Consider the following 116,483-nt stretch of genomic DNA (forward strand, 5'->3'; position numbering starts at 1 on the left):
TGAACCTGGATTCTTAGATCTCAGTCTCCTGAGTGGCTAGGATTATAGGCATGAGCCACTGGTGCCCAGCTGACCTTATGTATTTAGTTGCATACTGTTTCAGCTTTACCAAGTGTCTGGCTGGCTCTTCATGAGAGGATGGCTCCAGGACTGTCACCATGTGCTAAAGCAGTGTGTTCAGACAGACAGAATGGAGGAAGAGGCTGAGTCCCAAACAGTGAGAGGTTGTGGGGTGGAGGAGAGAGCTGAGGGGTCCCTGAGAAACATTTAAACATTTAACAAAATGTGTGGTGATATTGCTGTAGCTAAGGCCTAGATTTACTCACATTCATATTTTTAAGGTTATGCTTCTCTGGTAAAGGGTGGCATGGGTTTATTAAATTAATCACTTTCTATTTTGAGGGTAGACCTTGCTGGAGAAATGTTTCACCTGATGAATGGAAACCTGGCTGTCCTTTCTCCAATCCTCTGTTCCTGGGCAGGACACCTGCAGGTTTCTGTCTTTCTGTCTCTGGAGCAGTACCATTTCCCTGCAAGATATTCTGGCCCAGAGGTTCAGGATACTGTGCCACCAAGCCCTCCCAGGCTTTCAGCCTGCTTGGCTCATTAGCATTTGTCCAACTTGCGTCTCCCCAAGCTCTGATGTCTTGGAAGGAAAAGGAACCTTACAGTATCTCAGCAACCTTGCTCATTCTGAGCAATTGATGGCATCACAGAATCTTTGAAACAGAACGGGGACTCCAGAGAGGGCGGGTACCAGCCCGTGTTTACTCAGGCCAGCCCGCCCCGCAACACCTGGGGCCATGGCGGGCCCCCTTCTCCTCAAGGTTTACTAGGTTAGAACAGCAACCATACAACAGGTAAGCTGGACTTTTCCTCTTCAAATGTTTTTTTACAACATTTATGATGTTATATGAATGGAATGTTAGCCTTTTTAAACTTGATACTTTGGTTATACTTAGATAATATAAATGAAGCATAACTACACACACACACACACACACACACACACACACACACACACACACACACACACACACAGAATATTAGAACCCAGAGGCTTATACCCAGAGCCTCTTGCTGTGGATCAGTTTTTGTTTTTGTGTTTTTCCAGTCATGGCTGGTACTCTACCATTTGAACCCATGCCTCCAGTTCCATCTTTTTGGCTGGTTAAATGGAGATGAGTCTCTCCAATTTGCCTGCTCCATTTGACTTCAAACTGTGATCCACAGATCTCAGCCTCCTGAAGAGCTGTGATTAAAAGTATGGTTCAGCAGCACCTATTTTTAAATGCATAAAATTACAAAATCAATCAATGGCATTGAGTTATTAAAGGGTGTGACACTGGATGACTAGTGCATATCACCATGCCCGATGTTTTATTGGCTGAGATGAAGTCACATAAACTTTGCCTGGGCTGACTTTGGACCACAATCCTCTTAATTTCTGCTCTTCTAGTAGCTAAGGTTTGGACTAGCTGTAATCTCACTTTTGTGTGTGTGTGTGAGATTGAAAGCCCCATTACTCTTTTTGGCTTAACAATAAGATTTAGTATTAAGCTTTTTTTGGTTTAACAAAATGTGACTAAGCTAGGTGTGGTAGTACACACCCATAATCCCAGAATTAGAGAGGCTGAGGTCAGAGGATCACAAGTTCAAGGTCAGCTTGGGCTATATGAGAAAATTCTGGAAAAAAAATGGATTTCCATTGTGATTTATGTCCTGTTTTGAATTTTGATAGCTCTTTACTTACAGGCCTAAATATAATACTATTTGCTAGGTACTCCAGTGCTGATGAAAACAATGTTTTATAGTAAACTATGGGTGGATAAGGGATCTAGCTGGGTGCAAAAATAAATAGGAAGAAGCCAGGCGCCAGTGGCTCACACCTGTAATCCCAGCTTCTCAGAAGACTGAGATCTGAGGATCGCGGTTCACAGCCAGCCTGTGCAGGAAAGTCTGTGAGACTCTTAATCTCCAATCAAACCACCTGAAAAAAAATGGAAGTGGTGCTGTGGTTTAAGTGGTAGAGCGCTCGCCTTGAGCTGAAGAGCTGAGGGATAGTGTCTAAGCCCAGAGTTCAAGCCCCACGACAGACAAAAAAAAAAAAGGATGGTGGGATTAAGGCTGGGGGACGAGGGACAGGCACGTGGAAATGAGAAAGTGACAGATTAGATCACTGTCCCCGGTCACATACATGTTTGTGGCGTCATCCCCTGCTGTGACCCCTGTGCACTTGCTATATATATAAAGCAGGCTGCGGCCACAGGCTGCCTGGCTTCCTTTTCTTGGGTACGAGTGTTTCATCTGTGTTTTTGCCTGTGAGGCTTTTGAAAGCTTTATGGTTCTACCCACTCCCCATCCCTTCTCCCTCCACTCCCTGGTACACACAGCAAGCCATGATTACCAGGTCAAAACGGAAATCCATTTCTCTTCCCAAAGGCAGCTGGAACTATGTGGTTAGTCTCTGGCCCAGATTCTAGTCTGACTTGGCTTCCGGGTCAGCTTGTAAGGTCAGGTTGTGGGTTGTGGGTGAGGACAAAGATGGACTGCTCTGGGGGAGAAGCTTGGGTCTGAACTGTCCACAGTGCTGTGTGGTTGTGTACAAAAGAGAATTGAATTGCAGATCAGCTGGGAGGTTAGGGTGACAGCCCTGGCGCCCTCAGCTCCAGGGCTGGCAGAATGTGGGAGCGCATAGCTGGCATTTTTTTGCTTGAGATTAGGAAGTCTTTTGCTTCCTCTGTGAAAAGGCTTGAATTAAATGAGCTGTTGTGGTTGGATGGTAAAAATGAGACAGAGGTTTGGCTTGGCTATCACGTGGTGGTGGGCAGATGAGCATTGTCTCCAGGGTATGGCGAGAAGCCAGCGCGGGGTCACACTTTGTGTGGCATCATCAAGACAGTGGAGAAGCCGAGACTGCAGCCTCAGAGGAGGGAGCTTTGTTGTGACTCTCCAAGGCCTGTCCTTATGCAAGAAGCATCATTTCATAGTAAGTTCTTTAGAGTTTTGTCTTGGCAGATGCCATATCATGGCTGAAAGGTTGAGGCCATCTGCAGATGCTGAGTCCCTGAGTGCTTTCACTGGTCTGGGGATGCTGCTTGGGGGTGGGCTACCAGGCTGGGGGGGAGGCCTCTACCCAAGGGCTTCCTGGACTTCAGCTAAGCTGTCTCTGACATGAGTGAATCATTTCACTCTCTGCTTCCAGTGTCTGAACAGTAAGTGTATGTAAGTATAACATTTAAAAAAATATTTTTTAGGGCTGGGAATGTGGCTTAGTGGTAGAGTGCTTGCCTGGCATGCACAAAGCCCTGGGTTTGATTCCTCAGTACCACATAAACAGAAAAAGCCAGAAGTGGAGCTGTGGCTAAGTGGGAGAGTACTAATCTTGAGCCAAAGAAGCTCAGGGACAGTGCTCAGGCCCTGAGTTCAAGCCCCAGGACTGGCATAAGTAAATAAGTAAATAAACAAAATAAAAACTAGTTTTTATTGGTATATATTGTGGGGAAATAAAGGGTTTTTTTTTTAAATAAAGGTTTTTTTTTTTTTTGGGTCTGGTCCTGGTCCTGGGCGCTGTCCCTCAGCTCTTCAGCTCAAGGCTAGCGCTCTACCCCTTGAGCCACTGTACCACTTCCGGCTTTTTTCTTTTTGCTTATATGGTGCTGAGGAATCGAACCCAGGGCCTCGTGCATGCAAGGCAAGCGCTCTACCCCTGAGCCACCTTCCCAGCCCTAATAAAGGGTTTTGTTGTGGCATTTTCCATACATGCCTTTGATCATAGCCCCCCCCCCCACCATACTATTTTACCCCACTCTCATACCCTTTTCAAACAGTGTCCCTTCTACTTTCATGACTTCCCCTCCCCCCACCCACAAGATTCTACAAATGAGAGAAAGCATGTGGTTCTGGAACTTCTGAGTCTGCCCTTATTTCACTTCACGTGATGATCTCCAGTTCCACCTATTTGCCTTTAGATGGCATAATTTCATTTTGCATTATGGCTGAATGATACTCCACTGTATATATGTACCACACTTTCTTTATCCATCCATTGATGGGCCCTTAGGCTGATTCCATAACCTGGTTGTTGTGAATGGTGCTACAGTAAACTTGGGTAAGCAGGTGTCTCTGGTTGACTTTGACTCCTTCAGGCATGTACTCGGGAACAGTACAGTTCTGTTATAAGGCAGTTCTATTTTAGTTTCCTCTGGAGCCTCCATAATGTCCATAGTGGCTTCACAAAGTTATATTCCCTCCAGTAGTGGAGAAGGGTCCTCACCCCACCACATGCATTTTCTTGATGATGGCCATTCTGACAGGGGTAATTTTCTCGACTAGCATTTCCCTGATGGCTGATGGATGTGGAGCACTTTCTCATGTATCTATTGCTTATTTGTGCAACTTTACTTGCAAAGTGTCTGTTCACATCATTGGCTTGCTTACTGATTAGATTATTTCTTCTTTCTATATTCTGGATATTAATCTCCTGTCAGATCAATAGCTGGAAAAGATTTCTAGGAGTTGTCTCTTCATGCTGGTGATGGCTCCCTTTGCTGTGCAGAAGCTTTGTAATTTGATGATATTCTATTTGTCAAGTTTTTTCTTTTTCCTTTATTTTCTTTCTTATTATTTCTTCTCATATTCTTCCTTTAAAAAAATTAGACTATATAGTCCAGGCTGGCCTCCTGAATGTTGAGATTATACAGCATCACACTCAGCTCAACTGTCAATTCCGTGTGTGTGTGTGTGTGTGTGTGTGTGTGTGTGTGTGTGTGTGTGCACGCTAGAGCTCGAACTCAGAGCTTGGGCACTGTCTCTGAGATTATTTTTGCTCAAGGCTAGCGTTCTACCACTTGAGCCACAGCTCCACTTCTGGCTTTTTTTGGTAGTTTATTGGTGGTAAGAATCTCATGAACTTTCCTACTGGCTGGCTTCGAATCTTGATCCTCAGATCTAGTGTCTTGAATAGCTAGGATTACAGATGTGAGCCACTGGCACCTAGCTTATTTGTCAGTTCTTGCTTTTATCTCCTGAGGTATTGGAGCCCTCCTCAGAAAGTCATTACTCATGACACAGTTTTTGTTTTTCTTGTTTTAGTTTTTGCCAGTCCTGGAGCTTGACAGGGCCTGGGCACTGTCCCTGGGCTTCTTTTGCCCAAGGCTAGCACTCTACCACTTGAGCTATAGTGCTACTTTCAGTTTTTTCTGTTTATGTGGTTACTGAGGGCTTCATGCATGCCAGGCAAGCACTCTACCACTAAGCCATATTCCCAGCCCATTATGCTTGTTTTTAAGTGTCTCCTGTATGTTTTCTTCTTCTAGTAGTTTCAAAACTACCAAGGTCTTTGATCCATTTTGAGCTGATTCTTGTACAGGGTGAGAGATGAGGGTGTAGTTTCAGTCATCTACATATAGATATCTCATTTTCCCAGGGCCATTTGTTAAAGAGGTTGTCTTGGGCCAAGCATGGTGGCACACTTCTCCAGCACTTGGGAGGTAGAGATCGGAGGACTGTAGGTTAAGATCAGCTTAGACAAAAAGTTATCAAGACCCCATCTCAAAAAATAAGCTGGATGTGAGGGTTCACGCCAGTAATTTCAGCTATGTGGAAGGCATAGTTAAGAGGATCTTAGTTCAGGCTTCCCTGGACAAAAAGCACTGAAAAATAACTACAGCAAAAAAAAAAAAAAAAGCTGGGGGCATGGCTTTAAGTGATGGAATGCCTGCTTGGCAAGTGCAAAGTTCTGGGTTTAAAACCCTGGGATGTGCAAAGATGACTCCAACTCTGTTCCAAGGTCACTTCTTCCAGGAAGCCTTCCATGATTAGATTTCATGGCTTCATCTCAGCTACTAAAGTCACAATCTGCCCCTTTACTGTGTATGATTTCCAACCTGGCATCTCTCTCCTGCAGTCTGTGAGTGCCAGAAGAACCCTGTTGAAGAAGAGCAGGGAGAAGTGGGGTGTTTGGGTAGGGAACAGAATTGAGTCACCTCCAGGTTATGTATAGAAGAGATCGTGAAAGAACAGGAGGTTTTGTCCCCACAGAACAAAGGAAGAGAAGGAAGGAAGAGGAAAAGGAAGTAGCCTGGTACATTCACTAGAGTTCTGTCCTGCCAGATGGAGCCTAGCTCCATCAGGTACCCTACAGCTTTGCCTTCTCGATTATATCCATCCAGCTGAGTATTCCTTCACAGACTTTAAAACCTGGGATGGTTTTATTAGCGCTGATCTCCTTACAAGCTCCAAGCTTGGCTACTGCATCCCTGAACTAAAGATTTAAAGCCTCAGAGCTTAAGAGACTGAGCTCAGAACCCAGCTCTGCCATCGCTGTGCTCTATGAGTATGTGAATGGACTTCTCTGAGCTTCAGCTGCTCATTCTACTTCTCCATGCTGTGGGGGAGCTCCCAGGAGTCCTGGCAGCCATTGCTCTCACATATCATCGCTGTTTTCGCTCTCACCATCCCTGCCTTCTGCCCCCACCTCAAAGGCTCTTTGAGGCTCCACTGGGACAGAGTGATTAAACACTATCAAGAACCATCTGAAGGTCAAGGGCATCCGAGTGCCCTGGCCTCGGCCCACAAGTCCAGCAGTAACAGCCAAGGCCTGGGGCCTTCTTTCTACAGGACACCATGCAGACTTACCCACTCCCCCGACCCCCCAAGCCCAATCTGTTTGGTGACTCTTGATTTTATGATAAATAAATGTATCCTTTGTCTCTCTCTTTCTGTTCTCAAGACTCAAAAGAACCAGCTGGCAAGCTGTTACCCAAAGCATTGTTCCCGAAGGAAGGAGAAAAGAGCAAGCCCAGCACCCGCCCCACGCCTCACGCCCTGCGCCAACAATTCACAGCGAACTGCAAGGGAAGCATATGTTGTCCATTCGGAAACATGAGAGTGAATCTGAGTGAAGAGCCAGCCAGGGTGACTCAAGCCATCCCAAGGCAAGTGTGTGGGAGGCCGGGCAGAGGCTGCCCCGCGGCGCCCTTTGTGCCCTTCCTCCTCCTGTATCAGGTAGCCTCTGGTCCAGCGTAAAACAACGTACATAAGAGATACTCAAGTCTCAGCTTCTGAAAGGGTAGATCCTGACATTTAAGCCATTGGATTTCACAGACAAAGCCCAGAGAGGGTAAATACTTTCTCCAGGCTACACAATAATTTGTAAAGGTCCCAAATACCACAGTTAAGCTTTTTTTGTTTGAAGATGACCTTAAAGGTTGATGCTGTACCAATGCAATGGCACCATCAGATAAATTGTAAAATAAGTCTCCCCTGAGTACCTATTCCTCCCCCTCCTTCTTTTTCTCCTTCTCCTCCTTCCTCTTTCTTTTTTCCTCGCCCTTTCTCTCTTGCTCTACCAAATAAGGTCTCCTTTTGTAGCCCAAGCTGGCTTCAAACTCTTACTCCTTCTGCCTCCAGCTTACTCTCTCTACTAACCTTAGTTCCTGAACCCATGCTGTGATAGGAAAGGGACAGTGTTGTAGAGTGGGTTAGAATTGGAGGGATAGCCAGGCACTGTGGCTCACGCTTGTAATTCTAGCTACTCACAAGGTTGACATCTGAGGATCATGGTTAGAAGTCAGTCTGGGTAAGAAAGCCTGTGTGACTCTTATCTCCAATTAACTATCCAAAAAAAAATCCAGAAGGGGAGCTGTGGCTCAAGTAATAGAGTGCTAGCCTTGAGCAAAAAGCAGTCCAAGGATAGAGCCCAAGCCCTGAATTTAAGCCCTCAGGATTGACACCAAAAAAAGAGAATTTCAAGGTTGTCTAGGCATGGTGGTACCAGTTTATAATCCCAGCTACTTAGGACTTGGGATGGGGTAAAGATAGGAGGATCACAGTTTAGTGCTGGCCATGGGGAAAAGCAAAAGGGAGCATTACTCAAATGGTAGAGTACTTGCCTAGCAAATGTGAGGCCCTGAGTTCAATCCCTAGTACCTCCTTCCACACAAAAAAGAGAAGTGGCTAGAGCAAGCCCAATTTCAAATCTCAGCTTTGCTACTTACTCTCTGTTTGACCTTGGGAAGTCACTTGATTTCTTTGAGCCTCAGTTTCCTCATCTATGGTACTTACCAGAGGTTCTTGTGAATAAATGTTTGAGTATCTAGAGCATGCCGACAGATTGTAAGAACTCCATAATGCTGTTTGTAGTGACCTACCAGTGGGCTGCCTCTGAGCAAGTGGGAGATCACCTTCATTGGCATGTCCTTTCTGAAACACAGGCAAAAACACTACCATGGAGGCCATAACTAGAAAGAAACAGAAACTATCCATGAACAAGATGTGAATGCATGATGGGTTTCTTCTGTTTCTAAGTACTGAGCTAACTGGAACCCTAAATTCAGGTAAATTGACCCAGGAAATGAAACATTTGATTGTAAACAGTGTCAAAAATGTCTGTGCCAGAAATTTGGGGACGGGCCAATACTTAGGTTCTATGGGAGGGAGAAAGGAAGAAGCAAGTTCTAGAAGAAAGTTCTAGAATGATCCACAAGGGTATTAGAGACAGGACAGATGGCTCTCAGGGCAATGGGAGCTTCAGCTGCTAGCATGAACTGGGGTGCACGCACAGTGGGACCACGAAGTACACATTATATGTGTGGTAGGCCAGTGGAACTCTCCCCTCACCTTTGTATCATCTCCTGCCTTGAGCCAGGCTTCAGGCTTCCTTTCCTCCTCCTGTAGCTCCCAGGTAACAGCAGGTAGAGAGTCGGAGAAGAAAGGGGCCATATACCAGCTCCTCCATCATCTAGCAGATTTCTTCATGTAGCCATTTCCACCATTACCGTGGGAAAGGATGATGCTGACTCTCTGTAAGGTGCTTTGTGATCCAGAGCAACTTTTTTGTGTGTGGTTTTGTGTGTGTGTGTGTGTGTGTGTGTGTGTGTGTCCCATCCTGGGGCTTGAACTCAGGCCCTGAGTTTTTGTGCTCAATGCCAGCCCTGTATCGCTTGAGCTTCACTTTTTCGATAGTTTGGCTTTTTTGTCATTTACTGGAGATCAGAGTCTCCAAGACTTTCCTGTCCAGCCTGGCTCAGCCTTCTGAGTAGCTAGGATTATAGGCATGAACCACCAGCAGTGCCTGGACAGAGTAAACTTTTGGTGTAGACTCAGAAAGCTACCATATATCAGAAAGAAGGCAAATGGTTGTGGAATCTGTGGAATTTGTAAGCCTTTCCAGCATGATTAGTAGAGCATTGTTTAAAAAAAATTGAGGTCTGGACCTGGTGGTGTACATGTGTAACCCCAGTTACCTGGGAAACAGAGGTAGGAGGATCCCTGCGGAGGCTGGGCCACAGTGCTGAGATTAAACTAAAAAGCAAAAAGGACTTGGATGTGGCTCAAGTGGTAGTGTGCTTACCTAGCAATTGTGAGTTCAAACCCTGGAACCACAAATAAATAAATCACAAATGACAACACAAAACATGGGTTATATATTTAGATCATGTTCTGCCTTAGAAAGAAAGGCTGGCCACAAAGTCAGGAAACCTTCACTTCACATCTCATGTTTCCCAGGCCTTTTATTTTTTTGCACCAGTCCAGTGTCTAGGCCCTTTGAACTCAGGGTCTGGACACTGTCTCTGAACTTGTTTTGCTCAAGGCTAATGCTCTGCCACTTGAACCACAGCTCCACTTTAGACTTTTTGGTGGTTAATTGGAGATGAGTCTTTTCTGTTTTTGTTTTGAGATTGTATACATTTATGATTCCATACAGGTGAAATGCCATAACAGGCCAATTTGCAGGCAGAATAAAGATTAATACCTGCCAGGGACTGGGGTGGGGGAGGGGGAGAGCTGGAGGAGGGATGACCACAGTGGAAAGGGGTTTTGTCATGGAGTGATGAACATGTCCTAGAATTATACAGCAGCGATGCCTGAACAATTTGTAAATATACCAAAACCCACTGGCGAGTACATTTTTACTCCTCCCCTCTTTTCAAACATGAGGATCTCATGCTTGCTAGGCAAGTGCTCTGCCACTTGAGTCATAACTCTAGCCCTGAAGTATGTACTTTAAAAAGGTGAGTCATTTGGTATATATAGGCTATATTTCAAAAAGTGTAAAATTCTAAATAATGAACTAGAATACTGTATGTATTGCAGGGAATAGGCTAAGACGTTATAAGGGAAGACTTGTTGATTTATTTGGTGGCCCCAGGGATCAAATTGAGGGCCTCAGTTCACACTAGACAAATGCTACACTACTGAGCTACATTATAGCTGATTATGGGCATCAGCCACCAGTGCCCACCATTAAGCATTGTATTTTAAATGCTCTGTTTATAAGCAAACACCTCCTCAACCTGTGCTCTGTTATTTCCTTATTCTTCCTAGTTTATATTCAAGGAAACAGAAGTTCAAATGTTTAGAAGATTCCTCAGGGTCAAAGCTATGAAGTGGTCAGTTTAAACCTAGCAGCCTGGCCCCAGCTCCTGCCCTTGACCTGTTGTTTTTTGGTCCGGTCCTGGGGCCTGAACTCTGTGCCTGGATGTTGACCCTCAGCTCTTCAGCTCAAGGCTGCACTCTACCACTTGAGCCACAGTGTCACTTCCGGCTTTTTCTTTTTACTTATGTGGTGCTGAGGAATCGAACCCAGGGCCTCATGCATGCAAGGCAAGCGCTCTACCACTGAGCCACCTTCCCAGCCCCTGCCCTTGACCTGTTACATGTGGCATGTACTTGCTGTAGACTCCCAGAGTCTGCCTAGTCTGTCTTAGAATCTAATGAATGTGGTAACAGACGAGGAACATGAGCCAGTGGCTGCTATGGGCAAGCACACTGAGGAACAGCTAAATGCCATCAGTGACTGAGTCTTTCCCACACAAACTTATGGATGAAAGGATTAAATATAAACTGTATGTCAAATTTCACAGGCACAAGCCAGGCACTGGTGGCTCATGCCTATAATCCTAGTTATTCTAAGGATTGACGTTCAAACCCAGTCCAGGCAGGAGACTCCAATGAAAGCCAAATGTAGAGCAATGGTAACTGTTAGTACAAAAGCTCAGGAGCAGAGCCTAGGCCCTGCGTTCAAGCCCCAGGACTGGCGCGCGCGCACACACACACACACACACACACACACACACAATTACTGATGCAAACAAATAACAAATAGCAACAACATAAACAAGCCACCACTTTTGTGTGTGCCTTTGAGCCAGGCTCCAGTGGAACTCAGCTATGCCTGAGCCTTTGCCAGTCAGTGGCCAGAAGCATAGCACATGCCAGGATTTAAAAGGCTGGACTCTTGGCTTCCTGTTAGAGGAGAAAAGGCCTTAAATGGAAGGATTCTTGGATTTGCTGCAGTGTGCTAATTGTTAGGCGAACCACATATATCTCTGAGCCCTTCAGGATATGACAGAGATTGTTTAACAAAGTTGCTATAGTTAACCTAGGATATCTGGCACTTAGCTAAGAGGCCGCCTTTCCCCATCCTAGTTTTACTGATGTGTGATTGACAAATTTACATTGTGTAACTTTCTTTCTTGCTTTCTTTCTCTCCCTCCCTCTCTCCCTCTCTCCTTCCTTCCTTCCTTGCTTCCTTCCTTCCTTCCTTCCTTCCTTCCTCCCTGTGTGTGTACTGGGGCTTGAACTCAAGGCCTAGATGCTGTCCTTTAGTGTTTTTTTTTTTTTTTTAATAAACTCAAGGCTAGCACTCTGCCACTTGAGTCACAGATCCACTTCCAGCTTTTTTATTGTTGTTGTTAATTGGAGATAAGAGTCTCACAGACTTTCCTGCTCAGACTGGCTTTGAACCACAATTCTCGGATCTCAGCCTCCTTAGTTGTTAGGGTTACAAGTATAAGTCACCAGGGGCACATCTAAAAAAAAAAAAAAAGTTGTATTGCAAGATTCTCCCTATCCTGTTTATAGGAGACAGAGTAGGAGTCACAGCCCTGAAATGCCTTGGTGAATATCCCTTTCTGCTGGATTTCCTCCCTGGGGCACAGCTGGGCTCATAAGCAGAGGAGGTTGGCATTGGCAATGAGGTTCTACACCAAGTCAAGATTCCTGGAAATTTCTTTTTCTTTTTTTTTTTTTTTTGGGGGGGGGGTCTTGTCGTGGGGCCTGAACTCTGGTCCTGGGCGCTGTCCCTCAGCTCTTCAGCTCAAGGCTAGAGCTCTACCCCTTGAGCCACAGTGCCACTTCCGGCTTTTTTCTTTTTGCTTATATGGTGCTGAGGAATCTAACCCAGGGCCTTATGCATGCAAGGCCAGCGTTCTACCACTGAGCCACCTTCCCAGCCCTCCTGGGAATTTCTTGTAGAAGAAATCTCCTGCTAGGTGATGTACCTAGGTTTGTGGATCCTTCTAGAAATAGGAGCCTGCCCTGTCCTAGGTCTTCAGTACTAGGATGTTTAGCTTCACAGCTGGCAAAGACAAGGATGAGGCTGTGGAGTTTCTGAGCTGATTCTTTTGAACTTGACCTTTCTTTAGGCATTGGAGAGGCTGGTGCTGAGAGCAGATAGTAAGAGAAGACCCAGTACCGAACCACCTCCCCACCATGGGGCAGATCTGCCAGAAGGAAGGGGTAAGCCACACGTCACTTTTCCTCTCTTCTAGAGGGAGGGTCTTACATACCACAACCTCTGGCTTGGGTCCTGCATTGTCTGCAAGCCCAGACCCCATGTGGCTGGTCCCTCACTCCCAGCTGCGTGGGAGGGGGGGGTGGGGGGAGTGAGAGAGAGTGTGTGTGTGTGTGTGTGTGTGTGTGTGTGTGTGTGTGTGTAATCACTTCCTGCTGAGCAAGTCTTGAGCATGAGTGCTCACAGGTCCGGCGTGCTTCTCTGAGAATCTTCTCTGGCTGTTTCCTAGGGCCCTGTTTGGGTAGAAATTCATTCTTGAATCTTAGGGAGAGCTAGCTCCCATGGTGCTCTTCCTAACAGCTGGCTTGTTGCAATAATCCTTGTGGCAGATGCGTCCATGGAGCAAAGATTCCGGCTGTTTCCTTTCACAGGATCAGGTGGGAAATTGAACACCATGGGATGAAAGCAAAGACAAGTCCTGGGCTGCCCACTAATGTGTGCCCTGGAACCAGAACTCCCTCCGACCTACAGCCTGCTTTGGGGAGACTTTTGCCTGGTCATCCCTGGGGACTAGATGGTTCCAATTAGTCTCAGAAAGTTGAAAGTATGAGCTCATGGATGCTCCCCACCCTTCAAACCCTGAATTTTTATTTATTTTTTAAGTCTTGCAGGGGTAGTTGAAACATGGTCCATTGTCATCTCTGAGAAGGGGTTTGCAAAGCACAGCCTAGACATGTCCTTGCTCGCACAGGCTTTGAGGGCCTAGAATTCCTGTCTGGGTCTAACATGAGGAGAGAGAGCTATGTTTCATTCACGGGTGCTGAAGCTCCCCCCTCCCTCCCCCCCCTCAGATGATAGCAATGCATGCAGGCCACTGAGACAGAAAGCTCGAGTTCCCCTTTGGTCATTGCACACACCAAGGCCTTCTTTTTGCTTTCTTTAGCTCCCAAACAGATCAGGAAATCGTTTCTTCTGCTCTGGAAAAAGAGGAACATTTCCAAACTACCAAGTTTGTTTGAGGGATTGTTGCCACCTCTCACAGCCCCACTGTCCCCCTTCCTGGGCACTCTGGCTGGCTTTGCCAGCCCCAGGCAGGATGCCACCAAGAGTTTAAAGCAGGCTGGGCCAGCTTTGGAGAGAGGGGCACAAAGCAGCCAGTATGGCAGGAGCCATGTGGCAGCCAGCAGGCATGGGCACTGATCTGGAGCATTGATGTCAACCTGTGGGTCTAGGATTGGTCCTTTGTGATGAGAGAGAGACAGACACAGACAGAGACAGAGACACAAAGAGAGACAGAGACAGAGAGGGGGGAGGGAGGGAAGGAGAGGGAGAGGAAGAGAGAGATATGGGCTCTGGGGTTTCAGATACAAGGTGGACACTCACTCAAGGGTTGGAAATTAGGTTGATTCCCCCAAGTAGCTCAGCATTTGCTGCCTTGTGCTTCTGTCACTTGGTGAACTTGGCAAGTCACCGTTGCCATTAAATAAGCAATCGCTTGCAGGTGCAGGGGCTCATGTCTATAATCCTAGCTACTTGGGAGACAGAGATTGGGAGGACCATGCTTCTAGATCAGCCTAGGCAAAACATTTGCTACACCTACTCTCAAACAAAACCAGCATGGTGGCACAACACCTGCATTCTAGCTATTTAGGATTATGATTTGAATTTGTGAGATACCCTCTCCCCCTGCAATTTCAACAGAGCAAGCTACATATGCTAGATCTTGCCTGCCATCCCAGCTCTACTGGAGGTATAAATAGGAGAATTCTGGTCCAGGGTAGACCAGGGAAAAATAGGAGACCTTACTAAAAACAATAAGTAAAGGCTAGAAGGATTCAGGATATGGCCCAAGTGGTAGAGCACTTGCTAGTAAGTACAAGGTCTTCCATTCAAACCACAGCAGTGACAAAATAAATTAAAAAAATTAAAAAGTGACTATAAAATAGTAATAATAAAAATGTAATTATTGTCAGCTTTCTGTATTTGGGTGGGTGGGGGCTCACACAAGGATTCAACCAACAGAGGATTAAAAAAAAAAAAAAAAGGCAAGCTGGGCTCCAGTGGCTCACACTTGTAATCTTAGCTATTTAGGAGGCTGAGATCTGAGGATCACAGTTTGAAGCCACCTAGGCAGGAAAGTCCATGAGACTCTTATCACCAATTAACTACCAGGAAAGCAGAAGTGGTGTTGTGGCTCAAAATGATAGAGTGCTAGCCTTGAGCAAAAGAGCTCCCAGCACCCAGGTCCTGAGTTCAAGCCCCATGGCCGACAAAAAAAAAGCAGAGAAAAAATGCACTGATACTCAGCCTGTACAGATTTCTTCCCTTTCAAATATCCCCTAAACAACACAGTGTAAATAGTTACTACACAGCCATGCACCAGGAGAGGTATTAAGTCATCAACAGGTATCACTTATAGTCTAGGTATTATAAAAATGGAAAGCTTTTGGAAAATTTGCATAGGTTCTATTAAAATGCCATTTTATAAGAGACTTGAGCGTCCATGGATTTTGGTTACCTGTGGGAAAATTCTAGAAGCAATCTCTGCCAGATGCCAAGGAGCAAGTACTCTCTGGACTGGCTGCTTCACCCTCCATGCTCTCCTCCCATGTTCACATAGGCCCGATGAGCAGTGTCAGCCCCATTCTCCAGGCAGGAAGGAGAAGGCTTTGATGGGTTCAATGCCTTACCTGAGGGTGCATGGCTGGTCAGTTGGCAGATCCAGGACCTACACACAGATCTGTCTTGACACCACAACCATGTTATTTCTAGCTCTATGTCACACTCACAGCTGCAGGCAGGGTGTGGCTGTCCTACCAAGTGTTCTGAGGATGGATATAGTTTGAGTTTTTCCAAGCTGAGAGATATGCTCTATACAGTAAACTCCCCCTTAGTCTAAGGAAGAGTCAAACACTGTGTAGTAGTATTTGTGTTTATGCATGTATGCGTGTGTTTGTGTGCATGTACACACAAGCCAGTTCTAGGGCTTGAACTCAGGGCCTGGATGCCATCCCTGAGCTTTTGTGCTCAAGGCTAGTGCTCTACCACTTGAACCATAGCTCCATTTCTGGCTTTTTGGTGAAGATAAGAGTTTCTCAGACTGGGACTGGGAAGGTGGCTCAGTGGTAGAGCGCTTGCCTTGCATGCATGAGGCCCTGGGTTCAATTCCTCAGCACCACATAAGCAAAAAGAAAAAAGCCGGAAGTGGCACTGTGGCTCAAGTGGTAGAGTGCTAGCCTTGAGCTGAAAAGCTAAGGGACAGTGTCCAGGACCAGAGTTCAGGCCCCATGACCGGATCCAAAAAAAAAAAAAAAAAAAGAGTTTCTCAGACTTTCCAGCCTGGCTGTCTGCCCTTCAGAACTCAGCTAGGATTGTAAGCATGAGCCACCAGCACCTGGCTTGTATTCTTAATTCTCATGTAGGCCTGTAAGTATCTGCAAGGTTTCCTTTCAGCAGGAAGTTAGCTTTCATGGGCACATCAGTGAAAGGCCTTGATCATCTGGAGAACTTTCTAGATGGTTCTGGTCATTCAAACTATGGATCCTGCAATGTTGGGGACATAATGAGGTCAAAGGTTAGTATGGCATCCTCTCTAGCAGCAGTGTGTCATCATCATCTTCATTATTATTGGCAGTACTGGGGTTTGAACTTAGGGCCTTGCTCTTGCTTGGCAGGTGCTTTACCGCTTAAGCCATGCCTCTAGCTCTTTCTGCTTTAGTTATTTTTCCAATAGGGTCTTGTGATTTTTGCTCAGGCCAGCCTAGTCTGTGATCCTCATAGCTGGGATGACAGGCACACACCACCATGCCTAGCTTTTATTGGTTAAAATAGGGTCTTGCTTATTTGCACAAGCTGACTTTAAACCTCAAACTTCTCAAACTCCATCTGCTGAGGAATTGGGATTATAACTATGAGCCACTGCACCCAGTTTGTACTTTCAATATCGATCAGTCTTCTGTCTTCTCTTGTGGGCCGAGGGTTGCCTTGAGGACTGAGCCTCTGTGTGTCCCACCTTTGAATCTCCAGCATCTAGCACAGTGCTGGCACATTTGCACGTGCATGATACGGGTGTATGCAAATAAATCCATGAACTGGACTTTTCAGAGTACTGTCGCCCTTCACCAGAGACTCCTTAGCAGTATTTGAATCTGCCTAGACACTGCCAAGCTCTTGCAATTACATTTCCCTTTTTGAGTGTGACTGATGTGTGACAGGCATCAGGGTGTTGCTGAGGTGTCTTTGTAACCCTTTCTCTCATCTTGTCTTTCTTTAAGGCTGTAGCAGTTGAAGCAAGAATACAACCCCCACTTACTGAAAGTAAGGTAAGACACCAAAACATGCGTTTTCCTTTTCTTTTTTCCTGTAACAAAGGTAGAAATTGCACGGTGATTGCCACTGGAAATTCTGACAATGACTTTGGATGAGCCACACTCTCCCTGCATGTGTTCCCCAGGGTGGAGAGCACTTGCACCTCTGGCCTGCTTGGTCCCATGCCCAGATCTCCACAGCGCAGATGCTTTCTTACCCTTTTCTTTTTCTTTTTTTGGTGCTGGTCCTGGAGCTTGAACTCAAGGCCTGGGTACTGTCCCTTAGCTTTTGTATTCAAAGCTGGTGCTTACCACATGAACTACAGATCCACTTGCGGTTTTATGCTGGTTGAATTGGAGATCAAAGTCTCATGGATTTTCCAGCCTAGGCTTACTTCAAACTATGATCCTCAGATCTCAGCCTCTAGAGTAGCTAGGATTATGGGAATGAGCCACTGATCCCTGGTTAAGAGTCAACTTCTTAAGAGCCAAGTCGACTATTTCCCCTGCATCTCAGTCCATGATTGGGGTTCCAGGTGAGACTCAGCAGTTCACTACCCACCTGCACTCACTGTATGTGTGTGTGTGTGTGTGTGTGTGTGTGTGTGTGTGTGTGTGGAGAGAGAGAGACAGAGAGAGAGACAGAGAGAGAGACAGAGACAGAGAGACAGAGACAGAGAGAGACAGAGAGACAGGGAGAGACAGTTTCAGATGATTTGTGGCTGAGAATAAAAGTGTAAAAGAAGAAATTACAACATCAAGTGACATGCGTTTTTGTTATTTTTTTCCTTTTTTTTTTTGAGTTTTGGCAAAAAGTTCTTGCTATTTCATGCAGGCTGGCAGAGAACTCATTCTCTTGCCCCTGCCTCCTGAGTGTTGGGATTACAGGCATACCTCACCACGCCTGGCCCAACATGGGCTTTAAGAGCTAAGCAAAGGAGTGACCTAACCCTGTCTTGGGAGACAGAGAAGGCTGGACAGAGAGGGTAGGATTTAAAAAGAGTCTTGAGGCAGAGAAGGAATTTGCCATTCAGTGCATCCAGTGCAGAGAGAGCAGTGGAGATAAAATCAGGAAGATAAGACGGAGCTCAGGGAAGCTGAATGGGGCCTGGATTGATTGTCCACTCTATGTATGGGGTCTCATGGATATTCTAGGCAGAGAACTCATGGGACCAAATGTTTTCTGTCAGATTGAGCTGGAGGGAGCTCTGAGCATTAAGATTCTGAAGTATCTGGAGGTGTGGGGTGAAGTGTGGAGAAGTAATGTGCACCATGACAACGCTCTCAGGAGTCAGAAAGAAGGATTGCATTTCCACTGTACCAATTTTTATTTGTTTGTTTTAGTGTCAGCCTTGGGGCTTGAACTCAAGGCCTGGATGTTGTCCATGACCTTTTTTCCCTCAAGGTTGGTGCTCTACTACTCAAGCTACAGTTCCACTCCTGACTTTTTGGTGGTTAACTGAGATAAAAGTCTCAAGGCCTTTCCTTTCTGAGCTGGCCTCAAACTGTGATCCTCAGAACTCAGCCTCCTGTGTAGCTAAGATTATAGGTGTGAGCCACCAGCACCCAGCTGTATCAATTTTTTAGTGGTATTTTAAAGAAGTTGTACAAAGGGATTACAATTTCATAAGTCAAGGTCATGAGTACAATGCTTCTTTGGCATTTTTAAAAAAAGACAAATCAGCCAGGTGCTGGTGGCTCATACCTATAACAACAGAAATTTGAGCCAGGATCATGGTTCCAGTGGTAGAATTCCTGCCTAGTGAGTGTAAAGTCCCAGATCTAAAGCCCAGAATTGTCAAACAAAGACAAAAAACAAAATAGTCACCCAGAAATTTGTTCTCAACAGCTCTGAAGTCCAAGTACCATCACAGGAAGAACTTTTTCTTTCTTTCCCTGTCTCTGATAGTTCCACAAGTTCTTTGGCTGGTGGATGCAGAGTGCCAGTCTCTACCTTTGTCTTCATGTGGTCTCTTCACATGAAAAGACACTTATCACTGAATTTAGGGCCTATTTTGCTAATCCACCATTATTCTTATTTTATTCTTATTTTTATTTTTTGGCCAGCCCTGGTGCTTGAACTCTGGGCCTCGGTGCTGTCTCTGAGCTTTTGTGCTCAGGGCTAGTGCTCAACCACTTGAGCCACAGCTCCACCTCTGGCTTTTTGTGGTTAATTGGAGATAAGAGTATCACAAACTTTCTTCCAGGCTGGCTCACTCAGCCACTGACACCAGCTGCTATTAATATTATTATTATTATTGATGTGTGTGCATGCCCACATGTGCACATCTGTGCTTCCACACAAGAGTGGATCCAGGGCCTCAAGTATGCTGAACTCATACTTACTCCTGAGCTATAGCCCCAGGCCTTGAGATCCTTAATTATCTCTGAAAAAAAAAACATTTTCCAAATAAGGTCACGGGTGTAAGAGGACATGGACTCATCTTTTTGAGGGCCCAGTTTAACTCACTATGGGGAAGGAATGAGGAGAAAGGTTGGATTCAAAGGAATTTGTAGGTGTTAATCAGGTGTAGGTGTTGCTCGGGTTTTCACCTTGGGTGACAGGAGAGAGTGCTGCCGGATACTTTCCAGACACCAGCATGACACCCTCTCAGCTGTCACATCCTCAGACAGCCCTTCCTGTCCATCCTGGCTGATGTGACACACCATACCCTGTATTTATTTAACCTGGGTATCAGCTGGGATTAGAATTGGCTGGTGGTGACAGGACACCAAAAACCACAATTGGGAAAAAGCACACTGGAATGCTATTTTTCTCTCACATTTTAGAAAAACTGGTGGGGCTAATATGGGGCACCCTTGTGATAGGAGCATGCTTGTTGATTTTGTTACTTTATTTTGTGTGGCTGCCATCTTCCAGGGTAGCTCATAATCTAAGGAACTATAAGGAAGGAAGGAAGGGAGGCAGGAAAGGAAAGGAAAGGAAGGAAAGGAAAAAAAAAAAAAAAGAAGAAAGGAAAGGAAAGAGGGAGGGAAACAGGAAAAGGGAAAGGAAGAAAGGAAAGTAGTACAATAGCTGGGTCTTAAGGCAGGATTCTAGAAGCTTCCAGGGGACACTCTTATGTTCCATTCTTTGGCCCTATTATCTGGAAATGTGGCCCATTATCCTTTGGGAGCCTGAGTTCAGCTAAAAATGGAAGCTTTCATTAGTGAGGTCAAGGGAGAGATGGATGGTGTGGGATATAGCTTTGTGGGCTACACCCAGCTCTATTTTTCCTGCTCAAGCTTGGTCTGATGTATATTTAATTAGTAATTTGTTTTCTGCCTGTCTCTTCCTCCCAGCATGTGGGTGGGTACTTTGTCTCATTCACTGCTGCATTTCTAGTGACCTGTCAGGACAGGGCAGATTAGATGCTCTGAAAATATTGGTTGAGAGAATAAATGATCAGGTTGAGAAAGAAGAAAGAGAAAGTTTGAGAAAGAGAAAATGGCTGCTGGGGAACCTGAGGCACTGCTGCTCAGAGGGAGAGGGAGTTAGGGATGGAGGCTGAAAGGAGAAAAAGCAAGATGGGCACACAGACACAGACCAGCAGAGGAGAGTGACGGAGCAGACACACTCAGAAAGCTCCAAGTCAGCTGAAGCCAGATGCCCACCCCCAGCCCCAGACAAGGCCTTCCAGACAAAGCCCACCACCTACAGTCCCTCTCTGATCACACACATCTGCCCTGGAGAAGAGATGTGCAGAAGCCAGGCGTGGTAGCTCACGCCTGTAATCCTAACTACTCAGGAGACTGAGATCTGAGGATCAGGGTTCAAAGCTGATACCTTTTTGGTTGTTGGTCGAGGGGGCTTGAACTCAGGGCCTGGACCACATCCCTGAGCTTTTTCGCTCAAGGCTAATGCTCCACCACTTTGAGCTGTAGTTCCACTTCTGTTTTTCGGATGATTAACTGGAGATTAAGCTCTCACAGACTTTCCTGTCAAGGTAGGCTTTGAACTGCTATCCTCAGCTCTTAGCCCCCTGAGTGTGTGAGCCATTGGCACCTGGCTAAAGATGAGACTCTTATTTCCAATAAAGGACCAAAAAACCAGAAATAGAGCTGCAGATTAAGTGATAGAACACCAGCCTTGAGTGAAAAAGCAAACGGACAGTGCCTAGCTCCAGCCCTAAGACCTGCGGGTGCACAGACACATACACAGACACACAGACAGACAGACAGACAGACAGACAGACACACACACACACAGACCAGAGAGAGAGAGACAGACAGACAGACAGATAGACAGACAGACACACACACACACACAGACACATACACACAGACACACAGACACACACAGACACACAGACACACAGACACACACACACACACACACACACACACACACACACACACACACACGGCTTGCAGAACTTGACAACCAGGCAAACTCCGTGATACTCCATCACTTGGGTGACAGACTCCTCGAAGCAGGTCCTCAGAACATCTATGAGGTTTTACTGGACAGCACATAATTCACCTGTGGCAGGGAGGAGTAGTCAGACCACTTCGGCTGTATTACCAGACCTTCAACTGAGGAGCCTGTGACCTTGGGGAAGTTGCTTAACTTCCCTGTGACTCAGTTTTTTCATCTATAAACTGAGGTTATTACCAATATCTACCTCCTTGGTCAATTTTGAAGCTCAAATAAGATAATATAAGCCAAGTGTTTTATTATTTTATTTTTGCTGTTGGTAAGGTTGAACCAAAGTCCTTACAAGAACTAAGTATGGGGCTGGGAAGGTGGCTCAGTGGTAGAGCGCTTGCCTTGCAAGCCTGAGGCCCTGGGTTCGATTCCTCAGCACCATATAAGCAAGAAGAAAAAAGTCGGAAGTGGCGCTGTGGCTCAAGTGGTAGAGCGCCAGCCTTGAGCTGAAGAGCTGAGGGACAGTGCCCAGGCCCAGAGTTCAGGCCCCATGACCGGACCCCCTCCCCCCAAAAAAAAGAACTAAGTATGTACCCTACTACTAAGATACACCTGCAGCTCCAAAACTACTTGGTATATAGTAAGTTTTATCTAAGCATTAACCATTGATATCATAATGTCAAATATATTTAAATAGTAAAATTGATGTTAAGCTAAGCACAGTGACCAATGCTTATAATGTAAGCTACTTAGGAGGCTGAGAATTAGAGGGTTGCAGTTGGAGGTCAAGCCAGGCAAAAAGTTCACAGGACCCCATCTTAAGCAATAAAAGCTGGACATAAAGGTTCATTCCTGTCATCCTGGCTATTTGGAAAGCATAAATTGTAGGATCACATCCAGCATAGGCAAAAAGACCTTATTTGAAAAAATAACAAAAGCAAAAAGGGCTGGAGGGCATGGCTTAAGTGTTGAGCACCAGCTGAGCAAGCAGCACAGGCTTTGAATTAAAACCCAGTACCAGGTCATTTCCCCCCTCCCACAACATACACATAAAGCAAATATTATTTTTACCTGTCTGGGTTCAAACAATTTTTCCTTTAGAAAACTATGGTGATAGGAAATAGGAGTTAAACTTTAAAAAAAGATCACTTCTTAGTAAACATTTTTTAAAAAAGGAGTCCCTAATTTTCATCTGCTGGCTGGTAAACTTCTACTGTTTAGGAACCCTGCCTAGCTATAGAAGAGAAGGATTCAGCTCTGCCCAGCCCACTTTTGGCTAATTCTAAGGTCCAGATGTAGGGTTTTGTAGAGGCTGAGGGGTGGGGAAGGGCAGGGGAGAGAACGATTCCCAGGAAACTCAGGGTACAGAGTGCTGATTTGCAACTGCTCTGGTCCAACAAGATACGAGCTTCATGGGCGGGGGGGAGGGGAATGAGGGGGGAGAAGGATCAGCTTGAGATAAAGAACAAGTCGAAGCCCCAAAAGTCCTCAGCAGCCTGGTTAACTCTTCCTCCTCCAGGCCCTCTCTGAGCTGTAGTAGCGGGTCAGGATGGAGGAGAAGGGGCAGTTGGCTTGGGACAAGCTAGAAAAGCATCCTGGGTTCAGGATCCGGGTGGGAGGTTAAAACCTGCACCCTAGTCGTGTCTCTTGCTTCATCCTACCCCTGGTTCTACTTCCTGAGGCCCTGGGCCTGTACACTGCAAGCATTAGGAGCTAAGGACTGGTCTCACAGGGGCTGGAAGAGTATGAATGGCGAGTTAGAACTAGTGAATTGGTAGGTTGGATGGGTCTGAGCTGGATGGAGGCTCCTGGGCTGCCTGACTGAAGATCAGTTGCTGAACTCAGCTGTTGCTCAATATTACCATATAGTCACCAGCATGGTGGTGTGAGCGGCCCCCACATGCCACAAGCAAAGGTTTTAAGTTAGTAGCTCCCGACTATTAAATTGTGGCCCATATTTATAAAGTATCATATGGACCAAAAACTGGCAGTTGCCAGTTTTTTGTTTCTTTATGATGCTGGTTAAAGGGCAGAACTCTGGTTAATGAAATAGGGAAGGAGACAGGTAAGAATGTGATGTCACAAGTCCAGCCACACCAAGGGGCTGGGTAGCCTCAACCAGTCATTTCTGTTTCTTTGTTTTCGTTGTTACTGGGGCTTGACTTCAGGGCCTGCTGCTCATTCAGCTTGCTTGCTTGCTTAACTGGAGCTCTACTACTCAAGCTATGTCTCCAGACTTTCTTTCTTTTGTTTTGCAAGTTAAGTGGAGATAGAATTTCACAGGACTTTTCTGCTTAGGCTGGCTTTGAACTGGGATCCTCTGGATCTCAGCCTTCTGAGTTGCTAGAAATAGAGATGTGAACTATCACAGTTCAAAGTCAGACTGGACAGGAACATTAACCACCAGAAAAGTGGCGCTGTGGCTTAAGTGGTAGAGCACTAGCCTGGAGCTGAAGATCTGAGGGACGGTGCTCAGGCCCAGAGTTCCAGCCCTGACTAACCAAAAAAAAAAAAAAAAGTCTTCCAGATGTCCCCCAGGGAAAGTCCGGGTGGAAAGTCAGTGATTCTCATTCCTGGAAGCACCTGAGCCTCCCGTTGTGAGAAAAATGCACTGTGTAGACAATACCCTAAATAATTCTTGTATCTGCCTCTGGCTTCACCATCATGCTGGGAAATGGCATTTGGGAAAGTCCTTCATGTGACTCATGGGCATCCAGGATAGAAACCATGGATGATAATGCACAGAAAAGCTGGGTCAGGGTCCTTCAAGATGGTCCCTTCAGAAATGAACTGTACATGACAGTCCTCAACTGGGCAGGATTCCCAGATGTGCAGTAATATAGGCAACTGGCCTTAATGCTCTCTAGCTTTCTGAGACCTTAAACAAACTCTATAACTCTTCTACCTCATTGATTGATTAAGCATGGATAATGATATTTGCCTTTCTAACCTCTCCACGCTGTTATCAGGAGAAATGAGGTAATAAATGTGAAACTGCTCTGTAAATTGTCAACGTTATGCAAACACAATTGCTGCTCCCAGTGTGCTCCCAGGTACTGGGATTTGCCTCCATCTGTGGGTGCTCATAGCTGTAGTAACCTGCCTAGTGCAGATAGCCACATGGAAAGTGGGAGAGAGATTCTTTGAAAAAAATATTTTATTGTTATTTTAGAGGTGTTACACAGTGGGGTTACAATTATGTATGTCAGGTGATAAGTACATTTCCTGTTGTCCAGTGTCATCTGTTCCCTTGTTCTCTCTGGGGGAGACATGTTTTTCCCCCAGTCCTGGGGCTTGAATTCAGGGTGTGGGCACTTTCTTGGAGCTTCTTTTGCTCAAGGCTAGCACTATACTACCTGAGACACAACGCCACTTCTGGCTTTTTCTGTATTTGTAGTACTCAGGAATGGAACCCAGGGCTTCATGCATGCTAGGCAAGTACTCTACCACTAAGCCATATTCCTAGCCCCCTGGGGGAGACAGTCTTAAGAAGGCAACTTGCATTTTGTTTTGTGGCTGGTAGGGCACCATAGTTTCTCCCGCAACATGTACAAGGAGAACCACAGGAAATGAACTAAGAGTTTGGGGGACATGATGGGAAGGGGAAAGCCCCGAAAAGGAAGGAAACTAGAGACCCGTTCTGGGTTAAGGTCTTCCTTCACAGGAAGTCCAGGGAGTAATCAAGGCTACTAAATAGAAGTTTGAGAGTTATATAACAGGCCAGCACTGGTGGCTCATGCCTGTAACCCAAGCTACTCAGAAGGCTGAGACCTGAGGGTGGAAGTTTGAAGCCAGCCCAGGCAAGGAAAGTGAAACTAGACTCTTCTCTCCAAAGCTGTTATTGGAGCTGTGGCTCAAGTGGTAGCTGCTAGTCTTGAGCAAAAACGAGACCACGGCCTTTCTCCTCCCTCCCACCTCCATCACAGAGCCAAGTAACAGAAATAAGAGGCAGACTAATGAAAACATGCATAAGATCATTGGTTTGATTTAGGGGGGAAGACACAGGATAGGCTGTGTGCCATCCCTAGGAAGCTGTCTGATGGGTGCAGATAAGAGCAATGCCCAGAGGACAGAAACCCCTATCTGGGAGGTATGCATGACTCAGTGTTATTTATCTGGGGCCTAGACTGCCTGAAGTGGTAGGGATGGTTAGAATTCTGGCTGGGCATCAGAAGAGGGTTTGAGACCTGGCTTCAATTCTCCCCCAACCTGGTCGTGGGCAAGATGGCCCACCAGCTGAGTCTTAGGCTCTTCTTCTGTACAGAAGAGCCTTGGTCTTGCTCAGGATGGATTTCTTCCGCTGTCTGTGCATGCCTTGTAGAGGCACTGAAGCCCAGGAGACTGCTGCGGTGAGTAGCAGGGGAGTCTGTGCCTATGGAAGGTGGACCAAATGGGTCTTAGGTGAGAGGGTTAGAACAGAGGCACTCAGTGGGGGTGGGTGGGAAGCAGCTTCCTGTGGCCAGGGTGAAGGAAGAGATAAGTGCAAAGCATGGAGTCGGGTTACAGAAGTCCTCAGCCACCAGCCTGGAAATGCTCTGTAGGGTGCTAGGTGGGACTGTGCTCAGGGGTGTGATGTGATTAGGCTGCTTTTTAGCAAGATTAATGTGGCCTGGAGCTCGGAATGGATGAGATGGCCAGAAGCCAGAAACCAGAGAGGATGTTGGAAGGCTCTTGTTATATTTCTGGCTGTGGGGAGGAGGGCTGGGGGTTGGGAGTGATGAGGCTCAGGCCTAGAGCTGTGTCTACAGAATACTGCTGGGCCTTGGGGCCTGGCTGAGTGCAGGGGTGATCAGTTACTTTGACTAGTAACTTCTCCGTCCAGGCCAGCCAAGAGACAGAAGTGTACCTTCTTGCTGATGTACATAGCCCAGCATGTGAAAGTGGCCTGGCTGATAGCAGGCCAGCTTTTCCAGGACTCCAGGCGCAGATAAGGGTTGAGGAATAAGTGGGTGATGGCACTGGCTAGGGCCTGGACACAGGCCGTGCTCATCACTATCTTTTTTTTTTTTTTTGTCAGTCGTGGGGCTTGAACTCTGGGCCTGGGCACTGTCCCTCAGATCTTCAGCTCAAGGCGAGCGCTCTACCACTTGAGGCACAGTGCTACTTCTGCTTTTCTGGTGGTTAAATTGAGATGAGTCTCACAGACTTTCCTGCCTGGGCTGGCTTTGAACCATGATTCTCAGATCTCAGCCTCCTGAGTAACTAGGATTACAGGCGTGAGCCACCAGCACCAGGCTTCATCACGATTGCCTCATCCAATCTGCCAAATGGTGCCAGCCTTGGGCAGGTGTGGAGTACTCAGTGCAAGGAGCAAAACCCAGTCTTTTATCATCAGAGAGCTCTCAGCCTCTAGAGCTTGGCATAAGTCTATTTATTTGCAGGACAAATTAATGGCAAATCAGAACAGTCGTCCTTTAATCTATTCAAATTTGCATATGGCACATACGGCATGTTCTACATGGGCCAGAAAACTATTGTTCTAATTGTGTGTGTGTGTGTGTGTGTGTGTGTGTGTGCGCGCACGCGCTGGTTTTGAGGCTTGAATTTAAGGTCTGGGCACTGTCCCTGAGCTTTTTGTTCAAGGCTAGTGCTCTACCATTTTTAGCCACAGCACCATTTCCAGCTTTTTGGTGGTTAATTGGAGAAAAGAGTCTCATGGACCCAGTCTCCTTCTTGGGCTGGCTTTGGACTGTGATCCTCAGATCTTACCCTCCTGAATTAGCTAGGATTACCCATGAGCCAATGTTTTGTAGAGGCTGTAAGTATAATCTGTTATTTATTTATAAATTATTTTTTTGTCGGTCATGGGGCTTGAACTCTAGGCCTGGGCACTGTCCCTCAGCTCTTCAGCTCAAGGTGAGTGCTCTACCACTTGAGCGACAGCGGCCACTTCCTAAGTGTAATCTTTTGAGAAGGGGTTGCTTTGAAAAATAATTAAAAAAGGGAACTACCAGGCCCTCTTGCAACCTGGAAAAGGAGGTCATGCAGGTGGCTGGCTGGTCCTGAAGCTTTAACCTTATCAGGGAATTTGAGTCAGGATTTCTTGCGAATTACATGAGTATTTTATAGTATTTCACAGTAAGCAAGGGTGACAGAGTGGCATTAGTATATCCTCAGAAAGGTAGCTGAGGATTCCTCTCCCATAGACCATCAAGCAGGAGATGGAGATAGGCTGGGATATCCAGGCCACATCTAAGGCACTCCTCTAGTGGGTGATGGCAGCTTTTAGGCTCTGGGGGTTCCTGAGGGCTGTCTGAGAACTAGACCATCTTTCCCTTCATGCAGCTGTGCCTTTCCTAGGTCTGGCCAAGGGCTCCCATCATCTAGATGGGCTGGGGAAGAGTTGGACTGTGACCATCTTGAGTACACGACAGGGTTCAGCCCTGGCCCCTGGCCTATTTGGACAGGATGGGCTGTGGAGAACCCAGAGGACAGCAAGCTCCAGGGGTAGCATCAACTACTTTGAAGATAGACCCAAGCCTTAATCCTGATCATAACTTCCTGGTCAGATTCAGTCCTGCGAAGATTTAGTCTTCATTGAGCCTCAGTTTCCTTACCTGTTGAATAAGGATCATGGCTACAGCTTTATGTTTGCACACCTCCTACGTGTTGCCTTGTAAGACACTAAGCTGCCCCTCTCCCCAATTTCCTCTGGAGAAATGAAAAAGACAACACTTGGGAAGGGCTAAACCGTAACCCCAACTCCCCTGAGCCTAGTGGCCCCAGAGCAAAGGGAGGAGGCTAGGAGACACGGCCCAAGTGCCACCCTCCGGTAGAGCCTCAGAAGCGGTGACTCAGAAGATGACTGCCCGGGGCATCGCTCCAGATTTAGCTACGTAGGGTGGGGCGAAGCAGGGCCACGAGGTCCCAAGTGGGTTGGGACCCTCGGAGCTCACAGCAAGCGCAGGGACCGGGGTTCGAGGTCTGGAAGGCCTCCTGGTTCCAGCTTCCGTTCGCTTTCCACGCCCAGTGCCGCAAGCAGCCGCCGGGCGCCTCCCCATCGGCGGGAATCCTCGTGTGTGTGCGTGCGTGTGTGTGTGTGCGTGCGTGTGTGTGTGTGCGTGCCCGTGCGTGCCTGTGCGTGCCCTAGTTTCCGAGGACGGGAACAGCCGCCCGCCTTAAGCTGCTGCTGTGTCGCAGCAAATCCTCCGGGCTGGAGACGTCTGGTTCTTCCCGGGCCGACCTCGGTGCCTCCCCGCCTGTGCCCGGCCCACGCGGGATCGTGCGCCCGGGAGAGCGCCTCCCACCACGCGCGGGCTCCCTACGTGGGGGACGTGCAGAGTGATGCCCGGCCGGGGGTGCGGGGGATCTGAGACACCGCCCGCCCCCTTTCCGGCGCGCAGGGAGCGGCTCTCCGGTCCCCGCCCCGCCCCGGAGCGCGGCAGCCAATGGGCGCGCAGGAGGTGGGCCTGGCGGCGCGGCCACTCCCCCTGGGACGGGAGCGCGGGCCGCGGGAGCGCGCGGGCTGACGCCGCGCCCCAGGCCGAGGGGGAGGAGCCTGAGGGGGGAGGAGGAGGAGCCGCCGCGCCGCCCCGGGAGGACCACTGCTCTCACCCCGGCTGCGGAGGACCAGCCGGCCGCGCACGTCTGCCGCCCGGCGCCCCCCGACCGCCAGCATGATCGCCGCGCAGCTCCTGGCCTATTACTTCACCGAGCTGAAGGATGACCAAGTCAAAAAGGTGAGCCCCGCCCGGGCCACCCCCGCCCTCGCCCCCGCCCGCCGCAGCCGAGCCTCCCGCATCCGCTCGCCGCCGCCGCCGCTTCCATCCTCCCGCGCTCGGCCTCCCCCAGGCCAGCGGCTGGTTGGATGAGAGGCCTCGCCCTGGGGTTCCCCCCCACCCCCTCACGGTGTGCGTCTGCACGCGTGCGTGTGTCTGTGTGTGAGTTGAGGAGGGTCGTGGCGGCCCGAGGACCCTCCGACACCGCGTTGCTTGCTGCAATGCCCTTGAGACGGGACCGGGGATGCCAGAGGGGCCTCGGGGCCGCTCCTGGGGGCCGGCTGCGTGGGGACCGGCGGCGCGGCCCCCGGGGCCTGTTTAGAAGGGTCTGAGCGCCGTGGGCGGAGGGAGGCGTGATCACAGAGATGCTGCTGGGGAGGTGAGGGGGTGCTGGCTGGACAGGCACCCCATATTTGGGGTTCCCCCCGCCCCGCCCCAGAAGCTATCACCAGGGCTCTCCTGGCTGTTGCAGCTGCTGTTAATCTGAAGACCCGATGACCCGCCTGGCTTTCCGGAGCGGGGTGGGGGGGTGGAGGCCACCGGAAACTTTGCTCCTAGGCCTCAGGTCTCCAGCCCCACGTCTGAATGGAATTTTTTTTTTTTTATTCCTCTTAAGCTTCAGTTTCTAGCCAGCCCCAGGTTCAGAGCTCAAATAAGAGACCTTCATCCCTCGGGTAGGATGAAGGCCTTGACGTGGACGTGTGGCATGAGTGTTCTCAGCAGAACATCACCCTATCCTGGGGGTTGCCACCGGGGACTGCTGCTGTCTAGTGTTAAATACTATCCTCTGGCGGCTCTTGAAGGTGTCTGCCACCCTTCTGCCAGTTTGGTATTGCATTTTCCAGAAACTGCCTAAGCCCGTAGGGAAAGACACCTCTATTTTTATCAGTGCTAGGTATGGCACAAGCTCTTTTACCCACCTGGGTAACATTATTGCTAGGATTAGCTGGGACCGGCCGACAAAGTCAAACTGTCTCAGATGTTCAAAGTAGCCCTATATACAGGAGAGGCCGAAGGGACAGACCTTGGTTTTCTGCTTTACCGTCTACAGTAGGGCCTTGTCCAAAAGACTTCCTCACTTGGCACTTTAGGAAGTAGGCCTTCCTTGGGGCAGTGAATGACCTCATCAAGGTCACCCAGCCAGTTAGGGGTGGAGTCAGGGCGGGGTTCCTGCCTTCCTCCACCTAAGAACTTGATCAGGACTCCTAGAAGTCAGCTGGGGGGGTGGGGGGAATGCTGAGAGACTAGGCCCCTGCACCTTGATCATACATTTTGTGTACATACATTTGAAGTAGGATAGTTATGCGCTAGGCTTAGGAATATGCCATGAAGGTCGAGTTTTGAAACCCTAGGTGCAGTCACTTGTGTGGTGCATCCCTTCTGAGAGGAGCCTTGCAAGCAAAAGCATGCCTTTCAATGGTGGTGTGCATCATGGGTGCTTCTCCCACTGGGAAGGGGAGACAGGCCCCCTTACATGTTCAGTGTGTGTTAAGAAGTCTCTAGAAGCCAAACATTTCCTGTCCTCCTGCAGCATTTTGGGTCCTTTATTGCCCAGGACAGCAGGTCCCTGGATTGGGGCCAGAAGGACTTTTTGTCTGAATTCTGGGCCTGGGCGCTGTCCCTCAGCTCTCTAGCTCAAGCCTAGAGCTCTACCACTTGAGCCACAGTGCCACTTCCGGGTTTTTCTGCTTATGTGGTGCTGAGGAATAGAACCCAGGGCCTATGCATGCAAGGCAAGCACTCTATCACTGAGCCACCTTCCCAGCCCCACAGAAGGACTTTTATAAACCTTTCAGCATCCACACCTACCACTTGTGGGACCTTGGGTTGCTCTGGCTGCTCCATGCCTGGTTGTCCTGTGGTGCTCAGCAGCTGAGGTGAGCTAAAGTTTGGATGGGATTCAATGGACATCAGACTTGGAGTATCTAGTGTAGCCTTGGGAGCTGAGGACTGTGCTATGTACTTCTATGTGTGCACATTCCACCAGGCCAGGCCATATAGATATCTTAAGTGCATGTTTTTTTTTTTTTTTATCTCCCTAATCCTAAATCCCGCTCACTCAAAAGTTTGTGATCCTTTATCCCTTTCTTTTAGCTGCTGAACCTTACTGGAGGAGAGAGAATCCTGAGACCAAAAAGTTAGCATTATTGGCAGATTCTTAACAAACAAAAACCAACCAGCAAACAGAAACCCAAATGGCTTGCTTGTACCTCCCCAAGGACTTCTTAGACCTTTTCGTATGGGGCAGTATGTTGGTTCCTGCACCAGAGTGTCACTTCACCTGCATGGTGGGTTAGGTGGCACTGCCATGTATGAGTGTGGTCCCTGGAAGCCTCGTGGGCTTCCTGAGGATAAGCACATAGTATGTGTTTTGATGACCCTGTCAATGTTTCTCACTGCTAAGTGAGACCTTACCCACCCACTGCTCACCGTGAGAAAGGCTGGCTGGGTACAGGACTCCAAGCCCAGTGTGTTACCCTGTGTTCCAGAGGGGTTGGCCATGATGATTCAGCCTTCCAGCCCCAGGTAGACTCTGGGGCTCCAGAGAACAGACCTGACATTCTCCTATTCCTTTGGTAATCCATGCTTGGGCTTCTGGCCCGCCAGTAGGAGGAAGGAGGGTGGGGTCATGCTGGGATTGCTCACAATACCACAGCTGCCACCAGGGGGTACATTTCTTTCTTTACTGATTCAGCCTCACAAAGTGTGTTTCCAGGCTGAAATAGTCTGAGCCTCCATGTTCCAGGAAGCATCTCACACTGTTGGGTGATGGGTGCCCAAGTATAAAGCATGTTTTCCTTTCATTCTTCCTATGGTATTTGGAGGGAAAAGAGGAGGCAGGTGTATGCTTGTGAACCCCCCCCCCCCCCCCCCCCCATTCACTGAATGCTAGTTGTGCAGTCAGGGGCAGGTCCTTTGACCTCTAAGTGACTTTTAACATGCCTCTCTCCTGCCAGCTTCCTCCATTTGGCTTAGCCCTGACAGACTTGGAGGAGGATGTAGGATAGTATGTTGTTTGTTTAGAAAATGAAGATGGGTCCTGGAAGGCCAGAAAGAAAGAAGCTTTAAAGAAAGGTTAGATTTCCTTTTCCCTGGGTTTGTCCCAGTAGCAAGCAAATACTAATGGATTTTCTCTGGGTCGGATCTCCTGGCCCAACCCTAAGTAATCCCCATTAGGAGGTGTACAAACAGGTGTCATTTGCCTAGTAGCCCAACCCAGGAGTCCTTGAGTCCTTGGCCCAGGAAGTGTGGGGTAGATTATGCTTAGTAATGAAAGGGCCACCCCAGGTCCATGTCCTCAAAGCCTAGGGAACAGGCCGGTTCCTTATTGCTGTGGAAAGAGGCAAGAGTTACACAATTATGAAAAATGTGTCAGACACCTTTCATCCTGGTAGTGTGCGTATAGTGAAGCATCCTTGGTGAGTCTTCAGTTTCTAGTCCCCGGTGCCGCCATCTTGGGGCTTCTCCCCCACAGCCGCCTGTCATCATCTGGATCACTCAGGAATGTCGTGAGGGAATAAAGTGGGCAGGCGGGTGGCTGGGAGCTGCTTCCACGTCTGACCATGCTTCATGGTGCTCCCTCCTACGCTCCTGCTGTTCTCAGGGAAGCATGGGTGGCTTTTCCCCCAAAAGACTCATTGGGTGTGACTAGGACTGTCTGGATATGTGTGTACATGCACATGTGCGTGCTCTTGTGTGCCTTGCTGGTAGAATTAACCTCTGGAGCCAACACTGAGCATGGCTGAGGTTGATCTGGGAGAGCTGTTGGGTACAAAGGCAAGTATATACCTCTATGTCCCAGAATTAGCAGTGATCAGATGATTTGATCATTGATTTGAGGCACCTTAGAATCAAATCCAATCCCAGGATCGAAATCATGTCTTTAGAAAAGGCTGGAGTCCTTTATTATGTTCAGGATACTGTGCTAGACTAAGGTGACAGCTATAAATGAGGCAGAAGGGGTCCCTTTTCTCATGATACACAAGTAATTATTTGTTGTCTAAAGATATATACAAAGCAAATGAACCACAATGTGTAGAACACTGGCTGCTTTGGAGGCCAGAAGGGGAGGGGTGGTCATACTGTGGGAGGGAAGGTCACTGGTAATCAAGCAGGGCTCCGGATGTGTTAATCTGAGAAAGTGTGGGCTTAGTCTGTTTGGGGAAGTAGGTGAGGTGCCCACTGCCTTCCAGGCTAGTAAACTACAATATCAGGGTCTTTGAGGCCATTTAATATATACTGGGTTGTGTTTATTGTATCTGGTCTTCTGCTCACCTGTATAAACAAGGATATCATATTTTGAAACTTTGTAAAGTGGAGTCAGATAGATAGTAGCCAAAATGTAGGTTTTTTTTTTTAATCTTTCTGTCTTTAATGGTTGTTTAGATCTGAGCATCCTAAAGTACATTGTGTATCATCTCATATCAGTTATTTATACATATATACATATGCATAGAGAGATATTGCATTATAAATATTTTAAATGCACAAATACACTGCTAGACATTTGTTTTCATTTGATCATTCAAAAACCTTAAGGAGAAGCAGGCAGATTTCTGCAGGGCCCCCCAAAAAAGTGTCCGCAGGGCAGTGCAGAAAAGCAGTGCCAACTCCCTCCCTCACTCACTCCCTTCCTTCTTTCCTTCCTTTCTGTCATGGATCTTGAACTCTGGGCCTGGGCGCTGTTCCTCAGCTCTTCAGCTCAAGGCTAGTGCTCTACCACTTGAGCCATAGCACTACATCTGGCTTTTTCTGTTTATGTGGTGCTAAGGAATTGAACCCAGGGCCTCATGCATGCAAGGCAAGCATTCTACCATTGAGTCACCTTCCCAGCCCCCCAAATGTTTCTTAATATTATTTTAGGAAAGGCTTATTTGATTCTGTGGCTGATGAACTTAGAAGGTTCACAAACAACAAAGAAACAACAAACATGCTTTGCAAGGTTGTCAGAGCAGACAGTATTAGTCCTGGGCATTGGGATTGCTTTCTTCCTTACACCCTCCTTGTGTGCTGCTGGGGTAGAAGGGTTGAGAGCAGAGCTTTCATTCCTCATACAGATACAGGGCTAAGAGCCCCACCCAGAGGAGAACCTTTTCCTAAGCTTGCAAGGAAATCAGGAATGGAATACAAAGGGTTCATCTTGCTGCCTCTGCTTCCTCTAGGAGAAAACTCAACAGTGTTGATTTTAGTAGTTTATCTTAGAACTTGCATTTTAGGGCTGGGAAGGTGGCTCAGTGGTAGAGCGCTTGCCTTGCATGCATGAGGCCCTGGGTTCGATTCCTCAGCAGCACATAAGAAAAAAACCGGAAGTGGCGCTGTGGCTCAAGTGGACACGCTAGCCTTGAGCTTGAGTTGAAGAGCTGAGGGACAGTGTCCAGCCCCAGAGTTCAGGCCCCACGAACAGACCAAAAAAAAAAAAAAAAAAAAGAACTTGCATTTTAGTTTTCTCCACAACTGAAAAATATCTATAGGTTAGTTTTTATTTTGATATACTTGAAGCACATTGAAAAAAAGGTTGAGGTTAACATAACAAGCACACGTGCACCCAGTATTTAGTGCGAGAAGTTAGACAAGATTACAGTTAACATCATAGATATTCTTGCAGGCAAAGCCCTTCCAGCATCTCTTGTGGCTCATTTTCTCCCTTCAGAGGTGACCTCTGTCCTGAATTGGGCATTTGTCATTCCATGAATGCTTTTATACTTTTATTACATCTGCATGCATCTGTATGTAGCATATTGTATTGTTTTATATACGTTTTAACTATTTGTAAATGCTATTTCACCTTGCGTATTGCTTTTTATGGCCTCATGTTTTATAATTGATGTTATATATATGTATATATATATATATATATATATTGCCAACTTGCCTTTTTTTTTGGTGCCAGTCATGGGACTAGAACTGAGGGCCTTTGCCCTGTCCCTGAGCTTCTTTTTTGCTCAAGGCTAGCACTCTACCACTTGAGTCACAGTGCCACTTCTTGCTTTTTCTGTTTTATGTGGCACTGAGGAATTGAACCCAGGGCTTCATGTATGCTAGGCAAGCACTCTACCAATAAGCCACAGTCCCAGCCCCCAACTTGCCTTTTTTAAGTCTAACATTATATTTTGGTATTTTTTTCATGTTCACCTTCATAACTCTCATTCATTTAAACTTTTGTGTGTTTTTACATTGTATATACATGCGTCACAGTTAATTTATCCATTCTTTTGATGGGCATTTAGGTATCTAATTTTTCACCTAACAGGGTCTCTGAACACTCAAACAATGGTAGTTAGCATTTGAGCAACTTTCTCTAGGTCCTGACCTGGCCTTGTTCCTCAGACTGGAGTTACTAACTGGGGCACTTAGCTGTTTATCAGATTTTGCCAAATTACCATCCTCCAGGCCATGCCATATTACGCTCCCATGAGCATGTGGGGTTGCCGTTGTTCACGCCAACCCTTTGTGAACTTGTAATCCATCGTTCTCAGTCTGTTTCCTTCCTCAGTCATTTCCATGCATGTTACAGCGTGGTAGCTTAGTTTAAAATTAGCTCACTTCCTAATGTCCCTTATCAAACAGCCCTGGTTGCAGAGTTTCACTCAGTGACCCTGACAGCTGTCATTGTGAGCCTCATTGTGAGCTGGGCAGGCAGGGGCGGCTGCAGAAGAGCGCTAGGACAGCCCTTTGGTAAAGGTCCCTAGAATTCAACCTGTGGGCTCTAGTTTCTGCACCCTCTCTTTCTGAGTGGATCCACCTTTGGTAGGGCAGGCCTGTCTCTCCCTAAATATGTCCAGGCCTCTTCAGAGGCAGCAACTTCTTTCTAACTGTCTTTCCTAAAAGGAGAGGGTGGCTGTATCCCTGTGGCCAGGCCTGGCCGGGAAGGGAAAGGAATGGTGAAGTCTGCAGCTCTGCCCTTTGCAAACAGAAGCTGAGTTGGCCCTGTGCAGACAGAAAATGTGGGCTCTGGCTCATCTCAGTCCATGCCAGCTGCAGGATCCAGATGCTCAGACCAGTGGGGAACCCATGGAGCGAGGAATGAGGGAGGGGCATTTCTACCTCCTGTGTCTCCTCTTTTGCAACTTCTCTTAACATGGCCTCTTTCTTTATGGTTAACACTAATCAAGCTAATCAAGGCCACCCTGTATGAGATGGATGGTCTTAGCGCTCTAAATCCCCACAAGAAAAGGTAGAGTCTGTGTTTAGACCTGTGGAGCATGACAAAAGGGGCTCTGCTTTATTTTCATTTGGACTATAAATTACATACCATGAATTTTTGTTGTTGTTGCATTGTTCTTTGAGACAGTTTTACTATGTGGCTACCGTGTGGCCTTAAACTTGCTGTCCTCCTGCTTCAGCCTCCCAAACCTGGATTATAGGCATGTGTCACTTCACCTGGCTTCAAGGCACTCCATCTTTAAAGTATACAGTTCAGTAGTATCTAATACATTCATAAGGGGGTGCAACCAGTGGCACCATCCTGCTCTAAAATACTTTCATCCCTCCCAGGGGTTCTTTTTTTTTTTTTATTATCTTTAAGTAGTTATACAAAGAAGTTCCCATTTTACAATATAGTATATGAGTACAAAGTGTCTGGCAACATTGTCACCCAGGGGTTCTTTTGATGCCTTCAGATTCCTTCTTCCCTTCAGTTCCTGGCAACCACTCATTTTCATCTACTTTCTTGTTTGTGGATTTGCCTCTTCTGGACATTTCATCAAAATGTGATTATACAAAATGTGGCCTTTTGTGTCTGGTTTCTTTTCCCTTAGCGTGTTTCTGAGGTCTATCCATGCCAACGCATGATTGTCTCTGTAGATCACACTTTATCTCTGTGCCAGTAAGTAGATGGTGTTTGAATTGTTTCTCCATTGGGCTTTTATGAATAATGCTGCTGTGAACAGTTATGTATGGGTTTTCCTGGACATGTGTTTTCATATCTCTTGGGTATATATGTAGGAGTGAGTTCCTGGGAGAGTCCTGCTTTTCACTTCCTGGAGGAAGGCATCATCTGCATTGAGAAAAGAGAAAACACACACACACACACACACACACACACACACACACACACACACACACACCCATCCTGGGAAATGTTAACCACACAACTGGTGGACAGAAGTGTCCCCACCATGGGGCTGGGAAGGTGGCTCAGTGGTAGAGCGCTTGCCTTGCATGCCAGAGGCCCTGGGTTCGATTCCTCAGCACCACATAAGCAAAGAGAAAAAAGCCAGAAGTGGCGCTGTGGCTCAAGTGGTAGAATGCTAGCCTTGAGCTGAAGAGCTGAGGGACAGCGCCCAGGCCCAGAGTTCAGGCCCCATGACCGGACCCCCCCCCCCCAAAAAAAAAAAAAAAAAGAAGTGGCCCCACCAGGTCCCCTGATTGTGCAGCTTAGGAGAACAGATTCAAGGAGGGAAAGGCAGGGGGAGGTGGGGGAGAGCTGGCTTGGTTGGGTTCATTCAAGTCCTATGACTCATGGACACCTTGCCCATCCTGCCTACTCCCTATTGCTTGGTGTGGGTGACCCCTTCTCTGGGAAAGGAAATGCAATGAGATGCTGGGGATTTGGCGTTCTCCTCCCCCAATTATTTTCCTGTACCCTTCTCTCATTCTTGTTAACATTTAAAAGAGGAACCCTTCCCCCCCCCCCCCCCAATATGCTTACCCTGGAAGAAGGCCCCCAAACCCTTTCTGATGTCTGCTGGTAGCCTCTGTGTAAATGTAACTGTCAATTTCATGATTGATTGACACATGGAGGTTGCCTTCAGTGGAATTACTTGCATACTTCATTTCTCTCCTGGTTGCTGGCTCCTTCAGGGACCTTGTCAACATGGGTGGGGTAAGTGGATTAGGAGAACCAGGTCACCATTATAATAAAGACCTCACCACCTCTTGCAAAATAAGCCTGGATATAGATATTTCTTCTTGCATCTTATCTGGAGAGTAGATGAGGCCCATAAAGTGGAGTTGACAGGATCTCCTTGGCCAGAAAGCAGTCAGAGCCAGTATGGGGACATAGCCTCCTTGATCTGCCCTCCATGCATGGATCTTACTCTACATGCAAAACCAGAACTATGGATGGTTTCCCCTTGTTATTTGTTTGTTTGTTTATTTAACTAGTGCCAATCCTAGGGCTTGAGCTCAAGGCCTGGGCACTGTCCCTGAGCTTTTGTGCTCAAGGCTGGTATTCTACCACTTAAGCCACACCTTCACTTTTGGCTCTTTGCTGGTTAATTGGAGATGAGAGTCTCAGGGACTGCCTTCCCAAGTTGGCTTCAAACCACAATCCTCAGATCTCAACTTCTTGTGTAGCTAGGTATGAGCTACTTGTGCTAGTTGCCAGGCTATTTGTTTTAAATTTTTTTGCTTTATTATTATTATTGTTATAAAGGAGATGTACAGAGGGGTTACATAAATCAGGTAAGGAGTATTTTTTGTTGGGGAGGGGTCCAGTCTTGAGGCCTGAACTCTGGGCCTGGGCGCTGTCCCTCAGCTCTTCAGCTAAGGCTAGCGCTCTACCACTTGAGCCACAGCACCACTTCTGGCTTTTTTCTTTTTGCTTATGTGGTGCTGAGGAATCAAACCCAGGGCCTCATGCATGCAAGGCAGGCGCTCTACCACTGAGCCACCTTCCCAGCCCTATTTTTTTTTCACATCACCTCTTCCCTCACTCTCTCCCAGTTTTTCTCTCCATTCCCATTCATAAGTTGTATAGTGCATTTTCAGCATAGTGTCCAGTGAGTACCATTGCTGTATTTGTTCACCCTTTGTTCCTCCATTTCTGTGCCCCCCTTACACTCCTAAAGAGACATAAACGAACAAACAGAACAAAAAGGAAAGAAAACAAAATCAGCAAAAAAGAAAAAAAAAATCTCTTGTTTTCATTTCCTGGAGTTCATTTTGATAAATACTATTTCGTATGATCAGAGGCACATAGGCCTTGTGCCTTTCTGTTCCTCCCCTAAGAGTGTCCTCCTTTGGTCTCATCGTGTGCAAATGTGTGATATATTATGTCCTAGTAGTTTAGATCTAGCTTCTGAATATGAGAAAGAAAAACAAAACATGTCCATTTATCTCTTGAGGTTGGCTTACCTCACTTACCATGATTTGTTCTAGAGCCATCCATTTCATTTATTTGTTTATTTATTTTTCAGACAAGGTTTCCCTTTGTAGTACAGGCAGGCCTTGAACTTCCTGCCTTAGTCTCTCAAGTACTAGGATTATAGGTGTGCACCACTGTGCTCAGCTTCCCCAGTTTTTCTCCAATGGATCATACCCTCTTTGTCCATGCTTTATTTCATGTCTGACCATTTCCTTCCTTCTTTCTTTTTTTCTTTTGGTGGGATTGAGGTTTGAACTTGACCTTAATTTTGCTAGCCATATGTCCTACTACTAGAGCCACACCCCTGGACCTTCATTTTCTTATGAAGACTCCTGTATCACATAAAACATTAATTTGTAAATTTTCTTACTGATCTCCCTTTTATGGTAGGAGACTCCTACCCCAATTCCCCCTGCATGGTGCTCTGCTTTATAGCAGCCTCTCAGTAGAAACCACTAGTGTCATGGCAGGCTCCTAGAGTGGAGCCATCTGAAGGGCGGAGCTCTGCCTTCCAGGGGCACAGCCACCAGTCCCTATAGCTGCCAATCACTTGAATGTGTACACTGGGAGATGGTGCTCATACCTGTAATCATAGTTACTTAGGAGATTGAGGGCTAAGAATCCCAGTACAAAGCCAGCCTAGGAAAGTCCATGAGACTCTTATCACCAGTTGACCAGCGGAAAACCAAACCAAACCAAAACAACAGCAGCTATGTCTCAAGTGGCAGAGCACTAGACTTGAATGAAAAAGCAGCTCAGGCCTTGTGTTCAAGCCCCCCCAGTACTGCATAAAACAATAAAATAAAAATCTCATTAATGTTTTGGGGAGTTTAAGGCTATAGCTTGGTGGTAGAGCATTTGCCTGGCATGTGTATGACCTTGGGAAAGTAATAATATTGATGACTTGTTCTAGTAGCATTTTGGATCTATTGGATTGAATAAAGTATTATTTTTCACCTGTTTCTTGTCAAGGTGGTTACTGAAAAATTTTGTTACCATCTGTATCAGTATTAGGGCTTAAACTCTACCTTCTTCTCTTGCTTGGCTTATTTTTTGCTAAGGCTGGCACTTTTCTACTTGAGCCACAGTTCCACTTCTGGCTTTTGCTGGGTAAGGTAAGAGTCTCAGGAATTTTTTTGCCCTGGCTGACTTTGAATTTCAGCTGAGTAGCTGAGATTACACGTGTGAGCCACCAGTGTCTAGTTTGTGTCTTACGTTCTATTCCTGCTAGATAGCGAATTTGATGGCTCAGAGGTATGGACTCACTGAATTCAAAACCCTAATACTGAAAAAAGGAAAAATAGAAAGGAATGCACAGATGCTTTGCCCCAAAAGCAGCGAGTTCCTGTGGGTCCTTGAGCTTCAGTTTCCTCATCTGTCAGATGAGGGTGATTCCTGCCTGTTACCTGCCCAGCTACTCAGCTTAGAGAATGGATGTGGCAAGGTACACATGCCAGGTTGGCTTTGCACTCTCACCTGGGCTGTCGAGCAGAGCTGGCTGGGTGCCATTCAGCCTCTACCTCTCACGGTGAGAGCTTCTGGGGCCCTGGCCATGTGGGTCTGGGGAATGTCAGTGCTGTAGGGCACGTGCCCACCATGTGGGAGAGCGAGGTGAAACCTTCCCCTTGCTGCCTTACTGATGGGAACACAGCTAGAAGGAACTGCTGTGGGTCCTCAATGTCACTTATATGAGTGGCCTCAAGGGCTTTCCATTTCCCTGCAGTGTTTGTGACCTACAGCAGGGGACAGGAAACCTTCCTGTACTTCAGATGTCCTCCTCCCTCATTTTCGCCTAGGACACTGGGGATTGTGGGCTGGTCCTCTTTGGAGCCAACACACTGCAGGCTGGGGATCGAGCCTGTTTTTCCTGCCCTGCCACATTCTAGGGCTGCTGTGTGTGTGCCCTCCAGGGCACTGCTAGCCTTTTATAGTTTTATCCAGCTCATTGTGACAGTTTTTTTCCTAGGCATGGATAGACTACTGTCACCAGCCTGGGAGCTCCTTACTGGTGCCAAGGTCACCTGGAGAACCTTGGGCCTGACCTCAGAGCCTTACTCTGGTCCTCCTGGCTGGAGGAGACTGGGGAATAAGGGAAGGAGCACTGAGTTTGGAGTTGGAAGCCCATGCTGTCCTGCTTGCTAGGCGATTGGGACAATTTTGCTTGATTGTATGTAAAGTCTGGGCTTCTATATAAGGTGAAGTCATTACCATCTGTGTAGATGGTACCTTACCATCTGTGTAGATTTTGAATGGGACTAGGTGCCCAGTATGGACCTGGTCACACATTCCTTATGGCTTTATCACCAGATACAGGTGAAGGTTTGTGAAGTTTCCCTCTAAAAAATAGGGACTCTTCACTTAAGAATAGGGATCGTAAAGCAGATGTCAGTGGCTCACAACTGTAATCCTAACTTACTCAGGAGGCTGAGATCTGAGGAGTATAGTTTTACTCTAGCCTGGGCAGGAAAGTCTGTGAGACTTTTGCTTCTAATTAATCAGCAAAAAGCCAGAAGTGGAGTTGTGGCTCAAGTGGTAGAGCACTAGCCTTGAGTGGAAAAGCTAAGGGATGGTGCCCACGTCCTAAGTTCAAGCCTAATACAGACAGACAGACACACACACACATATGAATGGGGAGCTTTGTTTTCTTCCTGATTTGTTATGAGTAAACAAAGTTGCATAAACAGTCTTTGAGGCTCAGTCCGTAACCATTAAAACCAAACCTGCAGTTCAGATGTGTTGAGCAATAGGAAAGTAGTGCGGGAGGCTGGCATACCTCAAGGGATTCAGGTATTTTTGCATATTTGTTTCTTCTTTGGTGCTTTTGCACTGAGGAGAGTCTACAGTGGAATTGGTTTTTCCCAAGCACGTTTCCTCTGTGATCTGCAGTATTTCAGCAGTTTTTGGGAAGCTTGAGCAGGAACAGGAGCCTCCTAATCAGCCTCTAGTGTCCCTCAGGCCTCAGCCAGCAAGGGAGATGTTTTGAGAGGAAGAAATACACCTCAGAGGTGCTAGAGATGGCACTAAAGTGTTGGCTGTTAGGGGCAGAGGAATTCCTAAGCCTTATCTGAGCCAGCAAACCCTGTGAAACGTCCCTGGGTTAGGTGCCATCAGAGGCCTCCTGCCCAGCAGAGGAGCTACCCCGCCCAGCGGAGAGTCACCATGTGGCACCATCCCCAGGGCTTGAGAGCACACAAAGGACAGAAAGCGCAGCCCTTGTGTGCCTATACTTCTATCAGAGCAGAAGTATGGGCCATGCACGATCAGAAAAGAAATCAGCTGGGGCCAGCTGAGTGCTCTGTAGTAACATCAATGTCTCAGGGATTAGGAGAGGAGGGGTTGGGTGGAGTGGAGTGTGTGCTCAGCACAAGGTCAGTTTGGATGTGGCTTTGAGAGAAAGAGCCATAGCATTACAAGGTCACCAGAGGAGGATGGCTGAGGGCTTCCCTCAGCTTCCCATGTTCTGTGCAGAACTACAAGTCCTTGAGCCACAAGTCAATAGCATTTCAGAGTGTCTCACAAGGAGAATCTCAAAGGTGAAAGTTTTTTTTTTTTTGTCGGTCGTGGGGCTTGAACTCTGGGCCTGGGCGCTGTCCCTCAGCTCTTCAGCTCAAGGCGAGAGCTCTACCACTTGAGCTACAGCGCCACTTCCAGTTTTCTGGTGGTTCATTGGAGATAGGAGTCTCACAGTCTTTCCTGCCCGGGCTGGCTTTGAACCGCGATCCTCAGATCTCAGACTGAGTAGCTAGGATTACAGGCGTGAGCCACCAGCGCCCGGCTCAAAGGTGAAAGTTTTATCAAGTATTTATTTTAATATTACAGGGGAAAGTAGGGAGATGTGGAAAAAGAGAAATATTTCCTGCTCCCCATGCAAGAAATGGGAGTTAAAATTTTAAATAGGGGCTCTTCTCTGTGGTCTTCATGCTGGGAGAATGCATCAGGTCTGAGGTGTGGCCACCCCCAGCCCTTAGACTGTGGTTCTGCCTGGCCTGGATGGGCTACTTATTATTCTAAAATACAGAGATGCGTCTGAGCTGGCATGAAACCATAGATGGGTTTTAGGGCTTTCTTTTCTGGGATAAGCATCTCACCTTTCCATCTCTACCCATTTGTTGAGGTTCTTAGCTTTTTACCATTCCAAAAGAGGAGGCAGGGTTTAGATTTCCTCATCCTTGTCTTAGCATATAAAAGTAGGAAAAGCCAGGCATCCATGGCTCATGCTTGTAATCCTAACTACTCAGGAGGCCGGGATCTGAGGATCATGGTTCAAAGCCAGCCCGGGCAGGAAACTCTGTGAGACCCTTATCTCCAATAAACCACTAGAAAACTGAGGTGGCTCTGTGGCTTAAGCGGTAGAGCACTCAAAAGTGCCCAAGCCCAGAGTTCAAGCCCCACGACCGACAAAAAAAAAGAAAAGAAAAGAAAAAGTAGGAAAGTGGAAGGGAGCTTAACTGCTTTTTTAGTTCACTTCCTGGTTTCACCTTCAGAGTCTGGCACCAAGCCTGGAGGGTTAGGATGGGGGTGGGAAGTAAAAAAACAAAACAAAAACGCAAACCAAAAAGCAAACCAAAAAAACCCACACTGATACCTGTCAGAATGTTTGAATGTTTGTTAGGTAGGAAAATGATCCTAGGATGGAAAACTCTGTTTCTGTGTATCATTCGTCTGTCTCTTGTCTCTGTCTGTCTGTCTGTCTGTCTGTCTGTCTGTCTGTCTGTCTCTCATTTTCTGGAGCTTGGAGGAAAACTTTTTAATGTTTTGCATTCATGTGTACTTTATTTTTTGTGGTTAATTTTTGTGATCCTGGGAATTGAACCCAGCACGTCATATTTGCTAGGAAAGCACTCTGCGACACACCTAGCCCTGTTTGAATATTTCTAAAATAAAAACTAAAAATGGTAATAGTAATTACTATTATTTTGAATCAAGGTCTTACTATGTCGCCTAGGCTGGCTTTGAACTCCTGGTCTCTTACCTAAACCTTCCATGTACTGGGATTATAGGTGTGTGCCACCACACTGGCTCTAAAACCATTTGGAAAATAAATGAATCAGTTTGTGTGTGTGTGTGTGCATGCATGCATGCATGTGTGCACCTACTTGCTACTGGGGATTGAACCCAGGGCCTGATTCTACTATGCAGGGGCTCTAACATTTGAGCCACTGCCCAGCCCTTTCACTTTATTTATTTTTGAGTCAGGTTCTCAAGAGTCTTTTTACCCTTGTTATCCCCAAACTTAACATCCATCCTCCTGCTTCTACCTCCTAGTAACTGGAATTACAGGTATCCAGCTCCTTAGCATTTGTCACAGGTACCTTTTAAAGTTATGTATTTACCAGGAATTCCCCAGTCATACCCAAGTGTCAGTGGAGCATGAGGGAAACAAGTGCTACTTGAGGCTCACTTTGTTCTTGTCACGTTATAAACCTTTTAGGTGCAGGTGATATATCCTCATCTTAGAAGAGGAATGCAAGGCCCAGAGAGTATCGAAAGTCCCATGCATGGCAGATCTTGGATTTGAATGCAGCTCTCTTTGTCTACAGTTCTCATTCTTTCCAACGCATGAGAGAGAATGGATGTGCTTAAGCAGAAGCTCCAAATGACAGGTTTTAAGACCTGGACTCTAGACTCTGTGCCTTGTTTAAACCATGTGACTTTGTATGAGTCACTGGTCTCGATTTCCTTTCCCACAAAATGGAGATGATGACATTTTTCCTTCCTATTTCTCAGCATTATACTGAGTGGAGAAAAGGCCCCAATGTTGAAGTGTGGCTTCATGTCTGGCAGTTGGTGTTTGGCTCATTTCGTGCTTTGCTATGAAGTGTACGGAAATGACGAGGGTGTAAGTCCTGGCTGGGGGCAGCAGACAGCCCCTGCTAATGTATCACTCAGCAGCAACCCCTTCTGTCCCCAGCCATTCTCCTTAGGAAAGGGAAGTGAAGGTAATGTTGAAATCTCCACCCTAGGCGTTAGGTAACATCCTCCTCCCCCTTTACTGCCAGCTCTCCAGTTGCCTTTGCAAGTAAAGTATCTTGCTTTGGAAAGATCATTGTATTTTTACTGAAACATTTTTAGGTGGTACTGAAATTTTGAACTTGGGGCCTCTTGTCCTTGTTAAATTGGCTGTTTGTCACTTTTGAGCCATACCCGCAGCTCTTTTTGCTTTAGTTACTTTTCAAGAGAGTCTCTTGCTTTTTGCCTGGGCTGGCCTCAAGCCAGTATTCTCCTACCATGGTGTGCCATTAGCTAACATGTAGCTGGGCATGATAGGTGTGTGCTACTACCATATGTGGCTTGTTGGTTGCCAATTTCCTTTTCTTGCAGTTACAAGTTTTATTTTTTTCCACGTTTTAAAATTGATATCAACTAGTTGTGCAAGGGGGGGTTTATTTGGACATATCCATATCTGCACACAATATACCTTTAGCAGACTCATCCCCTTAATCCCTCTCGTTCATCCCCTCTCCTAACTTCTCAGATCAATTCTTTTTGTTTTGTTCTGTCAGTCTTGGGGCTTGAACTTAAGGCCTGGGCAACTGTCCCTGAGCTTCTTTTGCTCAAGGCTAGCACTCTACCACCTGAGCCACAGTGCCACTTCTGGCCTTTTCTGTGTATGTGGTACTGAGGAACTGAACCCAGGACTTCATGCATGTTAGGCAAGCACTCTACCACGAAGCCACATTCCCACCTTCAGATCAATTTTTAAAGCAGGCCTTGAACTGTGATCCTCTGCTCTCTGTCTTCCATATATCTGGGCTTACAAATGTGGTCCACTGGCCATGGCCCTGGCCAGTTCATTTTAAAGGCATGTTCTGAGCAGCTTTAGTCCTGCTGGTTGATCTGCCTCATCCTTTTTTTTTTTAAAGACAGAGCCATGAACTGGCCTTGAACTCCTGATCCCCTACCTTAATCTCCTCAGTGCTGGGATTATAGGTATATGTCATCCTCCTGACTCTGCCTCATTTTTAAAAAATTTTTATTTTAAAATTTTAGTGCTCCTAGGGCTTGAACCCTGGGTCTGAGTGCTGTCCCTGAGCTTTGTGCTCAAGGCTAGCATGTTCTGCCACTCAAGCCACAGCTCCACTGGGGCTTTTTGGTTAATTGGAGATTAAGTCTTAATGGACTGTTCTGCCTGAGTTGGCTTTGATCTGCGATCTTCAGATCTAGGCCTCCTGAGTAGCTAAGATTTCAGGGGTGGGCCATCAGTGCCTGGCCTCTGCTTCATTCTTCATTCAGGGGAAAGTGAATGGGAGAGGGAGTGAAATTTTCCATGGCCCTGCCCCCTTCTTAGGAGGTGAAAATGTCCCGTTGCCAGTAGTGACCGTTGTCCTGCCACAGCCAGCCTGCTCACTTAGGCATGTCCAGCCTTGAATTTGTTTTGTGTGTGTGTGTGTGTGTGTGTGTGTGTGTGTGTGTGTGCGCGCGCGCGTGCATGCGCGTGCTTTTTGGGAGAGGAGGTGGGGCTGGGGTCAGGCATGACCATGTTTGTGATGGGGCCCCGTGCCCGGCTGCTGGCTCGTACTGCCAGGGGCTTGGCGAGGCTGTGCTGTCTCGGCTTGAGCCCAGCTGTGGGAGCTGCTGAGCTTCCAGGCTCCCTCAGCCCCACAGAAGGACTACTGGGGATGACAGTGTGACCAGTATTGGGAAAGATGCTGGCTCTGTGCGGCCGGGGTGGCTCTCCCCTCACAGGCAGGGCTTTTCCCACAGGGGCAGGAAGAGGTGGCCCTGGAGGCTGGATGGGAGGTGGTCGTCAGGTTCGGGCAGGAGCTGCAGGTCCTGAGCTGGCAGGAGGTGCCCATTTCCCTGACAGCCTGGCTGCTTGTGCCTCATACTGGTGCCAGGCACTATCTTCCAGAGGGAGCATTTGATGGCCAGGGGTTCCCATCCTGGCTCCTGCCTTAGAAGTCCAGAGCAGGGGCTACCCTGCTGCCAAATGTAAGGTGGGATTGGGGGGACAGGAAGGACTTTGTGGGCAGCAGAGAATGAGAGACAGCCAGGACCCTAAGAGCAGTGATAAGATGGTGTGTGTGTGTTGGGGGGGTGGGGAGGAAGGAAGGGAAGGGGAGGGAAGACAGAGAGCATCTGGACATGCTATGGTGAGGACAGAGATTGAAAAGGACAAACCCCTGGGGCCCTTAGCCAGCCCTTCCTACTGAGTTTTTTGTTCATCCTTCCTTTTTGTTTAAAGCAAAGTCTCCTGATGTAGCCCAGTCTGGCCTTGATCCATGATCCTCCTACCTCTGATCCTGCATGCTGGGATCACAGGCATGCACCATCATGCTGGCTTCTGCTGGATTTCTTGCAGGCTCCAGAGCAAATGTGTCAGAGTGATGGCAGGCAGGACTGGTCTGAAGAGGGAATAGGCCTTGTGCCCAAGTACAAGGTCCTCCTCTGGTTCCTGGGAGTTTTCTTCAGGTTGCCTTGATGGCTTTTCTCCAGTACTGATGCTTCTGGGCCCCCAAAAGGCCGCAGCCCTTTGGGCTCATGTGTGTTGAGGCCTGTGCCAGGGAATGCCTGCTGGGCACTGCAGCCAGGTACCTGGGGGTTGATGGCTCCTCTGTCCAGCTGACCCCTGAGCCTGCATGGTTCATTCTTCCCTGCTGACCTACTGAGGACCAGTGACAAGAAACCCCGCTTGGGCTGGAGGTGTGGCTCAGCTGTAAGAGTGCCTGCCTTGCAAATATAGGGCCCTGAGTTCAAGGCCTAGTACTGCCAAGAAATAAAAGGAAAAAGGAAAAGGCTTTGTTACCTCCTCGTGAGCTCCATGAGGCTTAGCTTCAGTTCTAGCTCCATGCCAGTTGCACTTTCAGCCCCAGTTCCTGTGTCTCTCCATAGAGGGTTTGTACCCTGTGTGTCTCGTGTCTCAATGTACCTGAGCTGAGCAGGGAAGAGGACAGCCTCTCCTTATACTGTTCCCTAGGAGGTGGGGGCGGGGGTAAGGGGGACTCTGGAGCTTCAGAGAGCACCACCTTTTCTAGAAGTTCCTCTTCATCTGAGGAAAACCTTCCTCTTCATCTGAGCTTGCTTTAGATCAGCCCTTTGTAGAGTAGAGGAGGACCTGCCTTCCCCAGGATTGTACAGACAAGCCTTAGGCTTTAGACCTCGCTCCCCTGGCTATGTGCTTTGAACTCATCCCTCAGCTTCTTGTAGCCTCAGTCTCTGAATCTGTAAAGTTGGGGTTAAGAACAATGCTTGATAAGAAATGTACTCATTACCTTGCTCATGTAATTATAACCCCTCTGTATGGTATTTTCACAATAAAAATTAATGAAAAAAGACTATCTCCTTTAAATGATGTGGAAACACTTGTTATATATGTGAAACATATATAAAGCATGTGTAAGTATAAAGCAGTCTTCTGGCAGTCAGCATTATATGAATTGCTCCTCTGTGGCAGCGATGGGGTGAGATGCAAACTTTCATTTCCTGGGCTGGACATTTACCTGAAGGCAGAGGGGACAACAGGTCTATACTCAGACCATACTGACTTTCCTCCTTTCCTTTTCCCTCCCCTCCCCTCCCCTCCTTTCCCCTCCTCTGCCAGTACTCAGGGCCTGGGCACTGTCGCTGAACCTTTTCACTCAAAGCTTTTTCACTCTACCACTTGAGCCATACTTCCACTTCTGGCTTTTTGGTGGTAAATTAGAGATAGGAGTCTTATGGACTTTCCTACCCTGGCTGACTTTGAACCACCATCCTCAGATCTCTGCCTCCTGAGTAGCTAGGACATGACAGACATGATTTTAATTTTTTAATTGCCATGCCCCCAGTCCATGCTGTAGGTCTTCACAGTCTTTCTGGTTGTCTCATTTCTTGTACTGTCTTCTTTGATCCATGCGGAAGTTATTTCTCTGGAGTGCAAACATTCTTCTTCTTCACACTTGTTCCTCCCAGCACACCTGCTCCTGCGTGTGCCTGAATGCTCTGACATGTCTCTCCAGGACTGCCCTGGCGTACTTCTGTTACATTGATGCCTCCAGACTAAAGGCACTGTGCTGGCATTGGTGCTGCCAGCCTTAGCGGAGAACACCTTGTCTATTCCCAGAGTTATACTTCTGGAAGTTTCTAATCCATTCCTGTGCTTTCTGGTTGTCTTCCATGTTGCTTTGTTGCAAGGTGAAAAGGAAAAGGTGGCTGGGAAGTAGCTGGGAGTGGAAGCGGGCTTTCTATTGGCATAGAGGACTGGCAGACTCCTGCCAGCGCGGTGCTTATCCATGAGGCCAGAGATCCGCAGGGCCTGAGCACCCTGTGTCCTCCCATCGGGACATTCCAGTCACCCTGAACAGCAAGCGTGAGATGTGGGTCTCAGGAGCAAATCAGCATCAAGGTCTTTTCCACCTTGCTGGCTCATAAATCTGCCTGTGTCTGCTGGCAGCCTTGGTGGGCGGGGCTTCCTGGCCGGCACTGAGAGGGGGTTGGGGGCGAGTGATGCACAGACACTGTGGCGTGACAAGCTGACGGTGCAGAGGTGCTGAGGGATAGTGCCCGGGAAGGCTGGCTCATCTGCAGCCCAGTCACTTGAATGTCTTTAAATTCTGTTTTATTTTTGTTTTGTGCCAGTCCTAGGCTTGAACTCAGAGCCTCAGTGCTGCCCCTGAGATGTTACTGCTCATGGCTAGCATTCTTTTTTCTTTTTTTGGGTCCGGTCGTGGGGTCTGAACTCTGGGCCTGGGCGCTGTCCCTCAGCTCTTCAGCTCAAGGCTAGCACTCTGCCACTTGAGCCACAGCGCCACTTCCGGCTTTTTTCTTTTTCTGCATGTGTTGCTGAGGAATCGAACCCAGGGCCTCATGCATGCAAGGCAAGCGCTCTACCACTGAGCCACCTTCCCAGCCCCTCAAGGCTAGCATTCTATCACTTGAGCCACAGCTCCACTTCTCTGACTTTTTGGTGGTTCATTGGAGATGAGAGTCTCACAGACTTTCCTGACCAGGCTGGCTTCAAAGCGGATCTCCTGTGCTTGGCTTTTCATTCACTTGTGAGGGATTATGTGGGGAAGATACTCTGAAGAAAGAACAATTAGTGACGGTCTGGGGGCCTGTGGTTTGTAGTTTGGGAACCTGGGGACCAGGAGCAGGTTGGTTGGTGGTGTTGAGGGAACAGCATGGTATGCATGGAAAGGTTGGAGCTAGTGCACAGGCCCCACCTAGGGCCATGGGGGCTATGGCTGTGACCATGCATTGTAAAGGTGAGTGAAGGTCTCTGCTGTTGATCTGCCACCTCATGTACCGTGAAGGTTCTGCCCTATAGCCACTATATCTAGAAGTTATGCCCAAGGAAACCTGCCAGCACCACTGCCTCACACTAGCTGGTGTTAATTGAGCACTTACTATGTTCTGAGTGCTTGTCTGTCTCATTTGAGCTTAACAATACCCTCTAACTTAGGCCTTCCTTGTCATCTCAGTGTTTTTGGTTTTGGAAACTTGAGACTGGCGCAGCTATTAAGAACTGGAGCTGGGATTTGAACCCAGCTGGCTGACTCAGAGCCCTCATTCATTCTTAACCTCTGTGGCAGTGCTGCCCACGTGAAGGTGAGTCAGCCACCTCTCACAGGGAAAGCAGCTGGAGGGGTTCTGCCTACTCCATCGTGGCCTGTCTTCATGTAATATCTATCCCAGGGGCGGATAACACCTTGGCGTGTACAGGCCATATACTGTGAGGTAACTGGAACCAGAGCATTTGTAAGGTTTCTCTGGGCATCATGACTGATGTTAGGCTAGTGACATCCCATCATGTGATCCGCTGGCATAGGTGTTTACAGTGCTGGCAGGAGCTGGGTTGTCCTGGGCAGGCGGGTTTCCCCTCTGCCTTGTCTTACGCCAGCCAGGCTTGAGCTGAATGACCTTCGTACATCTCAGCCTCACTCTCCTTCCTTCTCATCCTTTCCCCAGATTGACAAGTATCTCTATGCCATGAGGCTTTCCGACGAAACTCTGATAGATATTATGACTCGCTTCAAGAAGGAGATGCAGAATGGCCTCTCCCGAGATTTTAATCCAACAGCTACTGTCAAGATGTTGCCAACCTTTGTAAGGTCTATTCCTGATGGTTCAGGTGAGTCTCTTGAGGCTGAATGTTGTGTGAAATCATCCTTCCAACTTCTGTGTGTTCATAGATCCATCCATCCATCCATCCTTCCATCGATCCATCCATCCACCCATCCGTTTTTCTCTCCATTTGTCCATGAATTGATCCACCCATTGATTGATCCATACCTCCATCCATCTGTCAGAGGTCTGTGAAACATCTCCCATGTGCCAGACATGGGGACACCATATTAAAAAGGCTGACCTGCCCTCATGAGCTGGGCTCTGTGATAGCTTATGACATGTTGAAGGTTTAGTGTTTGAGGATTTGTAAATACCACGTGGACTGGACTGCTCCTATGTCTCTAGAACAAATCAGGCGTTGTTTTAGAAGAATCTCTCCATCAGAGAGCCCCTCTTTTCAGGATTCTGATCAGGAACAGTTCTAGCCAGATGGGCTTTGGATTCAGCTGGGCTGGATTCAAGTCCTCATTTGAACAAATCAAAGTAATCTTACAGGAGAGAGGGAAGGTAGAATTCACTCTGCATCCATGTGACTTGGGATGCTGAGAGACCCCCTGAGGATCGTCAGTACCCCACATCTGACCTGCACTTGGACTTGTGGAGGACAGGAGGCTGTGGGCTTGGCCTGCTCAGTGGAAGCCATTCCTGCTCAGCTAAATCCATAGTCATTAATTGGCAGAGGTGGATGCCGTGCCCGCCCCAGCTCGGCACCTGCACAGGAATTCCCCGCAATCTGCTCTCTCCTCTAGGCTGGGGCTCACCTGATGCCTGGTGTGGGGGGATGAAGTTATGAGGAAGTGATGTTCTGAGCACATGCCTGTGAGTATGGCCTTCATGTTCTGTTTCTTCCCTGCTCTGGAGGCCTCAGTTCAGTCTTGTCTAAGAGGCTCCTGTTCAAAGCTGCTTATACATGGACACTAGGGTAGCTGGTGCAGCTGCTGTTGTTAGAGGATAAGTAAGTACTGTGCAGGGTGTATGCGGACTGCTCACAGAGGGGAGAGCTCTGAGACTGACCTTGGAAGTCCCAAGTGAGAGTTGCTGATGAACAGTGTGTGCTGTTTACTCCCAGCTCTGCTGATGGGTCTCACTTTAGGCACAGGCCTAGGCTTCTGTAGCCTGGGCCTCTGTAGAGGACCTCTGCTCTTTCATTACTTTGAGTTGGTTAATAGCAGTTTAGCTTTGAAATAGTGCTGAAGGGGTTCTGGCTAACAGATGATGGGAGTGTGCTGGGCCCTGGGTGTTCCTGTGCCTGTGGCTGGGGAGTGGAGACCCCTGAGTTAAGTCTCACTCTTTCCCACATATATCACTGTGTGGGAAGAGAGTGGGGAGGGAGGGAAGGTGTTGGGTGCAGTTCCCAGAGAGAACCTGCCCAGGAGAGCACCTGCTGGGGTGGGGCTCTGAAGGATACCTGATCCCAGCAGGCACCTGGTGCTGTGTGGCCAGCCATGGGGAGAGAGGAGGAAGCGGTGGAGGAGCCACCTCTTTGTCTTTCCTCTTGAATTCTGCCTTCCTGTTAGTTCTCCTCCAAGACCCTAGGTCAGCAGAGGATGCTCTCTTCACTCTTTCCATTAACCATTTCCAGGGTTTGAAGGTCTTAAAATATGACCGGACCTGTTGAAGTTGGCATAACTTTTTCTGCTCAGTATCATTTGTTATATTTGGAAACCCTATTGCTTTTTAAAATTTAAATAAATATCTCTGAAATCCACAATTTTACATAGCAGTCTCATAATTGTCATTGGCAGCATTTCTGGAACTTGGGGCTTGAAACACTGCTACTGAAGTGTTCTACCACTCTCCCATGCTCCCAGCCCTTTGGTTTGTATTTTGTTTTTGAGATAGGGTCTGATCCTCCAGCTCTGGCTGGGATCACAGACATGCTCTACCTTGCCTGGCTTGTGTTTGTTAATATTATATCAGATAGCGGTGTGTCACAATCCATGGTGTCTTCAATGTGATAATAGCACACGTAGGTCCATCTTGGGAAACCTAATATAGATTGTGGACTGGGAACCAGCAGCCTGGGCCTCCTTTGAGCCTGACTCCTGCCAAGTGGATAGCGCCAACTATTAAGACCTTTTAGAAGCACTGACCAGCGTTATAAACCACAGCAGGAGGAGAACAGGAGGGGGTGAACCAAAGCTCCAGCCCACGGGAGCCTTCAGTGCACAGGAGAGTGGGACCTTGTGATTTGTCATAGATGCCAGTCATGGAGAGGAGATGATCCCTTCTGCAGAGCCCATTTCCAAACAAGGTTACATTTATGAGGGGTCACGACCTCCATGGACCTTTGAGGAGACAACACTACAACTGGAAACCCACCCATAGCCTTTCTCTCTGTTGACAGTTCCTGATATTTCTAGGTGGGCTCTGTTCATGTGCCCTGGGGCTACATTCCAGGTGCAGTGGTCCCTACTGGCACCGAGGCATTGATACAGGCTCCAAGGACCCCTTCCTATCCCTGGCCCGTAGGGAAGTGAGGCCCTCCTCTGCATCCTCTCCTGAGGTCCCAGGCTCCTCTGTTCTCCCGGAACTTCCTGGGTCTCTTTAGTAGGAAGTCTGTGATACCGTTCCTTTTTTTGAAATGTTAATCACTCTTCTGTAATTAGCCACAGAATGAGTGGTAATCCCAAACCACTGAGGATGAGAGCTTCCCTGGCCTGGAAGGAAGGGAAGCCTTCCTCCTGGGAGAAGCCCACCTTCCCTTTCTTGCCCACTGACCCTGGACTCAGAATTTTCAAACTGCTGACTTTTCAGAAAGATTTCAGAAAAATATACCTGATTTAAAAAAACCCACCTGATAAAACCACACCTTCTAATACGTGCCAGCTCATTTTTAATTATTTTTTTTTTCCCCTTGGAACCTGTTTTAATGGACAGTTTCTTGAAGTAGGTTTTGCCCTCCCTGTTTTTCTTTCTTCCTCTTATTCATCAATAAGGGTATTGTGGATGCTAGCTAGATTATTCTTACTATTATGTAGTTGTACAAAGGAGTTATAATTCCATAAATGAGGTTATGAGTATAATACTTCTTGGTCAGTGTTATCCCTTCCTTTGTTCTCACCCTTTTTCCCCTCCTGTCCCTGCCTTCAAGTTACATAATTTATTTTGATTATTTTTTTTTCCTTTTGTGCCAATTCTTAGGCTTATACTCAAGGCTAGTGCTGTACCACTTGAGCCACAGCTCTACTTCAGCTTTTTTGGTAGTTAATTGGAGATAAGAGTCTCACAAACTTTACTGCCTGGATTAGCTTCAACACTTGATCCTCAGATCTCAGCCTCCTGAGTAGCTAGGATTACAGGTGTGGGCCACTGGTGTCTGGCTGGATTATTCACCTTTTTTTTTTTTCCAGTCCTGTGTCTTGAACTCAGGGCCTGGACACTATCCCTGAACCTCTTTTGCTCAAGGCTAGCACTCTACCACTTGAGCCACAATACCACTTCTGGCTTTTTCTGTTTATGTGGTACTGAGGAATCGAACCCAGGGCTTCATGTGTGTTAGACAAACACTCTACCACTAAGCCACATTCCTAGCCCTAATTCACTTTTTTTAAGGGTGCATACTGTTGAATTGTTCTTTGCTTCTCTTTCATAGTTCATAGCATGATATTTCTGAAAGAGGAATACTTCCTGGAATCTTTTGATATGCCATCTCTTTTTCATGCAAAGCAAAATGATTTATAGTTTTGTGCTCATTGATTTTTTTCTTTTTCTTTTATCATTATCATTATTTTTAATTTCTTTATTAAAATTAAGTGATTACATAAATTTCACAGTATATTATTATTATTATTATTATTGTTGTTATTATTATTATTTTGAGAAAGTGTATTGCTTAATCCCAAGTTTTAGATCCTCTTGTCTAAGTCAGTCTCTTGGATTGCAGGCATACCCTACCACGTTGGGCATGGTATGGTCATAGACATTCCAACCAAAGGAAAAAAGATTTTTCTTTTGGGGCCTTTGGGGTATGTCAGGTTTCCTGTCTGGAAGGAGAGTTGGATCATTTTGTAAGTTGTCTCCACCTGTGAAATCTGCTTGTCTGTGTTCTAGGTGGGTTGTGGATGGCTGTTCTCATCAGGTCTGGCTTGCAGACAAGAGGGAAAGAATGTCTTTGGCAGAGAGGTGCTTGATGAAGGCATGATCTGTGTTTGCACTGTATTCCAGCACAGCCCTGGACTGGAGAGACATCTGTCCCTGTGTTTGTTTTCTATCATTTGCTCTTAATAATGGCTGTCATTAGGATGTAGAGAATCTCCAGGCTTTCCAGGTGTGGTGCTTAATGAGGCGTGAAGAGTGGCTCTTCTGGCTTCAGTGAAAATGGGAAATGTGAGGAGAAGGAGCAAGCAGAAGGCAGAAAGGCAGGTCTGAGACCAAGATTTGAAGAGCAAGTTAATGCTATAGAAAAGAGGCTTAAAGTCAAAAGGCAAACAAAACACAATAAAGTAAAAGTCGAGAAGCCTGACTGAGTCTCTGGTGCTGTCCCTCCGTCTCTGAATGACTCTGGCGAAATCACTTCCCTGAGCCTCCCTTTCTCTGTCTAAGCTGTATGTAATGGCTGCTGTTCACAGAGCTGTCATCAGGGTCGAAAGAGAGTGTTTGGGTCCTGTCATTGTTGTCCTTATTGAAGTTTAGTAAGTGACTTTGTATGAGTTCCTTGGGAAGGTCTTTTCCTCTGTCCACCTGCTTTGTGTAAGACTAGCAGTAAGGATGCAGGCTTCTGGAATTCATTGGCTGTTGGAGGAGGAAGCAGCGAAAAGGGGAAGCCAAGTCAGATTCTCTCCCCTCTATTCCACATAAAGTGGGGTGAGCCCTCAGGCTGTAGATTTGGTTCCTCTACCATGGAATGACTATACTCCTTCACTGTGACTTAGGGAACTGAACTGAGAGATAAAGGGGGATGATAGATTCCTCTTGTTAGAGAGACTAGGGCATTTTGGGATATTCCTTCCTTAAAAACAATATTAAACTTGGGAACCTTCTGATTGTAGCTGAACTAAACCAAACTCTAACCAAAACAACAACAAAAGTGGGGTGGGGTGAGTAGGGGAATCTAGGTTGTCTGATTTGTCAGCTGGCTTCTTTGTCCAGGAACTTCTCTGTCTCTGTCTCTTTGGCTCAACCCCACAGTCCTTGTCTTGGCTTCATTCGCAGTCCACATCTTCTCCCCTTATAATGGTGGACATAGTTGGGCAAGGGGCTCATATCTTCCCCTTTGGCTAGTGTCCCAGCCTTAGCGTTGGTCCTTGCAGAACCATGACTGATTAACTTGGGTATGTGTCCATCTTAAACCAATCAGCATAGCTGAGAACGTGAGCCTGGGTCACACCTTGGTACCTGTGCAACTGGGGCAGGGCCAGCTCCACCCCAGCCTCATGGGTGAAAAACAGGAAGGATATGAGCTGAAGAGATTTTTTTAAATGTCCACTTTTCTATTACCTTGGGAAGCTGTGGAGAATCATGGCTTTCGTGTTCTTACTTGACTGCTACACATCCCATGGAATTTACCAAAAGGCAAGTGTTAGCTTGGTGTCCTTTACCCAGTGACCAGGCTGTGGGACAGATGAGGCTGCCCTCCTGTAGCCCGTTTTAGTCACTGTGCTTGCCTGGGGTCTGCAGGACCCTGTGCTGTGAGGAGCAGAGCGGAGGGAGATAACAGGTGAAATCGTCCTGGCTCCAGGTTGCTTATCACTCAGCTATGGAGGATAAGAAATACACATGTACAACATAATGAGAATCAGGGTGTTTGCAAGTTGGAGAGAAGGAAGGCATTGCCTTGGCCTGGCCACAGGTATGACTGGTTTGGTTGGTGCTTCCTTTACCCATAAACTGAGGAGGTAAGTTAATATTTTCCCAGTGTTTCCTAGGCTGAGTGATTTTTCAAAAGAGGTGTGGTTTCTTTTCAGCAACCGCAAAACACACCTTCTGATAGAGCCAGGGTCGTAGCAGGAGAAGGGTCAGGGGCTGAGAGAGACACCCCTTGGCACTGTGCATCACTTGGGATGGGATGTCATTAGGGCCTGTTGAGGCCCTCAAATCCATTGGCCCTCATTTGAAGGTGTGCAAAGCTTCTAGTCTTTCTTTTTGTTCTGGCATCTCATGACAATCACCCTTCCTGCTCTGACCCCATGGATCTATGCCTGTTTACAAAGGAGTACTGGAGAACGGGATGAGAACACTAAAGCCAGATCCCTTCCTGATCTCTGTGCAGCAGGGATTGTAGTTTACTTCTCTACCACTGGATAATTGTCAGGCTCTGTGTCTTGCAGAGGTGCAGCCTGACCTTTCACAATTTACTTCTTTCTTGACCAGGGTTGGTAAGCCCTTTCTGCTCTCTCTGGACAGGGATACTGACTGGCCCTCCTAGCCTCTGTCACCTCACGCTTATGAATAGCTTTTTCTCATGCTATTTTTCAACTTCAGATTAATCAACTTCAAGCATGGTGAGCTGTGTATAAATTTTTGTGAACAAAAATCAATCATTACATTAAAAATTGTTTCAGAAAGCTCAAGGAAACCAGACTGGCTAAAACAACAAGGACAAAAAATTATGCCAGTACTGGGGCTTGAACTCAGGACCTGGGAGCTGTCCCTGAGGTTTTTCTGCTCAAGGCTAGCATTCTACCACTTGAGCCAAATGTTCTACTTCTGGCACTTTGGTGAATTAGAGAAGAGTCTCACGGACTTTCCTGTCCAGCCTGGCTTTGAACCTGATTCTCAGATCTCAGCTTCCTCAGTATCTAGAATTACAGGTGTAAGCCACCAGTGCCCGGCACCAGCTCAATTATTATTACTTTTTTTTTTTTTTTTGGTCGGTCATGGGGCTTGAACTGAGCGCTGTCCCTCAGCTCTTCAGCTCAAGGCTAGTGCTCTACCAGTTGAGCCACAGTGCCACTTCCGGTTTTCTGGTAGTTTATTGGAGATAAGAGTTTCATGGACTTTCCTGCCTGGGCTGGCTTTGAACTGTGAGCCTCAGATCTCAGCCTCCTGAGTAGCTAGGATTACAGGCGTGAACCACTGGTGCCTGGCTTCAATCAATTTTTTATTATATATTTTTTATTATAAAGATACTGTACAGAGGGGTTACAGTTACATGAGTAAGGTAATGAGTACATTTGCTTCAATTAATTTTTAAGTGAGCAAAGGATCTGAATAAGTGATTAGGTGTCTGAATGGCTAGTAAACAGGAGCAAAGCTGCTGAATAATACCATTAGTCTTCAGAGAAATGCAAGTGGAAATAAACGACAGTTGCCGGTGATTCTGGAAGATGTTGAGAAACTGGAGGGATGGAAAGTGGTACAGCCGCTTTGGAATACAGGGCAATTTCTCCTCAAGCTAAACATGCTTTAGCATTTGACATAGAAGTTCTCCTCCTAGGTAGCTGTAGCCAAGATAAATGAAAACATGCCCCCACAGAACCCTGTGAGCCAGTGCTCACGAGAGCATTGCTTAGAATAGCCAAGTGGGGCAACAGCCTGTGCCCAGCAGCAGGTGAACAGAGAAATAGAAACCACCATATCCAGGCATAGTAGTATCTGGACACAAATATGAATGAAAATGCTAGCATATATTACAATGTGGATGAACTTTAAAACCATCTTATGAAGTGAAAGAAGCCAGTCATGAAGGCAAAAAGCTAACTAACCAGTGTCTGACTCTATCCATAAAATATCTAGAAGATATCCAGGCAAGATGCAGAGACAGCAAGTGGAATGCCGGCTGCCAGGGCGGGGCGGGGCTGTGGGAATTATGGCTTAATGCTTCGTGGGTTTCTGTTGGGTTGGTGAAAACTTTTGGAAATAAGTCATGATGGTTGCTCAACATGGTAAATGTACTTAACACCTAAAAGGGGGTATGATGCGGATTTTCTGTTAGCACATCATGAAAAAACAACTTAATGGGCTAGCGTAGCCACCTGGAAGGACCCCAGGGCATACCTCAGGTGTAATATTGTCTCTGAGTGAAATCCTGTGTGATTTTCTGTGGATACAGGAGTGCTGGCTTTGAAATGGGGTGAGAAATTAGAGGAAGAAGAGGTGAATCTTTGTATTGCTTCCTCTGCTGGAAGCTGGGATGTTGGTTGCTTGAAGCCCTTCCTATCTCAGTTCACTGGCTAGGTAGAGCTTCTCTGCCTACTTCTTACAGGACAGGGCTTGGATGGTCACATGATTCCTGTTCTGCGGGTAGAGACAGACCAGGAGTGGCCTGGCATGTGTTCCCCTCCTGATATTTAAGTCTGGTGTGACATTTGTTGTATCCCTCTGCAGAAAAAGGAGATTTCATAGCCTTGGATCTTGGTGGATCTTCCTTCCGAATTCTGAGGGTGCAAGTGAATCATGAGAAGAACCAGAATGTTCACATGGAGTCTGAGGCTTTCGACACTCCAGAGAACATTGTGCATGGCAGTGGAAGCCAGGTAGGTCCCTGTGTCCTTCAGGTGGGTGTCATCTGGGGCATTTTGGGGACCAGACTGCCAATCACTGGTGCTCTGAGTCCCTCTCATAGTTTAATGGAGTCTAGCATAGTGCACACACACACGTATGTATGTATGTATGTATGTATGTATGTATATATGTATGTATGTGACTCCTGGGTAGAAGGGTAGGTCTAGCTTGTGCCTGAAAAGCTGTCCAATGTCTGGGTAAACTGATGGGATGGGAGTAGGGCAGGGTGAAGGAGCTGGGAGGGAGGCGCTTGGCTAGAAGATTTGTGTGGGTTCCCTAGCACAGTGTTTAGCACAGCCATTGGGTAGAAATGTTCTTGCCCTGTGGAGAGGCTGTAGCCTTGTTGGACACAGGTAAGGTTCACAGCTTGGGTATTGGGGCTCCTTGCTATGGATTCTTGGCAAGTAGAGAAAGCAAATTATGCTTTGGAAATGACGGTTCTCTCATCTTACCCCTGTACCTGAGGCTGGCTCATCCACTCTCTCATTCATTCCTCACCTGGGTCTTCAAGGCAGGAGCCCTGTCCTTCCTTGGGCATATCCAGGAAGGGCCTGTCTGGTTGTGAGTGGTGAGTCTCTATCTCCTCAGGACCCTGTGACTAGAATTTTTTTTTTTTTTTTGTTTTGTTTTTTTGGATCCGGTCGTGGGGCTTGAACTCTGGGCCTGGGCACTGTCCCTCAGCTCTTCAGCTCAAGGCTAGCACTCTACCACTTGAGCCACAGCGCCACTTCCGGCTTTTTTTTCTTCTTATGTGGTGCTGAGGAATCGAACCCAGGGCCTCAGGCATGCAAGGCAAGCGCTCTACCACTGAGCCACCTTCCCAGCCCCTGTGACCAGAATTTTTGCAACTCTCCTTATTTTCAGTTATCTGTAGGTTCCTTGAGCCTGTTCATGGGCCTTTGCCTCTCTCTAGGCTGTTCCTACCCGGTGTTGGTGCTGCAGTGCAGGGTAACCATTGAGAGCTTGCCAGATGTTTTCTGTGGGGAGAACATGTCCAAGGTTCACAGCTGAGATCTCTGGAGAGCCCCTTGGTTCTGGGATGGACTTGGAGGTGAAACCCAGGAAGCTTCACTTCTGGCTGCCTCTTTGTTCTTGTTAGTGTGGGTGGCTCCTGGAACTGTTTTTGAAGTTAGTTTAGGTGGGACCTGGACCAGACCACCCAGCCTTTCTTTGTCCAAGAGTCAATGAGGACCAGTTGTGGTCTTGAACTTTCTCCCTGGGGTTTGGGATCAGAGCTTTTTAGACCACAGGGATCATGAAAGGAGACACTGTCTACTGCAGGTCAGTTACTTTATACGCAGCCACTGAAATGGGTATCACTTGTTGGGTGGCTCTTCCTGGGCCACTGTGAGCAGATGTCGCTGGACTGACATGTGCATGAGGCTGCAGTTGGTGGCCCTTCTAGCCAGTCCTGGGTCAGCCGAGGGGTGGCTTCCTGCCTCCTTGGGCTGGTTTGTAGCTGCATTATGGGAAATACTCAGAAATTCTTAGCAGAGTGCTGTGGAGAGCTGTGTTTGGCTTGGATCCAGGCTCTGGGTCCCGGGACCTTGTGACTCTGCACCTGCCAACCCTGGATATTTCCCTGCCTTTCCAGCAGCCCTCCTCCTTTCCTTCTGGCTGGCCTGCAGCAAGGGTGCCTGGAGTGTCCGGTACAGATGGTGGGGGGAAGGGTGCAGAGCGACTTAGTAATGGGTTTTTATCAATGTGAAATAGGTCACAGGAAGCTTAGCTCTTCCAGGGAGCACCGGCATATCTCCTATCAGCAATGCCATAATCTGCCTTAATAGTGACTCAGGATGAGGTTCCTACATAAAAGGTGACCAGATTTCCCTTTATCCTGGCACCAGAGTCCAACCTGAAAGCTGGGTCAGGAGTACTGGAAAGCTAAGGGTGGCCATAATAAGCTACAGCTCCTTGCCAAGGAGGCCTGTGCAAGAAGACCTGTAAGGAAGATGGCCTCGTGTGGGAGCTTGGACTGCACTGCTGGGGTGACTTTGGCTGCCCTTGCCTGGGCTCTGAGTAGCTCTGTGTCAGTGTCACTGAAGATGGCCGGTCATCCAAGGGCATTTTTCATGCAGAAGCTATGGGATTATGTTCTGGGCTCTGTCTAGTGGGTTTCTAAGATGTCTACACCCCTAATGAATCACATGTCATGTGTTGTGAAGCAAGCATATATTCCTGATACGGTGTTTCCACATCAGAAATACCGTGTTCAGTGGTATTGTGGACAATACTTTGTGAACAGTCCACAAAGACAAACACTCAGACACCAAAGAGCATACCCTGCCTCATTTCCATATGGAAATGAGGCAAACAGGCAGAACTAATCAATCCTGGGGTTAGAAGTCAAGGATAATGACTGTGGGCCCACAAATCTGGCTGGCCTTGTATATGTTAGACAAGTGCTCTACCATTGAGCTGTACCCCCAGCTCCCTTTGGGTTTCTTGATATGGGTGCTGGTAACATAGGTGGGAATCCAGTGACCTTAGGATGTGTGATTTTTTTTTTTTTGGTGTTGTGTATATTATTCTTTTGCAAAAGACTTAAAAATGTGATAGTCTAAAGATTGTCTCATCGCAGCAGTGGGCCAGGGTCTGGGAATTAAGAGGGAGCAGAATTTAGAGGAGGAGCCAGATGGCTGCACCTAGGTGGTCAATGGAGACCCATGGGCAGTGTGTCATGGAGAGATGCACTGATTTTTTTCCATTGTTTATAATTTTTCCAGCGCCTGATGACACATAGACCACTGAAAGACCATTTCCTTCTGAGGGTTTGAGATGCTTCCCAACAGCTATGCTGCCCCATGGTGGCTCATCTCTGCCAGGCACATAGACAGGGTCTATCACATGTCAGACAGGGTCTCTGGGCATGATGGGAGGTGGGTCTCTCAGGGAGATGTGCTCCTTTCTTTGTGGACATTTTCCAGTTGACATGCCAGGTCTCCTTTCTCCCATCTGACTGTGCTCTCTTGCTCTTCCCAGCTATTCGATCATGTTGCTGAGTGCCTGGGCGAGTTCATGGAGAAAAGAAAGATCAAGGACAAGAATTTACCTGTGGGGTTCACATTTTCTTTCCCTTGTCGACAATCTAAAATAGACGAGGTAAGGATGACCGGGGGCTGTTGAGTGCTACCTTGCCACCTAGGGTAGAAATGCTAGTGAACCTCTTTCTCCACCACTTTTCCTTGTTTACTGGATGGTCCATGTGTGTGATATTCTTAGAAAAGAGCCTGTCATACTGGATGTCATTCATTTTTTTTCTTTCAATTTGCTGATGAGTATGTGGAGACGGATCATGGTAGGGGTACGGGGGACTGCTTATTAGTGCAAGCAGGTGAAGGAAAACGCATGAGGTTCAGTGATGATGCAGACAGTGTAAAAGTGATCTTGAAAGAGCTGTATACTCTGGTGACTGGGAGTCTACGCAGGACCCTCCTCCCCTCAGGGGTCACGCCACCTTCTCCAGAGCATGTGCCGGTCCCCAGTGAGGCCTTGCTTCAACATCTTCTTGTTTGATAGTGTTTATCTGCTCAGCAAGGATGTACTCATACCTCCTCTGAAGCCCTTGTTTTGTATCGCAGAGAGCTGCCAAAACACAGAGGAACAGATGCAGACAGATGCAGGCCATGCCTTTTAAACACACACACACACACACACACACACACACACACACACACACATCTGTGATTAGTCTCATATTTGGAATTTTAACAGTTTACTGTGTTGACCAGGCTGTTTGAACATGCACTTCACAGGTAACTTATATAATCTTTAAACACAGTGCTAAGTGCTGATTATCCCCTCTTTGCTGATGAGAAAATTGAGGCTCAGAAGGGTTAGCAACCTGCCCAAGATCTATCAGCCTGAGAGAGAGCAGGGCCTGTGCTCCTAACTGGCTTACCTTACTTCAGGACAGTAACATGGGAGCCACATCCTGGACCCCATTATTATGAGAGCCCATCCATCTGTACAGTCTAGGAATCAGAATGGGTCCAGGGAGCCTAGCAGGCCACACCGTGCATTTCAGGATGGAGAGCAGAGGCCTCTGAAAGGTTACAGTGCTAATAATTAGAGATTCTGAACCAGGGTCCCAGGTGCCACCTTATTTTTATTTATTTATTTATTTTTTGGTCGGTCATGGGGCTTGGACTCTGGGCCTGAGCACTGTCCCTCAGCTCTTCAGCTCAAGGCCAATGCTCTACTGCTTGAGCCACAGCGCCACTTCCAGTTTTCTAGTGATTTATTGGAGATAAGAGTCTCACAGACTTTCCTACCTGGGCTGGCTTTGAACCTCGATCCTCAGATCTCAGTGTCCTGAGTAGCTAGGATTACAGGCATGAGCCACCAGTGCCCAGCTCAGGTTCCACCTTCTATTCATCGTTTTCCCCTAAAGGCCTTGGAGAAGTTGCTGGCCCATCCTTGGTCCATCTAAGACTACTGTGGCCATCCACACTCCCTTTGGTGTCCAGCATTATTATACATGCAACATATTCCGATCAACTTGGCCTCCAGGTGTCTCCCCTTTCCCAAAGGGGAACAGTTTTCCTTACAGGTGGAGGATGTATCTCACACCCCAAATTGTGCATAGCTCAAAAGATCTTTTTCTATATGTTCATACCTATTATGAAGTTTATAAATTCCTAAAAAGAGATAAACAACTGTACCTAATAACAAAATAGAACACATATAACAATATATTGTAATAGAGATTATGTGAATGTTCTCTCTCTCAAAATACCAAATTGCACTGGGATACTCACCAATCGATCAGATGACTGAAATGGCTCCTAAGTGATGAATAAGTGACTCGTGGGCACTGGGCCAGGCCCTGGGAGAGAATTGCTGTGGCGGATGTGGCCTGATCCTGCAAGGCACTGTGGTTCAAGGACAGAGGCGCGGCCAAGGGGGGAGGGGAAATCCTCACTGGCACAGGAGCTTGCAGGGGGAGCAGATGTGCCTGCAAGGGGCTGAGAAGGAGCCAGTGGTGAGACTCACCTGCCAGCCTTGCTTCTAATCTGGGGACAGCTTCCTAGGCTGGACCAGGCGGTCTGCCAGGGATCTAGTGTATATACTCCCAGTTACACAGTTGGGGCCTCTTAAGATTGTCCAGATTTAGACTAGCCCTCCTATTCAGGATAAGCAGAGGGGATATCAGAGGAGTGAAGAGAACAGCCAGGTGGTAAATGGTCAGGAGAACTGGAATAGAACTGACATTCTTGTCCTAACACCTTTAATTTTTTAGGGGGTGAAGGTCAAGGGGAAGAACATAGAGTATCCAGGGACTTTGCAACCCCTAGCTTAGCCATAGTTGTTTATGGTTCTTCCTAAGTGAACCATAAACCCACCCAAGGATTCACCCACTGTAATGCAGTCTCAAGTAGGAATGGGTCCCTTCCTTCTTTTCCTGTTCCGCCCATCCCCTCCCCTCCCTTCCTCCTTTCCCCTCCTCCCTCCCGCCCTCCCTCCCTTTTCCTGCCATTCTTGGGGCTTGAACTCAGGGTCTGGGGTGTTGTTCCTGATCTTTTTTGCACAAGGCTAGCACTCTTATCACTTGATCCACAGCTCCACTTCTGGCTTTTTGATGGCTCATTGGAGATAAGAGTCTCATGGACTTTGCTGCCAAGCCTGGCTTTGAATGATCATTCTCGGACCTCAGCCTCCTGAGCTGCTAGGGTTACAGGCATGAGCCACCAGGGCTGGCTTCTTGTTGTCTTTTAAATAGTGTGTTTCTATACATAGAGCTGCTACCCATGAAGATTTGCACGATGTGTGGCACTCCTATACCAGCTGGCTCCTTGGCATTATTCAGGTGCTAGCTGGAGATTAGGAGCTAATGTTTTCGCCTGTATGGTTGCTCCCAGAGAAATCCATCATGTGGGTGCAGGAGATGGACAGAGCTGGTTCTGCCCTGGATGTGGTCTGGAGGAAGCCTCTTAAGCCCTGTGGTGCTATGCTTTGTCCCTGTCCTGGAGTAGCCCCAGGTCATGGGCGTGGGGGCTCCTGGCCCTTGCTCACCTATGTGCTCTCTTGCAGGCTATCCTGATCACTTGGACAAAGCGGTTTAAAGCCAGTGGTGTGGAAGGAGCAGATGTGGTGAAGCTGTTGGATAAAGCCATCAAGAAGAGAGGGGTAATTCCTCTTGGGCTATGCAGAGTGGGGTGTGGGAGGGGGAAGCTGTTATAATGGACTAGGGTCCTTTTGGGGGGACAGTAGTACTGTGGTTTGAGACCCTTGCAGAGGAGAGATGAGGCTGCAGAGTGCGGCGGCAGGCCAGATGAGATTCAGTGCTGAGCTCTCAGAGGTGATGCCCATGGGCAAAGCCGAGAGCAGGGATGATCCTGATAGGACTTGTGGCTGTGGGGAGCTGCTGTCCTAGGTGCAGCCTGCCAGAGCTGGAACAAGAACAGAGATTCTCTCTTCTTGTAGGCACGGAGCCTCTTGTGCACTGGTTTGTGGAGGAATGTGGCTCCATGAGCAAAATCCTCTCCCCAAAGAATCCTAAGCTGGATCATTAAGGACACTGCAGGCCTGGTAGCAGTAAAGCCAGCAGTGCCCCCCCCATCCGTGCAATGGTGGTTAGGAGAACTGGAATGTACCTGCTAAACGCCCCTAAGCTGGGGAGAGAGTGCTTGCATGTGTGAGCATGTGGTGATCCCTCATTCATTTTCTGCCTCCAGGACTATGATGCCAATATTGTAGCTGTGGTGAATGACACGGTGGGGACCATGATGACTTGTGGCTATGACGACCAGCAATGTGAAGTTGGCCTGATCATTGGTAACGTCCCCCTTTCCTCCTGTGCCCAGTCCTTCACTCAGCCTCTCCCTGCTCCTATGGTGGCAGCTTCCCATGTTGTCTCTCCCAGGCACTGGCACCAACGCCTGCTACATGGAAGAACTAAGGCACATCGACCTGGTGGAAGGTGACGAGGGCAGGATGTGCATCAACACGGAGTGGGGGGCCTTTGGGGACGACGGGTCCCTGGAAGACATCCGTACCGAATTTGACAGAGAGTTAGACCGGGGATCTCTCAATCCTGGAAAGCAGCTGTGAGTCCTTGACCTTGGCTTCTAGTTTCACGTATGACATGGGACACTGAATGGAAGATTGGGGACCGGAGATGAAAGGACATAAAACCAGCCTTGAGCAGGCCCAGTCTGGAGTTCAATCCCAGTACCAGCACCAAAAAAAAGAAAGGAAGGAAGGAAAATTCAAAAGAGATGAGGAATTGTTGAATTGTATCACCTGGAAATTGTTGAATTGTATCCTGGAAATAGGCTTTTGCTGGAGCATATTTGTGCCATTCTCCCAGCTTCTGCCTGACTCTGGTCTTCCCTGTCTTTGTTTCACAGTGTATCAAGTTCTTCAGAGCTGTTGGTCTCCTGCTAGGGAAAGGTACTTGCTCATTTGACTGCTAGGGCACCATATCAGGGCAAAGTGGGCCCGGAATTGTTGAGTTTGGATCTGATGTCAGTTTGGGGTGTTCTGCTTTGTTTGAAAGTTTGAGGTTGTCAGAGTGAGCATACAGGGTGTTTAAGAGGTTTCTCTTCTCAGTTATGGACAAAACCCATCAAGGATAGTCTGGGGATTGATTTTTCCATTTAGACTTTGCAGAAGAATTATGTAAGGCCCTTAAAAAAAAATTGATCCTCAGTTGCCCTCTCAGCACCCCCTGGCCTCCCAATTCCAGTTCAGTTGGCTAAGGCTGGCCCATCCTCAGTATCATAGAAACTCCTGAGTGGTTCCAGTTTTTAACCAAGGCTAAATTTAACTATATGAGAGGTTTGTGAAGGCTCTCTGTGTCCAGGTGGGGTCTGGACCACTGCAGGCCATTTTGTAAATGATTCAGGGGGACCTACTATATACCTTGGTGGAGTGTATTGTCACAAGAGCAGTGTGTCTTTGTTCGTGATCTCTGTTTTTATTGGTGATTGTTGGAGGCAGTAGAAAGAACCATCCTGGGTACTGAAAACTTCAACCTTGACACCCGAACTAAAAGAATGCTTTTTACCCTTATCTTCTAGGTCTTTGATGTTCTTGTCAGGTACCTGTCTTCTACTGTTGGCTTTTGGTCCCCTTCTTTCCTTCTTTTCTTTTCTTTTCTTTTTGTGTGCTGGTCCTGGGGCTTAAACGCAGCACCTGGGCACTGTTCCTGGGCCTCTTTTTCTCAAGGCTAGCACTTTACCACTTGAGCCATGGCTCTACTTCTGGCTTTTTGGTAGTTAATTGGAGATCAGAATCTCATGGATTTTCCTGTTTAGGTTGGCTTTGAACCATGATCCTCAGATCGTAAGCTTCCTGAATGGTTAGCATTTCTGGCACCCGACCTTATTTTCTTTTTTATTGCCTATTTGGCCAGCTGGCAGCTGGACTGACTATGCTACCAAGGGAACTTCTAATTGGTATGTAGGCCCTGGGCCTGCTCAGAACCCCCTGGGCTCACCAAAGACAGGAGCACCACTGCACTGCCTCCCACTGCTGGGCTGTGGCCGGGGTTGTCTGGTTATTTTGAGGCAGATTTCCCTGGGGTGGAAGGGAGCCTGTCTCCACAAACCTTTGGTTTGAGCAGAGCAGGGCCCAGCAGAATGCTGTGGCTTCTTCTGCAGCTAGATGAGGATGGTAGAGCCTGGGAAGAGACAGAGCCTGGGCCTGGGCCTGGTGCCGTGGTATCTGAGTGTGTGAATAATCATTCTGAGTGCCTCTAGATAAAGCCAAATGATAAACAGTACAGAGGGCACTGGGAGGCTGGTGTTGACTCTTTCCTATCATGCTGCCCAATAGGGATCAGGCTGCCTGGGGAGAAAGTAAGCTGGAGGAGGATGAGCAGAACTACAGGGAGGGAGCTAGATGTCCAGTTGCTGTTGAATGACTCCATCCATGGAACAAGCAGCGTAGCAACACAGTAGTGTTTAGTTTAGCTGGATTGAAAATGTGAGGTGGTCACATGTTAGCAGTGTTCATGGATAAGCTCTGCAGCTCCTTGGTGCCTCAATTTCCTAATCTGTGAAATGGGGATGAGTTAATATCTGCCTTATAGAGCAATAATGGGAATAAAATAATATATATAAAGACCTTACAGATAGTAACAGACACCTAGGAAGGGTCATTATTAACCAGACAGCACAGAATTTGACCCATGAGACTCTGTGGTCTCTGTGTGACCTTGGAGCAAGGCCCTGCCATTTTCCTGACTACATAGGTAAGGAGGTTGAAGCCCAGGGAATGAAGAGGCAGTTGTGGAATCCGGCGTGAGCCTGATAGGCAGGCTGTTCCCAGCTCTGTAAGGACTGATGACACAGGAGCCCTGCCAGCAGCCTGGCAGCTGGCACTGAGCGCTCTCTCCTGCCAGGGATCCTCCACTGGCTGTGTCTGGACAGGCCTGTCTAGTCCTGCCAGAAGCTGGAACAACGAGGCCTGTGTTTCTAACAAGGCTCTATGTGTGTTGATGGGTGAGGCCAGCCCTCAAGTCCTAGCAGCAACCTTGGCTGCTGTGGCTCTGACTGGAGCAGATTGTTTTGCTATGTCACTGCCAGCCCTGGGGGCATCAGCAGGCTCCTTCAGAAGGGAGGCCTCCAATGTGGGTCTGCTCTATGGTCTGCCCTCTCCGGGATTCCTCTTGGCTCCTGGTTAGCCAGGGCCCAGGGCTGAATCTAGCCCTAGCTCACTGGCTCTGGGTTAGCTCTTGTCCTTAGTAAGTGTCTGTTTCCATCTTGGGCTCTAACAGAGTCACCCATCATGTTACATTCCCCTTGGGGAGCTGAGAGTACTGGTTTATTTTGGGTTTGGCCCATTGGCGGGATGAGCTGATTGGCCTTCAGTTACTCAGAGCCTGCCCTGAAGATCAGTAGGAAGGAGGCAGTTTCTCAAAGCAAAGATGAAATGTTAAGAAGATGAATGTTAAGACTATGACCAACAAATGCCTCACAATAGTCCTCTAGGGAATGGCTGCCTTTCCTCTGAGAAGACATTTGCCTTTTTATGCTGAGAAGTGGGGAGAATATCTCCTGGCCATCTTCTTAATTCAGGAGGGCTCCAAGTTTATGATAGAGTCATGGGGCTCCAAGTTTATGATAGAGGATTTTAACAAACACAGCATAACTTGGGGGCTGGTGGCTCATGCCTATAATCCTAACTACTTAGAAGGCTGAGATCTGAGGATCTAAGAAGCCAGCCAGGGCAGAAAAGTGCAAGACTGCTCTAATTAACCTGCAAAATTACAGACTAGATAGATGCACGGCTCAAGTGATTTGAAAACCCATCTGTGAGCAAGCAAGCTGAGAGCGCAAGGCCTTGAGTTTAATTCCCAGTACCAGTAGAAAAGGGAAAAAAAATTACAACATAAGAGAGCTGGTGTTAAGGCTCAGTTGTAGAGTTTCCTCCTAGCAAGTGAGGGATCCTAAGTTCAAAACCTAATACTGCCAAAAACAAAAGAGAAAGATCGTGGGCTTATGTAGTGGGATTGGTGTGGCTGCGTACTTAGCATTTATCATCTCCAACAACAACATAAACTACAGCAGAAGTCTAGGTGTAGTGATGAGTTCCAGACCAACCTGGGCTACATAGCACAATTCAAAACACAACAAAAGTAAAACTACAGCCAATAATTTTGTAAGAGATGATCATGTACTGTTCCGTTTTCTCCATTCTAGATGCTAATATTGCCCTGCCTCCAGGCAGAGCTCTCTGTCCACTCCTGCCCTTCTGTGTCCTCCTGACACAGGCTGGGCCTGGCTGGCCTGCTTGCTGGAGATGGCATCCTGATCTCCCATCACAATCACACAGGTGTATGCAGAGGAAGTCCTGACAGGTGCCTGTGCTTTTCTCCTGCAGGTTTGAGAAGATGGTTAGTGGCCTGTACCTGGGGGAGCTGGTCCGGCTGATCTTGGTCAAGATGGCCAAGGAGGGCCTCTTATTTGAAGGACGAATCACCCCAGAGCTGCTTACCAGGGGGAAGTTTAATACCAGTGATGTGGAGGCCATAGAAAAGTAGGTACCATCCTGAAGGCTTCTGGTGGAGGGGGACAGAGATGGGAATTGGGCTTTAGTCCAAGTGGAGGAAGCTTCCAGGTCCATCTCCCCTCCCTCAGCCCCTTCGTTCCATTGGTCTCATGGTAGGCAACTTGTGAGGTATTCTTAAAGGAGAACTCAGATAGCAGCAAATGCTTCTTGCCTAGTTAGGAAAGCATTTTTACATGCGCACATACACAGGCACACATGAATAAGATTTGAGTCCAGGAGAGTCCCATGGCTAATTCAGTCCCAGGCCTGAATTCCTGGAATTCCCTTTCTATATCATAACCTTCTCCAGACTGTATTCCAAGAACTCTAGAGACCTCAAGATGGTACTGGGGTAGATCTGGCAAATGCTCTCTATTAAGCTTCCTTTTAGAGATGTATCATGGCCCAAACCTTGTGCCTCAAATCCTTCTCCACCACCACAATTTTCAGAGAACGTTGTAGTCAGCCATAAACGTAAGTTTGAGAAACATTTATGAACAGTGATACCTGGAAGGTAGTCATAGAAGGGCAGGGTCCAGCCAGCACCTGGCTTTGGTGGCCCTTAAGGTACCTATGCCTAGAGTTCACTGTCTTCGCTGTTAGTCATAGGCCTCTGCTCTCAGAGGGATTGTAGGTAAGCTTGGCACCAGTGGCTGGGCAGTGTAATCCAGTGCCTTCAAGTCTATAGGACTCTTGTCTGTGGCTGGCATCCATATGCCACCTTTTTTTGTTCCAGGTTCAGGACACACCACATAGCTAGATGAGGCCATCTGCATGCAAGGAGTCATTTCCACTGCCCTCTCTGTGCTTCTGACAACCTGTGGAGCCATTGGCTTCACAGTGTCACAGAAGATATACAACAGTTGTCTTTGCCACTAGAGGAGGCCGCTGGCTCCTCTAGGCGTGTTTGGAGACTCACTACCTTGCATGCCTTGGTGCTTCAGGAGCTGTGGTGCAGAACCCCAGCTCTGAGTTTCCATCCTTTCCTCTTCTCAGGTCTCCTGGTCAGCTGCTAGGAAGGAGGGGGAACAGATAGATTACAGCTTAACTTCAGAGTCATTGGTAAGGTCAGGAAATGCCTGCCTTCCTCTTGGCTGCCTTCTGCTGTTGGCTCTTTGGCTACCAAGAAACATACATGTACGTGACCTAGCTGTAGAAAGCACGTGGATTGCAATAAAGGCTGTCTCCAAAGAATGTGCTCCCAGGGGACGTGTTAGACATCCTCCCTAAATTCACTATGGTATCTCTCTCTCTCTCACTGGCCTTGTGCTGGAGTCTTAGCAAGGTTTTTAAGAGGGAAGAAGAGACATGTAAGACATAGGAATCAAAAAAAAAAGGAAGAAGTAAAACTGCCACTGTTGCAAATGTAATTAAATGCCTCTTTGAAGCCTTCAAGGACATCTGTAGACAAATGACTAGAGTGACAGGAGAGCTTAGAGAGCTGAAGAACATAGTGGAGCATTAGAGTTCTATTTGTTCTCATTAAACCAGGGATATAGTTTTTGAATGAACTTGAAATTTATAGAGGATTCCTGCACATAATCTTCACCTAGGTTTCCTTTTTGCTTATACTACATCGAAGTGTGTGTGTGTGTGTGTGTGTGTGTGTGTTATGAGAGAGAGAGAGGTGGGGGGGAGAAGAGTTTTAAGGTAGTATGTACAATAGCAGCAAAACTCTGAAGTACTTGTGAACAACCAAAGATACAGAAGACATACAACAGCAGAAGATTAAAATTTGGCTGAAAACCGCTAGGAAAGTATAAAAGCAACTCTCACATCCTATAAGAGGGGTTTCCACTGGCAGGCCTTGGGAGTACGGTACTTTTTCCACCTGCTCAGTGGCTACGTGGTCTTGCCTGTGCATTTTCATCTGTGTGCCTGGCATGTCATAATCCAGTCTGGCACAGTTTTCCCATGACCAGTCCATATTTCCTATGGGGGAAGCTACTCCTTAGGCCTTTGACAGTCTCAGTCCCAAGCAGATTTCAGGTGGGTCCCACACTCCCTGTCCCTTCTGCACTGCTGGTGCACTCCTGAACTAACTGCCGGCCTCCAACCCACAGGAATAAAGAAGGCCTCCACAATGCCAAAGAAATCCTGACCCGCCTGGGAGTGGAGCCATCTGACGATGACTGTATTTCGGTGCAGCACGTGTGCACTATTGTCACATTTCGCTCAGCCAACCTGGTGGCAGCCACACTGAGCACCATCTTGAACCGGCTGCGTGATAACAAGGGCACACCCAGGCTGCGGACCACTGTTGGTGTGGACGGCTCTCTCTACAAGACGCATCCACAGTGAGTTTGCCCTTTGCTCAGCTTGGCTCTCCCTACTCAGCAGAGGCTAAAGCCCTTTTCCAAGGGTCAGACTTGTGCATCGAGGGAAGGTTTGTTATTTCTGGGTTTTTTTTGGCAGACATGACAATGCCTACTTCTGGGAAGAAAGGTTACAGTTCCCCATTTGGTTTGGTTTTCATTTTGTTTTTTCCAGACAGGATCTTGCTATTTCAACTCCCCATCCCCTCTTTTCCCCCCAAGGCCTTCTCACACCAAGGCCTTGATTGAACTCATGATCTTCCCTGCCCCAGCTTCTTGAGAGCTGGGGATTATAGGCATTTATCACGAAGTCTGATGGCGTTGTCCATTTGGGAAGTCTCACCCTCAGTAGATTTTTCCTGGTATTACTCTTACATACTTTCTCTCTCTTCATTTCCAAACTTTCCCTAGAGATTTCTCTGGTGACCAGGAGCCTTGGGTACAGTGTGTCTGCCTTTCATGGGGAGGAACTTTATCCTTATTATAGTGTATGTCACAGATGTGGTCTACATTCTCCTTTTAGAAACTTCACACTATAGTACAACCCACCAGACCCTCAGACATTATTTGTGTATGTGTGTGTGCACGCATGCACATATGCTTGTATCGGAACTTGAACTCGGGGCCTGAGTGATGTCCCTTGGATTTTTGTTTAAGTGTAGTACTCTACCATTTGAGCCACATCGCCACGTCAGGCTTTTGGTCTGGTACTTTCCTGCCTCAGTTGGCTTTGAACTTTGATCCACAGACCTCAGCTTCCTGAGTAGATAAAATTGCAGGTGTGAGCCACCAGCATCCAGCTTAGACATTACTTTTTTGAATGAGCAACTTGTTGACTTGGTGAGCAGAGATGGAGATGTATGCTGTAGATAATCCCGTTGTTGATGAGGACCTCTGCTGCCACCTTTGCCAGTCCCTGCACTGGCGGACCTTAATGTCCAAAAGTGGTCTTGGCCAAGGATAATATTGCTGGGCATTTTATAAGTGGCTAAAAGTTAATTCTGTCTTTAGTAAATTTGAGAAATTGCCTGTGGCATTTTGTGGGCAGGACCTTAGGTTTCATGCAGATGCAGGGTCCTAGAAAGTACTCTCCCTTCACCCCCAGCTCCGGGACAGTTAGGTCAATGTAGATTTAAGTGGCAATACTTCTGTGTTGCCAAGGGGAAAGGATTTGTTCTATTGTTATTTGGCAAGAGTATAATTCTGTAATTTAAATAAAATTTTTTTAAACATAGAATTGTAGCCAGGCGCTCATGGCTCACGCCTGTAATCCTAGCAACTCAGGAGGCTGAGATCTCAGGATCGAGGTTCAAAGCCAGCCTGGGAAGGAAAATCCTGGAGACTTATCTCCAATAAACCACCAGAAGACTGGAAGTGGCACTGTGGCTCAAGTGGTAGAGCACTAGCTTTGAGTTGAGAGCTGAGGGACAGCACTCAGGCCCAGAGTTCAACCCCCCATCACCACCAAAAAAATGAAAACAAACCATAGAATTGTACTCATTACCTAACATCTTAATAAAAACAATGAAATTATATTTTAAAAAATAAATTTAAAAAATTATAGTCATGGCTCAGCAATAGAGCAGTTTCCTAGCCAGCACCTGAGTTCAGTCTCCAGTACTGCACATTGTGTGTGTGTGTGTGTGTGTGTGTGTGTGTATGAAATAGTTTGTAATGCAACTAGCCATCTATTCCTTTGGACTTTCTTTCTCACCTCAAGTCCCCTGTAAGAAGCTATAACTTGCTTTGTGGACCATGTAGGTCTCAAACTCCTGATTGAACACAGCAATTTTTTTGCCTCAGCCTCCCAAGTAACTGGAATGTACAGGTACCTCACTGTACCCATTTTTTTTTGTTTTCTTTTGAAATTTATTGGCTAATTTTTGGAACAGAAAGCCTAAGGATTTGCAACCTCATATTGAGTTTTTTAAATGTGGTAAAGCACACTTAAGATATATTAATTTTGAACTATTTTAAAATGTACAGTTTGGTGGTGTTAACATCTATATTGTTGTGCAGTCAGCTATATTCAAACCTTTATCTGCAAGTTCACATTCTAAATAACTGTGTGTGTGTGTGTGCGTGCACACACACGCACACACGCGTGTGCATGGGTGCACATCCACCAGTTCTGGAAATTGAACTCAGGGCCTAGACACTGCCTCTGGGTTTTTGTGCTCAAGGCTAGTGAGTACTTGAGCCAAAACCCCATTTCTGGCTATTTTGGTAGTTAATTGGAGATACAAGTCTGGCTTCAAACCCCAATCCTCTGATCTCAGCCTCCTGAGTAGCTAGGATTACAGGTATGAGCCATAGGCACTTGGCTCAGAGTAGAAACTTTATAGACAGTCCAAAAAGTTATGAAAAGCACCATGTATTCTTATCCGTAGCCAGGTGTGGCTGAGTTTTGCAGAAGAAAGCCTTAGTATTTTTCACATTGTTAATATTTTTATTATCTTTTTTCCTGTTTTTTTTTTTTTTTTTTTTTTTTGGCAGATAGCCCTCCATGCAGGAAGCCAATTTCCGTGTGTCACACAATCCTAAATTTTCTTCTTGCCACCAAACAGGCTCCATACTTTTGTGGGGAGGAGGAGAAGGGAAAGAGCCAAGTGAAAATAAAAAACAAGAGCAATAACTTACTAATCCTTTCTCCTAATCTCAGCATTTAATAGACTCATTCAGTTTGCCCCATACCTTGTAGCCAAACACCAGAATCCTTGTTTACTCCAAGGTTAAGTAACTGGCTCAGAGTCACCTTATGTGGAATTTGGGGGGGAATCACTTGTTTTTTTCTTTTCTTTTCTTTTCTTTTTTGTCAGTTGTGAGGCTTGAGCTCTAGGCTTGGGTGCTGTCCCTGAGGTCTTTTTGCTCAAAACTAGCCCTCTACCACTTTGAGCCACAGCACCACTTCTGGTTTTCTGTTGGTTAATTGAAGATAAAAGTCTTACGGATTTTGTTGCCTTGGCTAGCAGATCCCTTAGCCTCCTGAGTAGCTAGGATTTCAGGTATGAGCCACTAATGCCTGGCCACTCCTTTTTTTGATCTGACTTTGGAGCATTGTGTTTTTGACCACTATGGTATATCTTATGGAAGGGCAAAATCCCTTTGGACCTCAGCTTTTTATATTCATTACTCATAAAATGATGACAAAAATCTCTCTCTCTCTCTCTCTCTCTCCCTCTCTCCCTCTCTCCCTCTCTCCCTCTCTCCCTCTCTCCCTCTCTCTCTCTCTCCCTCTCCCTCTCTCCCCCTCTTTCTTTCTTTTTTTTTTTTTTTGGTCCGGTCGTAGGGCCTGAACTCTGGGCCTGGGTGCTGTCCCTCAGCTCTTCAGCTCAAGGCTAGCACTCTACCATTGAGCCACAGCGCCACTTCCCGCTTTTTTTTTCTGCTTACGTGGTGCTGAGGAATCAAACCCAGGGCCTCATGCATGCAAGGCAAGCACTCTACCACTGAGCCACCTTCCCAGCCCCTTTCCCCCCTTCTTTCTTACAGCTGGTCCTCTACCACTTGAGTCATGCTTATAGTCCAGCATTTTGCTGGTTAATTGGAAAGGGAATCTTGCATACTTTTCTGCCAGGGCTGTTATTCTCAGATCTCAGCCTCCTGAGTAGCTAAGATTGCAGATTCCAAGTGTCCAGCTGAAACCTCTCTTTTTACGTGTGATTGAGGACAATATGTTTTTTTACTGGTCTTCATTTACTGCCTTTTCTGTAGTGAATGAGTAGGACTTGCTTGACAACCCAAAGCCAGTGTAGAGCATAGAATGAAAGCACCGTGAATGATGGCCCAGTACTGCTAAAGTGCTCCTCCTTGCCCTCCCTCCTTCAGGTATTCCCGGCGTTTCCACAAGACCCTGAGGCGCCTGGTGCCTGACACTGATGTGCGTTTCCTCCTCTCGGAGAGCGGCAGTGGCAAAGGAGCTGCCATGGTGACTGCGGTGGCCTACCGCCTGGCCGAGCAGCACCGGCAGATAGAAGAGACCCTGGCCCACTTCCGCCTTACCAAGGAGATGCTGCTGGAGGTGAAGCAGAGGATGCGGCAAGAAATGGAGATTGGGCTGGCGAAGGAGACACATGAAGAGGCCACTGTCAGGATGCTGCCCTCCTTTGTCAGAAGCACCCCGGATGGAACCGGTGAGGGGCTGTGGGTTGTGTGGCCACGGCCCAGGGACAGCGGGGCTGGGGGAGCTGCATCCTCCCGTGGACTGGCTGTGCAGGATGTGGCAGGAGCTGGGAACTCACTCACCTGTATGCCATTGTTATGTATGACTCATTTGTTGTGTGAGAGGCTCAGGGCACATCATTTCCTCCCATTAGGCTGTTGGAAAGTGGGCTTCAAACTGGGAGGGAAGGGTGAATGCACACAATTCATGAACAAGGCTGCCTTCTTTAGTCCTGGCAGGGTGTCCTGGGGAGAAGGGCCTAGGGCCTTGCATGCCTGAGTGGATTGGAGAAAACACCCAACCCCTATTCTATTCTTCCTTGTCCTAACTAGAGCTGAGCTCTTTGGAGACCCTGAATAACTTTTGGAGAGGCTTCTTTGAATAATGAATGTTTGTGATATGATACATCTTATGTATGTTACTTTGTGTGTGTGTTCGTGCACGCATGTGTGCCAGTACTGGGGCTTGGACTCAGGGCTTCAGTTTCTCACTTCCTTTTTCACTCAAGGCTAGCACTATACCACTTGAGCGATATCTCCACTTCAGCTTATTATTATTATTATTATTAATCTTTAAGTAGTTCTACAAAGGAGTTTCAGTTCAGCATGTCTGCTTGTGAATACAGTGCATCTTGATCAATGTCACTTCTTTCCCATCTCTTCCAAATGTCACTTCTGGTTTCTTGCAAGTTAATTAGCGATAAGAGTCTCATGGACTTTTCTGCCCAAGCTGGCTTTGAACCATGATCCTCAGATCTCAGCCTCCTGAGCAGCTAAGATTACAGGCATGAGCTATCTGATGCCTGGCCTTGCCACACTCTTGGTCCAAGATCCAAGGTTGGGAAGACACAAACTCCGTCTTTTGGTTGGAGAACTGCACAGCCACGCTACAAAAGATGGTGTAGGAAAGGGAACAATAATATACATCAGTGTAAATTAGTCATTTTTATGTGGGGTTCCCTAAAATCGGTGCATTGTGCTAGGCTTCTTAGTTACCCTAGTGAAGCTTGTTTATTGTGACAGTGATTGACTCGTGAGACCTTTTGTCCTTTAGTATGGCCCAGTTCCTGTGTCAGGGTTCCGTGGCTACCGTTCTCTGAGCCTGCAGGATGGATTGATGGGAAATGGGATTACAGTTTCTAAAACTCTTGCTAATCTGGGGTTTCTGGGTTATTGGCTGCCTAGAAGCACTTAGCTCTCTGTGACCTTTGTGCTCCTTGCTGTCTGTAACAGAGAATGGTGACTTCTTGGCCCTGGATCTCGGAGGAACGAATTTCCGTGTCCTGCTGGTGAAAATCCGTAGTGGGAAAAAGAGAACAGTGGAAATGCACAACAAGATCTATGCCATTCCCTTGGAAATCATGCAGGGCACCGGGGAAGAGGTAAGCAGCACTGAACTTACACTCCCAGAATGTGTGTGTTATACACAAGGCCAGTGGCTGTTGGTAATCATGTGATATCTACAGCCTTATACCTTGGGACCTTGTGGGCCACAACGTTGGGTACCTTCGGCCATGCCTTCCCAATGGTGATAGGGGTTGGGAAAGTCCTGAGAGTCTTATGCTGTAGACATTAAGAATGTGCACATATGTGTGTATGTGTACTTAATGCATATGTGCTATAAGTGTGAAAGCTGATCGAGCCTATGTGATCTCTTCTTATCTCCTAAAGCTTTTTGACCACATTGTCTCCTGCATCTCTGACTTCCTGGACTATATGGGAATTAAAGGGCCCCGGTTGCCTCTGGGCTTCACCTTCTCCTTTCCCTGCAAGCAGACAAGTCTGGATGCGGTGAGTCTTTTCTGAGGTTTGTCAGTACCTCGGACAGCACTGAGTGGCAGTGGCCCAGGTGGGCTGTCCTGTGAGGTCTTCTCCAGTCATACCTGGGTACCCAAGATGGACTCACAGGTCACAGTGGGTCAACCCAGGCCTTCCTTAACCCCCTCCAGCACATCCTAAGACTATTCTGATGAGAGCATTCGCTCCTTTGGAACCTCCATCACAAAGAACCTTGCCCTCTGCTGCCGCCTATAATACTATAGCTCTGAGCACTTTTGGTAACTGCTTTCTTTTTGGCTAGTATGTACTCTCCAAGCAAGGACCTGTGTAGTCCATTGCTTAGTGCAGTGTTCTGTCAGCAGAAAATCACTGTGATACTTGCTCAGTAAATGGAATATCAAGCCTTGGGCACTGAACAGAGGGTTATGAGGCTGCCCTCAGGGAGTCTCACAGTTTCATCTGTGCTCAGTGCCTATCAGGAAGGTCTGTGGGGGGAGGGGGGAGGTGGGGGTAAAGTAGGGATGAGAATGGGGTGGAGTGGGCAATATTGTAGACAGAGGGAGCAGAGAGCAGTCATTGAGTCAAAACCAGCCCGTCTGCTGCAGAGCTATGTGGTTCAAGTGGAAGCGTGGCCAGGATTAAGGCCATGTCTAGCATTGTGCAGGGCCACATAAGGCGATGTAATACAGTTTCGTGCTGATGTAGTTAGTGCCTTTCCTCCTTTTTGATCTTAGCAATAAGATCTGTGTACACTTGTTTTTTCAGTTTTCAAAGGACTTGTGTGTGTCTGTGTGTGTGTTGTTGTTATGGAGACAAAATCTGGCTATGTAGCTCAGACTGGTCTTGAACTTGACCCTCCTGCCTTTATTTCCCAAATACTGGGTTTACAGGTGGGAATCACCATACTCAACTTCATATGTTTTGTTTTGTTTCATTTTGTCTGTTGTGGGGCTTGAACTCTGGGCCAGGACACTGTCCCTCAGCTCTTCAGCTCAAGACTAGCACTCTACACTTGAGCCACAGTGCCACTTGAGGTTTTCTCATGGTTTATTGGAGATAAGAGTCCCATCTTTCCTGCCCAAGCTGGCTTTTAACTGTGATCCTCAGATCTTAGCTAGTATTACTGGGCTGAGCCACCAGTGCCTGGCTTGTTTTTGTTTTAAAGCTCCTTATCTTTATTATAATGCATACCTGTGATACTTTTTATCCAGCAAGTGTGTTACTTTAGTCCAACCACACCTAAAATTTCCTTGGGAGTAATGCAATGTTAACAAAATTTGCATTTCTTTACTTAATGTGGTCAGAAAACACTTCTGGGGAATTACTTGTTTGTACCATGGATGGCACCAGGCTAAGAATCAGGCTAAAAATGATCCACCATTACCATTTTCTTGTTAAAAAAAAAATTCCTTAAGTCACTTTATTGTTGGTATCAGGGATTGAACTTAAGACTTTGCCTATAGCTTGGTTTGTTTGACTAGTTCTGTACTACTTGAGCCATGCCTCCAATCCAACATTTGGGTGGTTAATCGGAGATGAAGTCTCACAGACTTTGTTGCCTGTGTTTGCTTTGAGCCGTGATCTTTCAGTTCTCAGCCTCCTAAGTAGCTAGGATTACAGCCATGTGCCACCAGCACTTGGGACCAATGTCTTTTTAAATGCTCAATATCAATGCTGAGGAATCCTCAAAACCAAAAGCCTAGTGCATATTAGGCAAGTTCTCTACCACTAAACAACACCCTCATACCATGAACTTTATGCCTCAGTTTGTCCATTCATGAAATGGGGATTATAAATCAGACAGACTGGAGGCTGTCTGGCGCGTTACTCTGGTGTTTATGCATTGTCAGAATGTAAGGTCTCTATAGCTTTACCAGGGAGGGATGTTTAATTGACAAGTTGTCTGGTGCCCAGAACGTTTAATCACCGGGTTGTGCTGGTGTTTCTCATGTTTCAGGGAGTCCTAGTCACCTGGACAAAAGGTTTTAAGGCAACGGACTGCGTTGGTCATGATGTAGCCACCTTACTAAAGGACGCAATAAAAAGGAGAGAGGTAACTGTTATAGCAATTAGTAATGTTTGTAAAGCTATTTACTGCTTTTGGGGGGTTATAAAAATTGTACCAGCTTGTTAGGATTTGGAAGAAGCTAGAACCTGGTGGCTCATGCCAATAATCCTTGATGCTCAGGAGGTTGAGATCTCAAGATCGTGTTATGTGACTTGTCTAATAGAAGTTCTCCATTTTCTTGCTCAATTGCCAGCCATTAAACCGGAGTCATCACTTTTCCATGTTGAAGTATTGAAAAGAAAATACTGATTTTTGAGACAATATCTTTCTGCCCTGTAGCCTTGGCTGGCCTCAAACTCACCATCTTTTTTTCTCTGCCTCTCGAGGGCTGGGATTATGGGTATGTTGTATACCAGCACTCCTGGCTCTAGTATGAAATTTTTAAAGAAAGGTAAAATCATGACTCTCATATGAATGGAGAAAGAGAAAAGCACACCTATACATAGCCTGGTACTATCAGCTGGACATGGCATGCTAATGAACATGGTTTTCTAGAACGCAGGCATCATACATGACTTCTGCTGGCGTGATAGAGTGACATGAAGAGTAATCAGGTAGTAATCATGCCATAATCATGTCAGCATTCAGGAGTAGTGTAAAATTTGCCTTGTTTCCTGACATCTTCATGGCCAGAGAAAACCCCAGGATTGCTGAAATAGGACTCAAGCCAGACCTACTTGCTGCTTCCCTAAAGCCACGCCCTTTTCTTTTCAAAGGAATTTGACCTGGATGTCGTGGCTATGGTCAACGACACAGTGGGCACCATGATGACCTGTGCCTACGAGGAGCCCACCTGTGAGATAGGACTTATTGTAGGTAGGTGTCCTGGAAGGGTCTCTAATTGGGAAAGGAAGGCTAGGTGCAGCAGGGCAGCCCACTGGAGCTATGTGGGGTCCCCAGGACATGTTGAAGGAGTTAGGGGGTCAGGCTAGAAGTGGTTATGAGAGAGGGGAAGGACAAATGAACCACTTCCCTTTTCTGTATAGATTACAGGGACTTGATGGAAAGTGTATTGGGGTTTTTTTTGTTGGTGGTGGTGGTGGTAAGGCTTGGACTCTGGGCTTTGGCACTGTCCCTGAGCTCTTCAGCTCAAGGCAAGCACTCTACCACTTGAGCCACAGCTCCAGTTCTGGTTTTCTGGTGGTTAATTGGAGATGAATCTGATGGACATTTCCTGCCCAGGCTGGCTTTAACCTCAATCATCAGATCTCAGCCTCCTGAGCCAGATGTGAGCCACTAGCACCTGGCTGGAAAGTGTTTTGAGAGGTCTCACAGAAGGAGAACCTCACAAGGTGGAAGTTGAGCCAAGATTTATTTTAGTTGAACAGGATAAAGTAGGGAGAAATAGGAGAGGAGAGAACCCTCTGCTTTACCTCTAGAAGGTAGGGCATTGGTGGATCTTATTGGTCTCTCTATTTCTACAGCTAGTGAATACATGTGCGTAGGTAATCTTGCAGTCTAGTGACCTCTGCTCTGAGCCCTTGCTTGATGGAAATGACCAAAGAACCAAGTACTTTGGATCTTATTTGGCCAGAGGGCATAACCTTGAATTGTCCTCTTGATGTTAAAGGTCCACACTATCCCACCTAGATTAGGTGCTCCAGGGCCTGGGTGTGGAATGGGTGGTCCCCTTGGCCTGCAGCTGTACCTTACCTGGGAGCTGGTGCCAGAGTCCAGTGACTTTCCCTCTGTCATAAGACCATCTTCTCAACATTAATATTGCCCAGGTTAGGTTAATATAGTCAGACTAGGCATTGCTCGAGCTACTCAGGAGGCTGAGGTCTAATGATTGTGGTTCAAAGCCAGCCTAGGCAGGAAAGACTGTGAGACTCTTATCTCCACTTAACCACCGAAAAGCTGAAATGGAACTGTGGCCCAAGCATCTTTCTTGAACTCAGCACCTTGGATAGTGCCCAGGCCCTAGAGAACCTAGGGAAAGCAAAGCTGTCTTGTTCTTATCCATGTAGTCACAGACCCCAGGCTTCAGGCCCTGCGGCTCAGCTCCCAGGCATAGCGGCCTCATCATTCATCTCATTGTGTGTTGCAGGGACTGGCTGTAATGCCTGCTACATGGAGGAAATGAGGAACGTAGAAATGTTGGAAGGGGACCAAGGCCTAATGTGTATCAACATGGAGTGGGGTGCCTTTGGGGACAATGGGTGTCTGGACGATATCAGAACCGAGTATGACAGAACAGTGGACGAATATTCTCTAAACACTGGGAAGCAAAGGTAACTGTCGGGCAGAGGAAGCCCCTAAGGGACAGGATGGGGAGAGTGTTGAGCAGCACTTATTACAGTAGAAGTTTCTAGTAGGACTGAGGTTTGGGCAAAGGCTTGGGAACTGATCCCTCTGGTTTACTCCTCTTGGCTTCTGGCAAAAAATCCCCAGGGAGATGGGGCACATGGGGCACTGATAGGGGACAAGAGAGTCGTAGAATATGCCTAGAGGGCAGGTGTCAGCGGACATACCACTGCCTCAGTGGCCTTTTTCTGGCCTGGGAGAATTTGGCCCTCCAGTCGCTCTTCCTTTCCTACTCATAGGAATAATATACGAAGGGTAGGGTATTATACCTAGGCTCTGTTTCAATTCCTCCATCCCGTTGCAAGCTCCTGCACCCCCTAGTGGCTTTTTACAGCTTTGCAGTTGGCCAGGGGACTGGACTGAAATGTCAGTGTCCGCTCAGAAATAAAAGGAATAGCTATTCTAACTCGCTAAAAATCATGCAATGATAGCCAGGACAAGCTGGCCCAAGTCAGGTCCCATGGAGCAGGAAGGTGGGCTCTGATTTGACCTTAGGAGTGTGTGATCCTTCAATATTTTTTTTGGTCTATGTGGTCTTATCCAGCTGCATTGTGCTTTATCAGCCCCGGGTGGTTCTGCAACTTTTAAAGAAACACAGGAACTTTCCTTTGCCGTCTTTTCATTCCATTAACCCTCGTATACTTCTGTGCTGGACTGTGTCCTGTGATTTGGGAGTTGAGAGACACACTCCCTGTCCTCAGGGCTGTCAGTCACTGCGGCGGTGGTGACAGGAGACTGCGAGCCTGTGTGCTGCTAAGGAGAAGGAGAAGAATGTGGTGTGAGGGAGCCTGAAAAAGGCAGGCAGAGCCCGCGTGGGGAGCACTATGGTAGGGCCCTGTTGGGGACAGGGCATTTGGCCAATAGGGATTCAGCCAGGCAAAAGCAGGAAGTCCATGGGAGAAGGAGACCAGCTATAGGCTTTGTGTTGGATGGGGGCGGAGAGGTTCCTGGTCCTTCCTGGTACTCTCTGCCTCATGGGGCACCACAGGGCAGGTCTGAGGCTCTGCCCTGGAGGGGTAATAAGAGACCTGGAGTGACTGAGAACAGGGGCTAGTAGAGAGCTATTAGTCCTCTTCTCCTGCACCAGGTATGAGAAGATGATCAGTGGTATGTACCTGGGTGAAATTGTCCGCAACATCTTGATTGACTTCACCAAGAGAGGATTCCTCTTCCGAGGACAGATCTCTGAGCCACTCAAGACCCGGGGCATCTTTGAGACCAAGTTTCTCTCTCAGATTGAGAGGTGAGTGGGGAGGGAATTCTGCTACCAGACTGTGCTCTAGTACTCTAGGTGCCTCGTATAAGTAGAAACGTACATTGTTTGCCCTTTTATGTCTGGCATATTGCACTTAGTGAAATGTTTTCATGGTTCATCCAAGTTGTAGCCCGTATCAGCATTTCCTCATGGTTTTTCCCTTTACATTTGTTTCGGATGGTACTGGAGTTTGAACTCAGAACCTTGCACTTGCTAAGCTGATATGATAATGCTGAGCCATGCCTGCGGCCCTGATAGTTGCTGGTTGTCCATCACAGTGACCGGTTAGCGCTGCTCCAAGTCCGCGCCATCCTTCAGCAGCTGGGTCTGAACAGCACATGCGATGACAGCATCCTGGTTAAGACAGTGTGCGGCGTGGTGTCCAAGCGGGCTGCCCAGCTGTGCGGCGCAGGCATGGCTGCCGTGGTGGACAAGATCCGAGAGAACAGAGGGCTGGACCATCTGAACGTGACCGTGGGGGTGGATGGGACACTCTACAAGCTGCATCCCCAGTGAGTACAGCTTCTTCTTGGATGGGCGGAGTCTGCTGGGCTGAATCACAGGCATTGGGGCGTGGCTTCCACCAGGGCAAAGCCTCCTGGGGGACCAGCAGCCTGAAGCTGTGTATCCATGGATAGTGGGCAGCTCTGAGTTTGACTGCGACTCTTGTCTAGCTCACAGTATGAGGTGACTCACCCTGCGTTTCCTGACCCCTGTCAGGTGGGAGCGAAAAAGGAGGAGAATGGATGTAAGCTGACCCATCCAGCAGGCCAGCTGCAGTCATGCTGGAAGGCTGGGCTTGCTCCATAGGAGAGGAATCTAAGAAGAGGGGAGGAGGGCTGGTTGTATTCATCTACAGATTTGGAGCTTCTGGAAATACAGAAGAACCAGTTTGGTCCTTTGGCTCTAAGGCAGGGGAGGGCAGGGAGTGCCTGGCCTCCTTTTGGCCAACTATCTGATACCCCAGTTGGGGGGGGGAACATGTGACCCCCATCTGCTCACATCATTTGGCTCCTATGATCAAGTGACTATTTATAAGCTTGGGGTACATTTATCAGTAATTACTACTAATAATGACCAGTGGTTCCATCCCAGATAGACCGGGCCATAATGTCATAGTCCTTACAAGCAACCTCACCTAACTCTGCAGACATTCCCTACTTACCTCATGCCATGCTTGGGATAAAGGATCTTTCTTGCTCCATCCTTATCTCCATCTCCCATCTTCATTGCTGTCATCATCACTACTGGTGGCACAGGAAGGGGAGTCATAAACTTTGTGGTGTGTATGTGTGTGTGTGTGCGTGCGCATGCACGTGTGTATGTGTGCGCGCGTGCTCATGCATGCTGTGGTACTGGGGTTTGAACTCAGAGCCTGGGTGCTGTTCTTTAGCTTTTTTGCTCTGCCACTTGAACCACAGCTGTACTTTTGGCTTTTTTGGTGGTTAATTGGAGAGAAGAGTCTCATGGACTTTCCTGCCGGGGCTGTCTTTAAACTGAGATCCTCAGATCTCAGCTTCCTGAGTAGCTGGGATTACAGATGTGAGCCACTGGTTCCCGGCTGGAGTCATATACTCTTACCCTTAGTCCTGGAATCACATAGAAGCTGTTCTCAGTAACTTCACCTCTGCCAGGTCTTGTCTTCCTCCTGGGATTGCACAAACTGGCCTGGCTAGAAATTGTATATGAAATGTAGATGCCTAGTAGGTGCCCATCAAAGGCGGGGATAACTTCTGAGACCCTAATTCTGGCCCTGGCTTTTCCTTTTCAGCAGAGTGATTGTCCCAGAGATTGTCCCTTGGAGAGAGGGCTACCTTCTCTTGCTGAAGGGGCTGTGGCCAGTGTTAGGCTGGGGGGCAGGGGTGGAGTCTCAGGGCTGAAGGTGAGGTGGTAGTACTGTTTGTTCCCATGTGTCCCGAATCGACCCAGTGCTTGGGCCTGCCTTGGGGAGGGGGGGACCCTTGCATAGACCCCAGCATCCTCTTGCTTATCAGATCCCCTAGGAGCCCCAGGCTCTGAGGAAGGGTGTCCTGAGTATTACTTGTCCCCTGGCTCTCCCAGGCTATACTGATAGCTTTGTTTGGAGTTCTCACGTGTGCCCCTGCTGGAGATGGTAATAAGAGCATGGTTGTAAATCCTGTGGACTTGAGCTGCTCTTGGCGGGCCGATCTTCCTCTGCCTCATTGTTGGGAGTTGAGTGTTGTCAGCGGGGACTGGCTCCTCCTCTCCTGCCCTCTTCTCCCTACCTTCTCCTCTATCTTGTCTTGCAGCTTCTCCAGAATCATGCATCAAACCGTGAAGGAACTGTCACCGCAGTGTAACGTGTCCTTCCTCCTATCCGAAGACGGAAGTGGCAAGGGGGCTGCCCTCATCACGGCCGTGGGCGTGCGGCTCCGAGAAACCAGCAGCTAAGAGCCAGGAACCCCAGCCTGCTGCCCTTCCAGCTCTTCTCTATACAAGCGATGACCCCCCCCCCCCTTGTTCCACCCAGCGAGCCGTGCTGGGCGACCCTGGCACCAGAGCCTGCCTTGCCAACGTGGGAGGAGAACAGAACCCAACCAATGGCGCCTCACGTAGGGTCCCACATAGAGTGTATGCTGTTGATAATCTCTTGCCCGGACCCCTCTCACTGCCCTGCCACTCTGCATGATTTGATCTCCACCCAGCCGTGCATCCCCCACATGTGAGGTGTAGCGGCATCCCTCCCTCGGGCGCCCCGCCAGCCGAGCCATGGCTGGTTCAGATGAAGACTCACACCATCCCACAGGCCTGAGGGCCTCCGGAGCCCGTCCTTGGGGTCACCTCCTCCGAGTCAAATGTATTATCACCAGCAGACACTGCCGGACCCCCTCTCCCAGGGCGGGGAGGGGGCGGGGGGGGGGGGGAGAGGGAAGGCGTGGCCTGAAGGGCAAGTATGGATGTGGCGTTACTGCTGGTCCGTCCTAGCCCCCCTGTGCAGCCTGGCATGCCATCAGGAGGAGTCAGTGCCACTAAGTTGCGTGTCCGTGGACCTGGTCCTAGCCACATTGTGATAGTCTTGCATTCTGTGTGTCTCCTAGGGGGGTTGGGGGAGGTGGGAAGTCACGCGGGAAAATGTGTTGTCTCCATCAGAGTAAGAAAGGAACCAGCCCACACATGATGCCATCACTGGAATTTCCCATCGCTTTTGTGAGCCATGTTGTATGACTAGTAAACTTTGTACCGATTCAAACCAACCACCCGAGTGATGCTTGCTGCTGGGGGAGAAGCAGGGGGGAGATCTTGGCATGTGGCAAAAACCAGATGTTGGGATTTTTTGTGGCCTCCTGGGTGTGGGGGAAGATTTAAATAAAATTATGGTCTGTAACCCCCAGCTTTGGTTTGGCATGAGGAGTTCAATACTGGCCCTACAGAATACAGAGACCTAGGCTCTCCTCTCAACTGGTCTCCCAGCTCCAGCCCTGCTCGTTTCTCCTCTAGTCCCAATATCCTGAACCCTTACCCTAGGACCTGGAAGAAGGGAAAAAAATGAATCCTCTGTCTTCCTCCTGTGCTAGGACAAAGGAAAAGTGAACAGGTTGGCTTCATTGGGTTCAGTGGGAGGACGGACGGTGTGGCTGTACTACCCACAGACCTTTCTATGACAGCCAGTGACCCTTGACATCTGGTGGCAGCCCAGGGAAGTAGAATAGCCATTCTCTTTTCCTAAGTCCTAACAAGCAGTCCACAGGAAATAAGCTTTGTCTGACTCTTACCTTACCCTAGCCTTCAAGACTGCTATTTTGGATTTTCCTCTGGAAGATTCCACCACAGGGCGTCCAGGCACCTGTGGTGTCCCTGTGATGAGCAGCTTCCTGGGTCTGCATGCCCACCCTGGTGGGATGAGACACCTGTTGCTGTCACACCGACAGGGCCAGTGATCACCGTGCAAAGCAAGAATAACACTAGACTTTGGGTGTGTGTGCTGTTCCTTGCTTCTTGTAGAGGGCACAAGGTGGTGGAAGGTGAGTCAGCAGCAGGTGGGGAGATGAGGCCTTGGCAGGGATAGGCCAAGCCGAGAGTACTCTGAGCGGGGACAGTTGGTGTTCTGACTGTCTGCTTCTTGCTGCAGAAGTGAGGGTGTAGCTGTGTTGCTGACTCACAGGTGCTGTTCATGCAAAATGGCTGGCACAGTAAATACAACCAGGGCTGCCATTTATGGAGGACTTAGCCTGCTGGTGTGTGGCTATCACTCTTATCAATCCTCAGCATCCCTGGGGGTAGTTTTGTACTGAGCAGTGGAAGAGGCTGAGGGTCAGAATAAGTTGCCCAAGGCAACTCTAACCCTGAACTCTACCACCCAGCCTGGGCTATATCCAGTCTCTAGATCTGGAAAGCCCCAAGTCAACTCATAACCACTGGACTTTGCCACAAAAGAAGGGTCCTTGTGTCTTTAGTAGATATGCTGTGTTGGTCTTATCTAAGGTGTTAGAGATATTTTTGTGGATCCCGTTGATCAAGTCTGAGGCTTTCACATGCAAATTTGGATTCCCAGCTTTTCTTGGAAGAGCAGGCAACAGTGAGCCACCTTACCACATGGAAGCAGTCATGTCCCCTTGGGTGACTGTCCCCTGCAGGACACCTTACCACATGGAAGCAGTCATGTCCCCTTGGGTGACTGTCCCCTGCAGGACACCTTTTCCTTCCACTAACTTGTCCCAGGACTGGCTATGCCCACTCTGGTGCGAACAGGAACCCTTTATTGGAGCATTGACAGGTCTCTGTACGTCTGTTCATCATGTTGTATAGCTCAGGAAGCATTTGAGTTTGCAGCTCCTGAATTAAGTGTTGGCTTACACAGTCTCTTGGGCTCTGATTGGGTCCCTGAAATGCTCTTTGATGAGTGGGCGGGCTCTGAACTCTTCTTGATTTTCTATTGGCACATTGAAGGGTGGGGTGTGGTCCAAACTTACATTTGCTCTTCTCAGTTAGCGGTCTGGTCCTGCAGGCAGGCACAAGGCTTGGGTTCCAGAAGGTCCCACCTCTCAAGGACCCCCGGCTTGACCATTGGTCGCCTCGGAAGGGGTTATGTCCCCAGTCAGGAACAAAGTGTCTTTCGTGTGACATCTGTTGACTCTTATAGACAGGGATGGCGTGTGGGTCAGCTCCATCTTATCTTCTTGGGTTGGTGTGACCCAGGGGCAGCACCAGAAAGCAAGCCGGAATCCAGAGCGAAACCTGGAGGGGGGGGATGCAGGGTCACCTGAGCAATGACGGTAGGGAGCTGTCTGCCATGTAGCTGCTTCCAGACCTAGGAGACTCCCAGAGGAAAGCCACTGCCATCCCCCCATCCCACAAGAGCCTATAATTGCTCAGGGTCTCTTTTGAAGTACATTCTTGAGGGGATTTAGTTTTAGGAAACAGAAAGGATTCTGCAGGGCTGGGAATGTGGCTTAGTGGTAGAGTGCTTGCTTGCCTAGCATGCATGAAGCCCTGGGTTTGATTCCTTAGTACTACAAACAGAAAAACCCAGAAGTGGTACTGTGGTAGAGTGGTAAGAGTGCTATCCTTGATCAAAAGAAGCTCAGGGACAGTGCCCAGGCCCTGAGTTCCAAGTCCCAGGACTGTAGGGAAAAAGTATTCTGCAGTTTCATCTAGGATTTGAGAGGCTGACCATCGACCATGATTACAAACAAGTGTAATGACAAGAATGGGTTTTTCCCATGTGACTTGGTGACCTTTTGAAAGAGTAATCTGTTGATGAAAAGAACAATTGGGGCTCTGGCAATGTTGGAATAGGGGGTGCTCTCCCAAGGGACTGCTCTGAAGATTTCACAGATGGCAGCCACCACGCGTGGACACAAGCTTAAAAAGAAACTTCTCAGGGCAGCGCCCAATATTCACGTACACACTGGAGTCAAGAGGAAGTAGCTGTGGCGAGTGAGAAGAAGGGGTTGGAAGAGAGAATATGGCTAGGGGCTACACAGAAGGGGTAGAGATAAAAAGGGACCCTGTGCAAGGGGAGAGGGACCGAGCTGCCCTTGCTTCCTGGGCTGCAGGGTTCTGTGTTCCAGAAGAGACACTTTGCTTGGGGGACCCTCCATCACCTTAAAGCTTCGTGAGACCCAATGGCAAACCTACTGAATGCCTGTGAACGTAGAGGCCTCCGTGCAACGCTCCCACCCCACATGCCACACCCACACTCCCAGTCCTGCTCCATCTCTCCCTGGCAGTCCTTGCCTCAGCTGCTGACAACTGTCAGCCCTAGGTTGATGGCTCACGCCTGTCATCCTAGCTACTCAGAAGGCTGAGATTTGAGGATCAAGATGCAAAGCTAGCTCGGGCAGGCAAATCCAAGAGATGTCACCAATTAACCAGCAAAAAAAAAAGCAGGAATGAGGCAGTGGCTCAAGTGGTAGAAGACCAACAGGCTTAAGTGAAAAAGTCCAGGGAGAGAGAGAGGCCCTGAGTTCCAGCCCCAGCACCTGCACAGGCAAGAGCCAAGGGGCCTCTCTGGTCAATATCACTCACATCAGTCTTGTGAGGGTAAGACTTTGTGTCTGCCTCTAACTTTATCACCAGCCTGAAAAGCCTGCTCTGCCAGATGACAGAGCTGGTGGGAATGGGGTTGGGGTTCCTGCCTGGTTTACAAGAGCCCCAAAGCAAGTGCCCACCCATGGACTCTACTTCTCCAAAAGCATCAAGGTAGGAACACCTGATGATAGCTAAGCCAGCAGGGAGATTTTGCTCCCTTTATTCCTGGCCATCTCTCTCAAGATCACTTCCCAGCTGCCTTGAGCCCCTGGAGGAGAAGAAATACACTAATCTTGCTGGGAGCAGCTGCCTCCCATCTGGTTCCCCCACGCCTTCATTCCAGTGCTTCACAGGCCAGGTAGGTTTCTGCTCATCGGTGCAGGTGGACACTTTGGAAATATTAGAACGGAGGCTTGGAGGTGTAGCTCAAGTGGTAGGGTGATTGCTTAGTGTGTGGGAGTCCTGGGTTTAATCCCCAGTACTCGAAGAAGCAAAGTTGTTTCTTTGGAAAAGCCAGGTTCCAGTGACTCACGCTACTTAGATACTCCCAGCTACTCAGGAGGAAAAAGGTTCAAAACCAGTCTAGGCAGGAGAGTCCATGAGACTCATCTCTTAGCCAGCAAAAAGCCAAAAAGGCTCAAGTGATGGAGCAAGTCTTGAGCATAAAAGCTAAAGGACAGAACCCTGAATTCAAGCCTCCCCCCGCCCTACACAGGCAAAAACAAATAAATGTTAAAAGAATGGTAGTACTCATAATCCCAGCACTAGATAGAGAAACTGGTTAGGAGGAGCAGGTTTGGGTTTGAAGCCAGTCTGGGTTTTTATAGTGAAATGGAAGACTAGGAATATTGCTCAGTGGCAGAGTACTTGGTCATGCAAGGTCTCCCTACTACAAAACACACAGCCAAGTCAGCCCTTGCTCCTTGACTTGGCTCTTTTGTCCTTTCTGACCCTGGCCTCTCTCTTTTTCTACCTGCAGATCCTCCTGACACCAACAATTGGAGCCAGGTGCTGGTGGCTCATGCCTTTAATTCTAGCTACTCAGGAACCTGAGATGTAAGGACCACATTTCAAAACCAGCCTGGGCAGGGAAGTCTGTGAGACTTTCCAATAAATTTCGAAAGCCAGGAGAGCTGTGGCTTACGTGGTAGAGTGCTAGCCTTGAGCACAAAACTCAGGAACAGAGCCTAGGTCCTGAGAAGAAAGAAAGAAAGAAAGAAAGAAAGAAAGAAAGAAAGAAAGAAAGAAAGAAAGAAAGAAAGAAAGAAAGAAAGAAAGAAAGAAAGAAAGAAAGAAAGAAAAGAAAGAAAGAAAGGAGAAAAGAGAGAAAAGGAAAAAGAAAATGAAAGAAAAGAAAGAAAGAAAAAAAAGAAAAAAGAAAGAAGGGGTGGGGGGAAGGGAAGGGAAGAGAAAAGAAAAAGAATTGGAACTCTGGTTTGCCTAGGAGAAGGCTTTGGGGAGAACGTGTGACCCAAGCTAGGATTAGGCCAGAGGAAGGGTTATGCTGTGGCTGACCTAGAGGACAGTATTCACTCGTGAGTTGAGACATCCCTAGACTTGGAGTGGAGGCTGCAGCTCCTCTGGAGGAGGCCCCAAGGGTGAGGCTCACCTGCGGTTGAGGCAGCAGTAGATGATGGGGTTGTACATGGTAGAGCTCATGGCCAGCCAGAAGAGTGCAAGGTAGACCTGCTGGATGAACTTGTGGTAGTAGATGTCTTCCTGGAAGCTGCCCAGGATGAAGTAGAGGTGGTAGGGCAGCCAGCACACAGCAAAGGTCACCACCACCAGCACCATGGCCTTTACAAACTGGTCCAAAAGAGGCTTAGGTCAGTCTTCTGCCCCAGGGCCCTAGGCCTTCCCAGAGCAGCATGGGGGTCCTTCATATCACGATCACCCCCAAACTTCCCCAATCAGTGGCCTCTGTGCCGACACACATCTGCATTATGCAGCTCCCCACGAGGGATGGGACAGCAAATGGAGACAACGCTATTTGGAGGGACACACTGATAGATAGTGTCCAACTGCCTCCCAGAGTTGCCCTGTAAAAATGTCCGTTAGCTGGGCATGGTAGTACACATTTGTAATCCCAGGGAGGTGAAAGTAGGAGGATCATGGTCTAAAACTACAAAAAAAAAAAAAAAAAGTACAAGGCCCTCCCTATTTGTAAAATAACTAAAGCAAGAAGAGATGAAGTGTGACTCAAGTGATAGATCGCCTGCCTAGCAGGTGAAAAGCCTTGAGTTCAAATTCCACACACACACACACACACACACACACACACACACACACACACGTCTACCACTGGTTAAAAAAACAACAATAAAAACACGTTTCTTTGACCTGGCTACATGCCTCAATTAACCCATTGTGTTCTCTGGTTGCCTAGCAGGAAGAGAGTACAACCAAGATCAACGTGAGCTTTGCTTGGAAAAAGGAGTAAAGTCTAGAGCATAGAAGGCTTAATTGGAACCCCAGGGGGAGCTTTGATGTTGGGGGAAGAGGAAACATTGCCATATGGCCTAGAAATGGGAAGATGATGGACTATAATTGAGTCTCTACATCTCTAAGGTTTTAGCTCTAGCCCTCGAGGATTCTCTGAATTCTAGCAAGGAGCCTTCAATATGTAAATTCTGAAATCCAACATTCCAATGATTCAAAGGGTTAACAACTTAAGATTCTAGTATACTAAGATTCTTGAAGTGTCTGAAATTTGGTGGGGCTTTAGTACTCTACTAATGTTCCAGGGAATTCCTTTAACCTTGTATTTGCCCAAAGACCAGAGGTCAACCCTCCTGCCAGGGATAGGGGTAGGGGTAGGGACAGGGAGAAGATGGGGTGGGTAAGGAATTGAGCTACAGTCCCAGAATGGACAGCCTCAGGACTCTGAGCTCCTTGGTGCCCCCTAGTGGATAAGTCTTGAGCCAGCAAGAGCAGTTTCCTAAGGCCAAGCCTGTTCTGGCCCCAGCTGGCCTGTCTCATCTGGTGCTCACCTTCTTCTTGGCCGTCAGGTGGCGCAGGTTGGCGCCATGTGCCTGGTGTCTGGGAATGGCCCGTCTCCAGAGGGTGAGGCCAATGACGCTGTAGGCCACGAACATCACCACGAGGGGCAGGAAGTAGATGAGGGCGATCACCACAAGATGGTATCTGGAAGGAAAGTCAGGGACCTGGGCATCCAGTGTCTCTGAAGTCCACCTGAGAGATTGTTCCAGGACCCTGTGGTTCCCACCATGCAGCCCTATCCTAGACTACCTCCTATGCCTTGATTTGAATTAAAATAAAGGCAACATTGGCTAGGATATGTGCCCAAAGAGGACTTGCTTTCCCTGCAAAAGGGCCAGCAGCTTTAGTGAGACAAATGTCAGAAAAGGAAATAGGAAATGTAAAATGCCAGCTGAGTATGGTAGTACGTGCCTGTAATCCTGGCATGTGGGAGTCTGAGGCAGATTATGAGTCCAAGGCTATCCTTGGCTACATACTGAATTCCAGGACATAGGCTGCATGGCAAAACCTTTTTTGTTGTTGTTTTGTTTTTTGTTTGCTTGTTTTTGCCAATCCTGGGGCTGGAACTAAGGGCTTGGGCACTGTCCCAGAACTTCTTTTTGCTCAAGGCTAGCACTCTACCACTTGAACCACAGTGACACTTCCAGCTTTTTCTGTTTATGTGGTACTGAAGAATCAAACCCAGGACTTCATGCATGCTAGGCAAGCACTCTACCAATAAGCCACATTCCCAGCCCTAAACTCTATTTTTAAAAACAAGCAAAGAAACAAAAATAAGTAATATGCTACTAAACACACAGGAGAAAAAAATGGCCCTGCTCCTATTCTTTTTTTGGGGGGGAGGGGGTCCAGTCGTGGGGCCTGAACCTGAACTCTTAGCCTGGGCGCTGTCCCTCAGCTCTTCAGCTCAAGGCTAGCTCTCTACCACTTGAGCCACAGCACCACTTCTGGCTTTTTTCTTTTTGCTTATGTGGTGCTGAGGAATCGAACCCAGGGCCTCATGCATGCAAGGCAAGCACTCTACCACTGAGCCACCTTCCCAGCCCCCTGCTTCTATTCTTGTTAACAATGTTTTTCTTCTGGAATCATGCTTGTACAGGTAAAAATGTTTATGCACATATATGCATATGCACATGTACAAGAATAAGTACTTACATATATTAGGGGGAGGATACATGTAATCTACACCTGACTGGGTGGCTGGATGGCTAGAGAAAACTGCTGGAGCTAATAAGGGTCCGTGTCCAGGAAAAGGGCAATGGAAAATTGTCACACTGCACACACCAATGTCATTTCCCTTCCTGTTCATCAGCACTTGATTGGAAATATTCCTAGGGTCAGCAAACACCTTTGCATTCACCTTGAGGACAGTGGCTCAGAACATTGCTACACGGCCACCATGTTCCCAGGGAGGACACCTGGTTATTTTGTGGATCTTTGTCTCCTTTTGCAAAGACAGTGTAAAGACGTGTCCCTGGCTCCTTTTCTGACGCATGCTAATGCTCCTGCAAGCAGCAGGCTGCAGTGGTGGCAAGCCAGTTGGCTGCAGGAGAGACAGCTGACACTCGACTGTGTGCTGTGTTACTAACCTAGAATGGAATTCAGTGATGTGCATTAAATGTATTTTCCAGTTTAGGTATTTTCAGGTGAGGCTGGTGGCTCACATCTGTAATCCTAGCTTCTTAAGAGGATGAAGATTTGAGGCCAGCCCACTCAGAAAAGTCATGAGAATTGATCTCCAAAATGAAAAGCAAGGCTGGAAGTGTGGCTCAAGTGGTAGAGCACCAGTCAAACAAACCAGTGAGCAGATGTAAGACTCTTGAGGGTTTTTCTAAAAAGATACTTTTAACCAAGGATGGATTCACGAGGTTTGACCCCATGGTTAATAGAGGAGTCTTAAAATGCACACTCACATAATCCCATATATTCCTGCAGAGTCCTGTGCATACCCACAGGTACCTACTACACAGACGTGAGCATGTACACACAGAGTCATACATGGTGCCCTCCACACCCAGGGCCTTACAGAAGGAGTGTTTTGCCCCCGCTGTCTTCAGGCCAGGCCACCACGCACTTGGTGGCACCCTGGTCCACAGTGATGGTGGAGTAGAAGCACTGGGGGAAGGCAAGGGCCAGGGCCACCAGCCAGATGCCTGCTATAACCGCCTTGGTGCTGAGCGCTGAGAGCCGTGGCTGGAAGGGGTGGACAATGGCCATGTACCTGTGGGCAGAGTACAGGGAAAGGCAATCAAAACTCTCAGTAGATTCCATCTCACACTAAGAGGTTAGATATTTATAGACTAGTCAGACTGTCCACCAAGAAAAGAAGCAACAATAACATGCTGGAGAGGACAGGTGGCCGGGGAGGAGGAATTCTGATGTTCTGTTGGTGGGAGTGGATGTAAATGAGTGCAACCATTATGGAAATCAGTATGGAGGTTCCTCAGAACACTAACGCTAGAACTCCCATACAATCCAGCCACACTTCTGAGTGCAGCAACTTGTCAACCTACAGTTGAGATACCTAAATATAGCCTGTGCTTACTGAAGCACTATTCACAATAGCCACATTATGTAATCCAACTGGGGTGCCCTTCACCAGATGAAGAAAATGCAGTACATCTACACACAGTGGAGTATAAGTCAGCCATAAAGAAGAACCAAATCATATTTGCAGGAAAATTCATGGAAGTCATCGTGTTAAGAGAAATAAGACCGATGTAGAAGGACAAGTACACAATATCATCTTTCAAGATGAAAAAAAAAAACAAAAAACCAACAACAGATGAAACCAGGCAGTGGTGGCTCATGTCTGTAATCCTAGCTACTCAGGCAGCTGAAATCTGAGGATCACGATTTGAACCCAGCCTGGGAAGAAAAGTCCAATTAACTTATCTCTAATTAACTACCAGAAAACCAGAAATGGAGCTGTGGCTTAAAGTGGTAGAGCACTAGCCTTGAGCAAAAAAAGCACTCAGGGACAGCGCCCAGGCCCTGAGTTTAAGCCCCATGATCAACCAAAACAACAACAACAAAAACACCATGAAAGGGGCTGGGAAGATGGCTCAGTGGTAGAGTGCTTGCCTTGCATGCATGAGGCCCTGGGTTCGATTCCTCAGCACCACATAAACAGGAAAAAAAAAAGCCGGAAGTGGTGCTGTGGCTCAAGTGGTAGAGCGCTAGCCTTGAGCTGAGGTACCCAGTACCCAGGCCCAGAGTTCAGAGCCCACGACCGGACCAAAAACAAAAACACCATGAAAGTAGAAGGAGGACTATTTAGGGGAGGAGGAGAGAGACAACAGAGTAATGGAGAGATATGATCAAAGCACATTATACACATGTATAAAATGCCATAATTAAACCAATTATTGGGGACAACTCATATTCATACATGCAAAAAAGAGATTTGTGTGTGTATGTGTGTGTGTGTGTGTGTGTGTGTGTGTGTGTGTGTGTGTGTGTAAAACACTGAACATGACCTACAGTCCAGCAGATCTGGACTGGACTGTGGTGTTGAAGCAACACTATTAGATATTTCTTTTCTCATCTGTGTGCTGGTCCTGGGGATTGAACTCAGGACCTGGGACATTGTCCTTTAGCTTTTTCTCTTAAGGAAGTTCCACTTCTGGCTCTTTTGGTGGTTAATGAAAGATAAAGGTTTCATGGACTTTTTCTTCCTCTGGCTGGTTTTAAGCAGTGATCCTCAGATCCTAGTCTCCTGAGTAGCTAGGACTGCAGGTGTGAGCCACCAGTGCCCAAAGCTGCTGAATACTTGTGCAATCCCAGCACCTAACATCTGTGACAAAGCCCAGGCTCCACTCTGGTCCTGCCAGCTGCTTTGCTGCCTGATTTTGAACTGTCCTTGTCCACATAGGAACTCATGCACTCCTGTTTTCTTTCTCTCCACAGTCTTCAGGCAGTGGTTACATACTCCTCCCTCCTCCCCCTGTAGCACTGACCTATTCCTGTGGTGGTGGCTGGGCCCTGGGCCAGCTTTGCCCTTATCAGCCTGGACCCAGGCAGGTGCCTCAGTGAAACAGATGAACGGCTATTTTCCTCAAAGTTCTTGAACACATCTCTTCTTGCCTCCATAGCTGTAGGTAACTAGGGCCAACGTTAGAGCCTCTAGGTTCACTGCTGTTCTTGAGGGGTAAGGTGGGAAGGGGAAGAGGTCCTTTATCCCATGAGAGGCAGCTTGGGCCACTTTGGATACTGACCTGGATTCCAATCCTGTCTCTGCTGCTTTCTAACAGCAGGATGTCAAGCAACTAGCCTTTGCTGTTAATGCTCCAAGTTAACCTCAGAGATGGATACTGCTAATTCTTGTGTTAGGTTCTTGTGTGAAGGAAATGAAGAATCTGAAGACAACAGGGACTCAGGGTTTGGAGAATGTGGTTATCCCTATTTATTCTGTGCCCTAAATTCACCAGAATTCTGGTTTGGGTCCTGGATGGCTCCAGGATCTTCTCTCCCTGGGGGTTAATCTGAACCTTGGGACAAGGTCAGGATAGTAGAACACAGCCCTGAATTTTATGTAATCCAAGTAAGGAAGTTCTGTCAGCATCTTGGGCACAAAGACTCTGTGCCTGGTGAACATTTCCATCTGGTTTTCTTCTAGAACATTCACCCCTGCAGAGTGCAACACACGCATCCTTTCCTGTCATCTTTGTCCAAATCCCACCCACTGAGACCCACCCTGACATCAATTTACAAGGTAAATGTGACTGCTCTACTAGGAATTTAAACCATAAGCACATGAATAAATAAAATCTGTGTTGTTGTTGTTGTTATTGGTGGTGGTGGTAGTGGTGGTGGTGGTGGTGGTGGTGGTAGTGGTGTGTGTGTGTGTCTGTGTGTGTGTGTGTAGGTTCTGGGCCTTGAACTCAGGGCCTGGGATCTGTTCTTGAGTTTTTTTTATTTTTATTTTTTTTATTTTACTTCAAGGCTGGCATTCTATCACTTGCGCTACAGATCCACTTCCAATTTTTTGGTAGTTAATTGGAGATAAAAATCTTAAGGCCTTTCCTGCCCAGGCTGGCTTTGAACTCCAATCCTTGATCTTAGGCTCCTGAGCAGCTAGGATTATAGGTGTGAGCCACTAGCACCGGCTCTATGTTGTATTTTGAGGTCACAAGAGCTGTGAAAAAGTATTAGAGAGGAAGACTGGAGGCAGAGCTCAGTAGTACCATGCCATCATGCTAATCTATTAAGTGCAAGGCCCTAAGTTCAAATCTCAGATATACACACACACACACACACACACACACACACACACACACTCATTAGAAAGGAAGCTATGGTATCCGATGTGTGTACCAGAGTGGGGTTAGGTTGTACTGATCATTTTTCCTGTAATGCTCAGAATAATGTCTGTAAATAGCAGGCACTGGACATGCATTTGTTAAGTGAGTAACAGTGAAGAATGGAGGAATGAGTGCCATCCTGCTCCAACTGTTACCCTCTCCCTCCTGGATTATTTGTTCTCCCTCCTGGTCTCCTGGCTCCACCCTGTCTTTGTAGCCCACCCACCCTTTAAATAGAAGCTCTGAGAAGCCAGGAGTTGTGGTTTTGCCCATTGGCATATGTCTGCACAGGTGCCCAAACTGTGCTCAACACAAAGGGACCATCCAAGTATTTGTTGCATAAATAAAAAGAAAATTTGAATAGGATGTTAAGAAACATCCAGGGGGCCTTAAGGTGTATTTGTGGTCGGTGGTGGGCTGTCTCCTGTACCCACAGCCCAGAGGGTGGGGCTCCAGGCCCTGGCTTTGCCTCTAACTTGATGATCGAACTCAGGTAATACACACCATCTCTAGCCTTGGTTTCCCTGGGTGTAAAGGTAAAAGTTAAGCCTCTAGGAATGATGTTTAAATGTTTCTTTCCATTTTTACCTATGGAAGAAATGTCCCTAAATGAAATATTCTGGGAAACTCCATCTTAAACAGCTGCAGCTAAGCAGTGAGGGTAGAGGTTGCTGGGAAGGCTGGAGTGAGGAGACTGCAGGTCTCACACACCGCGGAGCCCATTTCGAGACCTTCGCCTCCCCCACACTGGAGGTCTTTCCTATGTCCCGTCCGGAGTGCTGTCAATCTCCACAGCCCTTCCCCAGGCACCCAGGTCCTCTTCCATTGCCAAACCGAGCCCTGCCAGCCCTGAGCAGCTATCCAAGGACTCCAGCCCAGCCTGGGTGTGGCTAACACCCCTGCCCTATGCTCTCTCTTCCCAGGCTTCCAGTCAGAGCCCCTGAAAGCAGTGTGGGGGAGAATGATTAATCTTGTTAAAAGTAGATACAAACTACATATAACTTTCATTTTTTTCCCCCTCACGCCATTTATATAGACTATAAAACAATAGGAGCAATTTCTTCCTAGTGACAGAAAGATACCAAAACAAAGATCAAATACAAAGAAAGAACAAGAAGGATTCTGAAAACAGTACAACTACCCCTGAGTCTAACTTCAGCTTTAACTCCACAGTTCCCTAGGTCTGTCCTCCAGAGTCATACCTTTGAATCACACCCAGGTTGGAGCAACGTTTCTCCCTTCCCTTGCTGTGGGGCCACAGGCCCACCACCCCTCCACCAGAACCCCAGCAAAGTGACACGGCTACACCCTTCCCTGCTCTGCTCTTGCCTGTCAGCGGCGATGGCGGTCATGGAGTAGATGCTGACAAATGTGACTGTGATGGGGAAGAGATTCTGGAAGTAGCAGAAGGCCCGGCCAAAATACCAGATATTGTGGCTGGCATAGATGAAGTTGAAGGCAGCGTTGAAGGCAGCCATGCAGAGGTCGGCCAGCGCCAGGTTGATGATGAAGTAGTTGGTGACTGTACGCATCCTCTGGTGAGCCAGGATGATCCAGATGACGGTGGCGTTGCCTATCACAGCCACCAGCACCAGGGCCACATAAGCAGTGGCCCATAATGCCAGCTGCCAGCTGGGCATGGAGAAGGCTGTGATGCCTGTAGCGTTGCCCTCGGGACCAGACGAGATGTTGGTATCAGTCCTCATGGCACAGCCCCCCATGGCTGTTTCTAAGCCCAAGTCCTGGGCTTCCCTTGGCAGCTCCTCCTAGACTTGCAACCGAAGAGAAATCCTCTTTGGTGCATGGATTTATGGGGGGTGGAAGGGGTGGAGAGAGGAAAGGGGAAAGTGAGGGACGGCCAGGCTGCAGGCCACGCCTTTGTCTCAATCCAGTGTGAATTTGGCTGAGCAGAAAGTCTGATCCAAAGGCGTCTAATCCACGTCAGGTTCCCAGGCTCCTGCCAGATCTTCCAAATACACATCAAACCAGAATTCCAACCAAGGTTTCAGGGTAGGAGCCGTCCCGGTATCGCCCAGGTTCAAACTGAGAGGCCATGGGAGAAGACGAGCTGCTGAGGTCAGAAGCCAGAACTTGAACCCAGAACTTGAACAGTAGGAATCTGGGTATTACAACTCATCTGTCTCTCCAGGCTCTGGAGGGGTACAAGCTGGGTTGGGGGTTCCCTGCTCTGCTAGCTACCAGCCTTTAGTGGCCTCTCCCAGCTGCTCTTCCTTGCAAGGCCAGCTCCGGCCTTGGTGGAGGTGCTGTGGGCTCCTGAGGTGGGGCTGTCCCGCCCTCCCTTACCCCACCCCCTGCTGAGACCTCTCATCTCTTGAAAGATTTCAGACACAGGCTGGAGGCCAGGAGAGGCCTAGGGAAGTAGGCACAGGATGGTGGGTGGGGGCAGCCCACAGGGCACTGTTCTCAGCAGTGTTTACTTCAGCCTGGACAGGAGCTGCATCTAGCAAGTGATTGAGCACACAAATGGGAGCCAGAGGGAGTTTAAGCTAGGCTCTAGGGCCCCAGGAAAGTCTCTTAAATCCTTCTGAAGAGAAAGTCTCAGTGAGACATTCAGAAATATCCGGGGGGAGGGGAAAGAGGGCTTTGGGGTGCATTTGATGGTGGAGGGGCAATCAGATGAGGGGCTAGCTCCTGTGCCCACATCCCAAAGGACTAGGTTCCTGGTCCCTGGCTCTGTTGATTAGCTGGCTGACTTTCAGGAATCCTGATCATTTTTAGCCTTAGTTTCCCCAAATTTAAACCTAGAAGTTTTACATTTTGTTCAAGCTTTGTGTTTGCAAATGAAATCTTCAGGGAAAACTCCATAGCAAAACCAATAAAGTAGAGCTGTGAAGGTTGTTAGGCACTAAGGGGGGGTAGGAGGGGTGGGGAGGTTAGTCAGGGTGTGGGAAGCATTCACAGGGAACCAGCCACCCCATTTGGAAAACAGGGAAAGGTTGCGGGCATCTCTCAGACACTTGAAAGTTTTCAGTAGCTTGATTGCATATGGTCTACTCAGCACTGGAGAGGGACATTAAAAAGCACAGCATGGACTCGTGGTCTCAGGAGGAACCCCCCCTCCTGCCCTCTGCGCGTGTGCGCATACACACCACACACACACACACACACACACACACACACACACACACACGGTCAGGTCGGGGCTCTGCAAGAGGAAAACCAAACCTCAAGCAGTTGTAGCCCATTCCCAGGTGAGGGCCCTCTGATCCAGGGGTCTCCCTTTAAAATCATTGTCTTAGGATGAAGACTGGGCTCACAGTCTTGTCTGTGATTCCTGGGAAGGGCCGAGATTCAACCACTGATGAGCTGCACGGTGTGTGTATGTGCACCCTTGTACACGAGTGTGTATGTGTATGTATGTGTGTAGTGATGGTGATGTGTCTAAGTGATTGTATATGTGTGGCTGATGGATGTGAGTGCTCATTCACTCACACGCAAGTACACACCCGTGCAAACCCATGTATACCTGTGGCATTCTAGCTGGGGACAGGGCAAGCTCTTCAGGGTGGTGTAGGATGCCTCATGAAAGTCTAGGAGAGCTGTTTTTCAGCAGCCCTCAAATAGTGACCTCAGGCTGTGCCTGGCATAGCCTGGATTTTTCCTGGTTATGCAGCCTCTCTCCCAAGCATCCCTGTCTGCTTCTCTCCCTCCCCCTGTGCAGTGTCCAGACCCCTGGCCTCCTACCTCCCTGCATAGCTAGGAAAGACTTCTAAGGTTTTCTAGTGTTGAAAAGATGATGCAGTCTATGCAATTCAGAATAAAAACAGCATTAAGCTATATATCATGAAACTTCGATGTATACTGAAATCAAAAGAGCTTCTTTTAGATTTTTCTCACTGCACTCCTGAATACATTCAGCATTATGATTCTATCCATTGCTGGCTGTGTTGAGGTGCTGGGACTGGAGTGCAGGGGAAAGGAGTCGTCCATCCTCTGTCCTTGGGGAGGGGTGCTTCCAGGGCCCCTCCTCCTGTGGGGGAGGGTACTGGAGGGACACAGGACTCCTGCCCATTCAGAGTCAGCTAGGGACATAACCAGCCCCGGCTCTGGCTGGGCCCTGGAGCACAAAGCTCTCTCCTCTCTGGAGCAGGTACACAGGCTGTTTGGCTTTCAGTCTCTTATTTGAGGGTCCCAAGTCAACTCCTTTCTGTCTCCTGCTGGCGGGTTCCTGGTCCTAGAGGGTAAATGACTTGGAAATGAGAATGTAAGCCTAAGAAAAGCTCCTCTCCCCACTCTCTGCTGTCCCGGCCTCAGGCTATGGGGCTGACAGTATTTGTTGAGCTTTTGGATGCAAACCCACTTTAGGGCTGAGAGCATGCCACCAGCCCCACAAGCCCAGAATAGGCCAAGTCCCCCCCTCCCAACATCCTGCCACCTCCTCTGTGTTTGTAATGGGGATTATATTTTGGAGCTACTAAATCTGAGTTTTTATTTCCCCACTAAATCATATGTTCTTGCAGCTTTTCAAATATGCGCTCAAGGCCTGCAGCCTCGGGGCAGGAGAGGGTGGGGGCCACTGGGAATGAGGGGTGGTGATCAGCTTTGCTGCTCAGAGCAGGCCATCAGGGACCTCAGCTAGACAATAGTCCTAAAGGCCAGTCTTTGTTAAAAGAGAAAAGAAAATATTCTAAATTCCTCACCTCTATTGGGACTTCACACCAGTTTGCTCTATCGAGATTGTGCATGGGAAACTCCTGAGTGGTCAGGAAGTGGAAAGGCTGCAGGGAATGTGAATGTGGAGTTGATGGTGCAGGTTGCATCAGGGTCACCCTATTGGAGGAGAGCAAATTCACATAGATGATTGGATGAGGGTATCCTCAGAAAGGGGTGTGGCCATTGACCTCAGTTCTTTGTAGCTGATGTGCGGCCTCAGTGAGTAACCGCTGGACATTGTCCTCCACCACACATACAGCTTCCTGAAAGGGGATCTGGGAGGAACAGGGCAGCCATGGCGGAACGGCAGCTGCCGCTTATTTATTTATTTATTGCTGGTACTGGGCCTTGAACTCAGGTGCTCTACCAGTTGAGCCACAGTTCCACCTCCAGCTTTTTGCTGGTTACTTGAAGGTAAGAGTTTCACAGACTTTTCTTTCCCTGGCTGGCTTTGAACTGTGGTCCTCAGATCTCAGCCTCTTGAGGAGCCAGGATTTTATGGATGTGGACTGTCGCCTGGCATCTGCCTGTTTTAGATGAGGTAGGTGCTGTTGTGTGAGCCTTGACGATTGGGATCATGGTGACCTCTGGGTAGGAAGCCTCAAACCTAGAGCCAGGAAAGTGTCCTAGTCTGTTTTCTTTTGTGATAAAATGCCAGAGGTTGGATACATTGTAAGGAAAAGAGATTTATTCAGCTCCATTTTAAAGGCTGACAGCACAAACAGCATGGCACCAACTCTGGCAGGTGCCCCCAGCCCTGTCGAGTCATGGTGGATGTATCTTGGCAGGAGTATGCATGTTATCGGGGCAGGAAGCCAGAGGGACTGGGAAGGGGCCAGTCTTTCTCTTTTATGATCACCCGCTCTCGTGGACCCACTAGAACCGGGTAAGAACTAATTAATCCCTTCCAAAGGCAATCCAACCTATGACCTTACCATTTCTACTATGCCCCCACCTCTAAAGGTCTCATTCCCTCCCAACATTACCACACAGGGGACCAAGCTTCCCAAATAGGAACCTTTGGGGACATGCTGAACCCATATCTAAATGCCAGCAGAAAGGAATTATTTTTCTGGGAGACTGGAACAGAAACAGATGAGGGCAGATGCAAGGTATGAGGGAAGCAGGTGGAGAGGAAAGGGGAGGGGGTCCAGGAAGCATTGTGGGTTAGGTGCCCTTCCTTAGTGTCTGAGAGATGCTTTTTTTTTTTTTGTCAGTGTGGAGCTTGTACTCAAGGTGCTGTCCCTGAGCTGTTTTTCTCAAGGCCAGTACTCTACCACTTTGAGCCACAGCTTCACTTTGGGTTTTGAGTGGTTAACTGGAGATAAGAATCTCACAAGGATTTTTCTGCCAGGGCTGGTTTTGAACTGTGATCCTTAGATCACAGTTTGAATAGGGTTACAGGAGTGAGCCACTGGTGCCCGGCCGAGAGATGGGTTAGCAAGCTGAAACTGTGTCTTTGTCCTGGAGACTCTTCTGGGTCATGGCTTCAGGGATCACATATGCAACTTTAGCACATTAGCAATGATTGCATAGAAAGTCACCTAGTTACCACAGCCAAGGAATCATGCTTTATGCTTTATGTCTTTCCTGCTCTGTGTGTGTGTGTGTGAGAGAGAGAGAGAGAGAGAAAGACAGACAGACAGATAGACAGGCAGACAGCATACAGGCATGCATTCACGTATTCACTGGGGCTTGAACTCAGGGTCTTACTCTTTTGTTTGCTCTTTTACTCAAGGCTGGTGCTTGGTGCTCTACCACTTGAGCCACACCTTCATATCTGCCTCTCTGTTGGTTAATTGGAAATGAGTCTGCCTGGGCTGGCTTCAGACTGTGATCCTCAGATCTCAGCCTTCTGAGTAGCTAGGATTGCAGACATGAGTAACTGCTGCCTGGGCCTGTCCTCCCTGTGTTTGGGGTTAGAATGTCTATTATTTCATGGAGTAATAATGACAGTGGGGGTTAACTTGGCTTTGTTTTCTTCTCTTAAATTCCTTACTGGGTGGAATAAAATGTTGGCGGCCCCTGTGGTGGTTTCCTTATGTTTTAGATTGTTTCCTGGGTTCATGAAATTGCAAATTAGATCTTAGATCTTAGCACTTAGAGAAGGAGAGGGCTTGCCCGGGTCCCATTCCAAGTGAGATGGAGTCCCCATTTCTGTCACTTCTCTCTGGCCTCTACTGGCCTGTTGGCCTTCTCTCCAAGGACGCCCCTCAATGACACCACCCTCTCATACCTAGGGGGACTCTCCAAGACTCAAACTGTCTTGTTGCATCTAGTATCTAGACCGGAGGCCTGAAAAAACTGATGTCCTATAAATATTAATTGAATAAAAATAACAAATACAATTAAAATTATGATTCAGGGATGAGAATTCTCTACACTATATATTGTTTATCTATATTCATAAAATATAGATTTAGCCATAGATGTAGATATGAAAGTCTTTTTTTTTAACTCCTGGGGTTTGAATTCAGGGTTTTGCTCTTGCTCACTAGGTGTTCAACCCCTCAGCCATGCCTCTAACATTAGATATGAAAGTCTTCAATGAACAAGGCTAGCGCTAATGCTGGGATTTCTGGGCAGTGTAATGCCTGACATATTGGCTCATAGTAGATGATCAGTGAATGCCAGGTAAGTTCATGAATAACATGTGGTCAGTGATGTTAAACCACTTCCTTGTTAGGGGTTAAGGGCATCTCACTTCTATTTTCTGAAGCTTAATGTAAAAGAATATTCCTTTGTTGAAGGGTACTGAAGGATGAGGTCAGAGTCTCTCTGTAGCATTGCTGGATTTCTTGCTCCTTAATTCATCCCCCTTTGTCAGTAAAAAAACACAACACAGCATCCCGGCTAGTTCCGTGGAGAGGTGGGTTTTGTGCACCTAGGCTAGGGCGTCCCAGGCCCAGAATCTGGGCAGATTGAGGTGATGGAGAGTCTCTCTGCCAAGGAGATGGGATGCAGCTGACATCTTCCTTAAACACTGAGAGCATGCCAGGGCATTGCCTTACCCTGAAAGCCTGAAGTTTATCTAGCTGGAGAAAAGAGGCCTGAGTGTTTACATCTGCTGTGGGCTTGGAGTACACAGAGCTCCCAGACTCTTAACACATTGCATACATTTCTCAACAGCAGCTTCAGGCACAATCTGTCCATCTATGGCAGGCAGATGACACCCACTGCTGGCTGGTAACAGGGGCCGGCCTAGAGCCAGCCTGGGTGTCACAGACCAAGGGGACTCGGTGTCCGTCCATGGTGTTGGCCATGGGATGCCAGGCACTGCCGTGATCTGGTGAAGCGAAGAAAAGGAGTTAGCAAAGGGTCAATCTATCAAGTTGATGCAGCTGCCCAACCAGCCCCAGGCCCTAAGTGAGTGGGTCACTGGCTGGGGATTTGAAAGGACAGTGAACACAGAGCTAGGAGAAAGGTTTCTGTGGAGACATAACCCATCTTCACAAAGTCCCAACCAAGCTGGGCAGCCATGTCCCAGCCTGACAGAGAGAACTTTCCATAGCCTTCTATGCAATGGGTGACAGACACCTTGAGGTTTGGAGGAGGGAAGAAGAGGCCTCTGGGGGAGGGGGGACTGCAGGCAGAGAGGAGGGGGCTGGCATGGTGGCTTCTGGAGACAATTTTAGAGGACACACAGGAATGAGTTCCAACCCTGCCCCAGCCTGGCTGGGGCAGAGGAGGCCTGCAGGAAAGGAATGAAGATACAGCCAGCATGAACCTTGGTTCCTAGCTCTGGGGATGAAACAAAGATTCTGTTTTCTTATTCTCTAAGTCAATGTCATCTCGACTCTGAGTCTTCCATGTACTGAGCTCGGAGGAAAATCCAACCTCATTACCTGTAGGGTTCCTCTGTTCACTTCCTAAGGCCTCCCACCGTGCTAATGCTTCTGGGTGGGACCATCATTTGCCACCAAGGAGGTGCCCTGCCTTGGGGGATAATCATTTCTGAGACACATCTGGGGGTCCAGGAATTTGGGGCTCAGCTAGGGAGTGGATCCTGAAGGACCATCTCTGCCGATGGGCCCTGCATAGAAAGGGACTAACCAGCACTCTCTTCAGGCCCAATGTCTTTTCTCTCCCGTGCTCTTTCAAAGAAGTCTTGCTTCTATCAAAATCTCAGCCTTTCTCCCAACCCATCGTCCTTCATGCATTTCCAGGCATTGCCGTGATCTGGTGAAGCGAAGAAAAGGAGTTGGCAAAGGGTCAACCTGTCAAGTTGATATAGCTGCCCAACCAGCCCCAGGCCCTAAGTGAGCGGGTCACTGGCTGGGGATTTAAAAGGACAGTGATCACAGAGCTAGGAGAAAGATTTCTGTAGAGATATAACCCATCTTCACAAAGTCCCAACCAAACTGAGCAGCCATGTCCATAGTCTGAGAAGATGCAGAGCACAAGCAACTCACCCCTCCTCCTCCACAAAAGAGAATCTGCTTTCCTCAAGGGTCTGAAGAACTTTAATCTTCGGACCTTCTTAGGAAGTGAAAATAATATTTGCATTCCATCCTTTGAGGGCAGGAAAGAAAGGCAAGGAAAAAAAAAACAAAAGCTAAGTTTCTATATTAAAACCATCGGAACATCCATCTCCTGCCCCAGAGATGATGCTAAAGAAGGGATGTGTAGACAAATGAGGAGAATTCTTTCTGTCCAAAGTCATTCTACTGGTCCTTCCATTGCCACCTCTTCAAGAGTGCCCCTGCATGTGACCCATGGACTAGATGGCCTTTCTCCTTTAAATTTTTTAATTGTTATTATAAAGGTCATGTTAGATGTCTTCTTTTTTTTTTTTGGTTGGTCGTGGGGCCTGAACTCTGGGCCTGGGTGCTGTCCCTCAGCTCTTCAGCTCAAGGCTAGCGCTCTACCACTTGAGCCACAGTGCCACTTCCACCTTTTTCTGCTTATGTGGTGCTGAGGAACTGAACCTAGGCCTCATGCATGCAAAGCAAGCACTCTACCACTAAGCCACCTTCCCAGCCCCGTTAGATGCCTTCTTGATCATTGTTTTCGATCTTAAGATAGCTCCCTCATGACCACTTGTAAACTACTTTTGCCTAGGCACTTCATGATTAGGAAGCAGAGCCTGACCCTCTTACAAATTTGGCTTTCCAGGAAATGCTAGCAGATTGAGCCTTACATTATAGACTGGTTATTCAAATTGAGTTCTACTAAAATGATAACATAAAGTAGGCAGATGGGAAGAACTCCAGACAGAGGAACACAGGGCTGAATGAAGGCATTCTGTGCCTTCAGCTTATGTAGGGAGCTCATCTAACCCTTGTAAGAAATCATTTTTCACTCAGCAAATAAAAGAGTAATTCTGAATTCATGGACCACACTCTCTCCCTAGTCCTGGATGCCATTATCAATGAATTTTGTAGAATAGTTTCCTCAAGACCCCTCGTTCTAGCTTCTCCCTTCTCTCCTCTGACCTTCATGGCTGCCATCGTGGTCTTTTTGTTGCCTCAATTGTTGATTTTCTACAAATGAGCTCCTTTTCCTGTAGGCTAAGGATGTCTCCAGTCTTCTGGTGGCCAACTTGACTGTAACATGGCATTGAAGGTTCAATACCACCAGCCATTGTCTCCATGCAGTAACCACGGTGCCAGATCCCAGAGCCCAGCTCTCCATCTTGGTTTTGCCACAGGAGCAGTAAGTGTACTTAGCATATTGGCTGATTCTGAATCTCTTCTCCATTATCTGGAGGAAGGCACTATGAGGGACATCCCATATTGGATGATTTTCAGCTTTTCTCTGCATATAACCAGGTCGCTATTACCTAGACCTGAGTCCAGAGAGCTGCTTTTTTTTTTTTTTGAGACAATCTTGCTATCTAACCCACCTGGATGGTCCTGATCTGATAATACTGCCCCCGCTTCCTGAGTGCTGGGATTAGAGATATGCTGTACTCCGCTTGGCCAGAGTACTTTTTTTTTGAGGCAGGGTCTCATTATTTTAGCCTGGCTGGCTGTGAATTTATGATCTGCCTGCCCCACTCTCCCAATCCCACACTGAGATTATAATGATCTTTTTATAACATAACTCCAACCAGGCATTTCCTGCTTGAAGCCCTTCAATGATTTCTCATGGGTCTCAAGATTAAGAGGAAAGTACTCCTACTCCTTTACCATCCATGACTGCTAACTGTCTTTCAGGAATATTTTTTTTTTTCTTTAAGAAATCTTTCTGAATATTACCTGTCTCCTGGCTGACCACACTTCCATGACTCTCTTGCAAGCTAAGTGTGATCATATGATAAAGATCTGGCCAATGGTATGTGGGCAGGAGCAATACACATACCACCAAGGTCTTATCTTTAAAGAGGGAACTAATGTCCTCACTATTATCTACCTGACCTTCTCTCCCTGAGGGAATAGCCAAGGGTGAAAATAGATGCTACCATCTTAAATCTACAGAGGGAAGCCACAGAGGGGCAGAGCCTGGGCAGGGCATGAAACCCGGCTGTTTTTCAAATAACAACTTCTTTCTTGAGGAACTCTATTTTGGGGTCTCATTATTACAGCATCTAACTATTTAATCAGTCACCTTGAGGATGTTCCCAATGCTTACTGAGGTTAATGATCTTTGTTCATTCCAGGAGCATTTCTATGCTTTTCTTCTTGTTAATACCTGCATGTTTTCTCTGCCATGCTAAGAAATCCACAAGGTCAGGGTTTAAATCTGTCTTGATTATGACCATATCTTTCCTCCATGGTGGCTGGCTATGGCAAATGTGCAATGATATCAATGAATACACTCGCTGAAACAACCTAGATAGGGCATGAGGAATACTCTTTTTTGGACAGGGGAAGTAACAATGACTTAAACAAATAGGGGTTTATTTAGGAGTCTCATTTCACTGGGATTCTAGAAGTAGGTGATTCCATGAAATAGCTTGATGGTATCAAAAGCTCTTAGGGAACTAGAGATTGTTTGTTTGGCCTTCCTCTCAGCAATATAAAATAACAACTCCAAGTGTCATCCCAGGAAAGGAACTGGAAGGAAAAGAACTTTTCATCTAGGTAGGTATCTTTCTTTTTGTTGAGGGAAATCTTTCCCAGTATTCCAGAGCTGAATTTTCTAATGTGTCATTGGTCAGAACTAAGCCACATGACCGTCCCCAGCTGCAAGGGCAACTGGGAAAGGGAACTTTTTCTTTCTCTAGGACCTACCTGGATTTTGTCACTGGGTCTGGCAGAAAGATGCCAGTTCTAAGACCCCCCTTCCTTTCCTTTCCCAAATGGCCACATTTGGTAAACACCAAGGGTAATGAAGTAGCATGATGAGGTCACAAATGGTTAGAAGTTGTGCTTGATGTCTAACAAAGAATGTCATTATCTCCTGAAATATCTCCTCTTAAGTCTTGAAGGCTCCTCACTTCCTCCTGGCTCCTCACATCTTCCTGGCTCTCTCTCAAAGAACTTGTTTCCTGCCCCTTACTAGCAACCTCAAATCTTTTATGGAAAACCTCAGATCTGCCCTTGTCTCCTCTGTGTGTGGGTGTGCTTTAAGGGGCAGAAAAATCAGTCTTGTGGTCATCCACAAAGACAACAAGCCTTCTAGAAGCTCCCAGCCTGTTAAGGATAGTAAAACAGAGAAAAAAGGCACTGGTTCCAGCTCAGAAAGACAAGCACTAGCACAGTTTTAATTGGAACTCTGGCTCACTGTCCAGCACCCTTTCCCTACTCAGGGCTTCTGAGGTGTGAGCATTTTACAGAGACAATGGCTTATCCAAAGGAGATCCTTAGTCACAGTTACACCAAGCTTGCGGCTGTCCTGGGCGATCCAGGCCCAAACATTAAGGGAAATTGTATGTTTCTCATCCCTAACACGATACTCCCTTCCATCCTTGCTCCTTGGTGGGCACAACCTCCTCATCTCTGCAGAGGTGTGTGGTCTGTAGCCGGCATGCCTGTAATACACAAATGCTGACACCAGAGGGCAACCTCATCGCTTGAATACCCTCAACCAGAGGACTTCACCGAGTCTTCATCAGATGACTTTGGTAGCCGAGGCTGTTTATGAAGTCAAACTGCTTTGTACTAAGTATGCGTCATCTCTAGTCAGCTGGTCTTCCAAGGCATATCCCCCTTTCCGTCTGTATTTGGAATATCAAGAAATGGAGCACATCCACCCAGTTACCAAAGCCTGAAAGCTGGGCATGGCCGTCAGCTTCTCTCTCCTTCATTATCGCCTCCTGTTGCCCAGGCTACAGCCTTGATCTTTATTTTATTTTATTTATTTTTATTTTTTGGTCCAGTCGTGGGGGCTGAACTCTGGGCCTGGGCGCTGTCCCTCAGCTCTTCAGCTCAAGGCTAGCGCTCTACCACTTGAGCCACAGCGCCACTTTCGGCTTTTTTTCTTTTTGCTTATGTGGTGCCGAGGAATCGAACCCAGGGCCTCAGGCATGCAAGGCAAGCCTCTACCACTGAGCCACCTGCCCAGCCCTACAGCCTTGACCTTAACCCACCAACGTCTCTCCATGTCTGCTCTTCATCCTTCCTCTCTGACTCCCCTCCTATTTACCAAGGGCCATAGGCCCTTGTCCTGTGATACAGGCCGGTGGTTCCAGAACTTTGCTGAACATTAAAATCCCCTGGGAGCTTGGGGACTTCCAGATGCCTATGCGTCCCCACCTGCGATCAGTGGAATCAGGATGTCTGGGATGGGAGCCAGGCTGCAGGACTTTTTAAGGAATCCAAAGCGGTTCCATTTTGCAGTCAAGATTAATCATGGTTCTATCCCTGGTCTGAGATAACTTTTATTTGGGGCAACTCCCAATAATCTGGCACAGCTTTCCTGGAAAACCAATCTGTGGATCACTGTGTTGTCACACATACTGCACATTGCTTTTCCAAATGTTTCCCTGTGCCCTTCTTCTGCCTCTCGCTCTCTCTCTCTCTCGCTCTCTCTCTCTCTCGCTCTCTCTCTCTCTCTCGCTCTCTCTCTCTCTCTCTCGCTCTCTCTTTCTGTGAGAGAGAAATGGAGCAAAGTATCACAAAAGCTAAGTTCTATTCCTGGCAATGTTGAATTTTACTCTAAATTCTTATTTTTGCAGTTTAACTATTAACAGGGCTAAATGCTTAAAACAATTTATTTCTCTTCATACATTGAGGCTCCTGTTTTTAATACTCTCCCTCTATATGTATGATCTATCTATCTATCTATATATATATCTATATCTTGAAATTTCAAAGCAGTGGGACCTTAAAACTATGGAGAACGCCACAAATGGCTGTGTTTTATGAGAAGGAAAGACCTCTAAGAAACCCAAACTACAATTAACCAGGCGGTGAAAGTAGGAGGAGCAGGAGCATGCATACTGAGTTTCTGTTAGCACTGGGAAAGCTGTGGGAAGTGCTATTGGTCTGTCTCCCCAGGCTGGGGCCTGTCCGCGTCCCCTTCCATCACTGGCATTCAAAACGGAGAAACTTGGACTTAATGACTAAACAAAATGTCTGAAGTCCTATTTCTATAATGATCAGGTAGAGGGAAAATTCAAACTGAAGATCTCTAGTCTTTCTGCTGATTCAGGGTGAAACAAAATTCCAGAAGTACTTGCTCTTCACTCTTTAAAGTTTTTCACTAATTTTTTTTTTTATCAAAGTAATAAGTCATATAGTGTAATTAGAAACTGTCACGTTGAGTGAAATAAACCAAGCTCAAAGGCCTATTAGGTGGGTGCTGGTGGCTCATGCCTGCAACTCTAAGCTACTCAGGAGGCTGAGATGTGAAGATCACGGTTCAAAGCCAGCCCAGGCAGGAAAACCTGTGAAACGCTTATCTCCAATTAACTAGAAAGAGCTGGAAGTAGAGCTACAATTCAAATGGTAGCATGAAAAGCTGAGGGACAGTGTCCAGGCCCTGAATTCAAGCCCCAGTACCAGCTCATATACTCGCTCTCTCTTTCTGTGTGTGTGTGTGTGTGTCTCTCTCTCTCACACACACACATACAGACACACACAGAGGCTAAATACTGTATGATTCTGCCCATATGTGTAATACTTAAAACATACACATTCATGAGCATGTATATATATGCATGCCTACAAACATAAATATATATCATATATGTATGCACATAGAACATGAGTCTACCTATGCGACTAGATGGGAGGATGAGGGGAAGAGAAGAAGGAAAAAGACGGAGAGTAAGAAATTGTAATAAAAAAATAGTGCAACTGTATAAATACAGCATAAGGAGCCCCAATGAAAGCTATTAATCAAAAGGGACCTGTGGGGGAAAGGAAGAGAAAGCAACAGAGAGGGTTATACTGAGCAAAGCCTGAAAAGCATACCTGAAATAGCATGGTGAAATCTCTTGGTGTAATTGATTCACATACACATGCACAAAAAGACGAATGATAGGAAAGTGAAATGGGCTTTGGGTGGGGGCCCGGGTGGAGGGGTGGGGCTAAGGAAGATGAAGAATGAGGATGAATATGGTCTAGGTAATTTCTTTGTGTGTATAAAAATACAACAATGAAACATTGCTATTGCTTTGAGAAGAGGAAATGGGATGAAGGGGAGGTTCAGAGGGGTGAGGTTGATCTAGATCCATTGTTTACATGTGTGGGAATGTCATAATGAAACCTCTTCTGAAAATCTAATATATGCTAATAAAAAAAGATCATACCACAAGGCTATAAATAGTGCCCCCAGCTGCAACTGATTTCAATTCTTGTAGCTACTTTTCTGGAATTTATATTCATATCTCTTAACATAATGACATGACTAGTTCTTGATTTATGAATTTAAGTTATTTTAGTCTTTTTTAAAAATCAGTCATGGGCTTAACCTCAGGGCCTGGAAGCTGTCTCAAAAAAGTGCTTACATACTTTTTTGTTCAAGGCTAGCACTCTATCACTTTGAGCCACAGCTCTACTTTCTGTTTTCTCTCATGCAAGGCGTTGGTGGCTCATGCCTGTAATCCTAGCTACTCAGGAGGCTGAGATCTGAGGATTGCAGTTTGAAAGGAAAGGCTATGAGACTTGTCTCCAATTAATCACAGAAAAAGCTGAAAGTGGTGCTGTAGCTCAAGTGGTAGAGTGCTAGCCTTGAGCAAAAGCTGGTTAGGGTCAGTGCTCAGGCCCAGAGTTCAAGGCACAGGGCTTGGCTGAAAAAAAAAAAAGACTTACCTGCCAGGGCTGGCTTTGAACCGTGGTCCTCAGAGCTCAGCTCTTGAGTAGCTATTACTTTTTTTTTGGATAGAGGAATATGTGTAGCTGCTCTTTTTTTTCTATAATTTCTTCAGTTGTATAAAGTAATACATTTTTTAGTCTATCATTGAAAGTAAAAATGAATTTAACGTTATTCCATTTCTGTGGAATTCAGTTTTATTGTGACTCCTAGAGGTTAGTTGAAGCTTCATCACTTTCAAGAAAAAAAATATGCTAGGTATTTTTTGATGCTTTCAGTTGCGAGAAGAGGTACTGGGTTTATTTAGGGAGTTTGCTAGGCAAACACTCTACTGCTTGAGGCATGACTCTGGCCCCTTCTGCTTTGTCTGATTTTTCTGATAGGGTCTCATGCTTTCTGCCTGGAATGAGGCTAGGAGACTTCTCTCTGTCTCCTATGTAGTAGAAACCACAGATATGTGTCATCACAGCCTGCCTTGCTTTGAGATGGAGTCTTGTTAACTTTGTGGCTTTCGGCCAAACCACCTTCATCTCTCTCATAGTTGGGATTATAGGCATGAGCTACTTTGCTCCACTGAGTTTCATCTTCTTAAACTGGGTGTGGTGGCACATGCCTGTACTTCTACTTCAGAGGCTGAGTTTAAGAACAACTTGGAAGATATAAGGAGACCCTGTCCCAACAAAACAAATAAGGCAAAACAAACACATAGGGGAAAAAGGTTTTATCTCTGACTTGTTTTTCCTTCCTTCCTTCCTTCCTTCCTTCCCCTTTTCTTTCTTTCTTTCTTTTTTGGTCAGTCATGAGCGCTGTCCCTGCGCTCTTCAGCTCAAGGCGAGCGCTCTACCTCTTGAGCCACAGCACCACTTCTGGTTTTCTAGTGGTTTATTGGAGATAAGAGTCTCATGGACTTTTCTGCCCAGGCTGGCTTTGAACTGCGATCCTCAGATCTTAGCCTCCTCAGTAGCTAGGATTACAGGCATGAGCCACCAGTGCCTGGCTTTCCTTCCCCTTTTTGTTTCCCTTTTCCTTTCTTCCTTCTCCTTTTCCTTCCTTCCCTCCTTCTTTCTCTCTTTCTTTTGTTGTATTTTGTTTGTGCCAGTTCTGGGGCTTGAGTTCAGGGCCTGGGCTCTGTCCCTGAGCTTTGTCTGCTCAAGGATGGTGCTCTACCCCTTGAGCCGCACAACTACTTCCAGCTGGTTAATTGGAGATAGGAGTCTCGTGGACTTTCTTGCCAGAGCTTGTTTTGTATCTTGATCTTCAGATCTCAGTCACACACATATCTAGGATTACAGGCATGAACCACCAGCCCCAGCTTGTAGTTAACTTTAATTAGCAGGTCCCTTCATGGCATTCACTGTAACTATCTTCTACATAACAGGCTAACAGCACATTCACAGTGAGCCCCTCCCTACCTTGCCTTCAGCCCCCAGAACTTCCACACTGGGATTGAGCAATCACTCTGAGCTGTTCAGGCCATTTGCTCTGGCAGAGGACAACAGAG

At 47.5% G+C, this 116,483-nt stretch overlaps 2 protein-coding genes across 4 annotated transcripts; one reads left to right on the forward strand and one right to left on the reverse strand.

Annotated features, from left to right (window-relative positions):
- Positions 1–25,347: 25,347 nt before the first annotated feature.
- On the forward strand, positions 25,348–87,230 carry Hk1 (hexokinase 1). 3 transcript variants are annotated; one of them, XM_042696323.1, is made up of 19 exons: positions 32,157–32,162; positions 42,970–42,975; positions 50,888–51,050; positions 59,315–59,463; positions 62,474–62,593; positions 65,525–65,620; positions 66,169–66,268; positions 66,357–66,540; positions 70,322–70,477; positions 72,553–72,786; positions 76,633–76,937; positions 78,199–78,347; positions 78,637–78,756; positions 80,702–80,797; positions 81,529–81,628; positions 82,860–83,043; positions 84,204–84,359; positions 84,650–84,883; positions 86,642–87,230. In XM_042696323.1, exons 3-19 carry the CDS (start codon positions 50,909–50,911, stop codon positions 86,781–86,783), a joined length of 2,667 nt encoding a protein of 888 aa, XP_042552257.1. In that variant the 5' UTR covers positions 32,157–32,162; positions 42,970–42,975; positions 50,888–50,908; the 3' UTR covers positions 86,784–87,230. The 3 variants fall into 3 exon arrangements, with proteins under 3 accessions (XP_042552256.1, XP_042552255.1, XP_042552257.1); XM_042696322.1 differs by lacking the exons at positions 32,157–32,162; positions 42,970–42,975 and adding an exon at positions 25,348–25,545; XM_042696321.1 differs by lacking the exons at positions 32,157–32,162; positions 42,970–42,975 and adding an exon at positions 28,705–28,875.
- Positions 87,231–89,374: 2,144 nt separating this feature from the next.
- On the reverse strand, positions 89,375–100,887 carry Tacr2 (tachykinin receptor 2). The gene is made up of 5 exons (XM_042696506.1): positions 100,496–100,887; positions 95,890–96,084; positions 93,854–94,007; positions 92,473–92,669; positions 89,375–89,567 (listed from the first exon to the last, which is right to left on the reverse strand). Exons 1-5 carry the CDS (start codon positions 100,885–100,887, stop codon positions 89,375–89,377), a joined length of 1,131 nt encoding a protein of 376 aa, XP_042552440.1.
- Positions 100,888–116,483: the final 15,596 nt, after the last annotated feature.

Source organism: Dipodomys spectabilis, unplaced genomic scaffold (assembly GCF_019054845.1).
Source record: "Dipodomys spectabilis isolate Male_0828 unplaced genomic scaffold, ASM1905484v1 ptg000207l, whole genome shotgun sequence".
Taxonomy (NCBI): domain Eukaryota; kingdom Metazoa; phylum Chordata; class Mammalia; order Rodentia; family Heteromyidae; genus Dipodomys; species Dipodomys spectabilis.

Coding starts and splice junctions, on each gene's coding strand:
- Hk1 (XM_042696322.1), top strand. CDS start 25,483: ATGGATTTCTTCCGCTGTCTGTGCATGCCTTGTAGAGGCACTGAAGCC. Junction 66,269..66,356: donor TGAAGTTGGCCTGATCATTG/GTAACGTCCCCC, acceptor TGTCTCTCCCAG/GCACTGGCACCAACGCCTGC. Junction 70,478..72,552: donor GATGTGGAGGCCATAGAAAA/GTAGGTACCATC, acceptor TCCAACCCACAG/GAATAAAGAAGGCCTCCACA.
- Tacr2 (XM_042696506.1), bottom strand. CDS start 100,887: ATGGGGGGCTGTGCCATGAGGACTGATACCAACATCTCGTCTGGTCCC. Junction 94,008..95,889: donor GGGGGCAAAACACTCCTTCT/GTAAGGCCCTGG, acceptor CTTTCCTTCCAG/ATACCATCTTGTGGTGATCG. Junction 92,670..93,853: donor ACCTGACGGCCAAGAAGAAG/GTGAGCACCAGA, acceptor CTTTTGGACCAG/TTTGTAAAGGCCATGGTGCT.